Source organism: Pseudophryne corroboree (assembly GCF_028390025.1).
Source record: "Pseudophryne corroboree isolate aPseCor3 chromosome 3 unlocalized genomic scaffold, aPseCor3.hap2 SUPER_3_unloc_9, whole genome shotgun sequence".
NCBI classification, from domain to species: Eukaryota; Metazoa; Chordata; class Amphibia; order Anura; family Myobatrachidae; genus Pseudophryne; species Pseudophryne corroboree.
Window position 1 is genome coordinate 352,467 of NW_026967585.1, and position 144,179 is coordinate 496,645.

The 144,179-nt window shown below is 47.4% G+C and overlaps 2 protein-coding genes and 1 long non-coding RNA gene across 3 annotated transcripts in view; 1 reads left to right on the plus strand and 2 right to left on the minus strand.

Moving 5' to 3' along the window:
• Nucleotides 1-25,839: 25,839 nt before the first annotated feature.
• On the minus strand, nt 25,840-91,267 carry LOC134984879 (zinc finger protein 850-like). The gene is made up of 2 exons (XM_063950357.1): nt 89,885-91,267; nt 25,840-27,736 (listed from the first exon to the last, which is right to left on the minus strand). The coding sequence occupies exons 1-2, from the start codon at nt 91,227-91,229 to the stop codon at nt 26,208-26,210; spliced, it is 2,874 nt and encodes a 957-aa protein (XP_063806427.1). The 5' UTR covers nt 91,230-91,267; the 3' UTR covers nt 25,840-26,207.
• A 5,186-nt stretch (nt 91,268-96,453) lies between these two features.
• Nucleotides 96,454-106,952, minus strand: LOC134984883 (uncharacterized). Its single transcript, XR_010191793.1, has 3 exons — nt 106,906-106,952; nt 96,989-97,172; nt 96,454-96,532 (listed from the first exon to the last, which is right to left on the minus strand). It is a non-coding gene; the product is annotated as an uncharacterized LOC134984883 (long non-coding RNA).
• A 263-nt stretch (nt 106,953-107,215) lies between these two features.
• The window catches only part of LOC134984871 (oocyte zinc finger protein XlCOF6-like), a 37,733-nt gene continuing 769 nt past the window's right edge, over nt 107,216-144,179 (plus strand). The window contains exons 1-5 of the mRNA XM_063950349.1: nt 107,216-107,293; nt 111,020-111,098; nt 111,217-111,314; nt 111,469-111,868; nt 141,987-144,179. The exon at nt 141,987-144,179 is cut by the window's right edge and continues 769 nt beyond it. Of these exons, the coding sequence (XP_063806419.1) occupies nt 111,065-111,098; nt 111,217-111,314; nt 111,469-111,868; nt 141,987-143,908 (2,454 nt within the window). The 5' untranslated portion in view covers nt 107,216-107,293; nt 111,020-111,064 and the 3' untranslated portion in view covers nt 143,909-144,179. The remainder of the gene's footprint in view (nt 107,294-111,019; nt 111,099-111,216; nt 111,315-111,468; nt 111,869-141,986) is intronic.

A 144,179-nucleotide genomic window follows, 5' to 3' on the forward strand; every position in this document is an offset into this window, starting at 1 on the left:
GGAGTGGTAATGGCGGAATCTGTCAACACCTTTAAGAATGGGTTAGATAAATTCCTAATGGATAAGGATATCCAGGGGTATGGTGCATAGTCATGCATTATAGTTACTATTTAGTCAAATCATCATGCAGAGGACACCACAAATAGGTTGAACTCGATGGACAATTGTCTTTTTTCAACCTCAGATACTATGGTACTATGTCACAGATAGAAGAGTGCATGGTTTCTTGAAAAACATCTTTTCTCTGTCGGGCTGTTGTAAGGCCAGCTATGGCTTCAACCTGGATGGCAAAAGCGATGGTAGAATGGGCGTAGTAACTAGAAAGTGGCTTTTCGGCACCTATCAGGGAACAGGAGTCTCATCTAGGCCATATAAAACAATCTGCACTATAATTGGAAGAAGCAGCAATTGATATGGGTACGATTGCTTCTAAAGCATCAGCCTTAATGGTAGCCGCTCGCAGAGCAATTTGGCTATGTACCTGGAAAGCAGATGCAGAATCCAAGAAGGTTCTGGAAGCTTTGCCTTTAGTTGGTAATATTCTATATGGAAAGGAATTGACAGATGTTCTGAAATCAGAAGCCGAATCCAAGAAGGTCAGGTTTCCGGCCAGTTATAACCCTAAGCCTGGGGGTTAAAAATTTCAGCCATTTCGATGGCAAGGTAAAGCAAAGGGAAATGATGAATCTAAGCAACCCCAGTACAATAAATCTGCTAGGGGCAAGAAGCAATGGCCACCAGATGGCCAGCTTCCAAGCCAGAACAGAAGCCATCAGCCTGAGGGTGCGGGCCTCCACCTGGGGGACTCCAGGGTTGGGGGCTGACTCCTTCACTTTGCACACATATGGAAGCCGTTGACAACAGATGCCTAGGTGCAAGAAGCAGTATCTCTGGGTTATGGTTTCCCTTTAAAGAAGCAGCCTCCTCAAAGGTTTTTTTGCACCAGACCGTCTCATATAAAGTCGAAGGCCAGTTGTTATGATTTCCGTACTCCAGACCAGAAGAGATCTTATGACAGAGGTCTGAGTACTGGGAATATATGCTGGTTGTGGGAGCAGGAGAGCCTAGTAACCCCTGGCGCCCTAACTCCGTTGTCTCGCCCGTGTTATCAGAAATCCCTTGCGAGACTATGGTTGCTTGAGCCCATGGCAGCCGCGTTCGAAGGGCGGATTATGTCTGCCCAACCCCGATGCCCCCGCAGGTCTTAATGGGAGACAAAGGGAAATCCGAGACAGGGTGATAACAAGGGGCCCTCTGACTAAGCAACCAGGCCAGGGGTTACAATCTAACTAACTTTAACCAAAGGTATGTGCGGACTAGCCGCCAGGGAAAAGGACAACCAAAGATCCACTGATGACTCTGCAACACCGAATGAGAGAACTCCAGGTCCTCTTTTGCCAGGGTATCAAATTTGTAGAATTTTACAAACGTGTTCTCCCCCGACCACGTAGCTGCTCGGCAGAGTTGTAATGCCGAGACCCCTCGGGCAGCCGCCCAAGATGAGCCCACCTTCCTTGTGGAATGGGCCTTAACAGATTTAGGCTGTGGCAGGCCTGCCACAGAATGTGCAAGTTGAATTGTGCTACAAATCCAACGAGCAATCGACTGCTTAGAAGCAGGAGCACCCAGCTTGTTGGGTGCATACAGTATAAACAGCGAGTCAGATTTTCTGACTCCAGCCGTCCTTGAAATGTATATTTTTAAAGCTCTAACAATGTCCAACAACTTGGAGTCCTCCAAGTCGCTTGTAGCTGCAGGCACTACAATAGGCTGGTTCAGGTGAAACGTTGATACCACCTTAGGGAGAAAATGCGGACGCGTCCGCAGTTCTGCCCTATCCGAATGGAAAATTAGATATGGGCTTTTGTAAGATAAAGCCGCCAGTTCTGACACTCTCCTGGCTGAAGCCAGGGCTAGTAGCATGGACACTTTCCATGTGAGATATTTCAAATCCACCTTTTTTAGTGGTTCAAACCAATGGGATTTGAGAAAATCTAAAACTACGTTTAGATCCCACGGTGCCACCGGAGGCACTACAGGGGGCTGTATACGCAGTACACCCTTAACAAAAGTCTGGACTTCAGGAACTGAGGCCAATTCTTTTTGGAAGAATATTGACAGGGCCGAAATTTGAACCTTAATAGATCCCAACTTGAGACCCATAGACAATCCTGATTGCAGGAAATGCAGGAATCGACCCAGTTGAAATTCCTCCGTCGGAGCACTCCGATCCTCGCACCACGCAACATATTTACGCCAAATGCGGTGATAATGTTTCGCGGTTACTTCCTTCCTTGCTTTAATCAAAGTAGGAATGACTTCTTCCGGAATGCCTTTTCCCTTTAGGATCCGGCGTTCAACCGCCATGCCGTCAAACGCAGCCGCGGTAAGTCTTGAAACAGACAGGGACCTTGCTGAAGCAGGTCCCTTCTCAGAGGTAGAGGCCACGGATCGTCCGTGATCATCTCTTGAAGTTCCGGGTACCAAGTCCTTCTTGGCCAATCCGGAGCCACTGTTATGATTCCCGCACTCCAGACCAGAAGAGATCTTATGACAGAGGTCTGAGTACTGGGAATATATGCTGGTTGTGGGAGCAGGAGAGCCTAGTAACCCCTGGCGCCCTAACTCCGTTGTCTCGCCCGTGTTATCAGAGATCCCTTGCGAGACTATGGTTGCTTGAGCCCATGGCAGCCGCGTTCGAAGGGCGGATTATGTCTGCCCAACCCCGATGCCCCCGCAGGTCTTAATGGGAGACAAAGGGAAATCCGAGACAGGGTGATAACAAGGGGCCCTCTGACTAAGCAACCAGGCCAGGGGTTACAAACTATCTAACTTAAACCAAAGGTATGTGCGGACTAGCCGCCAGGGAAAAGGACAACCAAAGATCCACTGATCCGTTACGCCTATCCAGCACCGCTGGATACCAGAGTGGATCTGTGGGAGCGGAATCCTCCGCAAAAGCTCCAGAACACAAATATAACAAATAATTAATAGTAAGCGGTCAAGCCGCAACACACGGCTACGCCGCGACTCACGAACACCACAGGATGTTAAAGGTGCTCGGTCAGGACTCCAGGAACAGATGACAACTTCCGAGTACTGGACCACTGAGGACAGGAACGACCGGATAGAGCAGGACTGGAAACACTCTCTGCAACAGATACAGCAAACAGGAAGCTCAGGAACTAGCAGGAACCAAGCTCAGAACTCAAGCAGACTGAAAACCCAGAAATATCACCAGCGTCTGTGAACTGCAATCAGCCAGCATATAACAGAGAGGCCTAATTAATAATCCAGAGCAGCTGGCCTATTGCATGATTCCAACTGACAAGATGCAATTAGCAGCCAGGTGAGGCTGAACACATGGAACAAGCTGCAATTACACAGACTAACCAGCGGCAGCAGACAAGAGCATACTAAAACGGAGCAACAGGAAATCCTGGCATGCAAGACAACTTAATAAACATAAAATAGAAATGAACCACTACCTGTGGTTCATAACAGTATCCCCTCCTTAAGGGTGAGCTCCGAGCACCCCATGACACCCACGGGGAACATAAACAGAAGTATAACATGAAATACCTAACAAAAATGCAAAACAGGAATGAGCCACAGCCGTGGCTCATAACATTACCCCCCCCTTGAGGAGGGGTCAAAAGATCCCAAAATTCAGACTATCCAGAAGAAGGGATACAAAAAAAAACCTGACACATTGGTCAGACAGACACGAAAACAGAAACAAGCTGCAACCACAGCTTGTAACAGTGCCCTCCCCCTGACGGTGGCCACTGGACACAAGATAAGGAAAAACAAATCTTTTTTTTTATATCAAGGCAAGAGTCAAAAATTATTTCTTTTTCTTCTTCTTCTTTTTACAAAGCTCTTTAGGTCTGACCAAGGTAATTCCCCAAACATTGTCTGAACTGATGGTACCACCCAACAAGGCTGCGTTCAAATCAGAGACAGGTTTCTTACCCTTGGGAGCTGAACTTTCTGGAAAAGTACTATTATTAGAAGAAGAAGTCAGAAAAGCACATCCTGCAGTCAAAACAACGGGCTGGGACTCTTGTGCCGAGTTTACAGTATTTGGTGGAATCTCAGCAGACAAGACGGGTGACTTAGAGGAACCTGAACCAATTTCTTTGGAACCATATCTTTTAATAATTGCATCACTGAATGCTGGGGGATCCTGAAGAATGGGATCTTCAGCTTTCATTAGGCTGGTCGCCCACTCAAAAGGCTCTCCTTTAAAAGAATAAATAAGATAGAGCACATGGTTCTCTGGAGTGATGCCCAGAAATGGTCTAGACAACATAATAATGTAATAGTGTTTGTAAAGCGCCAGAAATTGGGCTAAGTCCCCATCAAAGATTATGGATGTTGAGATATCAGAGTCAGGATTTGTTTCCTTTCCATCTGACTGACTGAAGTGCTTTGCTAGGACCTGGTCACTATTGCCCTTACTTGAGGCTGAGAATCTCTGAACCCCACCCGGGGCAGTGACTTTCTGAACCCCACCCGGGGCAGTGACTTTCTGAACCCCACACGGGGCAGTGACTTTCTGAACCCCACCCGGGGCAGTGACTTTCTGAACCCCACCCGGGGCAGTGACTTTCTGAACCCCACCCGGGGCAGTGACTTTCTGAACCCCACCCGGGGCAGTGACTTTCTGAACCCCACCCGGGGCAGTGACTTTCTGAACCCCACCCGGGGCAGTGGCCTCCGGGAACCCCGCTGGGGCAGTGGCCTCCGGGAACCCCGCTGGGGCAGTGGCCTCCGGGAACCCCGCTGGGGCAGTGGCCTCCGGGAACCCCGCTGGGGTCAGCACCTCGGATTCTTTTACTGGGACCGGGCCATTGGCCTCCCTGACTGGGATCGGGCCATCGGCCTCCCTCTCTGAGTCGATAATTATCGAAAGTTCTCCCGGGACTATGACTTCCGGGACTTTTGCTGAAGCCATAACGTTCAGATCCTCCACTAATGCTATGCTTCTTAAGTTCTTTCCTGGGGAAGCGACTTCTAGACCCTTCTTTGGGGCTGCGTCTCTCGAGACCCCACTTGGGGATATTACTTCAAAGATCCCTTCTGGGGTTTTGCTTCTCGAGTTCCCTTCAAGAACTATGGTTTTAGATACCCTTTCTGGGATTGCGCTTTTCAAATCCCTACCTTGGGTAACAGCTTCTGAGACCCCTTCCGGTATGGACACCTGAACTATAATATTTGATGTCCCTCTATAAGCTAGGGCATCGGGTACCGCTCCAGCACTCTGGGCATCGGGTACCGCTCCAGCACTCTGGGCATCGGGTACCGCTCCAGCACTCTGGGCATCGGGTACCGCTCCAGCACTCTGGGCATCGGGTACCACTCCAGGAACCTGGGCATCGGGCACCACTCCAGGAACCTGGGCATCGGGCACCACTCCAGGAACCTGGGCATCGGGCACCACTCCAGGAACCTGGGCATCGGGCACCACTCCAGGAACCTGGGCATCGGGCACCACTCCAGGAACCTGGGCATCGGGCACCACTCTAGAAACCTGGGCATCGGGCACTACTCCAGGAACCTGGGCATCGGGCACCACTCTAGAAACCTGGGCATCGGGCACTACTCCAGGAACCTGGGCATTGGGCACCCCTCCAGGGACTTGCAACTCCGCTTCCACAGGAACCTCAAGAGAGGAGAGAAACATTCTCTTTTGATTCCTGAATCTATAATGGGGCTCCCTTGCCCAAGGACCCCAATTATAGGACAGAGAGCTTTTTTGTGTGGGTTGTGTGACAAGTACCTCTGCCACAGTAGAGACAGGAGTAGGTCTTGTATCATGACTCAACTTGGCCAGAGGGCAAGACTCGTCACCACACTTTGGCTTGCGCAACTCACAGGTCTGCAGATAATGGCCTAACCCCCACAATATAGGCATAAGTTTAAGTTTCTGCGACGCAGACGCTCCTCTTCTGAGAGCCTGGGCCGCAGAAAACTTTTAAACCTTTTCTCTTCAATTAAACCAGAGGATTCTCTTGTCACCATACTATGAACAAGAGTCTCTTTAGAGATAGATGTACTCTCAACGACTTCTGGCAAAATGAGCAAGATTTTAGTCAGAAGGTTTTGCAGTTGCTTTAGGGATTGCTGCCAAACTTGTAGTTGCTCTGGTCTCAAAGCACTGAATACAGAGTTCAGGGCTTCGAGAGATGCCTGCAGGGCTTGCATAGTAGACATCGGAGGATTTAAGACAAGACAAGGCAAGACAAGGCAAGACTAAATTTTGCTAAACAAATCAAGACTTTTTTTTTTTTTTTTAAAAACACCGGACTGGATTCTAAACACCGGACTGGATTCTAAACACCGGACTGGAATCTGCACACTGAATTCTAGACAGGACTGGATTCTAAACACCGGACTGGAATCTGCACACTGAATTCTATACAGGACTGGATTCTAAACACCGGATTGGATTCTGCACACTGAATTCTAGACAGGACTGGATTCTAGACTAGACACTGGACTGGGCCAAAAAAGAAAAAAAAAGTTTTATTTCTTTTTTGTGGTATGGCTGGTGATAATGTTATGATTTCCGTACTCCAGACCAGAAGAGATCTTATGACAGAGGTCTGAGTACTGGGAATATATGCTGGTTGTGGGAGCAGGAGAGCCTAGTAACCCCTGGCGCCCTAACTCCGTTGTCTCGCCCGTGTTATCAGAAATCCCTTGCGAGACTATGGTTGCTTGAGCCCATGGCAGCCGCGTTCGAAGGGCGGATTATGTCTGCCCAACCCCGATGCCCCCGCAGGTCTTAATGGGAGACAAAGGGAAATCCGAGACAGGGTGATAACAAGGGGCCCTCTGACTAAGCAACCAGGCCAGGGGTTACAAGCTAACTAACTTTAACCAAAGGTATGTGCGGACTAGCCGCCAGGGAAAAGGACAACCAAAGATCCACTGATCCGTTACTCCTATCCAGCACCGCTGGATACCAGAGTGGATCTGTGGGAGCGGAATCCTCCGCAAAAGCTCCAGAACACAAATTAACTAAATAATAAACAGTAAGCGGACAAGCCGCAACACACGGCTGAGCCGCGACTCACGAACACCACAGGATGTTAAAGGTGCTCGGTCAGACTCCAGGAATAGATGGCAAACTTCCAAGTACAGGATCTCTGAGGACAGGAACAACCGGATTGAGCAGAACTGGAAACTCTCTGTAGCAGACACAGGCAAACAGGAAGCTCAGGAACTAGCAGGAACCAAGCTCAGAACTCAAGCAGACTGAAAACCCAGAAATATCACCAGCGTCTGTGAACTGCAATCAGCCAGCATATAACAGAGAGGCCTAATTAATAATCCAGAGCAGCTGGCCTATTGCATGATTCCAACTGACAAGATGCAATTAGCAGCCAGGTGAGGCTGAACACATGGAACAAGCTGCAATTACACAGACTAACCAGCGGCAGCAGACAAGAGCATACTAAAACAGAGCAACAGGAAATCCTGGCATGCAAGACAACTTAATAAACATAAAATAGAAATGAACCACTACCTGTGGTTCATAACAGTATCCCCTCCTTAAGGGTGAGCTCCGAGCACCCCATGACACCCACGGGGAACATAAACAGAAGTATAACATGAAATACCTAACAAAAATGCAAAACAGGAATGAGCCACAGCCGTGGCTCATAACACCAGTGTCCTGCAAGAAGCAGTTCAGAAATTGCTTCAGTCTGGGGTAATTATCCCAGTACACCCCCCCCTTCCCCGACACAATGGGGATGGGGTTTTTACTCAAACCTGTTTTTGATTCAGAAACCAAATGGATCATTCCGACCAATTCTTATTCTCAAAATGTTAAACAAATACATTTGGGTCCCAAGGTTACGCTCCATAGTTTTGGCCATGGAACCAGGGGATTACATGGTATTTCTGGATATACAGGATGCTTTCCTACATGTGCCCATAACACGGTCTCATCAATGTTACCTCAGGTTTGCCATCCTCCAGCAACATTTTCAGTTCCAGGCTTTGCCCTTTTGGCTAGCAGCAGCCCCCAGAGTATTTACCAAGATTATGGTGGTCATGGCAGCTTATCTCCGCAAGCAGGGGATAAGAATTTTTCCATACCTCAATGATCTTCTAATCCTGGCACAATCCCAGGAATTGCTTTTGAGCCATCTCCAACAGACAATAACTTGTCTACAGAGACAAGGATGGCTCATAAATTGGGCAAAGTCGTCTCTGATTCCATCACAATGGATGGTTCACTTGGGGGCTGTATTGGATTCAAGTCTACAAAGAATAATCTTACCTTGGAAAAAGATATCGAAGGTGCAAGTAATGACTCAGGAGTTGCTGCAGTCAGACTATATCAGTCCATGCAGCAATGCGAGTGATGGGTCTGATGGTGTCAACATTCGACATAGTGGAATATGCACAATTCCACTCAAGACCTCTGCAGCAGCTGATTCTGACCAGATGGAATGGAAGATATCAGACAATAAAAAGTCAGATGATAAAGCTTCCAGTAAACGTAAATAGGTCACTAGCCTGGTGGCTACACACGGACCATCTAGACAAGGGGAGACCCTTTTGGATATCAGATTGGCAAATCTTCATAACGGATGCCAGTCTTCAGGGCTGGGGAGCAGTGTCCGAAAGGCTTTGGTTCCAGGGAAAATGGACCACAGAGGAAAGATGCCTGCCAATAAATCTGTTGGAAATAAGGGACATATATATGGCTCTAGTTCAGGCAAAGGACATTCTGAGAGGAAGACTAGTCCAGATCTGCTCAGACAATGCAACAGCAGTAGCGTACCTCAACCATCAGGGAGGAACTCACAACAAAAAATCGTTGGAGGAAGTAACTCACATACTAAGGTGGGCAGAACTCCATTTTCCGGCATTGTCTGCAGTGTTTGTTCCAGGAGTACTGAACTGGGAAGCGGACTTTCTCAGTTAACACACCATTCAGGAAACCGAATGGGCACTACAGCCGGAAGTATTTCAGACTCTAGTAAATAAATGGGGTCTGCCAGAGATAGATCTCATGGCGTCCTGTCTGAACAACAAAGCTCCGGCATACGGGTCAAGAACAAAGGATCCCGGGGCGATGTCCATGGAAGCTCCAATTCTGCTCCCTCAACGTCCAGATCTACTGAGGCAGGGTCCTTGTTATCACAGCCATCTGGATTGACTGTCTTTGACAGCGTGGCTGTTGAAACCTCTATCCTAAAGTCAAGAGGATTTTCACAACAGGTCATTCAAACCATGCTTAGAGCAAAAAAGCCTTCTTCAGCTTGTATTTATCATCGAATATGGCAAGCCTATGTTCATTGGTGTAGCAAAAGAGGTATGGAGCCAAGATCCATTACAGTATCCAGGATTTGGGATTTCCTTCAAATAGGAATGGATAAGGGTTTAAAGGTGGCTTCCTTGACAGTTCAAGTATCAGCATTAACTGTATGGTTTCAGAGAAAGCTTGCTAACCTACAGGATGTGCGTACTTTTTTTCAGGGAATATTGCACATTCAACCACCTTTTGTTCCTCCTGCGGTACCCTGGGATTTAAATTTGGTTCTCAAGGTCCTTCAGGGGGCTCCGTTTGAATCACTGAAGAAAGCAGATCTTAAATGGTTGACAGCTAAAGTTCTCTTTCTACTGACCATGGCGTCAGCTAGAAGAGTGTCAGATTTAGGAGCGCTGTCATGTAAGTCTTCTTTTCTGATATTTTATCCAGATAAAGCAGTTCTCAGAACTAGATCTGGGTATCTTCCGATGGTGGTCTCAAAGTTTCACCTTAACAAAGAGATTGTAGTCCCGGATTTTCAGGTATCTGGACTTTCTGTGGGAGAAGCGTCGCTGGATGTAGTCCGTGCATTAAGAATCTACGTAGATTGTACCAGTCCCATAAGAAAGACAGATTCTCTCTTCATTCTCTACGGATTTCACAAAAAAAGGATGACCTGCTAGTAAACAGACGCTGGCAAGATGGCTTCGAATGACAATTTCAGAAGCATATTCTCGTGCTGATCGCCCTGTTCCAGCTAATGTCTCTGCTCACTCTACATGTAAGGTAGGTCCTTCATGGGCAGCACAACATGGGGCTTCAGCAGAACAGATTTGTAAGGCAGCCACATGGTCTTCCATTAACACATTCATTAGACATTACGACTTGGATACTTTTGCCTCTCATGATGCTGAATTCGGGTGAAAGGTTCTCCTGTCTAATCAGGAACGTCCCCACCACTAAAAATGGCTTTGGGAATCTTAATGTTATCCTGCGGATAACATATGGACCCAACTGGAGAAATATACGTTATGAAAAGAAATTACCGTTGATAACAGAATTTCTCCTATGTCCACAGGTATCCACAGGGATCCCAACCTGACGCACCTGATTTGAGGATCTCTACAAGCACTAACCTCTTACCTCTTGTATGGAAGGGTGTGCATGTTCTTCTCACCTGAATAGGGTTCTGCATAATGCTCCCACCTAAATGTTGTGAAAAAAATGATTTGACTGAGTCGGTGGGTGGGATTATATGGACGACCCCGATGCATCCTGGGAGGCCAGAAAGCTCATGACTATTTAGTGCCAATCCTCTGCCGCTTTGGCATATCCCAATGTTATCCTGTAGACATAGGAGAAATTCTGTTATCAACGGTTATACCATAACGTATATTTTTGTTAAATTAAGAGGCAGCCACTGTACCAAACGAAACACCAGGAAGACTCCCACCTACATTTTACAACAAGAAAAAAAGAATTGTTTGGGCCAAGAAACACAAGGAACGGACATTAGACAAGTGATTAAAATGTACTTTGGTCTAATGAGTCCAAATGTGAGATTTTTGGTTCCAACCGCCGGGACTTTGTGAGATGCAGAGAAGGTGAGCAGATGGTTTCTGCTAGAGATGAGTGGGTTCGGTTTTACTCGGTTCTCAAAACGCCATCTTATTGGCTCACGGACATCACGTGTTTGGGATAGCCAATAAGAAAAATCCGAATAAAACCGAACTGGCGTTAATTCTGGCGTTACTATCTTAATATCAGTCTGACATTCATCCTAAATAGCAGTGATGTCAGGGTAACTGCTTCAAATCCCGAGTTCAGCCTGTGTTTATAGTATTGGTCATTTTCCGCCTGATATTGATATTAGTGACATTCTCAGAATACGCTTTGAGAAAAGTCTCTCTGCTGTTCAAAAATCTAAGCAGGATCGATAGTCTAATGGTCAAGTGTCCTTCCCACAGTGATGTACCCTGCAGACAGTGATGTACCCTGCAGACAGTGATGTACCCTGCAGACAGTGATGTACCCTGCGGACAGTGATGTACCCTGCAGTCAGTGATGTACCCTGCAGACACTGAAGTACCCTGCAGACAGTGATGGACCCTGCAGACAGTGATGTACCCTGCAGACAGTGATGTACCCAGCAGACAGTGATGTACCCTGCAGACAGTGATGTACCCTGCAGACAGTGATGTACCCTGCAGATAGCGATGTACCCTGCAGACAGCGATGTACCCTGCAGACAGTGATGTACCCCGCAGACAGTGATGTACCCAGCAGACAGTGATGTACCCAGCAGACAGTGATGTACCCTGCAGACAGTAATGTACCCTGCAGACAGTGATGTACCCTGCGGAAAGTGATGTACCCTGCAGACAGTGATGTACCCTGCAGACAGTGATGTACCCCGCAGACAGTGATGTACCCTGCAGACAGCGATGTACCCTGCAGACAGCGATGTACCCTGCGGAAAGTGATGTACCCTGCAGACAGTGATGTACCCTGCAGACAGTGATGTACCCCGCGGACAGTGATGTACCCCGCGGACAGTGATGTACCCCGCAGACAGTGATGTACCCCGCAGACAGTGATGTACCCTGCAGACAGTGATGTACCCTGCGGACAGTGATGTACCCTGCAGTCAGTGATGTACCCTGCAGACAGTGATGGACCCTGCAGACAGTGATGTACCCTGCAGACAGTGATGTACCCCGCAGACAGTGATGTACCCAGCAGACAGTGATGTACCCAGCAGACAGTGATGTACCCTGCAGACAGTAATGTACCCTGCAGACAGTGATGTACCCTGCGGAAAGTGATGTACCCTGCAGACAGTGATGTACCCTGCAGACAGTGATGTACCCCGCAGACAGTGATGTACCCTGCAGACAGCGATGTACCCTGCAGACAGCGATGTACCCTGCGGAAAGTGATGTACCCTGCAGACAGTGATGTACCCTGCAGACAGTGATGTACCCCGCGGACAGTGATGTACCCCGCAGACAGTGATGTACCCCGCAGACAGTGATGTACCCTGCAGACAGTGATGTACCCTGCGGACAGTGATGTACCCTGCAGTCAGTGATGTACCCTGCAGACACTGAAGTACCCTGCAGACAGTGATGGACCCTGCAGACAGTGATGTACCCTGCAGACAGTGATGTACCCAGCAGACAGTGATGTACCCTGCAGACAGTGATGTACCCTGCAGACAGTGATGTACCCTGCAGATAGCGATGTACCCTGCAGACAGCGATGTACCCTGCGGAAAGTGATGTACCCTGCAGACAGTGATGTACCCTGCAGACAGTGATGTACCCCGCGGACAGTGATGTACCCCGCGGACAGTGATGTACCCCGCAGACAGTGATGTACTCCGCAGACAGTGATGTACCCCGCAGACAGTGATGTACCCCGCAGACAGTGATGTACCCTGCAGACAGTGATGTACCCCGCAGTGATGTACCCTGCAGACAGTAATGTACCCTGCAGACAGTGATGTACCCTGCAGACAGTGATGGACCCTGCAGACAGTGATGTACCCTGCAGACAGTGATGGACCCTGCAGACAGTGATGTACCCTGCAGACAGTGATGTACCCTGCAGACAGTGATGTACCCTGCAGACAGTAATGTACCCTGCAGACAGTGATGTACCCTGCAGACAGTGATGTACCCTGCAGACAGTGATGTACCCAGCAGTGATGTACCCTGCAGACAGTGATGTACCCTGCAGACAGTGATGGACCCTGCAGACAGTAATGTACCCTGCAGACAGTGATGTACCCTGCAGACAGTGATGTACCCAGCAGTGATGTACCCTGCAGACAGTGATGTACCCTGCAGACAGTGATGTACCCCACAGACAGTGATGTACCTTGCAGACAGTGATGTACCCTGCAGACAGTAATGTACCCTGCGGACAGTGATGGACCCTGCAGACAGTGATGGACCCTGCAGACAGTGATCTACCCTGCAGACAGTGATGTACCTTGCAGACAGTGATGTACCCTGCAGACAGTAATGTACCCTGCGGACAGTGATGGACCCTGCAGACAATGATGGACCCTGCAGACAGTGATGGACCCTGCAGACAGCGATGTACCCTGCAGACAGCGATGGACCCTGCAGACAGTGAACCTTGCAGACAGCGATGTACCCTGCAGACAGTGATGTACCCTGCAGACAGTGATGTACCCTGCAGACAGTAATGTACCCTGCAGACAGCGATGTACCCTGCAGACAGTGATGTACCCTGCAGACAGTGATGGACCCTGCAGACAGTGATGTACCCTGCAGACAGTGATGGACCCTGCAGACAGTGATGTACCCTGCAGACAGTGATGTACCCTGCAGACAGTGATGTACCCTGCAGACAGTAATGTACCCTGCAGACAGTGATGTACCCTGCAGACAGTGATGTACCCTGCAGACAGTGATGTACCCAGCAGTGATGTACCCTGCAGACAGTGATGTACCCTGCAGACAGTGATGGACCCTGCAGACAGTAATGTACCCTGCAGACAGTGATGTACCCTGCAGACAGTGATGTACCCAGCAGTGATGTACCCTGCAGACAGTGATGTACCCTGCAGACAGTGATGTACCCTGCAGACAGTGATGTACCCCACAGACAGTGATGTACCTTGCAGACAGTGATGTACCCTGCAGACAGTAATGTACCCTGCGGACAGTGATGGACCCTGCAGACAGTGATGGACCCTGCAGACAGTGATCTACCCTGCAGACAGTGATGTACCTTGCAGACAGTGATGTACCCTGCAGACAGTAATGTACCCTGCGGACAGTGATGGACCCTGCAGACAATGATGGACCCTGCAGACAGTGATGGACCCTGCAGACAGCGATGTACCCTGCAGACAGCGATGGACCCTGCAGACAGTGAACCTTGCAGACAGCGATGTACCCTGCGGACAGCGATGTACCCTGCAGACAGCGATGTACCCTGCAGACAGCGATGTACCCAGCAGACAGCGATGTACCCTGCAGACAGCGATGTACCCTGCAGACAGCGATGTACCCAGCAGACAGCGATGTACCCTGCAGACAGCGATGTACCCTGCAGACAGCGATGTACCCAGCAGACAGCGATGTACCCTGCAGACAGCGATGTACCCAGCAGACAGCGATGTACCCTGCAGACAGCGATGTACCCTGCAGACAGCGATGTACCCTGCAGACAGTGATGTCAGGGTCACTGGCTTTGACTTCATAGTATTTGTTATTTTCTAGCTGATATTGGTAACAGTCTAAGACAGTGATGGCTAACCTTGACACTCCAGCTGCTGTTGAACTACACATCCCAGCATGCCCTGCATCAGTTTTAGCATGGCCAAATAACAAAATTGTAGCAGGGCATGCTGGGATGTCTAGTTCAACAACAGCTGGAGTGTCAATGTTAGCCATCACTGGTCTAAAAACATTCTTGGCCATGTGGTGGCTCAGTGAGTAACTTGGAAATGCTTCCACATGGCTAAAGACCCTACACATTCGTCGCTATGCCGCCGAGCTGGCTGCCGAGGAGGTGGTGATTGAGGGAGTGAAGTTTCTTCACTCCCCCCATCACCCAGCTCCATAGCAGTACATGCTAATATGGACAATCTCATCCATATTGTCCTTCATGCATAAGCAACGGGGCAACAACGATGGACGAGCGTGGGTCCAGGCATCGTTCATCGTTGGTGCCTACACACTAAACGATATGAATGAGTTCTAGTTCTATTAATGTGTAGGGCCCTTTAGAGTACCCTAGGATTGTGGATGATGGTTGTATCCTCAGCTGGATGTTGCACTATGTTTATTATTATTATTATTGATTTTATTACATTTCAACATCAACATTAAATACACAGAAAACACCTTGAGAAAAGTCTCTCTGCTGTGTAAAAACATGGACAGGCTCAGGATCACTTGTTCGAATCCAGGAATTCGACTTGGCAACGTTGTCCATTTTCCAAATGATATTGATATTGGTAATAGTCTCAGAATACACCTTGAGAAAAGTCTCTCTGCTGTGTAAATTCTTGTGCAGACTCCATAGCCTAATGGTTAAGTGGCCTTCCCTCAGTGATGTACACCACAGTCAGTGATCTCAGAATCACTGGTTTGACCTGTTTATAGTTTTGGTAATTTTCCACCTGATAGTGGTAACAGTCTCAGAATACACCTTCAGAAAAGTCTCCCTACTGTACAAAAACATTGACAAGCTCCATAGCCTAATGGTTAATTGTCCTGTTTGTAGAGATATACCTTGCGGACAGTGATGTCAAGTTCACTGTGTTGAAATTAAATCAAATATCCTGTATTGTCTCATTAATTGTGCTATAATTCTTGATATTATAATGTTCCCTTAAACAGTGTCTTCTTTTAGTATAGAGTTAATATGCACAGAGTAATATTCTCCCTCAACCCTTGAGCATCATTTGATTAGGTGTTTTACGTGGCTAGTAGCAAGGCCTTTATGTAGATAACGAGTGCTCAATGATATTGTATGAGTCTTTGTGGCAGTACAAGAAGGACATATTATGGAATATCTGATGGACCTACACTTTGGACAACAACACGTTATTATGAACAAGAATGACCTTTATGACAACGAAGCCTATTAGAGAACCTAATTGTTATGTATAGGAGATTCAAGCTTCATGGACAGGTCTGCCGTCTTATGGATAAAACCACTCTCTTTAATTAGCTAATCTGACCATATTTGGCATTTCCCCTTATTGTTCATCAACCAATATATCTCCATGATTGAATCTATATGTACGCCTTGTTTGTAAATAAGCTATGAATAATTGTATAATGTTATGGTATAAATAATGTAAAGTCAGTGTTCTAAAGACACAGGCTCATTGATGAATTCTGTCTTGGTCCACGCTCCTCCGTGCAGAATATTGGGAGCGGTTCCATCTTTGATAATAAATTCTATATGCTGAATATCATCACAACGGAGAACTCTCTATTATTATTATTTATTATAATTAGGCTTTAACATATGGGGGCTCATCTCCGGTTAGCTACGACCACCCATGGTTCAGAAAATGCTGCTTTTCCAGATGTAACAGAAATGGGGGACATCAGCCGGCTGCACACAGAGGTAAATATACCTTTTATTTAAATATTCTGTGTACTCTTAATCTGCTCTGTACCTGCAAAAGTCTTCCGTGGTTGCTGGGAAGCTAGCTATAGTGAACTCGGCTGGTTGCTGGGTTCTTGTGATCTATATTCATGCATAAGTAAATATTAAATAACAAATGATTATACTTTTAAGTACTGCAGTTACTTTCTATTCTCTGTCTAGCATGGCACTGTACGTATTTATATTATAAACAAATAATTGAGAGAAAGAGAAACTAAAAAGTACCTCTATCCAAACTGATGCAAGTGTGTTATCTGAAAATAGAAGTATATTGATAAGAAGTTGTGTAAACTTTGTGAATGCTTGAAGGATGTATTCAAGTAATATAGGAGTATACTATCCACCGAAAGGTGGGGGACGGGACGGATAAAGGAGTCACTTGCCAAATATATAACTTATGGTCTTGGCATTCTAAATTATACAGAAGACGCTGTAAGAAGTCTCATTGAGATTCTTTGTGGCCACAAACAACAGTCCAGGCTATAAATTGTAACCCTCGGCAACAGACATTGGGGGTCATTCCGAGTGGTTAGCTCGTTGCCGACTTTCGCTATGCTGCGATTTGTTGCTAATTGCACATGCGCAAGGCACGCAGGGTGCATGCACTTAGTTATTTAACTAAAAACTTAGCAGATTTGCTGTGGATTCTGGGGCGCTTTTCAGTCGCTCTGCTGATCGGTAAATGATTGACAGGAAAGGGGCGTTTCTGGGTGGTAACTGAGCGTTTTCTGGGAGTGTGCTAAAAAACGCAGGCGTGTCAGAGAAAAACACAGGAGTGTCTGGAGAAACGGGGGAGTGGCTGGCCGAACGCAGGGCGTGTTTGTGACGTCAAACCAGGAACTAAACGGACTGAGCTGATCGCAATCTGTGAGTAGGTCTGGAGCTACTCAGAAACTGCAAAGAATTATTTAGTAGCAATTCTGCTAATCTTTCATTCGCTATTCTGCTAAGATAAGATTCACTCCCAGAGGACGGCGGCCTAGCGTGTGCAATGCTGCTAAAAGCAGCTAGCGAGCGAACAACTCGGAATGACCCCCATTGTTGTGTAAAGAGAATATATTGTTTTGTTATTGTTGAAAATGGGAAGTGACTCATCTAAGATTATTATGGGAACCGCGGTTAGTTGTATGATTGATTTTTATGGACAAGTGTGTGTGAAGTATGTGACAAAGTTGAGTGACATCACCAGGGATGAGGAAATAAAGTTTCCTGAGACGGGTCATTTTGAACCCATGATACTGAAATGTCTTGAGAGACAGATAAAGAAAAGAAATAAAACAAAATGATAGAATAAAGCATTTAAAGATTTTAGACTTGTGGAAAAGAAATGTATAACTGGAAAATAAAGACTGTCAATGATTATAGTAACACTGTAATGGAAATAATAATACATGTGTTAATGTTACCAATACTCCAGAAAATATTGCTAGGTCAATAAGATCCCTACAAGAACGTCCCAGGTTTGATTATAGGAGCTTAAATTACACGGGAAAGCAAAAAATGTAAATAATTGTGGTAATAATGTAATAGAAAATCCGCCACCATATAATTCCAATTGTGCAAATTCAATGTTAGATTCACCTAATGACATCTCCCATACTGAGGAGAATGTGCTGTTCTGCCAGCACATAATCATCCATAACATGGTCCCACATGCTATAGAGCGGGTAACCGCACCGTCACATATTAGAGATAATAATGCCATATACATACATTCATTTATCAGTAGTATACTGTAGTACTATGCTTATATTATGCTTCTAGACATTCCTCAGATTTTACTCATTACTACTGTACTGTGTTATTATCTGAGATACTAGAAGTTTCTGTAACACCGTTACGCAGCAATGGAGCGGTGTCTCTAAGACTAGTATTTTCTCTCTCTCACGCTGTAAGTCACGGATGACCTAGTGAAGCTCCTGAGGTGCTGTATGTAGAGGATACAAAGGTCATATTACTTACAGACATCTTCCCTTCAGACAGTGACTGGGAGTTATTTGACTCTTGGAACAAATACTTAAATAAACTTATTTCAGAAACATATTTGTCACAACTTTATATACAAGTTATATGTTTTATTTTGTTTGCGCAGCGTTTTACAGTACAGTATTAAATTACTTACTCTTTTTTAAGATTATTTTTACTTTTTTTTAAAGATTATTTTTCCTACAAGCATTTGTATGGGTATGTATGTGTATTTATGTAGATGTATATATGTGAATGGAGTTTTCTTTGATTTTTTTAAACGTGATCAAAAGCCGTTTCCTGTTATTATGAATTTCAAGCATGATATTAACATTACGATTTATTTCCACAGTGTGTACGACAAAAGTAACAGGATGGAAATGTACCAAGAGAGATTGTCATAACTGTAATGTTCCTTGGTCTGAAAAATGCAAAACTAATAAGTCTGGGGAACCGTCCACATCACGTAGTACTAGATGCTGTGATAAGGAAAGGGTAAGGGTTACTCCCTATACGCAAGGTTCCTGGAAATGTCAATGTTCTCAGACCAAGTTACACATGACAATACGTCGTCTAGATTGTAATAGCAAATAGAAAGAAACCCACAGGCAAAGTAATGCTACAGAACCACAGCTATAGCCTGTTTATGTTGTAAATCCCACAGGAAAGTCATAAAAGTTGGTTCCGTATGGACAAAGTACTAGTATGAAAATCCAGAATATTGCAAAATCAGAAGAACAGATAAATGATATCAAAGTTTATTGTGATAGTAATATTATCAATTATAATCTGTTATTCTGTGTACTTTGTAAATATACAGGTCAGGTATACCAGGATATCGGATACTTACTAAGTGATAGAGCCAGTGTCTAGATTTTCTGCACACATTGCACTGCATATGTTGTAATTCCACATAGAAGTCACATATATGATACAGGTTGAGTATCCCATATCCAAATATTCCGAAATATGGAATATTCTGAAATACAGAATATTTTCAGTGAGAGTGAGATAGTGAAACCTTTGTTTTCTGATGGCTCAATGTACACGAACTTTGTTTAATATACAAAGTTATTAAACATATTGTATTATAAGACCTTCAGGCTGTGTGTATAAGGTGTATATGAAACATAAATGAATTGTGTGAATGTACACACATTTTGTTTAATGCAAAAAGTTATTAAAAATATTGGCTAAAATTAACTTCGGGCTGTGTGTATAAGGTGTATATGAAACATAAATGCATTCTGTGCTTAGATTTGGGTCCCATCACCATGATATCTCATTATGGTATGCAATTATTCCAAAATACGGAAAAATACGATATCCAAAATACTTCTGGTCCCAAGCGTTTTGGATAAGGGATACTCAACCTGTATAGGAAATATCCTTGTTGTAGGGAAAATGGATGTGTTTGCTATACACCAGCCGCTGTGTAAATAGATTGTAGCATAGTTTCAATTTTCCTATCCCCAGGGTTCTTGAGCTGAAAAGACCATGGGGCTGGTAACACCGCCTTCTTAGAGAGGCAGGGGACAGAAACATCAACAGCTGGGGGTTCTTCCCAATAATTTCTACCCTCTGGTGTGAATGGGAAAGAACATAAAATCTTTCTAGTAACCTGATATCTATTTTCAGGATTTTTCCAGGCTTGTTTAAAAACCTCATCTAATTCTGGAGAATCGGGGAAGGTGATGTTAACTTTTTTCTGCCCAAGAAAAAATGACTAGGTTGAAGCAGCCTCTTCTAAAGGGGCTTTTATTACATCTCTGATAGCAAGAATTAGGGGTTCAATATCCTCTGCAGGAGTGGAATCTTCTATATCAGGTGCCAATTCCTCCCCCAGAATATCCTCCTCATCTGCTAGAAGAGCAGGCAGCCCACACTTAAGTGCCCCTGAACTATGGAGGGAAGGATATGTCATCAGCCTTTGCTGCAAGGTCTACAACAGCCTATTGCAGTTGTAGTGTTGTTTGCTTATTAGCCTCAAGCTGGGATGACATGTCAACCATCATAGTCTTAATGGCACGAGCCAAGAAGGCTCCTGACTCCCCCCTAGTCTCCACACTGACCTGAGAAGACTGACTGCAATGGTCACACAATAGGGACCCAGTGGTAGAAGGGGAGAATCTGGTATTACAAACTTTGCATACAGCATGTATAACTATATTGACAGAGAACAACACTCACACACAAAACTCACAGACAAGTATAACCAGCATGCTTCACTGCGTGTGTGATAGAGACTCAGAGTGAGAGAAGAACAGCACCCCCCCCCCAAACAACTGCAAGCTGAAATATATCTATATACCAGTAATCCGGATTGTGTGTCTTTTTAAAGACACTATATTGTGTGCAATAGCGGCTCTCCCCCTGCTAGTACACCCCTGTACCAGTTTCCAGTGTCTCCCGGGTCTCTGGAGGAGCTGTGTGTCCTTGAAGCTGCTGTTATGCAGAGGAAGGCGCCAAAATGCCTTTGGTACCGCTCTGAACATTCGCCCCCTATAATGGTGGCAAAGCCGCTGACAATGTTTATACTGGCCAAGTCTCCCACAGTGTGCAAACCTCACAGATTAGCTAGTTTCTACAATCTTTGCCAGTTCTGCACAGGGGGCTGAAGCGGGTAACCCCGTGGAGGGTCCTGGTCGCCGCCATGTTGTTCACCACTTTTGTTATCTTCAGGCAGCGTTAGGGGTGTGCGGCGTGCTGACTCTCAGGGCGGTGGCTGTGCTGAGGGGAAGTGGCTCTGTCACCTTACAGAGGCAGGTAACCGTCCCCCGTAACTCCCACGGTGCAGGTATACTGTTGCCCAGACAGTATACCTAAAATAACAAGGCTTAAAACAAAACTGAAGAAAATTTCTCCATAGAAAAGTAAAAAACATAGAGGACATGTACTCAGCACAAAAAATAACCACAGGTGTAAACAGATGGAAAAAGGGGGTGTCGGGCGTTCCGGACTGCCCACTCACCAACCACCTAGCCAAGTACATGTTCTCTATGGAGGTCATTCCGAGTTGTTCGCTCGCAAGGCGATTTTAGCAGAGTTGCTCACGCTAAGCCGCCGCCTACTGGGAGTGAATCTTAGCATTTTAAAATTGCGAACGACGTATTCGCAATATTGCGATTACAAACTTCTTAGCAGTTTCAGAGTAGCTTCAGACTTACTCGGCATCTGCGATCAGTTCAGTGCTTGTCGTTCCTGGTTTGACGTCACAAACACACCCAGCGTTCGCCCAGACACTCCCCTGTTTCTCCGGCCACTCCTGCGTTTTTTCCGGAAACGGTAGCATTTTTCCCACACGCCCATAAAACGGCCAGTTTCCGCCCAGAAACACCCATTTCCTGTCAATCACACTACGATCGCCTGAGCGAAGAAAAAGTTGTGAGTAAAAATCCTAACTACATAGCAAATTTACTTGGCGCAGTCGCACTGCGGACATTGCGCATGCGCACTAAGCGGAAAATCGCTGCGATGCGATGAAATTTACAGAGCGAACAACTCGGAATGAGGGCCTATGTTTTTTAACTTTTCCATGGATGTTTTTTTACTTTGTGCTGATTATTAATAAACTGTAACCCCCTTTTCTATGGACTTGGAATCTGGTATTTGGTTCTTTTTCCTGTCTCTGGTATAAAGAAACCTTGAAGTGAGTGTAACAGCTTAAATACGCACATCCTTATTGAAAAACCATCACTAGCTGATTCAGTTGAAAGATACCTTTATGTGTTTTCATCTACACTGATAGTCTGAGTTTGGGTACGCACATGTATATACCCACAACTACATCATTTGCGATTTTTCACTCCTTAACTAGGATATATCTATTCAAGAGTGGGTTCCACATAAATATACCATTATGTTTATTTACCATTTCCACTGAGTGAGTACGGTACGCCATTCAGAAACTCCGGATTCACTTCATTCAACACATTTTTTGGAGTCACATCAATCTCTATTGTGGACGTATTACACCATGATGTGTTTTTGTTCTGTTTTATGTTTCCTTTGAGCGTTGATGATCTTACCCAAGATTGAAATCTAGCACAAAGAAGGAACATCTTCATCTCACCTACATTGCTTCCGTCTTACAAGAGGGAAGTATTATTCATTCAGAGCGCTTGTGACTTATCTGTATCCACTATTTTTGTGAATTTTGCTGTGGTATTATGACCTCATGAAAATCACTTTGGAGCAAGAGCCAAGAATAAGGTAATGGTGTAATCTGGATCCGGATTCTCCCACTCTTGTGCAATAGGAGGCATCGGAGAATCTGGATCTGGTAAGTACACACACATTTGTATTGTACACACACATTTTTACATGGACATTTTTCTTTTATATTGCAGGATATTACACCGGAGCTGGAAGTGGAGCCTTCCATGAGTGAGGCAACTGAAGTGGATGACCCAACCCCACAGCCACAAACCCTGAAACAGCAGAGGTCATCCGGAAACCCACTTCTGCTCTGCCCAGCTCACAACAGTTTTTTACTCACACCGAGGAGGTTCTTAATAGGCCCCTGGACTTGGAGCAAACTTTTGGCAATTACATCGGGGCGGAAATGTGACTGATGAAGGAGGATCAAAAGAAGATCTTCAAGCATCTGGTTCTTGATGCTACCTCACGTGCAAATAAAGAATCTCTTGATGAGGCGTATGAGATAACACCACCTGCCAGGCGCTGTCTCCCAAGTGTGCCCCCACACACATCACCAACCCATGCATTATGTGCTGGGAAACCCTCAACAGATGAGCTGTTTTCAGCTGGGACCCATACAGCCCACCCCCTCCTCCCATTGCAGTGCTTCATCCAGTGGTATGTACTTAGACATGCTGAGTACACAGTCCTCTGTACTGGACCATCCTTGTTTTTTAAATTTATAATTAATTTTTATCCAAACTTTTTGTTGTTTGAAATATTGTTGTTGCCCTTACCCTAGTCTCTTACTCCAAGTGACCTGTATTGAGGTCATTAGTACCACAGCGTTGGTTTATTGACCTCAGTGTCCCAGACTTCTGATCATTGTGATCTATGCACTTCTTGTGTTCCTTCTAAAAGCACTGTTCAGAAATCTGCACTTTATCTTCTCTCCGCAATGTATAGTGGCAGCGCTGATATTCTGTGGGATACGCCTGATTCCTCTACTGGTTACTGTTGGCACAGTCCTTGCTAAAACAGGCTCTTGTTTCCCTGATAAGAGTCAATGAATGAAGACCAGAATTGGTGGTTTTCTTCTATTTTTTATATATAGAGTTTCGGGTTTTTCAAAATTGTGTTGTTTTCCGTGTTCAATTAATGGTTTTTAATGCAAATGTCATTTTGTGTGACATATTTTTGTAAAAATCAGAGGGTCAGCGAGACGTTATGGAGCCAATGTATCATTTACTATTTGCTGCTAATTCCACAAAAACAACCGGACCTCCCAAATGTAAGTAGAAGGGACTGCAGCAGGTATCTCCCATACCTTCATACATGGACATTTCCAGGCAAGGGTCAGTTAGGTTTATTTAAAAAACAATACAACCCTAATTCCCCCACAAGTAAAAAATAAAATAAAAAACAGAACATTTGAAGACAATTTATTTAAAACCAACAAATGATAAAACTATTTAATTACACAGAGACCCCCCATAATATCATCCCGCTGTAAAAATTAGACATAGCCAAAATTGCACCGGAAATCTATTGCTTTTAAACAACTTTATTTAATATCTTTAATGCACATTTTTAAACTTAAAAAATACTTTACGCTGCACAACAGCCTATGGGGGTCATTCAGACCCAGCCACAATAGTGGCCTGCAGTTTACCCGGTGGTGGCAAAATGTAAATGTGCAGCCGCCACGCACACACATTGCGGTCGCATCCCTGAGGGGTGAACGCGGGCAGGCCGCGACCATTTTCCAGGGGGGCTGCGTGATGTCACATCTGCGTTCATCTCTGATTAACCCCCTATAAGCTTCCAGAGTGCACCTCATATCTCATCTTTTCCAAGTTACTACAAATATGAGATCGGTAGCAGCACTACTTTCAGGATTATTACACAGAACACACATAAAGACTGACACAGCAAATAACAGTAACGCATACAAGGGATTAATTAGAAATAAGGAAGCAGAATAATCATTAAGTCTAATCATCAACTAATTCTGTGAGGAACACATACACCTCTTTACTGTCTCCAGCAGCCCCTGGTACTACACTGCGGCCACCCGCCCTGTCTCCCCCCACTACTGCCACCCACAATGTCTCTCCCCACTACTGCCATCCCCCGTCTCCCCCACCCTGTCTGCCCGTACTGCCACCTGCCCTGGCTCCCCACTCTGACACCTCAGCCCTTCTTAGGAACATTTACCCACATAGACACTGCCTCCAGCAGCTCCCACTACTGCCCCCTGCCCTGTCTCCCTCCTCAGCGCTGCTTGAGGACAATATTACACACTTAAGACACTGCCTCCAGCAGCCCCCGCTACTGCACTACTGCCACCCACCCTGTCTCCCCGACATCTAAGCACTGCTTGGGAATTTATGGTACTGCTAACAGTCCTTCATCAACAGATGGAAGAAACCCGGGCAGTACGGAGGGAGAAGCTGCTTCTGGTACCATGGTCATGCAAGGCTGGGAGTCAGTAAATTATTTAATAGAGAGTCTAATTCAGTAAGGATTGCAGATGCTGCTAATCAGCAGAATTAGCAATCCTTTTCCTAGCGCGCTAGGGGCCGCCCATCGCAGGGCAAGGCTACCCAGCATGCCGACCGCCACCTCATGAAGCAGAAAATGCGATTGCCTCACAATTTCTGTTTCATCGTAGAAGCTTAGCTGCGCCTGCAGGAGGCCCACTGCATTCTTCTCAATCACGGTGGCTGCATGTGATGTCACAGCCACCTTGATCATGCCCATTTGTCTGCCTCTGTCCTTCATTCGCGCCACAACGCCCCTGCATCATCTTTTCCCTGGAAAAGGAGCATTGCCCGCCCAACCCCGTGATTGGCTCTGCCTGACAGGCAATCACTTTTTCTGAAGAAAATGCGGACACATGCGCAGGATGGGTACAGCAGATGCGCCTGCAACTTTTTCTGAATAATTCTGTTTGGATCACACACTGCAATCCAACCTGAATTAGGCCCAGTCACCATCTTACAGGCAGGCGGTGCAGGGAGTAGAGAATGGGTGTTATGTGGTAGAAACGGGCTGGTTAGGTAAAAGCCTGGCTGCTGCTGCATTCTATACAAGCTACAACCGCTGCAATTCTATTGCTGGGAGATCCAGGTAGAGTACATTGCAGTAGTCTGTGTGTGATGATACAAGTACATGTATGACATCAGGTAGATCTTCTGAGGGAAATTAAGTGCTGGAGTCTGGCTATGTTCCTCAGATGAGGATCTGATTGTAGCTGATACCTGATGTCTAAGTGTCACTCCACAATCCAGGACACCAAGATTCTGCACAGGATCAGCATTTTGCAACTCTGAACCCCCAAGCATAAGTCTGGTTGGTTTGCAAAGCTGAGCTGTAGCCCTGCCCTTTGTTGTTGAACTTCTATCATAAGGACATGATTCACCAGGACTGAGTCACAGCCAACTGGCATCACCCACACCTAGAGCTCAACTAGAAACCATTTAGGATTGGTACTTGGTTCTCAGTACCTAGAGCAAGAGACAGATCACCTGCATAGCAGTGGTAGATGAGGGCATGACACCTGATTATTTCACCCTGCGGTAGCATGTATATTGCAAAAAGCATAGGAGATAAGATAAGAATCTTGAAGAACGCATGGTAATGATAAGTATACTCCAGATTAAAATGGATTCTCACCTGTGTGACTTCTCTGATGTGTACCAAGTTGTGATTTCTGTGAAAAACATTTCCCACACTCGGTGCAAGAAAATGGCTTCTCACCTGTGTGACTTCTCTGATGTTTAACAAGAGTTGATTTGAGTGCAAAACATTTCTCACACTCAGAACATGGAAATGGCTTCTCACCTGTGTGACTTCTCTGATGTTTAACAAGATCTGATTTCCGTGTAAAACATTTCCCACACTCAGAGCAAGAAATTGGATTCTCCCCTGTGTGACTTCTGTTATGACTAACAAGATCTGATTTGTGTGCAAAACATTTTCCACACTCAGAACATGGAAATGGCTTCTCACCTGTGTGACTTCTCTGATGTGTAACAAGTTGTGATTTCAGGATAAAACATTTCCCACACTCAGAGCAAAAAAATGGCCTCTCACCTGTGTGACTTCTCTGATGTATAACAAGTTGTGTTTTCTGAGTATAACATTTTGCGCACTCAGAGCAAGAAAATGGCTTCTCACCTGTGTGACTTCTCTGATGTTTAACAAGATTTGATTTGTGTGCAAAACATTTCCCACACTCAGAACATGGAAATGGCTTCTCACCTGTGTGACTTCTCTGATGTTTAACAAGAGCTGATTTGTGTGCAAAACCTTTCCCACACTCAGAACATGGAAATGGATTCTCACCTGTGTGACTTCTCTGATGAATAACAAGATCTGATTTGTATGCAAAACATTTCCCACACTCAGAACATGGAAATGGCTTCTCACCTGTGTGACTTCTCTGATGTTTAACAAGATCTGATTTCCGTGCAAACAATTTGCCACACTCAGAGCAAGAAATTGGATTCTCCCCTGTATGACTTCTGTTATGTATAACAAGATCTGATTTCCGTGTAAAACATTTCCCACACTCAGGACATGGAAATGGCTTCTCGTCTGTGTGATTTATCTGATGTTTAACAAGATCTGATTTCTGTGCAAACCATTTCCCACACTCAGGACATGGAAATGGCTTCTCACCTGTGTGACGTTGCTGATGTGTAACAAGGTGTGATTTCCGTGCAAAACATTTTCCACAGTCAGAACATGGAAATGGCCTCTCACCTGTGTGACTTCTCTGATGTCTAGCAAGTTGTGATTTCTGTGCAAAATATTTCCCACACTCAGGACATTGAAATGGTGATGTACCTGTGTGACTTCTCTTATGTGCATCAAGAGTTGTTTTGTATGTAAAACATTTCCCACACTCAAAACAGGAATATGGTTTCTCACCGGTATGTATTCTCTTATGTTTTACAAGACGTGATTTGTATGTAAAACATCTCCCACACTCAGAACATGGAAATGGATTCTCACCTGTGTGACTTTGCTGATGTGTAACAAGTTCTGATTTCCAGATAAAACATTTCCCGCAATCAGCGCAGGAAAATGGCCTCTCACCTGTGTGCCTTCTCTGATGTGTGACAAGACCTGATTTGTATGTAAAACATTTCCCACACTCAGAACATGGAAATGGCCTCTCCCCTGCATTAGCTGGCTGATGGGTAATAAGTTTTGTGTTCTGTGTAAAACATTTGGCATCTATAGAACACGGAAACACTGTATCTACTGTCAGAGCTGTAACAGATGCACCAATATCAGAGTGATCAGGAGAACATTTCCCAGGATCAGAGGGATCAGCTGATAGAGCTGGATGTATAATTGGGGTAATGGGGTCATCTCCTGGAGAATCCGGTCTACTGTCATTATCTTTTATGTCACAATCCGGGGATAACATTAGATGTCCTTCTGAGATATTCCTGCTTGTGTGTCCATCTGCTGGAAATAAAATACATTATGGAAATGTGACTTTTCTGTAACAATATTAATCTTGCAAACAATAGGAGAAGACTCTCTGGGACACTTAATTGTAAATGGGTGTGTATAATAAAACATAACTTTTAATGAAGGCTTTATACTATTGTGTCTCAGACTATCATTGTGTCCACCCTCCTGAGAACACTCACAATAACAAATGTAATATTATAATAAGACTTAGATATCTCTCTCTCTTGTACTGGTAACTAACCATGAAGTATAAATGGAGATGTAGTCACTCGCCAAGTCCTATGTCAGCACCAATGTAAAACAATGGATGGGGAACATATCGTATGAATTGGAGATTATAGATGAACAATAACATCAGTCATATGAGCTGATGGATCAGAGAAATGTCTCCTAACGTTACTCCTGGAAGCATTGGTAAGGTAGTATTCCTTTATGTGTGTGCTCATACGCTGGTAAGCCTGTACAAGTGTTACTCACCCTTATATAACGTATATTGCTACAGCAGAGTAGGTGTGGAACAAACTATTTTACATGCAATACACTGCAATCATCATCATCATCTGCTAGGTTATAATCCACTGTTAAACCCCCATCATCAGTGTCTTACCTCTATATTCTCAATAGTAATAAGGATGATGTGTGTACGGTAAGTATGATACAGAGAATTACATATCAGAATCTATACAGCTTCCACCATACTTCTGCTTCTCATACGTGTGCTACTGGCAGCAGTGAACATCTGAATGAGTGTGCAGCAAAGACAGCAGAGTCTGATGAGAAAGAGACTGGATCTGCCTTTGCAGGGATGTACCACACCTGTCACCCCTGCTAGCATATAAAATAATAAATAAGAGGGGCCTGAGTCCATCCAGACATGCTTTCCGGAGCTTTCATTACTACGTGGCTTCTTATCTACCCTACCTGATAGCTCTCAGCCACCGCTGGGACCAAAACCCAATCTATTAAGTCCCCCACTTCTCCTGCCCTAAAGCCGCTCATCTTGTGTGTTCTCCCGCGCTGCAGTTACTCCTCTCCTGAATAACCCAGCTTATCTAATCAGGTGACCAAAAAGCCACCTAGTTATCCCACCGCTATGCCAGCAATTTCTGTGACCGGACGGTTCTGTACGAAAGCCCTCGCCCTGCCTCGCGTCCCACCCCAGTCACAGAATGGATGTTTAGGTCACACGGGATCTGGCCAATTAGGGGATTCCCACTTACTGTCAGTAACCGCCTACTACTGACACCACCCACTGCGTAGTGGGCGGGTACTGCACTGCCACCACCAGACTCCTTGTTGCCATGGAGTCTGGAACCATGGTACCGCTCTGTATGCGTCGACACACTGTCTAACCACTAGTTGCTGGACTAGGACTCTGCACGGTAGCTGGCGGGAGGCGGAGCTTGGAGACGCTGAGTGCACCCTGGACAGTCGGAAAACGGAACTATGTTTGGCATAGCTCTGCAGATCACAATATAAAGCGGTCATCTTGAGGCAGATGTTTATTCACCCAGTCTTAAAAATAGACTCTTCCATATTGCTAGGGGCAACAGCAATACAACAAGATGTTTACAGCAGAGTGAAAATGGTATAATACCTCTGGAGGCTCACAGGCCTCCTCTTTTTATCTTACTCCAATATACATACCACAGGGGGTAAGTCCACCATGCTGTTCTCAACCAATCATTGTTTACCCATGTGACGTGCATGCCTGGGCCCTGGTGACGCTCAGTCTACGCTGGGGGAAGTTTTCCCATCTAAACTACTTCCAGGAATCTGCCCGGACACCCAGCTCACCATCTCCAGCCTAAACTTGGGCTCCAGAGATGGGCAGCCTAGCTCTCTGATCAAGGTTTCCTGCCCACCGAAGGTGATCCCTATGGAGCTCCAGAAATCCACTCGGCTTGTTTTAAAGCTGAGCTGTTCCTCTCTCTCCCCATGATACTTCCCTGTGGGAGGCTAGAGAGGAAGGCATTCCATTTTGGGGGGAAAGTACTGGGGGAATCCAACAGCCTGCACAGTAATGGATTCCACCCTCCTGGGACAAACAACCAAGTAAGTGCATTTCACTTTTAATACAATTCAAATACACATTGTTGCTTAAATATAACACTGCAGTGCCTATAGAGATATACACACACAGTGTTCGCAAATACGTGCTATAGCGCATATTTTACCCAGATGAGAGGACGTGGAAACTCACTTTTAAAAAACGTGTGGGTCCCCGAGGACGCGCTCCGCTGCAGCCAATTCCTGGCTCTTAATCGTGCCTGTAAAGAAGAGGTGGAGCCTTACCACTACCAGTCCTCTGGCGGTGTCTCCCCCTTCTGGTCACATGCAGCCGTGGATTCACACGGGGGCCGGGCAGAGAGTAAAGACGGCACTAAACGCTGTGCTGCAGGTGTGAGGTAAGCGCCAGTGACAGCGTAAGTAGCCTAGGAGCGGGTGGCTGAACTTGGGTGGTGGCTTTCCTTGCATGCCTTGTGTGTCTTCTGGGAGTGTCATGGGCTTGTAGCCGACCTCAGTGGTTGTTTCAGGCATCCACTACAGTAAGTTTCCCTGATATTCCCAGCGCCATTCACATCTAGACCAAGCTAAGGATCTACGAGAATATAACATGAATGTAATGTGCAGGCACTGCTGCTACCTGTGGTGCACCCGTTACTTCTGGGATCATCCTGCCAAGCTGCCTAAAACGTCTGCTTCCGTCAAAAGCATTTATACAAGTGATCTGAGCCCGGGCTACATCATATAAGGCTAGAAATGAGAAACCACGCCGGCATCCCAATCGCAGCACTGCCGACACCTAACCCTCCCACTCACAGCCTAACCCTAACCTCCCCCCAGCAGTGCCTAAACCTAACCCCCCTTACCCACAGCCTAACCCTAACCTCCCCCCAGCAGTGCCTAAACCTAACCCCCTTACCCACAGCCTACCCTCCCCCCAGCAGTGCCTAAACCTAACCCCCCCTTACCCACAGCCTAACCCTAACCTCCCCCCAGCAGTGCCTAAACCTAACCCCCTTACCCACAGCCTAACCCTAACCTACCCCCAGCAGTGCCAAAACCTAACCCCCTTACCCACAGCCTAACCCTAACCTACCCCCAGCCCTGCCGACACCTAACCCCCTTACCCACAGCCTAACCCTAACCTACCCCCAGCCCTGCCGACACCTAACCCCCTTACCCACAGCCTAACCCTAACCTACCCCCAGCCCTGCCGACACCTAACCCCCTTACCCACAGCCTAACCCTAACCTCCACACAGCAGTTCCTAAACCTAACCCCCCTTACCCACAGCCTAACCTCCCCCAGGCAGTGCCTAAACCTAACCCCCCTTACCCACAGCCTAACCCTAACCTCCCACCAGCAGTGCCTAAACCTAACCCCTCAGCACTGCTGGGGGGAAGGTTAGGGTTAGGCTGTGGGTAAGGGAGGTTAGGGTTAGGCACTGCTGGGGGGAAGTTAGGGTTAGGCTGTGGGTAAGGGGGGTTAGGTTTTGGCACTGCTGGGGGAAGGTTAGGGTTAGGCTGTGGGTAAGGGGGTTAGGTTTAGGCACTGCTGGGGGGAGGTTAGGGTTAGGCTGTGGGTAAGGGGGTTAGGTTTAGGCACTGCTGGGGGAAGGTTAGGGTTAGGCTGTGGGTAAGGGGGTTAGGTTTAGGCACTGCTGGAGGGAGGTTAGGGTTAGGCTGTGGGTAAGGGGGTTAGGTTTAGGCACTGCTGAGGGGAGGTTAGGGTTAGGCTGTGGGTAAGGGGGTTAGGTTTAGGCACTGCTGGGGGGAGGTTAGTGTTAGGCTGTGAGTGGGAGGGTTAGGTGTCGGCAGTGCTGCGATTGGGATGCCGGTGTGGTTTCTCATTTCTGGCGGTGCCTCCCCCTTCTGGTCACATGCAGCCGCGGATTCACACGGGGGCCGGGCAGAGAGTGAAGACGGCTTTGTGGCTGCTCTACGCTGTGCTGCAGGTGTGAGGTGAGCTTAAACATATCCTCCCCCCAGCAGTGCCTAACCCTAACCTCCCCCACCCCATACCCTAACCCCCCTGGGTGTGCCTAAACCTACCCACCCTCTTGAACGCTAAACTTGTGGCGGCAGTGCCTACTTACCTTCAGGATCCTGACTGTCAGGATATCGTAGTCGATCTCCTTATCTCCTCGGGATGCCGGCATCGGTATTCTGGCGGCTGTCGGGATTCCGGCGTCGGTATTACGGCTGCCGGGATCCTGAATGCATACCTCCAGTATAACAGCCCAGCAGCATTGTCACCCTCTCGCTCCCCCCGCAACACTTTTGTAGTGTCTAAGGCCCTCATTTTGGGTTGATTGCTCGCTAGCTATTCTTTGCAGCGCAGCGATCAGATAGTCGCCGCCTATAGGGGAGTGTATATTCGCTTTGTAAGTGTGCGATCGCTTGTGCGAGGAAGCGTTGCAAAAACATTTTGTGCAGTTTTTAAGCAGCTCTGGACTTACTCAGCCCTTGCAATAATTTCTGTCTTTTTGGAGCCGGAATTGACGTCAGACACCCGCCCTGCAAACGCCTAGACACGCCTGCGTTTTCCCAATAACACCCAGAAAATGGTTAGTTCCCACCCACAAACGCCCTCTTCCTGTCAATCACCTTGCGACCGGCATTGCGAATGGATTCTTCGGTAAATCCATCGCTCAGCAACGATTCGCTTTGTACCCGTTCGATCCACCTGCGCATTGTGGTGCATACACATGCGCAGTAGTAATCTGTTCACCGTGCTGCGAAAAACTGCAGCAAGCGATCAACTCGGAATGACCCCTAAATCCAGTCTGGGGCTTCTATTATAGCAGCACCATAAACCCATTACATATATAAAATGTATTATTTACTAATGTGTTTAGAAGCATTTATTGTCCTGTTTTTTTAATCGTGCTCTACCTGGCGCAAAGTGTAGAACGCGCTCCGCCTGGCGCAATGTGTAGAACGCGCTCCGCCTGGCGCAATGTGTAGAACGCGCTCCGCCTGGCGCAATGTGTAGAACGCGCTCCGCCTGGCGCAATGTGTAGAACGCGCTCCGCCTGGCGCAATGTGCATCCAAGTCTTTTCTTATATTAGGTAGGTGTTCACCCATTCTAATCTTTAATGCCCTACGGGTCCGACCTATATCAAATTTATCACAACTACACTCAATACAATAGATAATGGGGGTAATTCCAAGTTGATCGCAGCAGGATTTTTGATAGCAATTGGGCAAAACCATGTGCACTGCAGGGGAAGCAGATATAACATGTGCAGAGAGAGTTAGATTTGGGTGGGTTATTTTGTTTCTGTGCAGGGTAAATACTGGCTGCTTTATTTTTACACTGCAAATTAGATAGCAGATTGAACACACCCCACCCAATCTCTCTCTACACATGTTATATCTACCCCTCCTGCAGTGCACATGGTTTTGCCCAATTGCTAACTTTCTTGCTGCTGCGATCAACTCAGAATGAGGGCCAATATTTACTGAATGACAAGTAATGAAGTCCTTAATGGATACATCCTTCGACAATTGGATAGAGATGCCGCTGACCTACTTCCGCCAGAAGCAGAACAAATGCCGGACACTGTTTCACCTGGGAAATTAGAACCTGTGCCTTGCGGGTGGGAACAGAGACACTGGAATGGACTTTTTCAAGTATCGGTGTACAGTTGTTTCTTCATTAAAAACACTGTTATCCTTCTACACAGTTCTCATTCTTCTTACGCCCCCTCCAGCCAACACCCACTAGGCCTCCACCTTATGAGGAAGAACTACATTCAACCTACTCGTCTACTTCCTACACAGTCAGCTGTCCTCCCAGCTCGATTGTGGGAACCCCAATCTCCGCCGAGCATGACAACGCAGTCAAGATGACCTCAGGGTTGGGGGGCGGGGGCACCATCATGCTGAGGCCCTAGTGGAAGCTGAACTGGTGCTTTGTTACAGAGAACCTGTGGCGGCTGGTGTTGTCTCTGGTGCCTCTCGCCGTGTTTGAGGTGCCTCCGGCTCTTGATCTGAACCTGGCAGTCCGAAAGGACTGGGTAGAAACGACTAGCCAGCGGGACGAAAAGTGGATTTACCCGCAGTAACCTTTCAAATCCATGTATCCAACTCGACCCCGAATAGCCACTCCCCTGAGAAAGGAAGAGACTCCACACTGCGCTTGGAATCTGCGTCCGCTATCCACTGACGCAGCCTCAAAGTTCCACGTGCCGACACTGCCATGGTAGTAGTCCTAGCGTTAATAGCGCCTATCCCCTTGAGAGAGTCACACAGGTTTCTTCTGAGTTGATTCTGAGAGTAAAATCAGGCAGCACACGCTTATGTGGATCTGAACTAGGGAGGGGGGGCTGTTTATCATCTGCCATTGCAGCTAGGTCTGCTACAGCCTGCTGCAGTTGTGTCTTTTGCTTATTAGCAGTGAGCTGGGATGACATGTCCGCCATCATGATATTTATGGCACTGAGCCAGGATGACTCCTGACCCTCCCCCCAGTCTCCTCACTAACTTAGGAGGATTGGCTGCATTGTTCACATGAGAGGGAACCATCCGCAGAGGGAGAGAATGTGGTGTGACATACACTGCATAATTGGTGTTTTACCATGTTTACAGTAGACAAACAAGCAAACACACAGAGATAAGTTTATTGAATAGCAAGCCTGCCCAGACTGGTATGTGAGAAGGAGACAGAGAGAGAGGAACGGCACACCCAAAGCCTGTCAGACCCTGTGAGACTGCAGGATGTCTGTATCATGGTGTAACATCGGAGTCTTGTCCTTTTCAGGACACTATAGTGTGTATAATAGCGGCTCTCCCCTTATTTACACCCCTGTACCAGTTTCCTGTGTATCCTGAGTGTCTGCAGGAGCTGTGTGTACTTGCTGCTGCAGCTGTAAGCAGAGGAAGGCGCAAAAACGCCACTGGTCCCGCTCTGAGGAAGCTCCGCCCCCTGTAATGGCGCTGGAGCTCTACAGATATTTATACTGGCAATGTCTCCTAACAGGTGTAAAACGTAACATGAATCCCTGTTTCCACCACCGCTGCCAGTGTACACAGGGGGCTATAGCAGATCCCTCCGTAGAGCGTCCGTATGCCGCCCCTGTAATCGCGCCGCACCAAGAGCCGGGGGAACCCCTTGTGGGTCCCCTGGTTTGTACTCACCACTCTTCTCCCCTCCCGGCATTGTTAAGGGTGTGCGGCGTGCTGCGATTGTGTTTGGTAAGACGCAATGCCCTGCGGTACCAACAACCTCTCAGTACGGTGGTCCTGCAGCAGGGAAGCGACTCTGACACCAGAAGAGACCGGTGACCATCCCCCCCTATCTCCCTCAGTGCAGGTATACTGTTATACTGTCGCCCAAACAGCATACTGACAACGTTTAAAATAAACTGAAGAAAAAAAAAAAATCCTCTGGCGCTCCAGAGTGGTATCCTCTCCTGAGGGCACATTGTTATAAACTGGCTGCAGGAGGGGGCATAGAGGGGAGGAGCCAGCACACCCAGTGGAAAATATTTAAAGTGCACCGACTCCTTTGGACTCCATCTATACCCCATTGCAATAAGTCCCCAATATCCATTATGAATGTTAGAGAAAAAATAAATAAAGAGTGGTTTAAATATAGGGCCGGCGTGTGCTAATAGAGACCCCCTCAGGGCATGTAATACCATAGGCAGAGGTACTGCTAGCACACAGTATGGCCGCTGGTGACACACAGTGATATGATGTGAGGGGGGGGGGGGGGGAAGCAGGAGTATAATAGGGGCTGATGGCTCCTGATGTACGAGATACACCAGAGTGTGAGGAGGAGACTGGTCAGATCTCTGGGCTGGTAACACACAGTGACATGATGCGAGGAGGAGAGCAGGAATATAATAGGAGCTGATGGCTCCTGATGTATGAGTTACACCAGAGATTTTGGGGAGGAGACTGGTCCGATCTCTGGGCTTGTAGCACACAGTGACATGATGTGAGGGGGGGGGTTGGGGGGAAAGGGGCGAGTAGGAATATAATAGGGGCTGATGGTTCCTGATGTATGAGATACACCAGAGATTGTGGGGAGGAGATTGGTCAGATACCCGGGCTAGTAACACACAGTGACATGATGTGAGGAGGAGAGCAGGAGTATAATAGGGGCTGATGGTTCCTGATGTATGAGATACACCAGAGATTGTGGGGAGGAGACTGGTCAGATCTCTGGGCTGGTAACACACAGTGACATGATGTGAGGGGGAGAGCAGGAGTATAATAGGGGCTGATGTCTTCTGATGTATAAGATACACCAGAGAGTGTGGGGAGGAGACTGGTCAGATCTCTGGGCTGGTAACACACAGTGACATGATGTGAGGGAGGAGCAGGAGTATAATAGGGGCTGATGGCTCCTGATGTATGAAATACACCAGAGAGTGTGGGGAGGAGACGGATCAGATCTCTGGGCTGGTAACACACAGTGACATGATGTGAGGGGGAAAGCAGTAGTATAATAGGGGATGAAGGCTCATGAAGTATGAGATACACCAGAGTGTAAGGGGAGGAGACTGATCAGATATCTGGGCTGGTGACACAGTGACATGATGTGAGGGGGAGAGCAAGAGTATAATAGGGGCTGATGGCTCCTGATGTATGAGATACACCAGAGAGTGTGGGGAGGAGACTGGTCAGATCTCTGGGCTGGTAATACACAGTGACACGATGTGAGGGGGGGGGGGGGGGGGGGGAGGAGAGCAGGAGTATAATAGGGGCTGATGGCTCCTGATGTATGAGATACACCAGAGAGAGTGGGGAGGAGATTGGTCAGATCTCTGGGCTGGTAACACACAGTGACATGATGTGTGGAGGAGAGCAGGAGTATAATAGGGGATGAAGGCTCATGATGTATGAGATACACCAGAGTGTGGGGGGAGGAGACTGATCAGATATCTGGGCTGGTGACACAGTGACATGATGCGAGGGGAGAGCAGGAATATAATAGGGGCTGATGGCTCCTGATGTATGAGATACACCAGAGAGTGTGGGGAGGAGACTGGTCAGATACCCAGGCTAGTAACACACAGTGACATGATGTGAAGTGGAGAGCAGGAGTATAATAGGGGCTGATGGCTCCTGATGTATGAGATACACCAGAGAGAGTGGGGAGGAGACTGGTCAGATCTCTGGGCTGGTAACACACAGTGACATGATGTGAGGGGGAGAGCAGGAGTATAATAGGGGCTGATGTCTTCTGATGTATAAGATACACCAGAGAGTGTGGGGAGGAGACTGGTCAGATCTCTGGGCTGGTAACACACAGTGACATGATGTGAGGGGGAGAGCAGGAGTATAATAGAGGCTGATGGCTCCTGATGTACGAGATACACCATAGAGTGTGGGGAGGAGACTGGTCACATCTCTGGGCTGGTAACACACAGTGACATGATGTGAGGGAGGAGCAGGAGTATAATAGGGGCTGATGGCTCCTGATGTATGAGATACACCAGAGAGTGTGGGGAGGAGACTGGTCAGATCTCTGGGCTGGTAACACAGTGATATGATGTGAGGGGGAAAGCAGGAGTATAATAGGGGCTGATGGCTCCTGACTCCCCCACTGGGAAAATACATATTCCTCATTAGTTTGTACTGACAGAGGAGGGTGTAGTATAAGAGATAGTTGTAGTGACTGAGCAATGAGAATATGTGACTTCTGTAATAAGTGTTTATTACTCACCTGTGCTGATATCTGTAGGAATTTCCTCCTCCTTACACTGCTGATCACCTCTCAGATACGTCTCTTCTTCTCCCTCTATATCTTCTACCTTTATAACAGTTAGATACATCTCTTCTTCTCCCTCTGTATCTTCTGCCTTTATATCAGTCACATACGTCTCTTCTTCTCCCTCTATATCTTCTAATTTAATATCAGACACACGTTCTACCTAAAAAAAAGCAAAAACACGAGATTTTACTGTTAAATCTTTCTGCGAGGTACACTGGGTTCCACAGGGAATAACATCGGGGCGTAGAGTAGGATCTTGATCCGAGCCACCAACAGGCTAAAAGCTTTGACTGTTCCCAGAATGATTTGTGCCGCCTCCTCTATAACCCCGCCTCTGTGCACAGGAGCTCAGTTTTTGTTAACCAGTCCAATGCAGTAGCAGGTAAAAGAGACGACAATCATTAGTAGCCACATACACCACACTCTCACGACAGGAGAAGGTATCAGCGGCTAATGCCATACCAACCAAAAGAAGCCAAGTGAGTCAGGGTGGGCGCCCTGTGGAACCCAGTGTACCTCGCAGAAAGATTTAACAACTGTAAGTTCTTACCATAAATCTTGTTTTCTGCTGCTGGGTACACTGGGTTCCACAGGGAACAACATTGGGGATGTCCTAAAGCAGTTCCTCATGGGGGGGATGCAGTGTAGCGGGCACAAGAACCCGACGTCCATAGGAAGCATCCTGGGAGGCGGAAGTATCGAAGGCATAGAACCTTATGAACGTGTTCACTGAGGACCAAGTAGCCGCCTTGCACAATTGTTCAAGGGTCGCACCCCGGCGGGCCACCCAAGAAGGTCCAACAGAGAGTAGAATGGGCCTTGATAGTCGCAGGAGCTGGACGACCAGTCTGTACATAAGCACGTGCAATCACCATTCTAATCCATCTGGCCAAGGTTTGCTTGTGAGCAGGACAGCCACATTTGTGAAACCAAATAGTACAGAGAGAGAATCAGACTTCCGAATGGAGGCAGTTCTCTTCACATAGATACGTACCACATCCAAAGACCGCTCTTTGGAAGACAATTCAGGAGAGGCAAAGGCCGGAACCACAATCTCCTGATTAAGGTGGAAAGAAGAAACCACCTTAGGTAGGTACCCGGGACGTGTTCTAAGAACCGCCCGTTCACGGTGAAAAATCAGATATGGGGATCTACAAGACAAGGCACCCAAATCCGACACCCGTCTAGCAGAGGCAATAGCCAGCAAAAACGGACACCCTTGTAATGCCTCCAGAACCACCGACAAGTCCCAAGGAGCCACAGGCGGGATGTAAGGAGGTTGAATCTGCAACACACCCTGAGTGAATGTATGAACATCAGGTAGAGTCGCAATTTTCCTCTGCAACCAAACCGACAAGGCAGAAATATGAACCTTGATGGAGGCCAGACGAAGGACCAGGTCCAGGCCCTGTTGTAGAAAGGCCAAAAGTTTGGCCGTACTAAATTTGTAAGCATCACGATTGTTAGTGGTGCACCAAGCAAAGTAAGAATTCCAGACACTATGATAAACCAGAGCAGAAACCGGTTTCCAGGCCTTCAACATGGTTTGAATGATCGCCTCAGAAAATCCTTTAGCCCTCAGAATGGAAGCTCCAAGAGCCACGCCGTCAAAGCCAACTAGGCCAAATCCTGATATACACAGGGGCCCTGAACGAGGAGATCTGGGTGCTGCGATAGTAGAAGGGGACGCTTTATCAATAGACCCTGAAGGTCTGAGAACCAATGCCTTCTGGGCCACACTGGAGCGATCAGAAGTAGGAATCCTCCTTCTTGCTTGAACTTCCTTATTACTCTGGGCAGGAGTGACAACGGAGGGAACACGTATGGCAGCTGAAAGTTCCATGGAACTGCCAATGTGTCCACAAACGCTGCTTGAGGATCCCTTGTCCCGAAGACCGGAAAATTGTGATTGTGTCAAGACGCCATCAGGTCCACATCTGGGAGGCCCTACTTTTCCACGAGGAGTTGAAATACTTCTGGATGGAGGCTCCACTCTCTGGCGTGTACGTCTTGACGACTGAGGAAGTCCGTTTCCCAGTTTAGGACCCCCTGAATGAACACTGCCAATATAGCTGGCAGATGGCGTTCCGCCCACTGAAGAATCATTGATATATCCCTCATTGCCATGCGGCTTCGAGTGCCACCTTGACGATTTATGTACGCCACCGTGGTGGCGTTGTCCAACTGTACTTGAACAGGTCTGTTCTGTATCAACTGCTGGGCCAAGTTCAGTGCATTGAACACCGCCTGCAGTTCCAGAATGTTTATCGGGAGGAGAGACTCCTCCTTGGTTCACCGACCCTGAAGGAACTGATGCTCCAAAACTACGCCCCAACCTCTCAGACTGACATCCATCGTCAGAAGGACCCAGTTGGAGATCCAGAAGGGACGACCCCTGCTCAATCGTTGGTCCTGTAGCCACCAGCTTAGTGACAGACGCACCTCCGGAGACCAGGAGATCATATGAGACCTGATCCGGTGAGTCAGGCCATCCCACTTGGCAAGTATCAATTTCTGCAGAGTGCAGAAATGGAATGGAGCGTACTCCACCATGTCGAACGCAGACACCATGAGACCTAGCACATGTATCGACACTTGCGGATGAGATAGAAAGCATCAAATCCTGTCCTGAAGCTTCAGGACATTCTCCTGAGACAAGAACAACCGCTGGTTGTGAGTGTCCATCAACGCCACCAGGTGCACCATGCTCTGAGCAGGGAAGATTTCTTCCAGTTGATGAGCCACCCGTGGGCTTTCAGAAACTGGAGCGTCATATCTATGTGGCGTAGGAGAATTTCCGGGGAATTCATCAGGATCAACAAGTTGTCCAGATACGGTAGGATCCTGACCCCTTGACGGCGGAGTACAGCTGTCATTACCGCCATGACCTTGGTGAAGACTCGCGGGGCCGTGGTCAAACCAAAAGATAACGGCCGAAATTGGTAATGGAGGTTGCCAACAGCAAACCTCAGGTACTGCTGATGCGACATTGTGATACGAATATGCAGGTAAGCATCCTGTATGTCCAGGGAGACCATATAATCCTCGGGCTCCAAGGCCAGAACAATAGAGCGAAGAGTTTCCATACGAAACTTGGAGAATCTCACATATTTGTTCAAGGACTTGATGTAGAGAATGGGCCGAGAGGACCCATTCGGTTTCGGGACTAGGAACAGCAGTGAATAGTACCTCTTGCCTCTCTGAACCAGAGCCACCTGTCCAGGAGGGACTGTACCACCGAAAGAAGAGTTTTTGCCTTCACCTGATCCGAAGGGACGTCTGTCAGGCAAAATAGATGAGGGGGGACGTCTTTTGAAGGATACGGCGTAACCTCGAGTGACGACTTCCTGTATCAAGGCATCGGAAGTGGTCTTCAACCATTCTTGGATAAACCCTAGAAGTCGGCCCCCCACTCTGGGATCCCCCAGAGGGAGGCCCTCCCAGTCATGCAGCAGGCTGACGGGCAGCCCAAGCCCATTAAGGTTTGGGCTTAGTGGGTTTGAAAGTGCGAACCTGTTTCAGGTACGCCTGACTTTTTGCTTTCCCTGAAGGATGAAAGGAAGTACTCTTAGCCTTCGGTACCAAAGGAGCAGTACTAGGTAGACACGCTGTTTTAGTAGAAGCCAAGTCAGCCACTATCTTGTTGATGTCTTCTGCAAAAAGAATGCCTCCCTTAAAAGGGAGCACATCCAGGGTTTTCTTAGAATCCAGATCCACAGACCAGGATCGTAATCAAAGAATTCGGAGAGCCAAAATGGACGCAGTAGAAGCCTTGGCCGCCAGAATACCGGCATCAGAAGCCGCCCCCTTAATGTAATGAGAAGCTGTGACAATATACGATAGACATTGTCTAGCATTATCAGAAAAGTTGGAAGGCAGCTCCGCTTCCACCTCCTGAGCCCACGCTTCAATAGCCTCTCCAGCCCATGTCGCTGCAAGAGTGGGCCAATACACAGCTCCTGCTAGGGTGTAAATCGCCTTTAAACAACCCTCCACACGCTTATCCGTCGGTTCTTTCAGAGACGTTACGGTAGCTACAGGCAGAGCTGAGGATACCACCAGCAGCACCACCTGCGAATCCACCAGCGGGGGTGTTTCCCAATTCTTACTTAGCTCCGCAGCGAGGAGATAGCGAGCCAGCATCTTCTTGTGAGGTGTGAATTTCTTTCCTGGATTTACCCAGACTTCCTGACGTATGTCAACTAAATGGTCAGAATGAGGTAAAACTTGTTTAACGACTTTGACGTTTAAATCTGTCCGGTTTCTTAGGGGCAGCGTCAGGCTCCGGGTCATCAGTAATTTGAAGAATTAGCCCGATAGCCTCCAACAAGTCAGGAACATCCACCTGTGCAACAGATTCCCCATCAGAATTATCTGGATCAGTGTCTGTCGGGTCAGTATAGACGCCATTCTCATCAGACGAGGTGTCTGGGACGTGGGTGGATTGTGAGGAAGTAATGGCCCGCTTAGAGGACCCCTTGGTCTTAGGTGGGCGAGGATTTGATTTCTGTTTAGTCAGTGATTGGTTCAATTGCTATAACTGAGTGGACAGGTGATCTGCCCATGGCGGATTTACCGCAGGGACCATAAGCAGTTGTACCAGCACATGAGGTCCCATAGGTAGCGTAAATTTAGGTAGCCCACGGTGGGTCATTTTGAAACCCCGTTGCTACGGTCCCACTGGGTGGTGGGGAACCCCCAGAACCTGAACCCTCTGCTTCTATGTTTTCCTCTAACGTGTCTGCAGCGTCACCACCACGCACTGTGGGATCAGCCCCATTGCCCTCTGTAGCTGACATATCTGAAAGATCAATGCAAGGCAACACAGTACAATATCAGCAGCACAATACCTGACAAGAACCCCCTGTGCAGTGTATCAGCCCAACCAGGGGTTTCAAGAGATATATGGTGAATAAAAATCAGAGAAAAAATAAGATTTTAAACCTACTGGCAAATCTTTTTCTCCTTGTCCGTAAAGGATGCTGGGAACTCCGTAAGGACCATGGGGTATAGACGAGCTCCGCAGGAGATATGGGCACTATAAAGAACTTTCAGTATGGGTGTGCACTGGCTCCTCCCTCTATGCCCCTCCTCCAGACCTCAGTTAGAGAAACTGCCCAGGGGAGATGGACAATACGAGGAAAGGATTTTGTAAATCTAAGGGCAAGATTCATACCAGCCCACACCAATCACACCGTATAACTTAGAATATATGCAACCATTTAACAGTATGAACGAAAAAAACAGCATCAGTCAAAGACCGATTCCAACTGTAACATAACCCTTATGTAAGCAATAACTATATACAAGTCTTGCAGAAATAGTCCGCACTGGGACGGGCGCCCAGCATCCACTACGGACTAGGAGAAAAAGATCTACAGGTAGGTTTAAAATATTATTTTCTAGTACATCCTAGAGGATGCTGGGGACTCCGTAAAAACCATGGGGTTTATACCAAAGCTCCAAACCGGGCGGGAGAGTGCGGATGACTCTGCAGCACCGACTGAGCAAACGCGAGGTCCTCATCAGCCAGGGTATCAAACTTGTAGAATTTTGCAAAAGTGTTTGAACCCGACCAAGTAGCAGCTCGGTACAACAGCAATGCCGAGACTCCTCGGGCAGCCGCCCAAGAAGAGCCAACCTTCCTTGTGGAATGGGCCTTTACTGAATTTGTTAACGGCAATCCAGCCATAGAATGAGCCTGCTGAATCGTGTTACAGATCCAGCGAGCAATAGTCTGTTTAGAAGCAAGCGCGCCAATCTTGTTGGCTGCATACAGGACAAACAGAGCCTCTGTTTTCCTAACCCTAGCCGTCCTGGCTACGTAAATGTGCAGCACTCCCTTTACGAAAGTTTGGACTGCTGGGAGAGAAGCCAATTCCTTTTGAAAAAATAGATCGGGCCGAAATTTGTACCTTAATGGAGCCTAATATTAGGCCCATATCCACTCCCGTCTGTAGGAGGTGGAGAAAACGGCCCAGAAGGAAATCTTCTGTAGGAGCATTCTTGGTTTCACACCAAGATACATACTTCCTCCAGATACGGTGATAATGCTTCGCTGTTACTTCCTTCCTAGCCTTTATCAGAGTAAGGATAACTTCCTCCGGAATACCTCTCTCTGCTAGGATTCGGTGTTCAACCGCCATGCCGTCAAAAGCAACCGCGGTAAGTCTTGGAACATGCAAGGCCCCTGCTGTAACAGGTCTTCCCTGAGAGGAAGAGGCCACGGATCTTCTGTGAGCATTTCCTGAACATCCGAATACCAGGCCCTTCAAGGCCAATCTGGAACCACGAGTATTGCTTGTACTCTGTTTCGTCTTATGATTCTCAACACTTTTGAGATGAGATGTAGAGGAGGGAACACATAGACCGACTGAAACACCCATGGTGTCACTAGGGCGTCTACCGCTACTGCCTGTGGGTCCCTTGACCTGGCAAAATACCTCTGAAGCTTTTTGTTGAGGCGTGACGCCATCATGTCTATCTGAGGAAGTCCCCAGACTTGCTATCTCTGCAAAGACCTATTGATGAAGTCCCCACTCTCCTGGATGGAGATCGTGTCTGCTGAGGAAGTCTGCTTCCCAGTTGTCCACTCCCAGTATGAAGACCGCTGACAGAACACTTACGTGATTTTCTGCCCAGCGCAGAATTCTTGTGGCTTCCGCCATTGCCACTCTGCTCCTTGTCCCGCCTTAGCGGTTTACATGAGCCACTGCTGTGATGTTGTCTGATTGAATCAGAACCGGTAGGTCGCGAAGAAGATTCTCCGCTTGTCATAGGACGTTGTATATGGCCCTCAATTCCATTACGTTGATGTGTAGACAAGCCTCCTGGCTTGACCATATCCCCTGAAAATTTCTACCTTTTGTGACTGCTCCCCATCCTCGGAGGCTCGCGTCCGTGGTCACCAGAACCCAGTCTTGAACGTTGAACCTGCGACCCTCTAGAAGGTGAGCACTCTGCAGCCACCACAGGAGAGACACCCTGGCCCTGGGGACAGGCTTATCTTTTGATGAAGGTGTAGATGGGACCCCGACCATTTGTCGAGAAGGTTCCACTGAAAAGTCCTCGCATGGAACCTGCCGAAGGGAATGGCCTCGTAGGCTGCCACAATTTTTCCCAGAACTCGAGTGCATTGATGCACCGACACTCTTTTTGGCTTTAGCAGGTCGCTGACCATGTTCTGGATGTCCTGGGCTTTTACTATAGGTAGAAAAACCCTCTTCTGTTCCATGTCCAGAATCATGCCTAGGAATGATAGTCGAGTCGTTGGAAGCAACGGTGATTTTGGCAGATTGAGAATCCAACCGTGTTGATGTACACTCTCAGGGAGAGTGACACGCTTTTCAGCAATTGATCTCTCGATCTCGCCTTTATTAGGAGATCGTCCAAGTACGGGATAATTGTGACTCCCTGCCTGCGCAGGAGCACCATCATTTCCGCCATTACCTTGGTGAAAATCCTCAGGGCCGTGGAAAGCACAAACGGCAACGTCTGAAACTGGTAATGACAATACTGTACCACGAAACGCAGGTATTCCTGATGAAGATGAAATATGGGGACATGAAAATAGGCATCCTTCACGTCCAGCGACACCATAAAATCCCCCCTTCCAGACTGGATATCACAGCCCGTATTGATTCCATCTTAAATTTGAACTTTTTCAAGTATAGGTTTAGTGATTTTAGATTAAAAATTGGTCTGACCGAACCATCCGGCTTCGGGACCACAAACATTGTTGAATAGTACCCTTTTCCCTGTTGGCCTAGGGGAACTTTGACAATCACTTGCTGTTGACAGCTTTTGAATTGCATCTAATACCACTTCCCTCTCCGGGGAAGAAGTTGGCAAGGCCGACTTGAGAAATCGGCGAGGGGGCACCTCTATGAACTCCAGTTTGTAACCTTGGGATACAATTTCCAATGCCCAAGGATCCACGCCCAATAGGACCCAGACCTGGCTGAAGAGTCGAAGACGTGCCCCCACCGGTGCGGACACCTTCCGTGGAGCCCCAGCGTCATGCGGTAGATTTAGCAGAAGCCAGGGAGGACTTCTGCTGCTGGGAACTAGCCGAAGCAGGTGTTCTCTTACCTCTACCCTTACCTCTGGCGAGGAAAGAGGAGCCCCAACCTCTTCTGGACTTATGCGACCGAAAAGACTGCATCTGATATTGTGGGGTTCTCTTTTGCTGTGGAGGAACAAAAGGCAAAAATTTTAGATTTACCCGCGGTAGCTGTGGAAACCAGGTCCGCGAGACCGTCCCCAAACAAAACTTCACCCTTGTAAGGTAAAACCTCCATATGCTTTTTTGAGTCGGCATCACCCGACCATTGGCGGGGTCCAGAGAGCTCGCCTTGCCGAAACCGCCATGGCGTTGGCTCTGGAACCAAGCAGCCCCACGTCTCTCATATACAAGACTGCGTCCTTAATGTGGCCTAAAGTCAGGATAACCGTATCCTTGTCCATGTCAGCCAACAAAATATCTGTCCATGCTGCAACAGCGCTACAGATCCATGCTGATGCGATTGCCGGTCCGAGTAAAGCTCCTGTATGTAGGGAACATAGATTGTAAGCTCCACTGGGGAAGGGACGGATGTGAATGGGAAAATATTCTCTGTACAGCGCTGCAGAATATGTGTGCGCTATATAAATAACTGGTAATAAATAAATAAATGTACATAAATAGACTTTAAGGTAGTCTCCTGTCTACAATCCGCAGGATCCTTAAGGGCCGCGGTGTCTGGAGACGGTAGCGCCACCTTTTTGGACAGACGCGTTAATGCCTTGTCCCCCCTGGGCGAGGATTCCCAACGTACCCTGTCCTTTGCAGGAAAAGAATACGCCATAAGGATCCTCTTGGGAATCTGCAGTTTTTTGTCTGGAGTTTCCCAAGCTTTTTCAAATAATTAGTTCAGCTCATGAGATGGAGGAAACGTTACCTCAGGTTTCTTTTCCTTATACATGTGTACCATCGTGTCAGGGACAGAGGGGTCATCTGTGATATGCAAAACTTTTATTGCCATAATCATATAATGAATACTTTTGGCCACCTTAGGGTGTAACCTTGCCTCATAGTCGACACTGAAGTCAGAATCCGTGTCGGTACCCGTGTCTACCATATGTGATAAGGGACGCTTTAGAGACCCTGACGGGCCCTGTGACCCAGTCAAATCCGCGGATTGACTCCTTGCTGTTTCCCTGGACTCAGCTTTGTCCATTCTCTTATGTAATAAGGTCACATTAGCATTTAAAAAATATTCCACATATCATATCAATCATGAATCGGCGTTGCCGACAGACACCACAATCATCTGCTCCACCTCCTCCTTGGATGAGCCCTCAGCTTCAGACATGTCGACACACGCGTACCGACACTCTCACACACACAGGAATCTATCTCTAAGAGGACAGGTCCCCAACAAGGCCCTTTGGAGAGACAGAGAGAGAGAGTATGCCAGCACACACCCAGCGCCAACTGACACTGGAAACAATTCCCAGATATAGGGCTTTTATATTATGTCAATCGTGTAACACACTCACTGCGCCAAAATGTGCCCCCCCTCTTTTTCAGCCCTGTATCACCGTTCTGCAGGGGAGAGTCCGGGGAGTCAGCTTCTCTTCAGCACACTGTGGAGAAAATAAGAATTTACTTACCGATAATTCTATTTCTCGTAGTCCGTAGTGGATGCTGGGACTCCGTAAGGACCATGGGGAATAGCGGCTCCGTAGGAGACAGGGCACAAAAGTAAAAGCTTTAGGATCAGGTGGTGTGCACTGGCTCCTCCCCCTATGACCCTCCTCCAAGCCTCAGTTAGGATACTGTGCCCGGACGAGCGTACATAATAAGGAAGGATTTTGAATCCCGGGTAAGACTCATACCAGCCACACCATACAACTTGTGATCTGAACCCAGTTAACAGTATGATAAAACGTAGGAGCCTCTGAAAAGATGGCTCACAACAATAAACAACCCGATTTTATTGTAACAATAACTATATACAAGTATTGCAGACAATCCGCACTTGGGATGGGCGCCCAGCATCCACTACGGACTACGAGAAATAGAATTATCGGTAAGTAAATTCTTATTTTCTCTGACGTCCTAAGTGGATGCTGGGACTCCGTAAGGACCATGGGGTTTATACCAAAGCTCCCAAACGGGCGGGAGAGTGCGGATGACTCTGCAGCACCGAATGAGAGAACTCCAGGTCCTCCTCAGCCAGGGTATCAAATTTGTAGAATTTAGCAAAACGTGTTTGCCCCTGACCAAGTAGCAGCTCAGCAAAGTTGTAAAGCCGAGACCCCTCGGGCAGCCGCCCAAGATAAACCCACTTTCCTTGTGGAATGGGCTTTAACAGATTTTGGCTGTGGCAGGCCTGCCACAGAATGTGCAAGCTGAATTGTACTACAAATCCAACGAGCAATCGTCTGCTTAGAAGCAGGAGCACCCAGCTTGTTGGGTGCATACAGGATAAACAGCGAGTCAGATTTTCTGACTCCAGCCGTCCTGGAAACATATATTTTCAGGGCCCTGACTACGTCCAGTAACTTGGAGTCCTCCAAGTCCCTAGTAGCCGCAGGTACCACAATAGGCTGGTTCATGTGAAACGCTGAAACCACCTTAGGGAGAAATTGAGGACGAGCCCTCAATTCTGCCCTGTCTGAATGAAAAATTAGGTAAGGGCTTTTATATGATAAAGCCGCCAATTCAGAGACCCGCCTGGCTGACGCCAGGGCTAACAGCATGACCACCTTCCATGTGAGATATCTTAATTCCACAGTGGTGAGTGGTTCAAACCAATGTGATTTTAGGAACCCTAAAACTACATTGAGATCCCAAGGTGCCACTGGAGGCACAAAAGGAGGCTGTATATGCAGCACCCCCTTGACAAACGTCTGAACTTCAGGCACTGAAGCCAGTGCTTTCTGGAAGAAGATCGAGAGGGCCGAAATTTGAACCTTAATGGATCCTAATTTTAGGCCCATAGACAGTCCTGCTTGCAGGAAATGTAGGAAACGACCCAGTTGAAATTCCTCCGTAGGGGCCTTCTTGGCCTCACACCACGCAACATATTTCCGCCAAATGCGGTGATAATGTTTTGCGGTTACATCCTTCCTGGCCTTGATCAGGGTAGGGATGACTTCATCTGGAATGCCTTTATCCTTCAAGATCCGGCGTTCAACCGCCATGCCGTCAAACGCAGCCGCGGTAAGTCTTGGAACAGACAAGGTCCCTGCTGGAGCAGGTCCTTTCTTAGAGGTAGAGGCCACAGGTCCTCCGTGAGCATCTCTTGCAGTTCCGGGTACCAAGTTCTTCTTGGCCAATCCGGAGCCACGAGTATAGTTCTTACTCCTCTCCTTCTTATTATTCTCAGTACTTTGGGTATGAGAGGTAGAGGAGGGAACACATACACCGACCGGTACACCCACGGTGTTACCAGGGCGTCCACCGCTATTGCTTGAGGGTCCCTTGACCTGGCGCAATATCTGTCCAGTTTTTTGTTGAGACGGGACGCCATCATGTCCACCTTTGGTTTTTCCCAACGGTTTACAATCATGTGGAAGACTTCTGGGTGAAGTCCCCACTCTCCCGGGTGGAGGTCGTGCCCGCTGAGGAAGTCTGCTTCCCAGTTGTCCACTCCCGGAATGAACACTGCAGACAGTGCTATCACATGATTTTCCGCCCAGCGGAGAATCCTTGCAGTTTCTGCCATCGCCCTCCTGCTTCTTGTGCCGCCCTGTCTGTTTACGTGGGCGACCGCCGTGATGTTGTCCGACTGGATCAATACTGGTTGACCCTGAAGCAGAGGCCTGGCTTGACTTAGGGCATTGTAAATGGCCCTCAGTTCCAGGATATTTATGTGAAGAGACGCTTCCATGCTTGACCACAAGCCCTAGGAAGTTTCTTCCCTGTATGACTGCTCCCCAGCCTCTTAGGCTGGCATCCGTGGTCACCAGCATCCAATCCTGAATGCCGAATCTGCGGCCCTCTAGAAGATGAGCACTCTGTAACCACCACAGGAGCGACACCCTTGTCCTTGGAGATAGGGTTATCCGCTGATGCATCTGAAGATGCGATCCGGACCATTTTTCCAGCAGATCCCACTGAAAAGTTCTTGCATGGAATCTTCCGAATGGAATTGCTTCGTAAGCAGCCACCATTTTTCCCCAAGACTCTCGTGCATTGATGCACTAACACTTGGCTTGGTTTTAGGAGGTTCCTGACTAGCTCGGATAACTCCCTGGCCTTCTCTTCCGGGAGAAACACCTTTTTCTGAACTGTGTCCAGAATCATTCCCAGGAACAGTAGACGTGTTGTTGGAATCAGCTGTGATTTTGGGATATTTAGAATCCACCCGTGCTGACGTAGCACTACCTGAGATAGTGCTACTCCGACCTCTAACGGTTCCCTGGCCCTTGCCCTTATCAGGAGATCATCCAAGTAAGGGATAATTAAGACGCCTTTTCTTCGAAGAAGAATCATCATTTCGGCCATTACCTTGGTAAAGACCCGGGGTGCCGTGGACAAGCCAAATGGCAACGTCTGAAACTGATAGTGACAGTTTTGTACCACAAACCTGAGGTACCCTTGGTGAGAAGGGAAGATTGGGACATGGAGATAAGCATCTTTGATGTCCAGAGATACCATATAGTCCCCTTCTTCCAGGTTCGCTATCACTGCTCTGAGTGACTCCATCTTGAATTTGAACCTTTTTATGTAAGTGTTCAAGGATTTTAGATTTAAAATCGGTCTCACCGAGCCGTCCGGCTTCGGTACCACAAACAGCGTGGAAAAATACCCCTTGCCTTGTTGTAGGAGGGGTACCTTTATCACCACCTGCTGGGAATACAGCTTGTGAATAGCTTCCAATACCGCCTCCCTGTCGGAGGGAGACGTTGGTAGAGCAGACTTCAGGAACCGGCGAGGGGGAGAAGTCTCGAATTCCAATTTGTACCCCTGTGATACTACCTGTAGGATCCAGGGGTCCACTTGCGAGTGAGCCCACTGCGCGTTGAAATTTTTGAGACGGGCCCCCACCGTGCCTGAGTCCGCTTGTAAAGCCCCAGCGTCATGCTGAAGACTTGGCAGAAACGGGGGAGGGCTTCTGCTCCTGGGAAGAGGCTGCCTGGTGCAGTCTTTTCCCTCTACCTCTGCCCCTGGGCAGAAATGAGTGGCCCTTTGCCCGCTTGTTCTTATGGGAACGAAAGGACTGAGTTTGAAAAGACGGTGTCTTTTTCTGCTGAGAGGTGACCTGGGGTAAAAAGGTGGATTTTCCAGCCGTTGCCGTGGCCACCAGGTCTGATAGACCGACCCCAAATAACTCCTCCCCTTTATACGGCAATACTTCTAAATGTCGTTTGGAATACGCATCACCTGACCACTGTCGCGTCCATAACGCTCTTCTGGCAGAAATGGACATCGCACTCACTCTTGATGCCAGAGTGCAAATATCCCTCTGAGCATCTCGCATATAAAGTAATGCATCCTTTAAATGCTCTATAGTTAACAATATACTGTCCCTATCCAGGGTATCAATATTTTCAGTCAGGGAATCCGACCAAGCCACTCCAGCGCTGCACATCCAGGCTGAGGCGATTGCTGGTCGCAGTATAACACCAGTATGTGTGTATATACCCTTTAAGATATTTTCCAGACTTCTATCAGCTGGTTCTTTTAGGGCGGCCGTATCAGGAGACGGTAACGCCACTTGTTTTGATAAGCGTGTGAGCGCCTTATCTACCCTAGGGGGTGTTTCCCAACGTGCCCTAACCTCTGGCGGGAAAGGGTATAGTGCCAATAATTTGTTAGAAATCAGCAGTTTTTTTATCGGGGGAAACCCACGCTTTATCACACACCTCATTTAATTCATCTGACTCAGGAAAAACTACGGGTAGTTTTTTCACACCTCACATAATACCCCTTTTTTGTGGTACTTGTAGTGTCAGAAATGTTTAATGCCTCCCTCATTGCCGTGATCATGTAACGTGTGGTCCTACTGGACATTACGTTTGTCTCCTCACCGTCGACACTGGATTCAGTATCCGTGTCTGGGTCTGTGTCGACCATCTGAGGTAACGGGCGTTTTAGCGCCCCTGACGGAGTCTGAGACGCTTGAACAGGCACTAACTGATTTGCCGGCTGTCTCATGTCGTCAGTTTTTTTTGCAAAGTGCTGACATTGTCACGTAATTCTTTAAACACAACCATCCAGTCAGGTGTCGACTCCCTAGGGGGTGACATCACTAACACAGGCAATTGCTCTGCTTCCACATCATTTTCCTCCTCATACATGGAGGACACAATCGTACCGACACCCAGCACACACACAGGGAATGCTCTGATAGAGGACAGGACCCCACTAGCCCTTTGGGGAGACAGAGGGAGAGTTTGCCAGCACACACCAAAGCGCTATAAACTGTATAGAGACAACCTTATAATAAGTGTCTATCCCTTATAGCTGCTTATATATATTTTTAGCCAAATAAGTGCCCCCCCTCTCTGTTTTACCCTGTTTCTGTAGTGCAGTGCAGGGGAGAGTCTGGGAGCCTTCCTACCAGCGGAGCGGTGTGGGAAAATGGCGCCGTATGCTGAGGAGATAGGCCCCGCCCCCTTCTCGGCGGGCTCTTCTCCCGCTTTTATCTGGAAAACTGGCAGGGGTTAAATACATCCATATAGCCCAGGGGCTATATGTGATGTATTTTTTGCCATAGGAGGTATTTACATTGCTGCCCAGGGCGCCCCCCCCCAGCGCCCTGCACCCTCAGTGACCGGAGTGTGAAGTGTGCTGAGAGCAATGGCGCACAGCTGCTGTGCTGTGCGCTACCTTAATGAAGACAGGAACGTCTTCTGCCGCCAATTTCTGGACCTCTTCACTCTTCAGCATCTGACAAAAGGGGGTGCAGATGCACTAAGCGATCATTACAGTATAATTTGGTAAATCATAAGAGGTTGTTAGTATATCGTTGGCCAAGGATATTGGCCTACCCACCAATCGTCCAGGTCACCTCTTGTCGGGCAGGTTCCTAACACTATGGGGCCAACATCCGGAACGCAGGAAACCCCCAAGCATGATCCAGCAAAGGACCCCCCCAGGGCATCACACTAAAAAATAGTGATAGTTAAGGGATATAAAGTGTGAGTATATGGAGGTCTCTACTATGAGTTTAAAGGTAGAGAGTATGTGAAAAAAAATGTGCATACATAAATAATAGACAAAACAGGATATAAAAAGTGACCGTGTATTTAAATGGTGATGCCCTGAGACAGTCCAGCCAGAACAGGCACGGGGGACCCTACGTCCAAACGCCGACCCCAAGTTGACTGACACTATGTATAAATAAATAGGACTTACTTAAAATTATGCCTGTGTCACTGTGCAGTCCTTGTTGGTTTCCCTGCTTAAAAACATAGAGGGTGGTGGGGGAGGGGTGCCAATCTAGATTTGAGGCATTCTCAAACCTCAGGTGTGTATTTCTACACATATACATAGTAGGGAAATGGTTCTAAATTGCACACCCTCCAGTAATGAAAGGTGCTATGCTGCTGAGAATAAAGTAGTACACACAGACAAAAGGGGGTGCAGATGCATCTGTAAGGGGGCCGGCGGCGCGGCTCCGGGACCCATCCATGGCTGGGCCTGTGATCGTCCCTCTGGAGCTAATGTCCAGTAGCCTAAGAAGCCCAATCCACTCTGCACGCAGGTGAGTTCGCTTCTTCTCCCCTTAGTCCCTCGGTGCAGTGAGCCTGTTGCCATCAGGACTCACTGAAAATAAAAGAACCTATTTAAACTTTTACTCTAAGCAGCTCTTTAGGAGAGCCACCTAGATTGCACCCTTCTCGTTCGGGCACAAAAATCTAACTGAGGCTTGGAGGGGGGTCATAGGGGGAGGAGCCAGTGCACACCACCTGATCCTAAAGCTTTTACTTTTGTGCCCCGTCTCCTGCGGAGCCGCTATTCCCCATGGTCCTTACGGAGTCCCAGCATCCACTTAGGACGTCAGAGAAAATGGTGCTGGTTAGTGCTGTGCGACCAAGCTCCACCCCCTCTAGTGGCAGGCTTCGGTCCCGCTCAAATTCACAATTAATGGCGGGGGATGAACATAGTCACTGACTCCGCAGTCCCTATATGTGTATTGTGCCAAAAATAGAAGTATATATTGCTACCCAGGGCACCCCCCCCCCCCCCCCCCCCTGCGCCCATCAGTGTCTGCCGTCTTCTGCCTTAGAAGTCTTCTTTCTTCTTATACTCACCTGGCTTCTATCTTCCGGCTCTGTGAGGAGGATGGCGGCGCGGCTCCGGGACGAACGGCATGGGGAGACCTGCGTTCCGATCCCCCTGGAGCTAATGGTGTCCAGTAGCCTAAGAAGCAGAGCCTATCAGTTAAGTAGGTCTGCTTCTCTCCCCTCAGTCCCACGATGCAGGGAGCCTGTTGCCAGCAGGGCTCCCTGAAAATAAAAAACCTAACAAAATTATTATTTTTTCAGAGAAATTCAGTAGAGCTCCCCTGTAGTGCATCCAGTCTCCTCTGGGTACAGGAACTAACCGAGGTCTGGAGGAGGGGCATAGAGGGAGGAGCCAGTGCACACCCATACTAAAAGTTCTTTAGAGTGCCCATATGTCCTGCAGAGCCCGTCTATACCCCCATGGTCCTTACGGAGTCCCCAGCATCCTCTAGGACGCAAGAGAAAATATACGTTATGGTAAGAACTTACCGTTGATAACGTGTTTTCTCTTATGTCCACAGGGATCCACAGGATAACACTGGGATATTGTCGAGCGACAGCGAAAATGGTACCAACACGGTCACGAACTTTCTGGCCTCCCAGGATGCACTGGGGCCTCCACTATATAGTCCCGCCCACTGACTCAGTCAGATCAGTTCTTTCCACAGCGTTTTTAGGCAGTACCATTAGGTAGAGACCTGTACAGGCGATAAGAACACACACGCACACCCTTCCATACAAGAAGGAAGAGGTTTTAGTGATTGTCTAGATCCTCAAATCAGATGCGTCCGGGTGGGATCCCTGTGGATAGCTGTGGACATAAGAGAAAACACGTTATCAACGGTAAGTTCTTACCATAACGTATATTTCTCTGGCTGGGTCCACAGGGTTATCCACAGGATAACATTAGGATTCCCAAAGCAATTTAGTGGTGGGGACGCTCCTGATTACCCAGGAGGACCTTTCGCCCGAAGTCTGCGTCATGAGAGGCAAAAGTATCCAAGGCATAATGTCTGATGAATGTGTTAATGGAAGACCATGTGGCTGCCTTACATATCTGTTCTGCTGATGCACCCTGTTGTGCTGCCCATGAAGGATCTACCTTACGTGTAGAGTGTGCAGAGACATTAGCCGGAATAGGGAGATCTGCATGAGAATAAGCTTCTGATATTACCATTCGGAGCCATCTCGCCAGCGTCTGTTTACTAGCAGGCCATCCTCTTCTATGGAATCCGTAGAGGATAAAGAGGGAATCCGTTTTCCAGAGGACACTAGTACGATCTATGTAGATTTTTAACGCCCGGACCACGTCCAGCGACGCTTCTCCCGCAGATAGTCCTGATACCTGAAAAGCTGGGTCTACAATCTCTTCATTCAGGTGAAACTTTGATACCACCTTTGGAAGATAGCTAGATCTCGTTCTGAGAACTGCTCTGTCTGGAAAAAAACTTGGGAAAGGAGACTTACATGATAATGCTCCTAAATCCGATACTCTTCTGGCTGACGCCATTGCCAGTAAAAAAAGAACTTTAACCGTTAACCACTTACGATCTGCTTTCTCAAGTGGTTCAAACAGAGGACCCTGGAGAAATTTAAGAACCAGATTCAAATCCCAGGGAGCTGCAGGAGGAACAAATGGAGGTTGAATATGTACTACTACTTGAAAAAACGTACGTACATCCTGTAAATCAGCAATCTTCTGCTGAAACCATACAGTTAACGCTGATACTTAAACCTTCAAGGAAGCAACCTTCAACCCCTTATCCAGGCCTGCCTGAAGGAAATCCAAGATCTCGGATTAAAGTTTTTTCCAGTACACCAGTGAATATATGCTTGCCATATTCTATGATATACACGGGCCAAAGAAGGTTTTCTTGCTCTAAGCATGGTTTGGATTACTTCCTTCGAAAATCCTTTAGCCTCTAAGATAGAGGTTTCAACAGCCACGCCGTCCAAGATAGGCGATCCAGATGACTGTGACAACAAGGACCCTGCATTAACAGATCTGGACGTTGAGGGAGCAGTATCGGTGCTTCCACTGACATTCTCAACAGATCTGTGTACCAATGCCTTCTTGGCCAAGCTGGAGCTATTAGAATGATTGATCCTTTTGCTTGTTTTATCTTTCTCACTACCCTGGGTAACAGATATATTGGAGGGAACAGATATGCCAGCTGAAACCTCCATTCCACTGACAGTGCATCTACCAGGACCGCTCCTGGGTCCCTTGTTCTTGATCCGTACCTCGGAACTTTGTTGTTTAGTCGAGACGCCATCAGGTCTATCTCCGGTAGACCCCATCTGTTCACTAGTGTCTGAAACACTTCTGGGTGTAGTGCCCATTCGGTTTCCTAAATGGTGTACCGACTGAAAAAATCTGCTTCCCAATTTAGTACACCCGGGACAAATACTGCTGACAATGCCGGGAGATGGAGTTCTGCCCATTTTAGAATGGGAGTTACTTCTTCCATCAGACTCTTGCTGCGAGTCCCTCCTTGATGATTTATGTATGCTACTGCCGTCGCATTGTCTGAGCGGATCTGGACTGGTCTTCCTAGTAGATTGTCCAAGAGATTTATCGGCAGGCGACTTTCCCTTGCGGTCGATTTTCCCTGGAACCATAGGCTTCCGAGTACCTTGCAGGCTGGCATCTGTTGTCAGGTCTTTCCACTCTTATCCAAAAGGGTCTCCCCTTGTTTAAATGGTCTGTCTGTAGCCACCACGCTAGAGACCTTTTTACATTTACTGGAAACGTTATCATCTGCTTTTTTATTGTCTGATGATTTCCGTTCCATTTGGTCAGAATAAGGTGATGCAATGGTCTGGAGTGGAATTGCGTATATTCCACCATGTCGAAGGTTGATAACATCAGACCCAACAGTCGCATTACTGCATGGACTGACATTGTCTGGGCTTGCAACGCTTCCTGAGCCATGACCTGCACCTTGACTATCTTTTTCTCTGGTAAGAGAACTTTCTGTAGGTCTGAATCCAATATGGCCCCCAAATGAACCATCCGCTGTGACGGATTCAGGGATGACTTCTCCCAATTTATGAGCCACCTGTGTCTCTGTAAACAAACTATCGTCTGTTGAAGATGGCTCAACAGTAAATCTTGCGACTGCGCTAAGATTAATAGGTCGTCTAGGTATGGGAATATTCTTATCCCTTGTTTGCGCAGACAAGCTGCCGTAACCACCATGATCTTGGTAAACACCCTGGGTGCTGTAGCTAGCCCGAAGGGCAGAGCTTGGAACTGGAAATGTTCCTGGAGGATGGCAAACCTGAGGTAACACTGATGTGATAGTGCTGTAGGCACATGTAGGTAAGCATCCCGCACATCCAGAGATACCATGTAATCTCCCGGTTCCATAGCCAACATTATGGAGCGCAACGTCTCCATGTGGAACTTCAGGATCCAAATGTATTTGTTCAACATTTTCAGATTGAGGATTGGTCGGTATGACCCATTTGGTTTCTGGATTAGAAATAGATTGGAGTAAAACCCCTGTCCCTTTTGTGATGGAGGTACTGGGACAATCACACCTGACTGCAGTAATTTTTGGACTGCTTCTTGCAGGGCATTGGCCTTCGACTCTATATGAGACGGGCTGGTGCAAAAAAAAAAAATATTTGAGGAGGCTGCCTCCTGCATGGGAACCCATACCCCTGAGATACCACCATCTGCACCCAAGCATCTGTTGTTGACTGTTGCCATATGTGTGCAAAATGCAGGAGTCGGCCCCCAACCCTGGAATCCTCCAGGCGGAGGCCCGTCTCTTCAGGCTGATTGTTTCTGTTCAGGTTTGGAAGCTGGCTTTTTGCTAGCCCACTGCTTCCTACCCCTGGGTTTAAACTGGGGTTGTTTAGGCTCCTCTTTACCTTTCGCTTTGCTTTGCCAACGAAATGAGTGAAATTTTAAACCCTTGGATTTAGGGTTATAGGTAGCCGGAAATCTGACCTTTTTCGATTCAGCCTCTGATTCTAGGATATCCGATAAAGGTTTCCCAAATAATATATTACCTACAAAAGGCAATGCTTCCAATTCTTTCTTGGAGTCCGCTTCTGCCTTCCAGGTACGTAGCCAAACTGCTCTGCAGGCGACTACTGTCAAGGCTGAAGCTTTAGAAACAACTGTACCTACGTCAATTGCCACTTCTTCCAAATACTGGGCAGATTATCTTAAACGGCAAAAGCTATCCTCTTGTTCCCTAGTAGGGGAAGGGATGCTATTTTCTAGTTCCTCTATCCATTCGCCCATTGCCTTTGCTACCCAGGCCGAAGCCATAGCAGGTCTTACCACTGCTCCTACTAGAGAGAAAAAAATAAGAATTTACTCACCGGTGATTCTATTTCTCGTAGTCCGTAGTGGATGCTGGGGACTCCGTAAGGACCATGAGGAATAGACGGGCTCCGCAAGGGGCTGAATATACAGCACTCCCTTAACAAACCTCTGAACCTCAGGCAGTAAAGCCAGTTCTTTTTGAAAGAAAATGGATAGGGACGAAATCTGGACCTTTATGGGCCCTAATTTTAGGTCCAAAGTCACCCCTGACTGTAGGAAGTGCAGGAATCGACCGAGCTGGAATTCCTCTGTAGGGGCCTTCCTGGCCTCACACCAAGCAACATATTTTCGCCATATACGGTGATAATGCTTTGCCGTCACGTCCTTCCTAGCCTTTATCAGCGTAGGCATAACTTCATCTGGAATGCCCTTTTCTGCTAGGATCCGGCGTTCAACCGCCATGCCGTCAAACGCAGCCGCGGTAAGTCTTGTAACAGACAGGGCCCTTGTTGCAACAGGTCCTGTCTGAGAGGCAGAGGCCATGGGTCCTCTGTGAGCATCTCTAGTAGTTCTGGGTACCAAGTCCTTCTTGGCCAATCCGGAACAATGAGTATTGTTCTCACTCCTCTTAATTACTATTCTCAGCATCTTGGGTATGAGGGAAGAGGAGGAAACACACAGACCGACTGGAACACCCACGGTGTTACTAGTGCGTCCACAGCCATCGCCTGAGGGTCCCTTGACCTGGCGCAACATCTTTTTAGATTTTTATTGAGGTGGGACGCCATCATGTCCACCTGTGGCAGTTCCCATCGATTTGCGATCTGCGTGAAGACTTCCTGATGAAGTCCCCACTCTCCCGGGTGGAGGTCGTGTCTGCTGAGGAAGTCTGCTTCCCAGTTGTCCACTCCCGGAATGAACATTGCTGACAGTGCTTGCACGTGATTCTCCGCCCAACGAAGAATCTTTGTGGCTTCCGCCATTGCCACCCTGCTTCTTGTGCCGCCCTGGCGGTTTACATGGGCGATCGCCGTGATGTTGTCTGACTGAATCAGCACTGGTTGGTCTCGAAGCAGAGGCTCCGCTTGACTCAGGGCGTTGTATATGGCCCTTAGTTCCAGTAGATTTATGTGCTGTATAAGACTCCAGTGTCCCCTAGTGGATGAAAGAGAAAGTAAAGTAAAAGCTTGAGGCTGCTCTCTCAGCAGCCCTGTGACCATGCGGCTTCCTGCCGCACCAAGTAAAAAACTATATAGTGGAGGCCCCAATGCATCCTGGGAGGCCAGAAAGCTCGTGGCCGTGTTGGTGCCATTGTCGCTCGACAATATCCCAATGTTATCCTGTGGATAACCCTGTGGACCAAGCCAGAGAAATACACAATAAGCATATCCTTTGAACAACCTATATTAAACAATAACCCTGACGCACTTTGCCCCCTCAGGGTGTAGAATATATGGATAGCAGTAGGAGTGCGATACACGGAGTAAATATCACACAGCAGTTACATGCAGGGTTATAGAGGAGGCGCTATGCATTCTGGGAACAGTCAAAGCTTTTAGCCTGTTGGTGGTTCGGATCAAGATCCTACTCTACACCCCGATGTTATTCCCTGTGAAACCCAGAGTACCCTGCAGCAGAAAAAAAACCACATCACTATAATGACATTTGCATAGTCAGATTAAACTGAGGTGAGACAGTATAATATCAGTGTATAAGACACACAGCTCCTCTACAGATCATACAGTGACAGTCACTTTGGTATATTGGTGAGACCCTAAATCCCACCTACCTGATCCTCCTGTGGGATCCTGTGATTCTCCTCTGTACAATCCTGGGAATACAGAGGACGGGGACATCTCTCTGGGGTATCTCTGTTACTGGGTCCTTCTGTAGGAGACACATAGTGACTGAGTACAGTGTATATATGTGATTATCAGATGATGTATGTATATAGGGACCCCCATACCTGCTCTCCCCTGTACAATACATGACAGTGTCCTCTTACCCAGTGATGTGAGGGGCCGGTGATTCTCCATCACGTCCTTGTACAGACCCCTGTGTTCCTCTATATACTCCTCCTCCTGCATGGAGACATAGACAGTGACATCCTGACACCTTATAGGAACCTGACACACACACAGTGATACAGTCATCACCCAGACACGTCCACTGGTGTTACTGTATAATGTCCCATTCCCAGCAGTCACCTCTCCAGTCATCACCCAGACATGTACCCCGGTGTTACTGTATAATGTCACATTCCCAGCAGTCACCTCTCCAGTCATTACTCGGACACGTCCCCTGGTGTTACTGTATAATGTCCCATTCCCAGCAGTCACCTCTCCAGTCATCACCCAGACACATCCCCTGGTGTTACTGTATAATGCCCCATTCCCAGCAGTCACCTCTCCAGTCATCACCCAGACACGCCCCCTGGTGTTACTGTATAATGCCCCATTCCCAGCAGTCACCTCTCCAGTCATCACCCAGACACGTTCCCCTGGTGTTAATGTATAATGCCCCATTCCCAGCAGTCACCTCTCCAGTCATCACCCAGACACGTTCCCCTGGTGTTACTGTATAATGCCCCATTCCCCGCAGTCACCTCTCCAGTCATCACCCAGACACGTCCCCTGGTGTTACTGTATAATGCCCCATTCCCCGCAGTCACCTCTCCAGTCATCACCCAGACACATCCCCTGGTGTTACTGTATAATGTCCCATTCCCAGCAGTCACCTCTCCAGTCATCACCCAGACACATCCCCTGGTGTTATTGTATAATGTCCCATTCCCAGCAGTCACCTCTCCAGTCATCACCCAGACACATCCCCTGGTGTTACTGTATAATGTCCCATTCCCAGCAATCACCTCTCCAGTCATCACCCAGACACATCCCCCGGTGTTACTGTATAATGCCCCATTCCTAACATTCACCTCTCCAGTCAGCAGCTGAATGATCTTGTTGGTGAGTTCCAGGATCTTCTGGTCATTGCCTCTCTCATGTATCAGTGAGTGAGGTGGAGGCACCGGGATGGGGCTCTGGGTCCTCCTATGTCCTCCTGACACATGGGGATAGCTGGGCGTCTTCTTCACCACTGTGTATTCCTGTGAAATACGGGAGACACCAAATATCATTGTATACACTCCTAGATCCCCTGACCTCCCCAGTCATGTCCCTGTATTATAACTATAGATATAAGTGATGTCACTATGTCGCTCACAGATCTCCTCACCTCAAGAAGGAGGGTGGCAGAAGACAGGCTAGTGGAAGGTGAGGGGGCAGCAGGGTCAGACGGGGTGGCAGGTGAAGGGGTCGGCAGGAAACAGACTGGGGGTAGCAGGAAAGGGTGGTAGTAGAAGACAGGCAGCAGCAGGTGAGGTGGTAGGATGGGGGAGGCGGTAGGTGAGGAGGGGTTGCAGTAGAGATGCAGTAATGACAGGCAGGGGGCTGCATGTGTGTGTGGGGGGGGGGGGGGGGAGACAATGGTCAGCAGGTGAGGAAGGGAGCAGGTGAGGGGGTCAACAGGAGACAGGTGGGGAGCGGCTGGAGACTGGGAAGGTACAGGTAGGGGGCAGCAGAAAGTGGTGGCAGGGGGCCGCAAGGCAAGGGGGTTGCAGGTTGAGATGGGATACGGCAGCCATTACCTGGAGGATGAGAGCGGCAGTAGAGACGGGTGGGGATGCTGTTAGCGTCTGCCAGTCTTGTAAATGTCCCTCCAAAAATGGTCGCCATCTCCTCTAGAACAGTCTGAAGTGTCTCCTGAGGCGGTGGCCATTTTGGGTGAGACACTTTCAACATTATTCCATGCGGAAAGCCAGATATAGAATACTGTCTCAAAGAGACCGCGGCCGCATGCGCCCCATGTGATTGCACAGATCACCTAGCCCTAGAAATGGCTCTGATGGCAGAAGACTGGGGTGCGGCAGGAGATAGGTGAAGGGGCAACAGGAGAATGACAAGGAGCGGCAGGTTAGAAGGGCAGCAGGTGAGGGACAGACAGGGGGCTGCAGGCGAGGAGGCATTAGGACAATGTCAGGGGCAGCAGGTGAGGGGGCATTAGGAGAATGTAGGGGCAGTAGGTGACAGACAGGGGGTAGTAAATGAGGGGATATTAGGATGTCAGGGGCAGCAGATAACAGACGGACAGCAGGTGAGTGGGCATTAGGCGAATGTCAGGGACATGAGAGGGGGCACTGGGAGAGGATGGGGGCATTAGGAGAAGGGGCACTGGGAGAGGATGGGGGCATTAGGAGAGGGGGCAACTGGGAGAGGATGGGGGCATTAGGAGAGGGGGCACTGGGAGAGAATGGGGGCATTAGGAGAGGGGGCACTGGGAGAGGATGGGGGCATTAGGAGAGGGGGCACTGGAGAGGATGGGGGCATTAGGAGAGGGGGCACTGGGAGAGGATGGGGATTAGGAGAGGGGGCACTGGGAGAGGATGGGGGCATTAGGAGAGGGGGCACTGGGAGAGAATGGGGGCATTAGGAGAGGGGGGGGCACTGGGAGAGGATGGGGCATTAGGAGAGGGGGCACTGGGAGAGGATGGGGGCATTAGGAGAGGGGGCACTGGAGAGGATGGGGGCATTAGGAGAGGGGGCACTGGGAGAGGGGCACTGGGAGAGGATGGGGGATTAGGAGAGGGGGCAACTGGGAGAGGATGGGGCATTAGGAGAGGGGGCACTGGAGAGAATGGGGCATTAGGAGAGGGGGCACTGGGAGAGGATGGGGGCATTAGGAGAGGGTGGCACTGGGAGAGGATGGGGGCATTAGGAGAGGGGGACACTGGGAGAGGATGGGGGCATTAGGAGAGGGGGTATTGGGAGAGGATGGGGCAGGAGGATGGTTGCAGGAGAGAGGGTATTAGAGAGGATGGGGGCAGGAGAGGGGGTATTATGAGAGGATGGGGCAGGAGAGGTTTGGGGCAGGAGAGGGGGTATTAGGAGAGGTTGGGGGCAGGAGAGGGGGTATTAGAGAGGTTGGGCAGGAGAGGGGGGTATTAGGAGAGGTTGGGGGCAGGAGAGGGGTATTAGGAGAGGTTGGGGGCAGGAGAGGGGGTATTAGAGAGGTTGGGGGCAGGAGAGGGGGTATTAGGAGAGGATGGGGGCAGGAGAGGGGGTATTAGATAGGATGGGGGCAGGAGAGGGGGTATTAGGAGAGGATGGGGGCAGGAGAGGGGGGTATTAGGAGAGGATGGGGGCAGGAGAGGGGGTATTAGGAGAGGATGGGGGCAGGAGAGGGGGTATTAGGAGAGGTTGGGGGCAGGAGAGGGGGTATTAGGAGAGGTTGGGGGCAGGAGAGGGGGTATTAGGAGAGGTTGGGGGCAGGAGAGGGGTATTAGGAGAGGTTGGGGGCAGGAGAGGGGGTATTAGGAGAGGATGGGGGCAGGAGAGGGGGTATTAGGAGAGGATGGGGGCAGGAGAGGGGGTATTAGGAGAGGATGGGGGGCAGGAGAGGGGGTATTAGGAGAGGATGGGGGCAGGAGAGGGGGTATTAGAGAGGATGGGGGCAGGAGAGGGGGTATTAGGAGAGGATGGGGGCAGGAGAGGGGGTATTAGGAGAGGATGGGGGCAGGAGAGGGGTATTAGGAGAGGATGGGGCAGGAGAGGGGGTATTAGGAGAGGTTGGGGCAGGAGAGGGGGTATTAGGAGAGGTTGGGGGCAGGAGAGGGGGTATTAGGAGAGGATGGGGGCAGGAGAGGGGGTATTAGGAGGGGATGGGGGCAGGAGAGGGGGTATTAGGAGGGGATGGGGCAGGAGAGGGGGTATTAGGAGAGGATGGGGCAGGAGAGGGTTGGGGGCAGGAGAGGGGGTATTAGGAGAGGATGGGCAGGAGAGTTTGGGGCAGGAGAGGGGGTATTAGGAGAGGATGGGGGCAGGAGAGGGGGTATTAGGAGTATTAGGAGAGGATGGGGGCAGGAGAGGGGGTATTCGGAGAGGTTGGGGGCAGGAGAGGGGGTATTCGGAGAGGTTGGGGGCAGGAGAGGGGGTATTCGGAGAGGTTGGGGGCAGGAGAGGGGGTATTAGGAGAGGTTGGGGGCAGGAGAGGGGGTATTAGGAGAGGTTGGGGGCAGGAGAGGGGGTATTAGGAGAGGATGGGGCAGGAGAGGGGGTATTAGGAGAGGATGGGGGCAGGAGAGGGGGTATTAGGAGAGGATGGGGGCAGGAGAGGGGGTATTAGGAGAGGATGGGGGCAGGAGAGGGGGTATTAGGAGAGGATGGGGGCAGGAGAGGGGGTATTAGGAGAGGATGGGGGCAGGAGAGGGGGTATTAGGAGAAGATGGGGGCAGGAGAGGGGGTATTAGGAGAGGTTGGGGGCAGGAGAGGGGGTATTAGGAGAGGTTGGGGGCAGGAGAGGGGGTATTAGGAGAGGTTGGGGGCAGGAGAGGGGTATTAGGAGGGGATGGGGGCAGGAGAGGGGGTATTAGGAGGGGATGGGGGCAGGAGAGGGGGTATTAGGAGGGGATGGGGGCAGGAGAGGGGGTATTAGGAGAGGATGGGCAGGAGAGGGGGTATTAGGAGAGGATGGGGGCAGGAGAGGGGGTATTAGGAGAGGATGGGGGCAGGAGAGGGGGGTATTAGGAGAGGATGGGGGCAGGAGAGGGGGTATTAGGAGAGGATGGGGGCAGGAGAGGGGGTATTAGGAGAGGATGGGGGCAGGAGAGGGGGTATTAGGAGAGGATGGGGCAGGAGAGGGGGGTATTAGGAGAGGTTGGGGGCAGGAGAGGGGGTATTAGGAGAGGATGGGGGCAGGAGAGGGGGTATTAGGAGAGGATGGGGCAGGAGAGGGGGTATTAGGAGGGGATGGGGGCAGGAGAGGGGGTATTAGGAGGGGATGGGGGCAGGAGAGGGGGTATTAGGAGAGGATGGGGCAGGAGAGGTTGGGGGCAGGAGAGGTTGGGGGCAGGAGAGGGGGTATTAGGAGAGGATGGGGCAGGAGAGGTTTGGGCAGGAGAGGGGGTATTAGGAGAGGATGGGGGCAGGAGAGGGGGTATTAGGAGAGGATGGGGGCAGGAGAGGGGGTATTAGGAGAGGATGGGGGCAGGAGAGGGGGTATTAGGAGAAGATGGGGGCAGGAGAGGGGGTATTAGGAGAGGTTGGGGGCAGGAGAGGGGGTATTAGGAGAGGTTGGGGCAGGAGAGGGGGTATTAGGAGAGGATGGGGGCAGGAGAGGGGGTATTAGGAGAGGATGGGGGCAGGAGAGGGGGTATTCGGAGAGGTTGGGGGCAGGAGAGGGGGTATTCGGAGAGGTTGGGGGCAGGAGAGGGGGTATTAGGAGAGGTTGGGGGCAGGAGAGGGGGTATTAGGAGAGGTTGGGGGCAGGAGAGGGGGTATTAGGAGAGGATGGGGCAGGAGAGGGGGTATTAGGAGAGGATGGGGGCAGGAGAGGGGGTATTAGGAGAGGATGGGGGCAGGAGAGGGGGTATTAGGAGAGGATGGGGGCAGGAGAGGGGGTATTAGGAGAGGATGGGGGCAGGAGAGGGGGTATTAGGAGAGGATGGGGGCAGGAGAGGGGGTATTAGGAGAAGATGGGGGCAGGAGAGGGGGTATTAGGAGAGGTTGGGGGCAGGAGAGGGGGTATTAGGAGAGGTTGGGGGCAGGAGAGGGGGTATTAGGAGAGGTTGGGGGCAGGAGAGGGGGTATTAGGAGGGGATGGGGGCAGGAGAGGGGGTATTAGGAGGGGATGGGGGCAGGAGAGGGGGTATTAGGAGGGGATGGGGGCAGGAGAGGGGGTATTAGGAGAGGATGGGGCAGGAGAGGGGGTATTAGGAGAGGATGGGGGCAGGAGAGGGGGTATTAGGAGAGGATGGGGGCAGGAGAGGGGGTATTAGGAGAGGATGGGGGCAGGAGAGGGGGTATTAGGAGAGGATGGGGGCAGGAGAGGGGGTATTAGGAGAGGATGGGGGCAGGAGAGGGGGTATTAGGAGAGGATGGGGCAGGAGAGGGGGTATTAGGAGAGGTTGGGGGCAGGAGAGGGGGTATTAGGAGAGGATGGGGGCAGGAGAGGGGGTATTAGGAGAGGATGGGGGCAGGAGAGGGGGTATTAGGAGGGGATGGGGGCAGGAGAGGGGGTATTAGGAGGGGATGGGGGCAGGAGAGGGGGTATTAGGAGAGGATGGGGCAGGAGAGGTTGGGGGCAGGAGAGAGGGTATTAGGAGAGGTTGGGGGCAGGAGAGGGGGTATTAGGAGAGGTTGGGGGCAGGAGAGGGGGTATTAGGAGAGGCTGGGGGCAGGAGAGGGGGTATTAGGAGAGGCTGGGGGCAGGAGAGGGGGTATTAGGAGAGGCTGGGGGCAGGAGAGCGGGTATTAGGAGAGGTTGGGGGCAGGAGAGAGGGTATTAGGAGAGGATGGAGTAGGAGAGGGGGTAATAGGAGTGGTTGGGGGCAGGAGAGGGGGTATTAGGAGAGGCTGGGGGCAGGAGAGGGGGTATTAGGAGAGGTTGGGGGCAGGAGAGGGGGTATTAGGAGAGGTTGGGGCAGGAGAGGGGGTATTAGGAGAGGTTGGGGGCAGGAGAGGGGGTATTAGGAGAGGTTGGGGGCAGGAGAGGGGGTATTAGGAGAGGTTGGGGGCAGGAGAGGGGGTATTAGGAGAGGTTGGGGGCAGGAGAGGGGGTATTAGGAGAGGTTGGGGGCAGGAGAGGGGGTATTAGGAGAGGCTGGGGGCAGGAGAGCGGGTATTAGGAGAGGTTGGGGGCAGGAGAGAGGGTATTAGGAGAGGATGGGGGCAGGAGAGGGGGTATTAGGAGAGGATGGGGCAGGAGAGGGGGTATTAGGAGAGGATGGGGGCAGGAGAGGGGGTATTAGGAGAGGTTGGGGGCAGGAGAGGGGGTATTAGGAGAGGTTGGGGGCAGGAGAGGGGGTATTAGGAGAGGTTGGGGGCAGGAGAGGGGGTATTCGGAGAGTTTGGGGGCAGGAGAGGGGGTATTAGGAGAGGTTGGGGGCAGGAGAGGGGGTATTAGGAGAGGATGGGGGCAGGAGAGAGGGTATTAGGAGAGGTTGGGGGCAGGAGAGAGGGTATTAGGAGAGGTTGGGGGCAGGAGAGGGGGTATTAGGAGAGGCTGGGGGCAGGAGAGAGGGTATTAGGAGAGGATGGAGTAGGAGAGGGGGTAATAGGAGTGGTTGGGGGCAGGAGAGGGGGTATTAGGAGAGGTTGGGGGCAGGAGACAGGTGGGATGAGAGGACATTACCTGGAGGATGAGGCAACCGATAGGAGAGATCACACCTTGGACGGAGGAATTTGTACCGGAAGTGGGCGGGGCGGTATTTCAGAGTCATCGTCATCCTAGCGCATGGGATTATGGGTAGTGATTACCACGGTAACTCAGCAACCAGGAGCAGCCCCGCCCACTCACTGCCCATAGGCCGCAGCCTCCAGTCACTGCTACACCCAGCCCCGCCCTCTCTCCCTCTCATAGGCCGCATTGCCGCGTCACTCAATTACCTTCAGCCCCGCCCACTCACTGCCCTGCAGTTTTGCGTCACGCAACAACCCCCACTGCCCCGCCCACTATCCTGCCTATTGGCCGTCGAATCCTATCACTCTCCTGCCCATAGGTCGCAGCTTCCAGTCAGTTACAGCCAGCCCCGCCCTCTCTCGCTCTCATAGGCTACAACGCTCCGTCACTCATTTACCTCGAGCCCCGCCCTTTCTCTACCCATAGACGCATCGTATCGTCACAGCATCGCACTGCCCCGCCCACTATCCCGCCCATTGGCGGCCGTATCCTATCACTCTCCTGCCTATTCACCGAGGCCACGCCCACTCCTCTGCTCATAGGCCGCAGCTTTCAGTCACTGTTACACCCAGCCCCGCCCTCTCTCCCTCTCATAGGCCGCAATGCTCCGTCACTCAATAACCTCAAGCCCCGCCCGCTCACTGCCCATAGGACGCAATGTCTCGTGAGAGCACCCCCCCCCCTGCCCCGCCCACTATCCTGCCCATTGGCCGCCGTATTCTATCACTCTCCTGCTCTTTGGACGCGTCACGCCCACTCTACTGCTCATAGGCCGCAGTTTCCAGTCACTGTCACACCCAGCCCCGCCCTCTCTCCGTCTCATAGGCCGCAATGCCCTGTCACTCAATTACCTCCAGCTCCGCCCACAGGACGCAGCCTCCCGTCACTCAGCCATCATTAGCCCCGCCTACTCTCTAGCCCCGGCTCCCTGTATACATCTTTATCTGCGCTAGCACAGACTAAGCCAACATGGCGGCGCCCATAGGGAGCCGGGAACATGGCGCTTGCCCCGTCCTGATGCTGTGATGTGTGTATAATAATAATAATGGGTGATGTGTGGTCACAGCTGCTGTGTTACTGACCAGGCTGCAGCCACCTAGGCTTCATATCCCAGCACACACAGTGCCAGCCATGGTGGAGAGCCAGTGTGGGACTGGGGGGTGATGGGCCCATGGGGGGGATGTAGTGACAGGGGCCCAAGGGGGGAATGTAGTGACAGGGGCCCAAGGGGGGAATGTAGTGACAAAGGCCCATGCGGGGAATGTAGTGACAAAGGCCCATGCGGGGAATGTAGCGACAGGGGCCCATGAGCGGAATGTAGTGACAGGGGCCCATAGGGGGAATGTAGCGACAGGGGCCCATAGGGGGAATGTAGCGACAGGGGCCCATAAGGGAATGTAGCGACAGGGGCCCATAAGGGAATGTAGCGACAGGGGCCCATAGGGGGAATGTAGCGACAGGGGCCCATGGGGGGAATGTAGTGACAGAGGCCCATGCGGGGAATGTAGTGACAGGGGCCCATGGGGGGGATGTATGACGGCCCATGTCAGCCATGCTGGAGAGCCAGTGTGGGACTGGGGGGTGATGGGCCCATGGGGTAATGTAGTGATAGGGGCCCATGTGGGGAATGTACTGACAGGGGCCCATGGGGGGAATGTAGTGACGGGCCCATGGGGGGAATGTAGTGACAGGGGCCCATGAGGGGGTGTAGTGACAGGGGCCCATGCGGGGAATGTAGCGACAGGGGCCCATGAGGGGGTGTAGTGACAGGGGCCCATGCGGGGAATGTAGCTATAGGGGCTCATAGGGGAAATGTAGCGACAGGGGTCCATGGGGAGAATGTAGTGACAGGGTCCCATGGGGGGAATGTAGTGACAGGGGCCCATGGGGGTATGTAGTGACAGGGGCCCATGCTCAGTGCTGCGGTCGGCCACCACAGTGGCTTGGCTAGCTATGAGAGAGTGTATGATGTATATAGTAAATACTATCAGTACATACAGGATAATGTAGCAGAGTTATAGCAGCAATGCCGCACTACTTTCTTCTTTAAGACAAGACTGAAGAATACTGTGACTGTGTCTTTAAGACAAGACTGAAGAATACTGTGACTGTGTCTTTAAGACAAGACTGAAGAATACTGTGACTGTGTCTTTAAGACAAGACTGAAGAATACTGTGACTGTGTCTTTAAGAGGAGACTGAAGAATACTGTGACTGTGTCTTTAAGACAAGACTGAAGAATACTGTGACTGTGTCTTTAAGAGGAGACTGAAGAATACTGCTGCTGTTTCTTTAAGAGAAGTATATTACGGGGAAGCTGTCACCCCACCACGGGACTCAGGATAGACCGGCAGTACCGCCCAGTTAACTGTACAGCGTACCGGGAGCTGGCGGGTATCAAAACAGCGAGGAATGGCTAGCCAACACAGGGAGCGGAGTCGGGACCAGGACACTTGGATGGACACAGATAAATCTGCTGGAGCTCAGAGCTGGGATGCTGTCTAGTAACAACATAGCACTGGAAGAGAGTGCCTAAAGCTCAGCTTTTTTATAAGAAGTGAAGCCACGGGATTGGCTAACCACTTACCCCAGTGGTACAGAATAAACTGGTCTCCAACATGGCCGCCTCCTGTGCTGCAAACACACAGAAGCACTGCAGCCTACCTGAACCTCAATCCTCTTGGTCTCCCAGAAGTCACAACATCCTCACTGCTGACTGCACCGCCCCCTCCCTGCAGCCACATTAGCACCATGGCAGCCATACCGACAGTGGCCGGACCCCAGACCTCGCGGTGGTGAGGTCCCGCGCCATGTCCCCCTGCGGTCGCACAGCAGCGCCAACAGCTGCACCGGCAGTGGCCAGACCCTGGACTCGGCGGCTGTGAGTAGTCACCTCATGACACATAGCAACCAAACCGGGGTCTAGCTTTTATCCTCTAATACAGGCATTCCCAACCACGGTCCTCAAGGCACACTAACAGTCCTGGTTTTAGTGATATCCAGGCTTGAACACAGGTGACTTAATTAGTAGCTCAGTTATTTTGATTTAACCATCTGTGCTGCAGCCTGGATATCACTAAAACCTGCACTGTTGGTGTGCCTTGAGGACCGTGGGAATGCCTGCTCTAATAGGTGCTAGATAAATGGTAAGTAGAATCTGAATGGTTGCTATGGGCAACATCTCTACTTCTAAAAAGCCGTATCTTAGTAAATATACCCCTTACTCATTACTCTGACAAGGTGAGACTACTTCTCTGACATAGTCCCATGAAGGTGCCAGTTGCAGTGAAACGCGTAATGTGAGTCACACACTACACAGCTGCCTGCATATATGAAATACACTTCCATTTTACCGCTAAGATCTCTAAGCAACCACTTCTTGCACCCCGGTATCTGTGGTGTACTGACACCATACCTGTGCAAACTGCAGAAGTCTGCCTCCCACCCTGGGGTCTCACAGGTGGAGGCCCGCGTGGTCAGGTGAAGGGTATGTCTTCTGATTTGGAAATCGGACGTCTGGCTGCCCAGGCATGTAACGGTTTTGATTGAAACGGTTGATTGACACTGTCTGGAATAAGCTTGTCCTTTTGCTTTGACCTGGGTCTGAAAGGACCGGAAAGCAGAGGATTTTGGTTTAGAAGTTGATGTTGAGAGCAGAAACGCTGATTTAGGGACTGGTAAGATGGCCACTATTTTCCTCCAAATCCATTCCAAACAGAATATCTTCAGCAAAGGGAGGGATTCCAACGTCTTCTTGGATTCTGAATCCCTCTTCCAGGGCTGTAGCCACACTGCTCGGCTGGCTACTACTGAGGTAGCTGAAGCTTGGGAAGCTTGTAGGCCTGTATCTAAGGCTGCTTATTCCAACTAGGCAGCTGCTTGCCTTATATTTGTTATATAGGATAGCTGTTCTCTTGTGGCGTCCACCGAGAGACTATCTTCTAAATGCATCCACCCAGCCTGCAACAGACTTGGCCACCCATGCTGAGGCCATAGCTGGTCTTGTAATTGCCCCCGTAAGGGAAAAAATGTTTTTTTAGACAGGTTTCAACTCTTCTGTCTGTCAGGTCTTTCAAAGAAGACTTTTATGGAATAGGCCAGTGATGGGGAACCTTTGGCACTCCAGCTGTTGTTGAACTACACATCCCAGCATGCCTTGATACAGTTTTGCTATTTGGCCATGCTAACACTGTAGTAGGGCATGCTGGGATGTGTAGTTCAACAACAGCTGGAGTGTCAAAGGTTCCCCATCACTAGTATAGAAATGTGGAAGTGCGCACTAGACGTGCCACATGAGCATCAACTGATGGAGGTAATTCCCATTAAGCACATTCTACCGGTGGAAGAGGGTAAAAAGAAGCCATTTTCTTTGGCAGTGTAAACCTCTTATTTGGTGTACCCCATGCTTCCTGCATGATTTCAGTAAGCTGATCTGATTGCGGGTATTCAGCTAAGACTGGAGTCTTATTCTTTGATGGTGGCTCCTGTTCTTCTATTGTCAATATGGACTTTACCACGTGAATCAATGCGGGCACATCCACTGAGACAATCTTCTTCACCTGAGGGGGACTCAGGAAGGGAGGAGTCAGCCTCATCTTCTGATGACATCTCACATCCTGAAAGCTGTGTAGACTGAGGACGGTGTCAGACGTCTGCGTGCTTTCCCTTCCACAGACTTGTCAGCCTGTAACATTTGCTGAAAGGCCGCAGAGGTCTGAGCCAAATCCTGGACTGAATGTGAGGACACATCTCCCCATGGAGGCTGTGGAGGAAACCCTGTAGCTGGAGGTATAGCAGGTGTAGCCAAGTGATCCGCTATACGCGTCAAAACCTGCGCAAAAAAAGCCACCCAAGGTGGTTGTTGTACTGGTGCTGATTCTAGGCGAGAAGCAAGTTGGTCAGCTTGATTTAGTTTAGGAACATAACAATCCAAAGGTTTGAGAGGGACAGAAAAGAGATATAATACGTATATATAACAACATAGTATTAAAGTCAGACAGCAGAACTAAGCACAAGTCACAAACAATGCGATAAACGATACAACTGCAATGGGCACTTACTCAACTACTCAGCACCACAGGGGTAGGTAGGAGTCAGAGCTGTATAACCTGGCCCTTAGGAAAGGTATGCAGGGAGGCTAAACCCAGCGTTCCTGAAGACATGCTGTAACAAATTTCACCCAGAGTATATTGTCGCCCAGTGATCTGCATGTGACACCCATCACTGGTATAGAAATGTAGAAGTGCGCACTAGACGTGGGCAGGACGCATAAATATATACACGGGGCAGGACGCATAATTATATACACGGGCAGGACACATAATTATATACACGGGGCAGGACGCATAATTATATACACGGGGCAGGACACATAATTATATACACGGGGCAGGACACATAATTATATACACGGGGCAGGACACATAATTATATACACGGGGCAGGACACATAATTATATACACGGGGCAGGACGCATAAATATATACACGGGGCAGGACACAATTATATACACGGGGCAGGACGCATAATTATATACACGGGGCAGGACGCATAATTATATACACGGGGTAGGACACATAATTATATACACGGGGCAGGACACATAATTATATACACGGGGCAGGATGCATAATTATATACACGGGGCAGGACACATAATTATATACACGGGGCAGGACACATAATTATATACACGGGGCAGGACACATCATTATATACACGGGGCAGGACGCATAATTATATACACGGGGCAGGGCGCTTAATTATATACACGGGGCAGGACACATAATTATATACACGGGGCAGGACACATAATTATATACACGGGGCAGGACGCATAAATATATACACGGGGCAGGACACAATTATATACACGGGGCAGGACGCATAATTATATACACGGGGCAGGACGCATAATTATATACACGGGGTAGGACACATAATTATATACACGGGCAGGGCACATATTTATATACACGGGGCAGGACACATAATTATATACACGGGGTAGGACACATAATTATATACACGGGGCAGGACACATAATTATATACACGGGGCAGGACACATAATTATATACACGGGGCAGGACACATAATTATATACACGGGGCAGGACACATCATTATATACACGGGGCAGGACACATCATTATATACACGGGGCAGGACACATAATTATATACACGGGGCAGGAGGCATAATTATATACACGGGGCAGGACGCATAATTGTATACACGGGGCAGGACACATAATTATATACACAGGGCAAGACGCATAAATATATACACGGGGCAGGACGCATAAATATATACACGGGGCAGGACACATAATTATATACACGGGGCAGGACACATAATTATATACACGGGGCAGGACGCATAATTATATACACGGGGCAGGACGCATAATTATATACACGGGGCCAGACACATAATTATATACACGGGGCAGGGCACATAATTATATACACGGGGCAGGACGCATAATTATATACACGGGGCAGGACGCATAATTATATACACGGGGCAGGACGCATAATTATATACACGGGGCAGGACGCATAATTATATACACGGGGCAGGACACATAATTATATACACGGGGCAGGACACATAATTATATACACGGGGCAGGACGCATAATTATATACACGGGGCAGGACACATAATTATATACACGGGGCAGGACACATCATTATATACACGGGGCAGGACACATAATTATATACACGGGGCAAGACACATAATTATATACTCGGGGCAGGACACATAATTATATACACGGGGCAGGACACATAATTATATACACGGGGCAGGACACATAATTATATACACGGGGCAGGACACATAATTATATACACGGGGCAGGACACATAATTATATACACGGGGCAGGACACATAATTATATACACGGGGCAGGACGCATAATTATATACACGGGGCAGGACGCATAATTATATACATGGGGCAGGACACATAATTATATACACGGGGAAGGACACATAATTATATACACGGGGAAGGACACATAATTATATACACGGGGCAGGACACATCATTATATACACGGGGCAGGACGCATCATTATATACACGGGGCAGGACGCATAATTATATACACGGGGCAGGACGCATAATTATATACACGGGGAAGGACGCATAATTGTATACACGGGGCAGGACGCATAATTATATACACGGGACAGGACACATAATTATATACACGGGGCAGGACACATAGTTATATACACGGGGCAGGACACATAGTTATATACACGGGGCAGGACGCATAGTTATATACACGGGGCAGGACGCATAGTTATATACACGGGGCAGGACGCATCATTATATACACGGGGCAGGACGCATAATTATATACACGGGGCAGGACGCATAATTATATACACGGGGCAGGACGCATAATTATATACACGGGGCAGGACGCATAATTATATACACGGGGCAGGACGCATAATTATATACACGGGGCAGGACGCATAATTATATACACGGGGCAGGACGCATAATTATATACACGGGGCAGGACGCATAATTATATACACGGGGCAGGACGCATAATTATATACACGGGGCAGGACGCATAATTATATACACGGGGCAGGACGCATAATTATATACACGGGGCAGGACGCATAATTATATACACGGGGCAGGACGCATAATTATATACACGGGGCAGGACGCATAATTATATACACGGGGCAGGACGCATAATTATATACACGGGGCAGGACGCATAATTATATACACGGGGCAGGACGCATAATTATATACACGGGGCAGGACGCATAATTATATACACGGGGCAGGACGCATCATTATATACACGGGGCAGGACGCATCATTATATACACGGGGCAGGACGCATAATTATATACACGGGGCAGGACGCATAATTATATACACGGGGCAGGACGCATAATTATATACACGGGGCAGGACGCATAATTATATACACGGGGCAGGACGCATAATTATATACACGGGGCAGGACGCATAATTATATACACGGGGCAGGACGCATAATTATATACACGGGGCAGGACGCATAATTATATACACGGGGCAGGACGCATAATTATATACACGGGGCAGGACGCATAATTATATACACGGGGCAGGACGCATCATTATATACACGGGGCAGGACGCATCATTATATACACGGGGCAGGACGCATCATTATATACACGGGGCAGGACGCATAATTATATACACGGGGCAGGACGCATAATTATATACACGGGGCAGGACGCATAATTATATACACGGGGCAGGACGCATAATTATATACACGGGGCAGGACACATAATTATATACACGGGGCAGGACGCATAATTATATACACGGGGCAGGACGCATAATTATATACACGGGGCAGGACGCATAATTATATACACGGGGCAGGACGCATAATTATATACACGGGGCAGGACGCATAATTATATACACGGGGCAGGACGCATAATTATATACACGGGGCAGGACGCATCATTATATACACGGGGCAGGACACATAATTATATACACGGGGCAGGATACATAATTATATACACGGGGCAGGACACATCATTATATACACGGGGCAGGACACATAATTATATACACGGGGCAGGACGCATAATTGTATACACGGGGCAGGACGCATAATTATATACGACGTATAGGCCGGTTGGCACACACAGGGCAGATTTTATATATATATATATATATATATATATAAAATCTAGCATATGTGCAGCACTCAGGTATATCAAACTTCAAACAGCACTACTTGCAGGTATCAATGTTTACATTTTATAAAAATTGTCGTCAGGATAAACAAGAACAAACAATGTAATCACCTTATACATAAGAAGTTTATGGACAATGTACTAAGCATTTGGAAGGGCCAATCCAGCAGCCTGAAAGAAATCTTGGACGCACACAATGCCTCTGACAGCCATGTCAAGCTTACATATCAAATGGATGAAAGTAGCATTGACTTTTTGGACGTAAGGATTTCTATCAACAATGCTCTGATTAGTACCACAGTATTCTCCAAACCCACAGATAGGAATACGTTCCTGCATGCCTCCAGTTGTCATCCAAGAGGGTTAAAATTTGGACTGCCATATTCACAAATGATCAGAATTCATAGGATCCAACAATAATATCAAGATGACCGAAACACAGATCGATGATTTGATTCAATGACTGGTTATGCGAGGGTATATCAAGCAGCTGATCGAAACCAAATATAAAGTGTTACAGATGGACCGTACCAAATTACTACATAAGAACGCTACATCAGAGGCTAAATCAAACTTTCCATGGAAGAGTAAATTTAATGCCACCTCAGTAATAACAAACAGAGTGACTAAGAAAAACTGGCACGTGATTCAAACGGACAATAAGTTAGATCTACAATCTACAGACATCATGCCTTGCTACAAGCGAGCCAGGAATTTGAGGGACATCTTGGTCAAGACAGACATCTCCAATAAAAATCATCCCTATGATACTCGCCTGTTAGCTCCACTAAAAGCAGGATGCTTCAGATGCTCATGTACCACCTGTAGGCATCTCATCATAGGTGACACATTCTGTCATCCGCATTTGGGCTACAAAATTAGGATACAACATCACTTGACTTGCGAATCCACCTACGTGGTATATCGGATAGTTTGCCCCTGTGGCTTGTGTTACATAGGCAATATGATAAGAAAATTCAAGGAGAGGATGACCACTCATCGCTCTACTATTAGAGCAGCCTTAACCAATGGAACCAGCGACCAACCGGTGGCACGCCACTTTGTGGAAGCACGGCACTCGCTTGCTAGCCTCAAATATCGAATGATCGATCATGTAGCCCCCAAAATTAGGAGAGGGGACAGACATCGAGCATTGTTAAGATGTGAGACAAGATGGATCAAAAAATTGGACGTCATCACCACTCGGGGTGTGAATGAGGCTGTGTCACTAGCATGTTTTCAATAGCCTGCACTATTATGTAGCACCTGTAGCTTTAAATGTGAGATTCATTGACCCATTAGCTATCTAGTCATGAATCTGTTTTGCCAGTGTGTTTTCCCTCTAGTCCACTCATCATTAGTACATATAATTATATAACCTTATCCCATGACCTTTGGTCACTATAAGGCATCTACTATAGGCTCACATAGTTATATAGCTGCATTATTGAGCCATCCCCCATATATAGTATTTATTTTCTAGCCATTTAGCTGCCGTGAGACTTTTTGTCCATAGGCATGTATATCATGTGTTATTATGTGATTTCTCTCTGCTGTCCTGTGTTACATTACTGTTATTTGTATCAGGGTCACTATCTCGGGTTTCCATGGTGACGGGTCTCCGGGATGATGAGTATAACGCATTAAGTATTTACGTCATCTCCCAGTGTCTCGGCCGTTGGGCGGGTCCTGCCAGACGGGCGCCGCTGCTGTTCACAATAGGGGGGATATAAGGTGAATACATTGTTTGTTCTTGATTATCCTGATGACAATTTTCATAAAATTGAAACTGAGTGCCGCACATCTGCTAGATTATATATATATATATATATATATATATATATATATATATAAAATCTGCCCTGTGTGTGATGGCTGGCCTATACGCCGTATATAATAATATATACCTGAGTGCTGTACATCTGCTAGATTATATATACACTGCTCAAAAAAATAAAGGGAACACTAAAATAACACATCCTAGATCTGAATGAATGAAATATTCTTATGAAATACTTTGTTCTTTGCATAGTTGAATCTGCTGACAACAAAATCACACAAATTATCAATGGAAATCAAATTTATTAACCCATGGAGGTCTGGATTTGGAGTCACACTCAAAATTGAAGTGGAAAAACACACTACAGGCTGATCCAACTTTGATGTAATGTCCTTAAAACAAGTCAAAATGAGTCTCAGTCGTGTGTGTGGCCTCCACGTGCCTGTATGACCTCCCTACAATTCCTGGGCATGCTCCTGATTAGGGAAGCCAATCCTGGGCCTTTTTTTCAATCCCGGGGATCGGGATTGAAAAATGGCCAATCCCGGGATACCCGGGATTGGCTTTTAGATAGGTGGCCGACCCCTCGCCCCAACCCGCCCCGCCCACCCGCACATATAACTTACCATATACCGAGGGCGGGCGGGGATCATCCTTTCATCGCTGCTGACGGCTTCTGACAGCGCAGCGTGACCTCTCACGCAGCGCTGGGGACCCGGAAGGAGGAAGCCGGGCAGCGTCTGAGCGTCCTGTGGACGCTCAACGCTGATCCCTCAATCCCCGGGATTGGAGCTTCCAATCCCGGGATTGAATCCCGGCCATTTTTGGGCCTAAATCCCGGGATCCCGCCGATCCTGGGATTGGCCACCCTACTCCTGATGAGGTGGCGGATGGTCTCCTGAGGGATCTCCTACCAGACCTGGACTAAAGCATCCACCAACTCCTGGACAGTCTGTGCTACAACGTGGCATTGGTGGATGAAGCGAGACATGATGTCTCAGATGTGCTCAATTGGATTCAGGTCTGGGGAACGAGCGGGCCAGTCCATAGCATCAATGCCTTCGTCTTGCAGGAACTGCTGACACACTCCAGCCACATGTGGTCTAGCATTGTCTTGCATTAGGAGGAACCCAGGGCCAACTGCACCAGCATATGGTCTCACATGGGGTGTGAGGATCTCATCTCGGTACCAAATGGCAGTCAGGCTACCTCTGGCGAGCACATGGAGGGCTGTGCAGCTCCCCAAAGAAATGCCACCCCACACCATTACTGACCCACTGCTAAACCGGTAATGCTGGAGGATGTTGCAGGCAGCAGAACGTTCTCCTTGGCCTTTCCAGACTGTCACGTCTGTCACATGTGCTCAGTAAGAACCTGCTTTCATCTGTGAAGAGCACAGGGCGCCAGTGGCGCATTTGCCAATCTTGGTGTTCTCTGGCAAATGCCAAACGTCCTGCACGGTGTTGGGCGGTAAGCACAACGACCACCTGTGGACGTTGGGCCCTCATACCACCTTCATGGAGTCTGTTTCTGATCATTTGAGTAGACACATGCACATTTGTGGCTTGCTGGAGGTCATTTTGCAGGGCTCTGGCAGTGCTCCTCCTGTTCCTCCTTGCACAAAGGCGGAGGTAGCGGTCCTGCTGCTGGGTTGTTGCCCTCCTACGGCCTCCTCCACAGCTCCTGATGTACTGGCCTGTCTCCTGGTAGCGCCTCCATGCTCTCCATGCTCTACGATGACACACACAGCAAACCTTCTTGCCACAGCTCGCATTGATGTGCCATCCTGGATGAGCTGCACTACCTGAGCCACTTGTGTGGGTTGTAGACTCCGTCTCATGCTACCACTAGAGTGAAAGCACCGCCAGCTTTCAAAAGTGACCAAAACATCAGCCAGAAAGCATAGGAGCTGAGAAGTGGTCTGTGGTCACCACCTGCAGAACAACTCATTTATTGGGGGTGTCTTGCTAATTGCCTATAATTTCTACCTGTTGTCTATTCCATTTGCACAACAGCATGGGAAATTGATTGTCAATTAGTGTTGCTTCCTAAGTGGACAGTTTGAGTTCACAGAAGTGTGACTGACATGGAGTTACATTGTGTTGTTTAAGTGTTCCCTTTATTTTTTTGAGCAGTGTATTATATACACACACACACACACACACACACACACACACACACACACATGTAATTGCAGCTTCCTGACAGGCCACTGCCCCCACTCCACATAAATGCACTGATATAAAATGTCTGCCACTATTTACTTACAGAGACCCCCCCCCCTGTAATGTCACCCACTATTCACATGATATGTCACAATCACACATAGCCACAATCACAAGTACATACAGTCACTATTGGTGGTTCTGGGCTCCGGCCAGTGCAAGGGAAATCGCATAGTCATAATGGCAGCGTGTGTACCCACCTTTATACACCAGACGGGTATTTATACACAGCAACACTGATATTATGTGGACACAAAAGTAACACTACAAGTGACACATTAACAGGAAATTGTTTCTGTCACCATAGCGACAATTATCTGGAAATAAGATAATACACAGACACATAAAAAGACTCAATGGAAATATTTTGTTTTTAAACGACTTTATTTCATATCTTTAAAATATAGAGAAAAATCTGTGTATTAAACATTAAAAATACTTTACTCTGCACAACAGTCTATGGGGGTCATTCAGACCCAGCCGCAACAGCGGGCCGCAGCAGTTTGCAGGTGGTGGCACAATGCACATGCGCAGCGGCCGTGCGGACACATACATTGCGATCACATCCCTGAGGGGTGAACGCGGGCGGGCCGGTACCATTTTCCGGGGAGGCTGCGTGATGTCACATCTGCGTTCATCTCTGATTAACCCCCTATAAGCTTCCAGAGTGCACCTCATATCTCATCTTTTCCAAGTTACTACAAATGATATGAGATCGGTAGCAGCACTACTTTCAGGATTATTACACAGAACACACATAAAGGCTGACACAGCAAATAACAGTAACACACACAAGGGATTCATTAGAAATAAGGAAGTATAATCATCATTAAGTCTAATTATCAACTGGTTCTGTGCGGGACCCATACACCTCTTTACTGCCTCCAGCAGCCCCTGGTACTGCACTGTGACCACCCGCCCTGTCTCCCCCCACTACTGCCTCCCACCATCTCACCCACTACTGCCATCCACCCTGTCTCCCCCCACTACTGCCTCCCACCATCTCACCCACTACTGCCATCCACCCTGTCTCCCTGCACTACTGCCACCCGCCCTGTCTCCCCCCACTACTGCCACCCACCGTCTCCCCCCACTACTGCCACCCGTCTCCCCACCATTATTGCCACACGCCCTGTCTCATCCCCCTACTGCCACCACCCTGTCTACACCCACTACTGCCACTGTCATGTCTCCCCACACAACTGCCACCCACCCAATCTCCCCCCACTACTGCCACCACCCTGTTTCCCCATCACTATTGCCACCCGCCCAGTCTCCCCCCACTACTGCCACTCACCCTGTCTTCCCCCACTACTGCCACCGCACTCTCTCCCCCAATACTGCCATGCCCTGTCTCCCCCCCACTACTGCATCCGCCTTGTCTCCCCCCACTACTGCCACCCATCTCCCCACCACTATTGCCACCCGCCCTGTCTCCCCAGACTGCCACCGCCCTGTCTTCCCCCACTACTGCCAAAACCCTTTCTCCCCACACAACTGCCACCCGCCCCATCTCCCCCCACTACTGCCACCACCCTGTCTCCCACCACTATTGACACCCACCCTGTCTCCCCCCACTACTGCCACCCACCCTGTCTTTCCCCACTACTGCCACCACACTCTCTCCCCAATACTGCCACGCCCTGTTCCCCCCACTACTGCCACCCACCATCGCCCCACCACTACTGCCACCGCCCGGTCTCCCCCTTGGACACCTTAGTGCTGCTTGGGGATAATAATAGGATTTTGGTTCTTACCAGATAAATTATTTTCTTTGAATCCAAAGGGGGCACTGGAGTACTCTTGAGATATGGACGGTGTGTTAGCAGGGACAGGCACATTTAAATATTTAAATTAGTAACCCTCCACCTCCTCCATACACCAAGGTACCTCAGTGTTTTTACTGAGCCAAACAGGAGCAATAGATAGGATGAACATTAGAGAATTACATATAACATTATAACATAACGGACAACGATAAAGTTGACACATAATGAAATGGACAACTGAACAGTTGACGCGACAATAGATAACAATCACCTTAACAATTGAGCAAGTTGGTGAGAATCCGTTACCATAAGATCTACTGAACTTACCACAAGACAGGTGAAAGTGCTCTGGGTGGGCGTCCAGTGCCCCCTGTGGATTCAAAGTAAAGGATTTATCTGGTAAGTACCAATATCCTATTTTTTCATCCACTATGGGTCACTGGAGTACTCTTGGGACATACCAAAGTTTCCCCCTTGGGCGGGAGAGCTGTTTGGCACCTGTAACACTAGACGGCCAAAGCTAGATGCTGATGCCGCAAACGTATTAAACTTGTAAAAGCGCACAAACGTGTGCACTGATGACCATGTAGCCGCACGGCAAAGTTGCGTCATAAAAGCTCCATGACCTGCTCCCATGACGTTCCCACAGAACGCAAGGAATGTGCTGACACATGCAGTCGGTGTTAGACTAGCATGAAAGTGCACCTGACGAATGGTCAAGTTAATCTATCTGGCCAAGGTCTGTTTGGAAGCTGGCCAACCTATCTTGACTGCATCATAGAGAACAAAGAACGTATCCGTTTTACGTACTGTTGATGTTTGGGCTACATAAATGCGGGGTACGCGTACCACATCCAATGTAGCTGGAGTTCCTGCACCCTCTGATAATACCGGAACTACGATTGGTTAATTGATTTGAAAAGAAGATACTACCTTTGGTAGGAAAGCGGGATTCGTCCGAAGTTCCGCTCTATCATCATGAAACACCAGATACGGTGGCTTGCAGGACAAGGGAACCCAATTCTGAAACATGCTTTGCTGAAGCTAAGGCTAGGAGAAAATCTGTATTCCAAGTCAGAAACTTAACATCCACTTGTTGCAAGGGTTCAAAATTTGAAGACTGTAAAAAATCTAAAACCAGATTCAAATCCCATGGCGCTGTAGGTGGTATAAATGGAGGTTGTACTCTGAGGACACCTTGCAGGAAAGTGTGAACAGTTGGCAAAAGGGTCAAACGCCTTTGAAAGTAAATTGACAAGGCAGAGACCTGCACCTTTAGTGTAGATAAACGCAGTTCTCCATCTAACCCTGTCTGTAAAAATAGCAAAAGACGGGATAACTTGAAAGGATAACTTGATGTCGGAAAATTCCGAGCTTCACACCACCCTATATAGGCATGCCAAATCCTGTGTTAATGAGCTTCCGTTACTGGCTTTCTCTTTCTAGCATGTAACATGGTTGGTATAACTGATTCTGGAATGCCCTCTCATCTGAAGAGAGTGGTTTCAACAGCACCCCAGTCAAACGCAGCAGCGCTAAACCGGGGTACAGGAATAGATCCTGTTGTAGCATGGCTGGACGTAGCGGGAGTGTCCACGGATTGTCTGCGAGTAGACCTCTGAGATCCGAGAACCACGCTCTCCAAGGCCAATGAGGCGCCACTAATATGACTATCATGGACTGTCATTTGATCTGCTTTAGCAACTGAGGAAGCAGTGGAAAAGGTGGAAACCGATACACGAGGCTGTACGGACACGTGATTGTGAGAGTATCCACTGCCACTGCCTTTGGATCTCTTGTTCTGGACACATACTGGGGTGTTTGATGATTTTGGCAAGATGTCATTAGATCCACCTGTGGGTAAACCCACCTCTGGATTTAGGGCCCATTCCCCTTGATGAAAATCCTAACGGCTGAGATAATCCGCCTCCCAGTTGTCCACTCCTGGAATAAACACTGCCAACAATATCACTTGAGGATTCAAGCAACTTCCGGCATGGCCATGCGACTTTGAGTTCCTCCTTGTTTGTTGCTGTATGTGACTGCCGTCACATTGTCTGACTGAGCCTGAACAGTCTGAGAATGGAGCATGTGAACTGCCTGTCGCAGCGTGTTGTAAATTGCCCTGAGTTCCAGGACATTTATTGACAGTAAACTTTCTGACCAGAGACCCTGAAACTGACAATTTTGGACCACTGCTCCCCAACCTCTGAGACTTGCGTCTGTCATCAGAATAATCCAATTCCAGACTCCAAATATTTTTCTTGCTGTGAGTGTGTACTTGGATCCACCAGAGTAGTGATATTCTGGCCCTTGGAGACAGCCTGACCATCTGATGAATTTGTAGATGTGAGCCTGTCCACTGTGCGAGAACATCCAGTTGAAAAGGACTTCAGTGAAATCTTCCGAACTGGAGTGATTTGAAAGACGTCACCATCTTTCCTAACTAACTAATCCATAAAACCTTTTAGTCCGTGGACGCACGGCCAAAATACGGGTTATATTAAGTGTCATTTCACTATTTATTTTTTAATTCAGGTGATACATTGCAGCTGTATTTAATACAGCATTTTATTAAATAAATGTGTATACTTTTTACTAGGCTATATTGTGATTCATGTGGCATTTGAAACACTGTTTCATCAATAAATGTAATATTAGACTCTCCTAGCGCTCCCTTATGCTTTTTTTGATCTTATTGATAATCTGTTGGGGCAGCCTGTCCACAACTGGTGAGCAGCTACCAGAGTTTAATTGGGTTTGTGTGTACTGTGGAGCGCCGATTCAACACCAATTTCTATGTTGAAGGAGTATCTGTTGAGACGGAGCTTTGATGAGCAGATCGTCTAAGTACAGAACTATTATCACTCCCAGGGATCTGAGGTGAGCAATCATCACAGACATCTCCTTCGTGAACACCCGAGGAGCTGACGAGAGGCCAAATGGTAGTGCCTGAAATTGATAATGGTTTTGTTGTACTGCAAACCTGAAGTACACCTGATGCAGTGGCCAAATTGGAATGTGTAAGTACGCATCCTTGAGATCCAGAGAAATCATGAATTTATGTGGTTCTAAACCTGCAATCACTGACCGCAGGAATTCCATCTTGAATCTGTAGTAAGCAATGTACTGATTGAGCCCCTTTAGGTCCAATATTGGTCTGACAGGACCATCCAGCTTTGGTACCACAAAAAGACTGGAATAGTAACCTTGACCCTGTTGGTGATCTGGGACCGGAATCAAACCTTCTGAGTCTACGAGAGACTGAATCATGGTCTACAGAACCGCCTTCTTGTCTCCTGACACAGGCAGACATGTCTTGAAAAATCGCATTGGTGAAAGACAATCGAACTCTATTTTGTAACCTTTGAACACTAAATTGCGGTTCCACCCATCTATGGATGTCTGAAACCACGCCAAATGAAACGTCTGAAGGCGTGCTCCCACTGTCACGATCCGTGTTATTACCCCCATTATTTACCTGCTAAGTGCCTTCTGAGACTGGCCCGGCATTCCAGGCCTGGATTCCACCTCCGCTGTCTGCGGGCAGCGCACTGCATATCTGTGTCTCAAGGTTCTCCTATCTGATTGCAGCAGCGCTGGCATGGCAACATTATATGAAACATCCATCTGTTTAAAGTATGGCGTCTCCTGCTCTCTGCAGCCTCCACCGCCATTACTGCTGATTCCCACATGTAAAGTACAGACAGACTTTCCTTCCAGTTTCAAACAAAGGTGCAGCCATGTTTGTTTTTTATCACGTTGTTTTCAGCCTATCCGCTGCAGTCTGGACTCTGCCTATATTATCCAGCCAATCCAGGCTCACCAGCTGGTATAAATATCCTGCTCCAGGGCTGGGTAAGGGTCAGTGCTTTGGTTGTCAATCCTTGCATACATGTCTCTCCTGTTTGGTGAATTTCCAGCTTGACTTTCCAGGTACTCCAGCTCCTGTGATTCAGCTTCTCCAAGAGACCGGCACCAATTACCACCCTGCGGTGCAGCCTGACTCCTGCAGTGTTCCAGCTCTGCTTCCTGGCTTTCTACTGCGATCCTGACATCGGCTTCCAGCTGTGGACCTGCTCTGCTTCCAGCGGTGTCTTGGTATTGTTACTACTTCCATTATCTACAGCATAGCTCAATAGCCTATGTGGTAAAGTGTCACTGGCTTCCAGCTTTCAGCAGTGCTTGGTGTTACCATCTGCCTACAGCAGTGCTTCACGTCATCTCCAGCGGTAATCATATATCACTCTGCATCTCCTTCTACACAACATCGGACCACAGTATTCATCAATGCTCACCATCGAACTGTTGCTCCAGTGGTGAGTTCAGCACATCTTTCCTCACACCGGTTTCGTTCGGTAGTTTCTGGCAAATCTATCTACTTCACTTCAACCTCAGTGTATCAGCGCCTGTCCCAGTCTCCTGTCTACCACCTACTGGGCGGTACTTGTCGTTCCTCATTACAGCGGTTAGCTGTGGCCACAGACTTTTCAACTCTGGATTTTGGCAAGGACTTTACCATCTTGTTCTGCATAGCCACAGTCACAAATACCAGCTGCACTCCCAGGAACTGTACTGCATTTCATTCTGCACTCACTGTTGAAGATATCTCATTGCCAAGATATATACTGTGTTCAATAAATTGACTTTTATATTTTACTCCATTGTTGTGGTCACGCCTTCGGGTTGATGGTGTTCAAACATCCTGCATTTCTAGGAACCTAATCTTACCTCCACGGTTCACCTACACGCCAGCCCCTACATCTGAGGGTTCCCTAAGTCAGCCTCAGCCCTCAGTTGTGACACCCACAACTGAAGATCCGAGATGGGCTGGAAGCCCGTCATGCCACTGGCTTGTCGGTCGTCTTAGTGTCATGACGGTTAGTGGTTTGTTGAAAACCACATCATCTACCATGTCTACTGTGTATGGTTGTTCCTCTAGTATGGCCTCGAAAGGACTGAGGTCTATAGGATTTGAATGCTGATCCAGAGAATTTGCATTTAGGAACCTGTAAAGGCAATGGTAGGAAAACAGACTTTCTCCCAGTGGCCTGAGAAATCCATTTGTCCAATTCAGGACCAAACAACATCTTGCCAGCATAAGGCAATGCTTCTATTCCTCATTTGGACTCTGCCTCCGCCTGCCAAGAATGCAGCCAAAGTGCACGTTGTGCTGCAACTTGTGAAGCTGAAAGGTGAGAACTAACCAGGCCGACGTCCATAGAAGCTATACCTAGATACTCAGCAGATTCACATATGTTCTTCTTGTAGGCCCAACTTAAGCTGTGTTGCCCATGCAACTACAACCTTGTTAATCCAAACTCCAACCAAAGCAGGTCTAAGAAACACCTCTACTGCTGTATACACTGACTTTAGCATAGCTTCTAGCTTACACTCTGATGGGCCTTTAAGCGTCATAGCAGCTGGAACTGGAATGGTTAACTTCTTAGAAAGTTTTGACACCAAGGAATCTACAGCCGGGCAATTTCACCATTTAGACGTCATAGACTCTGGGAACGGGTAACTAGACAGAAACCTCTGAGTCATAGAAAACCGTTTATCCGGATTCTTCCATGCTTCTGTTAACTGCTTATTCAGAGAATCTGAATAAGGAAAACACACCGGTGTTTTCCGTCTTTTAGAAAATAACATTTCATCATTTGAAAGAGGTTCTTCAACCTCCGTAAAATTTAGAACCTGATGTACTGCCCTGATGAGATTATCAATGGCCAGACTATAAGTAACCTCATTATCTGACTTCTGGCCCAAATCACCTTCCTCATGTTCCTCTTGAGCTATCAGGTCTGGCATTGAATCGTCAGAATGCAACATCGCGGAAACTGGTAAGTTATAAAACAAATGCTATCTTTCGGAACTCAGCTAGACTTGGACTTTTGTAACCCTTGCAAAGTCCTAGACATCTCCTGAGCCCCTTCTGGTATTACCCTAGCCTCAGATCTAGCCGTCTCACGCTCCTTTCGCGCAGCGGCCAATTTCCGATTGTAACCCAGACATTACCCAAGGAGGATCAGGGTATGGGTTCGTATTTGCAAGACATACTGTGCATGCAGCAGTTCCGTCAGGTAACACACTCTCACAGACCTTGCAGCTAAGCTGCTTTTTTGATTTTGCATTTACCTTACTCATTATGTACACAGACAAGTAGACAAAAAACAGACAAGTCCCATGACTTAGTAAAAATGTAACTAAAGTGTGTATAACACAGAAGTGCAGTGTACGTGGGACACACTGCAATCAGTGAAACCTGTGCTGTACCGAATTCCTACTAACACCCCAACTCCTCCAGTGGGCGAGTGTCGTAGGACAGCAGCAAACTTCCTGCAAGAAGAACCAGGAAGTAAGGTTAAAATGGCGTCCTGCCATGTGCATGCCTATACTCAAGTATAATAAAGCATGCAAGATGAGACTTATTACCATATTAGCCAAAATATATTGCGCTCAGCCTCCCCCCTCTCCTCCTTCTGAAGACAGAGTCGCGGCAGCCGCCGTACTCGTACTCCTCTCCTGAGCACGACAAGCCAATTGCTGCAGCAGCAGCACAAACAATCCCGGACCAAAGCTTCTTAATAATCTGGGAAGGGATTGAGTGTAAAAAAGAAAAAATCTGTGAAAAATAGAAGAACTGTGGAGAACTCTCCACGTGAGGTACCTTTGGGAGTATGGAGGGGAAGGAGGGTTACTAATTTAAATGTGCATGTTCCTGCTAACTCTCAGTTCATATCTCAAGAGTACTCCAGTGACCCCAAGTGGATGAAAAATAAATTACCCATAGTGCCTACGGCAGCCCCACTACAGCACTAGTGCCACCCACCCTGTCTCTCCCCTCTGACACCTCAGCACCGCTTGGGGATACTAGCCACAGATAGTGCCTCCGGCAGTCCCCACCACAGCAATAGTGCCATCCAACATGTCTCCACTCTGACATCTCAGCACTGCTTGGGGATTCTTGGAACTGCTGGTAACAGTCCATCTGCAGATGGAAGCAAGTTGGGCAGTAAGGAGGCAGAAGCTGCTTCTGGTACCTTGGACCCGGTCATGTAGGGCTGGGAGAGTCAGTAAGATTAATAGTCCCCATCTTACTGGCAGCCGGTGAAGGGAGTAGAGAATGGGTGTGATGTGGCAGGAACGGGCTGGTTAGGTAACAGCCTGGCTGCTGCATTCTGTACAAGCTACAAGCGGTGCAATTCTATTGCTGGGAGATCCAGGTAGAGGACATTGAAGTAGTCTATGTGTGATTATACAAGTGTATGTATGACTGTAGGTAGATCTTCTGAGGGAAATAAGTGGTGGAGTCTGGCTATGTTCCTCAGATGAGGATCTGATTGTGGCAGATACGTGATGTCTAAGTGTCACTCCACCACCCAGGACACCAAGATTCCGCACATGATCAGCATTTTGTAACTCTGAACCCCCAAGCGTAAGTCTGGTTGCTTTGCAAAGCTGAGCTGTAGCCCTGTCCTTTGGTGGTGAGCTTCTATCATAAAGACCTGTTTCACCAGGACTGAGTCACAGCCAACTGGCATCACCAACACCTGGAGCTCAGCTAGACAACCATTTAGGATTGGTACTGGGTACCTGGAGCAAAAGACAGGTCATCTGCATAGCAGTGGTAGATGAGGGCATGACATCTGATTATTTCACCCAGTGGTAGCATGTATATTGCAAAAAGCATAGGAGATAGGATAAGAACCTTGAAGAAAAACGCATGGCAATGATGAGTATACTCCAGAAGATTAAAATGGTTCCTCACCTAAGTGATGTCTGTTGTGTGAAACAAGAGCTGATTTATTTCTCAGAGTATGGAAATGGCTTCTCACCTGTGTGACTTCTCTGATGTATAATAAGACTTGATTTCTGGGTAAAACATTTCCCACACACAGAGCAATAAAATGGCTTCTCACCTGTGTGACTTCTCTGATGTGTAACAAGACTTGATTTCTGGGTAAAACATTTCCCACACTCAGAGCAATAAAATGGCTTCTCACCTGTGTGACTTCTCTGATGTGTAACAAGATGTGATTTCTGTGCAAAACATTTCCCGCACTCAGAGCAAGAAAATGGCTTCTCACCTGTGTGACTTCTGTGATGAATAACAAGATCTGATTTGTGTGCAAAACATTTCCCACACTCAGAACATGGAAATGGCTTCTCACCTGTGTGACTTCTCTGATGTATAACAAGACATGATTTCTGGGTAAAACATTTCCCACACTCAGAGCAATAAAATGGCTTCTCACCTGTGTGACTTCTCTGATGTGTAACAAGATGTGATTTGTGTGCAAAACATTTCCCACACTCAGAACATAGATATGGATTCTCACCTCTGTGACTTCTCTGATGTATAACAAGATCTGATTTGTGTGCAAAACATTCCCCACACTCAGAACATAGAAATGGATTCTTATCTGTGTGACTTCTCTGATGTGTAACAAGATCTGATTTGCGTCCAAAACATTTCCCACACTCAGAGCAAGAAAATCGCTTCTCACCTGTGTGACTTCTCTGATGTGTAACAAGATTTGATTTCTGTGCAAAACATTTTCCACACTCAGAACATGGAAAAGGCTTCTCACCTGTGTGGCTTCTCTGATGTGTAACAAGATGTGATTTCTGTGCAAAACATTGCCCACACTCAGAACATGGAAATGGTCTCTCACCTGTGTGACTACTCTGATGTTTAACAAGATTTGATTTCCGTGTAAAACATTTCTCGCACTCAGAGCAAGAAAATGGCCTCTCACCTGTGTGACTACTCTGATGTTTAACAAGATTTGATTTCCGTGCAAAACATTTCCCACACTCAGAACATGGAAATGGTTTCTCACCTGTGTGATATCTCTGATGTGTAACAAAAGCTGATTTGTATGTAAAACATTTCCCACACTCAGAACATGGAAATGGCCTCTCGCCTGCTTTAACTGGCTGCTGGGTTATAAGCTTTGTGTTCTGTGTAAAATAGTTGGCATCTATAGAACAGGGAAACACTGTATCTACTGTCAGAGCTGTAACAGATGCACCAATATCAGAGTGATCAGGAGAACATTTCCCAGGATCAGAGGGACCAGCTGATAGAGCTGGATGTATAATTGGGGTAATGGGGTTATCTCCTGGAGAATCCTGTCTACTGTCATTATCTTTTATGTCACAATCCAGGGATAACATTAGATGTCCTTCTGAGATATTCCTGCTTGTGTGTCCATCTGCTGGAAATAAAATACATTATGGAAATGTGAAATTTTCTGTAACAATATTAATCTTGTAAACAATAGGAGAAGACGACTCTCTGGGACACTTAATTGTAAATGTGTGTGTATAATAAAACATAACTTTTAATGAAGGCTTTATAATATTGTGTCTCAGACTATCATTGTGTCCACCCTCCTGAGAACACTCACAATAACAAATGTAATATTATAAGACTTAGATATATCTCTCTCTTGTACTGGTAACTAACCATGAAGTATAAATGGAGATGTAGTCACTCGCCAAGTCCTATGTCAGCACCAATGTAAAACAATGGATGGGGAACATATCGTATGAATTGGAGATTCTAGATGAACAATAACATCAGTCATATGAGCTGATGGATCAGAGAAATGTCTCCTAACATTACTCCTGGAAGCATTGGTAAGGTAGCATTCCTTTATGTGTGTGCTCATACGCTGGCAAGCCTGTATATGTGTTACTCACCCTTATATAAGGTATATTGCTACAGCAGAGTAGGTGTGGAACAAGGTACTTTACATGCAATACACCATATGATACACTGCAATCATCATCTGCTAGGTTATAATTCATTTTTACAAACACCCCCCCCCCCCCCATCATCAGTGTCTTACCTCTATACTCTCAATAGTAATAAGGATGATGTGTGTACGTTAAGTATGATACAGAGAATTACATATCAGGATCAATACAGCTGCCACCATACTTCTGCTTCTCATACATGTGCTACTGGCAGCAGTGAACATCTGAGTGAGAGTGCAGGGAAAACAGCAGAGTCTGATGAGAAAGAGATTGGATCTGCCTTTGCAGGGCTGTACCACACCTGTCACCCCTGTTAGTATATAAAATAATAAATAAAAGGGGCGTGATCTATCCAGACGTGCTTTCTGGAGCTCTCCTCACTAAGTGGCTTCTTATCTACCCTACCTGATAGCTCTCAGCCGCCACTGGGACCAAGACCCAATCTATTAAGTCCCCCACTCCTTCTGTCCAAAATCCGTTTGCGCCGCTCACTCTGGGCACCGTTCACTGCCGCAGCCTAGCGACGCCGCTGAAGCCACGGGCTGTATTCTGGGGCTAAGTGCGCTCAGTCTTTCCTGCACGCTCCGGACTCCTGACTTGGAGGCGCTTTTGTCTCAGACGGGTGCACAGCTCCCACTACTGCTGGGGACAGAACGGGCTGCCCACAGTCACTGGAGCCCGGGGGTGGTATTGGGAGGTGAGATGGCTGCCAGTTTGGATCCTGGTGCCCGGCCATCACATGCTTTGCCTTCAATAAGGTGTAAAATTGATATAAGCCGCTAAATAAGTGTCCTGACGGCTGGACCGGGGTCATTACACTAAATTGAGGCATTTGCCTGGAGGTGAAACTACCTTCTATTTATATGGTACCACTATAATCTACTTCCTCTCAGTCTACATGCAGAGCCCAGTATCAAGTATCGTCTGAGTACAGCTCATTACACTCTGATTACAACCTCACAGTATATTATTTTGTGGATTTATTCACTGAATATATTTTGCCATTTGTGTCTCTCTGTGCTGAGTACTTCACGTCTGTGATCACGCTGACCTCTAGTGGAATTTCTCAGTCATTACTGTGTTATTTGAGTTGCATTACATCATGTTTACTTGAAATTTTGGCTCGGATTCCCCCGTCAGCCCGACTAACAATTTAATTTTGAACTAAGTAATATTGATGTAACCTCCTGACAGTGTACTACTGCTCATTTATTTATAGATTGTTTGTATTTTCCTATCTCTGAGAGGTCCGTCTCTTTGTAGCTGGCTTACAATACCTCCAAAAAAGGTTAAAAAGGTACCAAATCGGCCCCACCTGTCCATCTCTTTGGTACCTCGAATTCAGGTGGTCCTTCTGAGACTGCTACATCATCATCTGCTACTTCTTGTCAGATGCACAGCCCAGCTGTAATGGCTGAAGACTTCTTAAGACACTCTAGATGGTCCTGCTACTCTACGCTCCCTTCAGGAAGACATGGTCTCTATTTGTGATAAAGTCATTGATTTAGAAGACAGGTCTCGGAGAAATAATATCAGAATAATGGGCGTTATGGATTATGTTACAAATGCTGAGCTTTATGATTATGCCACGGTTCTCTTTTCAGAAACTTTCACTGAAGGCTTCTGCCGCAGACCTTCTTATTGATAGGATCCATAGACTCCCAAAATCCAAACAGGCCCCTATCCAAGCACTGAGGGACACTCTGCTAAGGGTCCACTTTTTCACATTAAAGAATTCATTCTACGGGTTGCTTTGTATTCCTCGTCCATAACTTAGTGCCTGGATAATCTGCAGCTATTTCTGGATATTTCTACTGTGACGCTGGACAAAAGGCGTCTATTCCACCCAAGGAAATGTACAATACAAATGGGGCTTTCCTACTAAGAATATTGTGATGCGAAACGGCGCCTTCACAGTGATACCTTCACCCGAGGATGGCCCTGCTATTCTGAAAAAGTGGGACATTCCTGTTGACAGTCCTTCATGACACTTTACCTAAACCAATCCCGGAGGAGTTGTCTTCCGTCTTTAAGTAATATGCTAAAGGAGTAAGACTGGTAGAGACACTCAGAGTTTGTTTCCTACTGTAACATGTGCCAACCGGGACTAAGTTACTGGACATGGATCTATTTTTGGGCCAGATTTATTTGCTCTTGTTATGGGTATAAAACATATATTTTTATCTTTATTTCCTGTGCTATTTAATTGCTATATGGTATATGGTCTGATATTCTTTCTACTCTTACGTTTCATAATACCTTTCTAGAATGTTTGGGTGTTCAAGTAAAGCATGACTGATCGTCTAACATCCTGTTGCCCTTATAAAGGTGTTGGTAGAACCTAAATTGGATATCAGGCCATGTTCCTGGCCTTTACCTTCTTTGGATACATTGGTTACATTGAGATATGATATTTCTTTGTACAGTTGTTACTATGGGTTCACTACGGCTGGCCGGCGGTCGGGCTCCCGGCGCCCAGCATACCGGCGCCGGGAGCCCGACCGCCGGCTGACCGACAGTGTGGCGAGCGCAAATGAGCCCCTTGCGGGCTCGCTGCGCTCGCCACGCTACGGGCACGGTGGCGCGCTACGCGCGCCACACTATTTTATTCTCCCTCTATGGGGGTCGTGGACCCCCACGAGGGAAAATAACTGTCGGAATGCCGGCGGTCGGGCTCCCGGCGCCGGTATACTGAGCGCCGGGAGCCCGACCGCCGGCATACAGAATGCCACCCGTTACTATGATGACTAGATTTTGCACTCTCGTATGGCTACTTGGGGTAGTCGGTGGGTTTTCCTTTTAGGCCCGACCGCCACCTTTTTCTGCCTTTCAGTCATGGTACCCTGGTGACGGAATCTCTATGGACGCTATTTCTGTTTGTCTCCCATTTTAGTTCACTATTTTATTTTTTCTGCGATTTGATAGCTTGAAGTATGCACACGCCCTACAGACTCTATTGAACTTTACACAGATGATCCTAGATGTTTCATACCATGATCTGATCTCTCTCTATCACGGTGACGTTTCTAAGTCTTAATGTAAAAGGTCTCAATTCTCCCCGTAAGAGACACCTTACATTAAAATATTTCACTAACCAGAAGGTGGCGGTGGTATCCATTCAGGAATCACATGTTCCATTGCACTCTCCCCCTCAGTTTACCAATAACTACCCAACATGCTATATCTCTTGTGGTGCTGGTAACACACATGACATAATGTGAGGGGGAGAGCAGGAGTATAATAGGGGCTGATGGCTCCTGATGTATGAGATACACCAGAGAGTGTTGGGAGGAGACTGGTCAGATCTCTGGGCTGGTAACACACAGTGACATGATGTGAGGGGGAGAGCAGGAGTATAATAGGGGCTGATGGCTCCTGATGTGTGAGATACACCAGAGAGTGTTGGGAGGAGACTGGTCAGATCTCTGGGCTGGTAACACACAGTGACATGATGTGAGGGGGAGAGCAGGAGTATAATAGGTGCTGATGGCTCCTGATGTATGATATACACCAGAGAGTGTGGGAAGGAGACTTGTCAGATCTTTGGGCTGGTAACACACAGTGACATGTTGTGAGGGGGAGAGCAGGAGTATAATAGGGGCTGATGGCTCCTGATGTATGAGATACACCAGAGAGTGTGGTGAGGAGACTGGTCAGATCTCTGGGCTGGTAACACACAGTGACATGATGCGAGAGGAGAGCAGGAGTATAATAGGGGCTGATGTCTCCTGATGTATGAGATACACCAGAGAGTGTGGTGAGGAGACTGGTCAGATCTCTGGGCTGGTAACACACAGTGACATGATGTGAGGGGGGAGAGCAGGAGTATAATAGGGGCTGATGGCTCCTGACTCCCTCACTGGGAAAATATATATTCCTCATTAGTTTGTACCGACAGAGGAGGGTGTAGGAGAAGGGATTGCTGCAGTGTCTGAGCAAGGAGAATATGTGACTCTTTTCTGTAATTAGTGTTTATTACTCACCTGTGCTGATATCTGTAGGGATCTCCTCCTCCTTACACTGCTGATCACCCCTCACATACATTTCTTCTTCTCCCTCTATATCTTCTGCATTCATATCAGTCACATATGTCTCTTCTTCATCCTCTATATCTTCTGCCTTCATATCAGTCACATACGTCTCTTCTTCTCCCTCTGTATCTTCTGCCTTTATATCAGTCACATACGTCTCTTCTTCTCCCTCTATATCTTCTGCCTTTATATCAGTCACATACGTCTCTTCTTTTCCCTCTGTATCTTCTATCTTAATGTCAGTGAGACATTCATCCTAAATAGCCCATAAAACAATATACATTAATAATAGTATATTAATAGTATAACAGTGTATAAGACACACAGCTCCTCTGCACATTATATAGTGACAGTCACTTTGTTATATTGGTGAGACCCTAAATCCCACCTACCTGATTCTCTTGTGGGGTCCTGTGATTCTCCTCTGTACAATCCTGGGAATACAGAGGACGGGGACATCTCTCTGGGGTATCTCTGTTACTGGGCCCATCTGTAGGAGACACACAGTGACTGAGTACAGTGTATATATGTGATTATCAGGTGATGTGTGTATATAGGGGGCCCCATACCTGCTCTCCCCTGTACAATACATGACAGTCTCCTCTTACCCAGTGATAAGAGGGGTCGGTGATTCTCCATCATCACGTCCTTGTACAGACCCCTGTGTTCCTCTATACACTCACCCTCCTGCATGGAGACATAGACAGTGACATCCTGATACCTTATAGGAACCTGACACACACACAGTGATACAGTCATCACCCAGACACATCCCCTGGTGTTACTGTATAATGCCCCATTCCCAGCAGTCACCTCTCCAGTCATCACCCACACACATCCCCCGGTGTTACTGTATAATGCCCCATTCCCAGCAGTCACCTCTCCAGTCATCACCCAGACACGTCCCCTGGTGTTACTGTATAATGTCCCATTCCCAGCGGTCACCTCTCCAGTCATCACCCAGACACATCCCCCGGTGTTACTGTATAATGCCCCATTCCCAGCAGTCACCTCTCCAGTCATCACCCAGACACATCCCCTGGTGTTACTGTATAATGCCCCATTCCCAGCAGTCACCTCTCCAGTCACCATCCAGACACATCCCCTGGTGTTACTGTATAATGCCCCATTCCCAGCAGTCACCTCTCCAGTCGGCAGCTGAATGATCTTGTTGGTGAGTTCCTGGATCTTCTGGTCACTGTGTCTCTCATGTACCAGTGAGTGAGGTGGAGGCACCGTGATGGGGCTCTGGGACCTGCTCAGTCCTCCTGTCACACGAGGATGGCTGCTGGGTGTCTCACGCTCACCAGATGTCTTCTTCACACCTCTGTGAAATGGGGGAGACATAAATATCACTGTAAATACGCCCAGATCCCCTCACCTCCACAGTCATGTCTCTGTATTATTACTATAGATAATAGGATTTTGGTACTTACCAGATAAATCCTTTTCTTTGAATCCACAGGGGGCACTAGAGTACTCTTGGGATATGGACGGTGCGATAGCAGGGATAGGCACATTTAAAAATGTAAATGTGTAACTCTCCTTCCCTCTCCATACTCCCAAGACGCCTTAGTGTTTTTTTGTTGAGCTAAATAGGAGCGACAGAGAGGATGAACAATGGAGAATTACATATAACATTATAACATAACGGACAACTAACAAATTGACATGACAATAGATAGCAATCACATTAACATTTGAACAAGTCGGTGAAAATGTGTTACCATAAGAACTACTGAACTTACCACCAGCCAGGAGAAACTGCTCTGGGTGGGTGTCCAGTGCCCCCTGTGGGTGCAACAAAAAGGATCTATCTGGTAAGTACCAAATCATATTTTCTTTTTCATCCACTAGGGGTCACTGGAGTACTTTTGGGACGTACCAAAGCTTCCCTCTGGGGCGGGAGAGCTGTTTGGCACCTGTAACAGTAGACGGCCAAAGCTAGAAGCTGATGCTGCAGAATTATCAATATGTCAGTATGAAATAGCAGATTCGGTGGCTTGCATGATAAGGCACCAAATTGTGCAACACACCTTGCTGAAGCTAAGGCTAGGAGAAACACAGTTTTCCAAGTTATAAACTTAACATCCACGTGTTGCAAGGGTTCAAAACTTGACTGAATAAACATGCAAAACCAGATTCAAGACCCATGGAGCTGTAGGTGGAATGAATGGAGGCTGAACTCTAAGGACACCTTGCAGGAAATTGTGAACTGTTGGCAAAAGAGCCAAATGCCTTTGAAAGAAAACTGACAAGGCAGAGACCTGCACCGTTAGTGTCGCGAAACGTAATCCTCCATCTAACCCCGTCTGTAAAAAGAGCAAAAGATGGGATAACGTGAAAGAAGATGTCGGAAATATCCTAGCTTCACACCAACCTATATAAGCTCGCCAAATCCTGTGATAATGAGCTGCTGAAACTGGCTTCCTAGCACGTAACATGGTTGGTATAACCAACTGTGGAATGCCCTCTCGTGTTGAGAGTGGTCTCAACAGCCACCCTGTAAAACGCAGCCACGCTAAATCGGGGTAAAGGAACGACCCCTGCTGTAGTAGGTCTAGACGTAGCAGAATCAGCCAGGGATCATCTGCGAGTAGACCATGAAGATCCGAGAACCACACTCTCCGAGGCCAACGAGGCACCACTAGTATGACGGTCGTGGACTCTCGTTTGATCCACTTTAGCAACTGAGGAAGCAGCGGAAATGGAAATAGATACACGAGGCTGTATGGCCACGCTATGGTGAGAGCATTCACTGCCACTGTCTTTGGATCTCTTGTTCTGGACACATAACTGTCTGATGATTATGGCGAGAAGCCATTAGATCCACCTTTGGGTAACTCTACCGCTGGACTAACATCTGGTACACTTCTGGATGTAAGGCCCATTCTCCTGGAGGAAAATCCTGACTACTGAGATAATCTTCTTTCCAGTTGTGCAGTCCTGGTATGAAGACCACCAACAATATCACGTGGAGATGTTCGGCCCAATTGAGGATTCGAGCAACTTCTCGCATGGCCATGCGACTTCGAGTCCCTCCTTGTTTGTTGATGTATGCGACTTCCGTCACGTTGTCCGACTGAACCTGAACAGTCTGAAACAAGAGCAAGTGAACTGCCTGACGCAGAGTGTTGTAAATTGCCCTGAGTTCCAGGACACTGATTGACAGTAATCTTTCTCGGTCTAAACATAGACCCTGAAACTGACAATGTTGGACCACTGCTCCCCAACCTTTGAGACTTGCGTCCAGCATCAGAATTATCCAATTCCAGACTACAAACCTTTTTCCCGCAGTGAGATTGTGTATGTGGAGCCACAAGAGTATTGATACTCTGGCCCTGGAGACAAGGGCACCATCTGATGAATTTGTAGACGAGAGCCGGATCACTATGCGAGAAGATCCAGTTGAACGGGACGTGAGTGAAATCTTCCGAACTGGAGTGTTTTGAAAGATGCCCCCATCTGTCTTAACAGTCGAATGCACAAATGCACCGAGACTGTCCGTGGTTTGAGCACTAGCAGTACTGGATGATGAATAGCATGTACTTTCTGTTATGGCAGGTAAATGCGTTGTTCCACCGTAATCAGAATCATTCCTAAAATTGAGTTCTTTGACACGGGACATGACTTGATTTTTTTTTTAAAGTTGACAATCCAACCGTACTGAACTAGTACACTGTACAACAGTGAGGCATGTTTATGAAGTATTTGTTGAGACGAAGCCTTGATGAGAAGGTCATCTAAGTATGGAACGATTATCACTCCCAGGGATCTGAGATGAACTATCATCACAGACATCACCTTGTGAATACCCGAGGCGCTTGTTGTACTGCAAACTTAAGTACGCCTGATGCGGTGGCCAAATTGGAATGTGTAAGTATGCATCCTTGAGATCCCGCAAAATCATGAATTGCTGTGGTTCTTTAATGTGTAGTAAGTGACGTACCGATTGAACCCCTTTAGGTTCCATATCTGTGTGACTGAGCCATCCGGCTTTGGTACTACAAAAAAAATTGGAATAAAACCCTTGACCTTGCTGGTGTACTGGAACCTGAACCAAAACTGCTGAATGTATGAGAGACTGATTAGCGGCCTGCAGACCTGCTCAAAAAACCGCATCGGTGGTAGACAATCAATCTCTATTTTGAAACCTTTGAAAACAAAATTGCGGATCCATCTGTCTGTGATGTCTGAAACCACGCAAAGTGAAACTTCTGAAGGTGTGCTCCCACAACTGAAGAGCCGAGATGGGCTGGAAGAACGTCATGCCACTGGCTCGTCAGCGGCCTTTGTGTCCTGACGACGGTTAGTGGTTTGTTGAAAACCACGTCCCTCTGCATGGTTGTTCCTCCAGCCCAGCATCGAAAGGACTGAGGTCTAAAAGATTTGAACGCTGGTCCAGCGCATTTCCTTTTAGGAACTGGTGCAGGCAATGGCAGGAAAACAGATTCTTCCCCTCCCCCGTTGACTGAGAATTCCATTTGTCCAATTCAGGACCAAATAACATCAGTGGAAGGCAACGCCTCTATTCCTCATTTTGACTCTGCCTCGGCCTGTCAAGAATTAAACCACAGCGTCTGTCGGGACGCAAGCCGAGAACAAACTTGTCCGACATCCAATGAAGCCGTACCTAAATACTCAACCAATTCACAAATGTGATCGGTAAGAAATATAAGCTGATCTGAGGAAAAACCTTGTTGTAGGCCTAACCTGAGCTGTTTCGCCCATGCAACTACAGCCTTGTTAACACAAACTCCAACTCAAACAGGTGTAAGCATCACCCCTGTTGCTGTATACATGGACTTTAGCATGGCCTCCAGCTTACTCTCCGAGGGGTCTTTAAGCGTAGCTGCACCCGGGACTGGAATAGTAAATTTTAGTGAAAGTTTAGAAACTGAAGACTCCACCGATGGTGATTTAGTTGTCATAGCCTGTGGGAAAAGATATTTAGACAGAAATCGTGTTGTCCCAGAAAAGTGTTTAACTGGATTTAGCCATGCTTCTATTAACTGCTTATTAAGAGATATGAAAAACACACAGTCGCCCATAGTCTGCTAGCAATAAAACCTCATATGTTTCAGTACAACCTAGCAGCTGGCGTACCGCTCTAATGAGATCATCATAGCTCGGGCTATTAGTGACCTCACTATCTGACCCCTGACCCAATGCTGAGATATCAGACGTGGCGTTGAATCGTCAGAATGTAATTATGAGACAAACGATGACCATTCTTAGAAATTGAACTATACATGGACTTTGTAACCCAGCAAAGTTCTAGAAACATCCTGAGCCCACATTGGCTGCTCACACGGTATTATCCGTGAATCAGACTTAGCCGCCTCCCTGTCTTTTCGAGCAGTGGACAACTCTGACTGCAAATCAGGCATTCTCACAGTTATCACAGACATGCTGCTGTTTCTCATATTGTCATGCAGACAGACAGACAATAATACAGTGAGACAACGTCCGCACAACTCAGTGAAAATAACTGTAGTGTCTATAATACCGCGTGTACCGCACTGTGTTATAGAGGAAATCTATGATGGTCACTGTGCCACCTACTAAACACCCCTGCCCCCTCTAGTGGCCGTTTGTTGTAGGACTGACATATTGCTGTAGGAAGAAGCAAGAAGTAGGTGTGTAACCTTTGTGTGAAAACGGCGTCCCAGCATGTGCATCTGACTATAACCTATGACCCCCAAAAGTACTCATAACCTAGGCCTAATAGCCTGTTATGTCCCTTATAGCCCTGGCCACCATACCTTATATTTAGAGGAACCGCTGAACTAGGGACCGCCATGAACTCCCCCAATGCTTAAAGCAGTGAGCCGCGCCTAGCTTCTTCCACCCCATCCCCCCCCGCATTGTATACCGTGCGCCAGCTATGAGTGACGGCGCCCTGCAGCTGCCTCAGCTACCCACCGTGATCTGTGCGCTGGTGGAAGCCGGAGAGCGGGTAGATGTGTAATGTGACGGGCGTCCAGCGGCGGCAGTGTGATCTGTCTGCTGCTGCGAGCCGCGCTGCCGGGAGCCGCTTCTCTGGAGCGGCGAGGTGTAGCCTGACAGGTGCCCAGCGGCAGCATTATTTGACCACTGCTGGAAGCCGCTTCCCACTTGTCTAGAGGGGCAGATTGTAGAGGCCAGCGGCAGCGCTGTTTGGAGCTGCGCTGCCGGGAGCCGGGCAGGTGTGGAGCGACACAGGTGCTCAGTGGCAGTATGTGTCTGACCGCTGGTGGGAGCCGGGAAGAGGGGGAGTTTGATCCAGTAAAGCTATACCTTAGTAAGCAGCTTGTGGAAAACACGTTCCCCGCACATGGAGGGGCGGCAGCAGGAGCTGACTGCCCCACTATCACAGCAACAAACAGGCCCAATGGGGTGGCGGCATAAGCTGACTGCCCGCTCCTTACCTCAGTGTAATGGGGAGGCTCCGACGTGGCTTCTCTCTAAGCTCCGTCCAGCTCCTGCAGCCATGTCTGAATCAGCTAACGCTGATGAAGGTCTATAGCGGGTCTTCTCTGTCTAAGCACCAACAAGCCTTCACTGCACAACAGCAGCACACACTCACGGACCCACGCTTCTTAATAAGCTGGGAAGGGAGTGTGATTGATACAAGAAAAAATATTTAGAAAAATTAAAAGTAAACCCTGGAATGACTCCAGGATGCGACCTTCCCTGGTGAAGGCACAAAAAACACTGAGGCATCTTGGGAGTATGGAGGGGGAAGAGGGTTACACATTTAAATATTTAAATGTGCCTATCCCTGCTATCGCACCGTCCATATCCCAAGAGAACTACAGTGCCCCCTAGTGGATGAAAAATAAATAAGTGATGTCACTGTGACACTCCCAGATCCCCTAACCTCCCCAGTCATGTCCCTGTATTATTACTATAGATACAAGTGATTTCACTGTGAAGCTCCCAGATCTCCTCACCTCGCCCTCACGTCCCTGTATTATTACTATAGATATGTGATGTTACTGTGATGCTCCCAGATCACCCTCACCTCCCCAGTCATGTCCCTGTATTATTAATATAGATACAAGTGATTTCACTGTGAAGCTCCCAGATCTCCTCACCTCGCCCTCACGTCCCTGTATTATTACTATAGATATGTGATGTTACTGTGATGCTCCCAGATCACTCTCACCTCCCCAGTCATGTCCCTGTATTATTACTACAGATATAAGTGACGTCACTGTGACACCCCCAGGTCCCCTCATCTCCCCAGTTATGTCCCTGTATTATTACTATAGCTATTAGTGATGTCACTGTGAAACTCCCAGATCCCCTCACTTCCCCAGTCATGTCCCTGTATTATTACTATAGATATTTGATGTCACTGTAACACTCCCAGACCCCCTCACCCCCCAGTCATGTCCCTGTATTATTATTATAATTATTATTTAAGAAATAAGTGATGTCACTATGATGCTCCCAGATCCCCTTACCTCTACAGTCATGTCCCTGTTTTATTAGTGGAGATATAAGTGATGTCACTGTGATGCTCTCAGATCCCCTCACCTTCCCAGTCATGTCCCTATATTCTTACTAGAGACATACGTGGTGTCACTGTGACGCTCCCAGATCCCCTTACTTCTCCAGTCACGTCCCTGTATTATTAGTAGAGCTATAAGTGATGTCACTCTGATGCTCCCTGATCCCCTCACCTCCCCAGTCATGTCCCTATGTTAATACTATAGATATAAGTGATGTCACTGTGACATTTCCAGATTCCCATACCTCCCCAGTCATGTCCCATTATTATTACTATAGATATAAGTGACGTCATTGTTATGCTCTCATATCCCCTCACCTCTCCAGTCATGTCCCTGTATTATTTTTATAGATATGTGAAATCACTGTGACATTCCAAGATCCCCTCATTTCCCAGTCATGTCCCTTTATTATTACTATAGATGTAAGTGATGTCACTGATGTCCTCACCTTCCCAGTCATGTCCCAGTATTATTACTATAGATATAAGTGATGTCACTGTGAAGCTCCCAGATCCCCCGCACCTGCCCAGTCATGTCCCTGTGTTATTACTATAGATATTAGTGATGTCACTGTGACACTACCAGATCCCCTCACTTCCCCAGTCATGTCCCTGTAATATTACTATAGATATGTAATGTAACTGTAACACTCCCAGACCCCATCACCCCCCAGTCATGTCCCTGTATTATTATTATTATTAAACATATAAATGATGTCACTGTGATGTTCTCATATCCCCTCACCCCCCCCCCAATCATGTCCCTGTATTATTACTATAGATATAAGTGATGTCACTGTGACTTTCCCAGACCTCCTCACCTCCCCATTCATGACCTTGTATAATTACTATAGCTATAAGTGATGTCACTGTGATGTTCCCAGACCCCTTCACCCCCCAGTCATGTCCCTGAATTATTATTACAATTATAAATATAAGTAATGTCACTATGATGCTCCCAGATCCCCTCACCTCCCCAGTCATGTCCCTGTATTATTAGTATAGATATAAGTAATGTAAATCTGACGCTTCCCCATCCCCCTCACTTCCCCAGTCATGTCCCTTTATTATTGCTATAGATAAGTGATGTAACTGTGACGCTCCCAGACCACCTCACCTCCCCAGTCATGCCCCTGTATTATTACTATAGAAACATAGAATTTGACGGCAGATAAGAACCACTTGGCCCATCTAGTCTGCCCCTTTTTTTTAATCCTTTAGGTAATCTCAACCCTTTTTGAACCTTAATTCTTTGTAAGGATATCCTTATGTCTATCTTATGCATGTTTAAATTGCTCTACAGTCTTAGTCTCTACCACCTCTGATGGGAGACTATTCCACTTATCCACTACCCTTTCTGTGAAGTAATTTTTCCTTAAATTTCCCCTGAACTTTAAGGAAAAATTACTTATAGATATGAGTGATGTCACTGTGACATCATTACCACTCCCAATGTATAATAATAATAATAATAATAATAATAATAATAATAATAATACCAGGACACCACAAGCTGCTGTCCCTGTATAATAATAACCATACACAAAAACCTGCTCCCCCCCGTATTATACTAATTACAACAGGACACCCCATTCTGCTCTCCCTTTACAGTAATAATAAAATGACACCACAGGCTGCTCCCTCTGCAAAATAATAATAATAATAGGACACAACAGGCTGTTCCCAATGTATAATAATAATAATAATAATAATAATAATAATAAAAATAAAAGGAAACCACAGGCTGCTTCTCCTGTATAATAATAATAATAATAATAATAATAATAACAACAACAGGACACCACAGGCCGCTCCCTTCTGTATACCTGTACTAATAATAACAGGACACCACAGCCTGCTGCCCCTGTATAATAATAATAATAAGTGGACACCAATAGCTACTCCTTTATAATATTAATAATAGGACAACAAAGGCTGCTCCTCCTGTATAATAATAATAATAATAATAACAACAACAGGACACCACAGGCTACTCCCCCTATTGAAAAAATAATAATTCTTCCTCTGTATAATATTAACAGGACACCACAGGCTGCTCCTACTGTATAATAATAATAACTGAACACCACAGGCTGCTCCCTCTGTATAACAATAACAGGACACGACAGGCTGCTCCTCCTGTATAATAATAATAATAATAACAGGACACCACAGGCTGCTCCCTCTGTATAACAATAACAGGACACGACAGGCTGCTCCTCCTGTATAATAATAATAATAACATCAGGACACCACAGGCTGCTCCCTCTGTATAACAACAGGACACGACAGGCTGCTCCTCCTGTATAATAATCATAACATCAGGACACCACAGGCTGCTCCACCTGTAGAGCAGGATGCCATAGGCTGCTCCTCCTGTCTATTATGACAACACATGATGCTACCCCTGTATATTATTGCAACACAGGCTGCTCCCCCTGTATATTATGACAACACAGGCCACTCCCCCTGTATACTATGACAGCACAAGATGTTACCCCTGTATATTATGACAACACAGGCTGCTCCCCCTGTATATTATGACAACACAGGCCACTCCCCCTGTATACTATGACAACACAGGCCACTCCCCTGTATACTATGACAACACAGGCCACTCTCCTGTATACTATGACAGCAGAGGATGCTACCTCTGTATACTATGACAACACAGGCCACTCCTCCTGTATACTATGACAACACAGGATGCTACCCCTGTATATTATGACAACACAGGCCGCTCCCCCTGTATACTATGACAGCACAGGATGCTATCCCTGTATATTATGACAACACAGGATGCTCCTCCTGTATATTATGACAACACAGGTTGCTCCTCCTGTATAATATGACAACACAGGTCGCTCCCCCTGTACAGCACAATGCCACAGTGCTGTAATGTCCCGGGTATAGAATTACGGTAAGGGTGGGTTCTGCGCCACCTGTATTACGGTAACAGCGGGGTCTGCGCCACATGTATTACTGTAATGGCGGGGTCTGCGCCACCTGTATTACGGTAACGGCGGGGTCTGCGTCACCTGTATTACGGTAACAGCGGGGTCTGCGCCACATGTATTACTGTAATGGCGGGGTCTGCGCCACCTGTATTACGGTAACGGCGGGGTCTGCGTCACCTGCATTACGGTAACGGCGGGGTCTGCACCACCTGTATAACGGTAATGGCGGGGTCTGCGCAACCTGTATTACGGTAATGGCGGGGTCTGCACCACCTGTATTACGGTAACGGCTGTGTCTGCGCCAACTCTATTACGGTAACGGCGGGGTATGTGCCACCTGTATTACGGTAACGGCGGGATCTGCGCGACATGTATTACGGTAACTGCGGGATCTGCGACACCTGTATTACAGTAACGGCGGGGTCTGCGCCACCTGTATTACAGTAATAGGACACTAGAGTGTCAGCCACCTGTACAGGGATAATGCAGCACCAGAGGCTGCTCCAGCTGCACTATAACAAGGCACCAGAGGCTGCTCCCCCTGTAGTACAGAACCTGACACCAGAGCTGCTCAGCCTATAGAATAATAATAATAATATCATTACCTGCTGCCAGACACAGCAATGGCTGCTCTCTGCTCCTGCTGCCTTGTGGGAATGATAGAAGGAAGGCGGAGCTCAGACCAGGGGAAAATGGCCGCCGTTCCTGACGTCACTACACGGCCAGGGAAGCTATTGCTGCTGCCGGACTGGTCTACAAGAAAATGGCCGCCGGCCTCCTGCACTGAGGACATGTATGTTAATATTCATTAGCAGAGAGCGTGGCTGTGGGCGGGTTGAAGGAGGGGAGGGGCCAGTAACCAATAAGCAGCCTGTTTCAATCATGCCCTACTTCCGGACTGTGCGTTCCAGCTTACTTCCGTATTGTGCGGTCCACATACAGGAAGGGAGTTTTCATCGACTGTTGCAGCCACACAGTGTCCGTGGAGATCAGGTAATGGCGTCTTACTATACAGGGGGAGCAGCCTGTGGTGTCCTGTTATTAATATTATACAGGGAAGCAGCCTGTGGTGTCCTAATATTATTATTATACAGCGGGGAGCAGCCTGTGGTGTCCTGTTATTATTACTATACAGGGGGAGCAGCCTGTGGTGTCCTGTTGTTATTATTATTATACAGGGGGAGCAGCATGTGGTGTCCTGTTATTATTATTATTATTATTATTATTATACAGGGGGAGCGGCCTAAGGTGTCCTATTATTATTATACAGAGGGAGCAGCCTGTGGTGTCCTGTTATTATTATTATTATACAGGGGCAGCGGCCTAAGGTGTCCAGTTGTTGTTGTTGTTATTATTATACAGGGGGAGCAGCATGTGGTGCCCTGTTATTATTATACAGAGGGAGCGGCCTGTGGTGTCCTGTTGTTGTTATTATACAGAGGGAGCAGCCTGTGGTGTCCTGTTGTTATTATTATTATTATTATACAGGGGGAGCGGCCTAAGGTGTCCTGTTGTTGTTGTTGTTGTTATTATTATTATTATTATTATACAGAGGGAGCAGCCTGTGGTGTCCTGTTATTGTTATTATACAGGGGGAGCAGCCTGTGGTGTCCTGTTGTTATTATTTTTATACATGGGGAGTGGCCTGTGGTGCCCTGTTGTTATTAGTGTTATACAGGGGGAGCAGATGTTTGTGTACGGTTATTATTATACAGGAACAGCAGCTTGTGGTGTCCTGGTGTTATTATTATACATTGTGAGTGGTGGTGATGTCCTACAATACTGGATGAATGGCCTGAGGTGTCCTGCTTTTAAAGACATCTGTTATTATTTTTATACTGGGGTGCAGCCTTTAGTGTCATTATTATAAAATGTATTAAATGTAATTGTGGGGATTGAAAATATTGCTCAGTATGAAGCAAATGTATATCACACACCTGGGAGTGTCACAGTGACATCACTTATATCTATAGTTATAATACAGGTACATGACTGGGGAGGTGAGGGGGATCTGGGAGCGTCACAGTGGCATTACTTATATCTGTAGTAATAATACAGAGACAAGACCGGGGAGGTGAGAGGATCTGCGGTTGTCACAGTGAGATCACTTATATCTATAGTAATAATATAGGGACATGACTGACGAGGTGAGGGGATCTCGGAGCGTCACAGTGACATCACATATCTTTAGTAATGTAACTCCTCTTTACCTGGGGGTACAGTGTATATGTGCAATGAGCCTCCACCCAAGCTATTTAGAGCCCAATACTCTAATCGCTTAGGAAATAACCTACCCCTGCCTATAACATTAGTATGTGATGTAAGCAGATAGGACTATGCACATTTACCTATCGTACCTTTCCTTTGTGATTTCAGGCTCTTCCACAGATACGGAGACAGTTCCACCCTTAAGTATACTAGTTTTAATATGTAAGAAGTTATAGGCCACCTTATACAGTTATATCATATAATACTCAAACCATGAACCGTTCTTCTAATATACCCCACCTATACATAATAATATACCCCACCTATACATAATAATATACCCCACCTATACATAATAATATACTCCACCTATACATAATAATATACCCCTCCTATACATAATAATATACCCCACCTATACATAATAATATACCCCACCTATACATAAGGTAATGCATGCAATACAGAGCATACGATTCCATAAGAAAGTTGTGGGGCTGCGTTTGAAAAACCACCCGGGTTCTCTTACTATAATCGTGCACGGTTGGGGCCCTTTCGTGTCTGTGTATAAGAAGTACTCTGGGTTATATGGGTATCCACTTGGAGCAATTGTCCTCACGATTGTTGAGCAATCCCTACTTCACGGCAATGAATAGCATGGTTTCCATGGAAGATCTAATTGTAGCGCTCCTAGACAACCTGAAACAGGAAGGTAGTACGTGGAGCTCTCCACCCTGGAATCCCTGACACCCGTGATCTACTCGTTACATATAGTGGGGTGATGATCTGTGTTACCTGTCCCAGTATAAGCGTAGCCCCACTGTAGATCCGTGGGGGTGGCTCCAGAACATACAGACGTCCCGGTTATTGGCACCTGTCTCTGATAGGTGGGGGGTGCTTAGTCTCTGTAATGTATAATTTCCAAGTTTAGGTGACCCTGCGCCCTCTCCGAGCTGCTTTCATCATTATACACCCCGCACTCTATGACTGCTCCCCGGCTGGTCATTATCTAATGGATATGGAGTCTCTAGAGGTGATATTTATACTCCTCAGATCCACCGATGCTGCTGGTCCCTGTGCTACTGTGCTGGGGACTGGTACTTTAATAGTTAAAGGATGATAGGGAAGTATGCAGATTAGCAGGATTTATATGGGGGCATCCTGCACTTACAGTGATAGTGTGCCCGGTCTGGACCTCCCCCCGACTCCGCCTCCACCAGCAACCGGGCTCTTCCTGTGGGTTGGATGGGATGAGGGGCACAGCTCTGCCTCAGGGGGAGGGGGGGGGTGAACTGTCTGCTACTGCTGGACTCCTGGTAGCTGCTGCCCGAACTGCGATCTCCTTCCATGTACTAGCCTGCCCCGCCAGCGCTCCGCCTCCCAGCACTCTCGGTGACAACCAGGCAACGGGACGTCCCTGCTCGGCGTCCACCAGGGGAAATTAACACAGCGCTTCTCACCCACAGCGGAAGACATCCAATTCCTTTCCCCCACAGGGGCTCTCTCACTCGCAGGGAACCGCCTTCCTGTAAGCTCCCTCGTCTCAGCTGCCAGCCTTTTTCTCTCCCCTTAGTCAGCCCACCAACAAAACCGCCACTACACGCGCTCAGCCACCTCTCTCAGCACACGGGACCTCTGGAAGCTTCTCCATGATCTCCCCCGCGCACTGCGCGCTTACCAGAGTCCCCTCACCTTCAGCAGGCACAGAATAATAACATGCATAAACACTATACATTATTGGATCACTAGAAAGATCCAAGTTATTATCACATATATGGTATACATCAGTTGGCAGCATCTCTATTACCTTATAGATCTACACATTCATTAATTGATTTGCCCCCTCATAGTGTCCCAAGGCCTTCAAATCACTAGAGTACTACAGTAATAATACAGGGACATGACTGGGGAGGTGAGGGGATCTGGGAGCGTCACAATAACGTCACTTCTATCTATAGTAATAATGCAGGGACATAACTGGGGAGGTGAGGGCTCTGGGAGCGTCACAGTGACATCACTTATATCTATAGTAATAATACAGGGACATGACTCGGGAGGTGAGGATCTGGGAGCGTCACAATAACGTCACTTCTATCTATAGTAATAATACAGGGACATGACTGGGGTCTGAGGAGACTTGGGAGTACAGTAACACCAGGATATGTGTCTGGGTGATGACTGGAGAGGTGACTGCTGGGAATGGGACATAATACAGTAACACCAGGGGATGTGTCTGGGTGATGACTGTATCACTGTGTGTGTCAGGTTCCTATAAGACAGAGCTGGCCAAACTAGTCCTCGAGATCTACCAACAGTTCACATTTTCCAGACCACCTAGCTGGTGCACAGGTGTAGTCATTACTAATTAAGATGTGCTGAATTCATTCCTAACTGACAATTCTACAGATCTCCAGGAGGCCTGGAAAACATGAACTGTTGGTAGATCTCGAGGACCGGTTGGCCAGCCCTGCTATAAGGTGTCAGGATGTCACTGTCTATGTCTCCATGCAGGAGGAGGAGTATATAGAGGAACACAGGGGTCTGTATGAGGACGTGATGATGGAGAATCACCGGCCCCTCACATCACTGGGTAAGAGAAGACTGTCATGTATTGTACAGGGAAGAGCAGGTATGGGGGCCCCTATATACACACATCATCTGATAATCACATATATACATTGTACTCAGTCACTGTGTGTCTCCTACAGATGGGCCCAGTAACAGAGATACCCCAGAGAGATGTCCCCGTCCTCTGTATTCCCAGGATTGTACAGAGGAGAATCACAGGATCCCACAGGAGGATCAGGTAGGTGGGCTATAGGTTCTCCCCAATAAACCTAAGTGACTGTCACTATATGATCTGTAGAGGATTTGTGTGTCTTATACACTGATATTATACTGTTTCACCTCAGTTTAATCAAACAGTATGCAAATGTCATTGTATTTTTTGGGTTATTTAGGTAGAACGTCTTTCTCGTATAAAGGCAGAAGATATAGAGGAAGAAGAAGAAACGTATGTGACTGATATTAAGGTAGAAGATACAGAGGGAGAAGAAGAGACGTATGTGACTTATATGAAGACAGAAGATATAGAGGGAGAAGAAGAGACGTATGTGACTGATATAAAGGCAGAAGATATAGAGGGAGAAGAAGAGACGTATGTGACTGATATAAAGGCAGAAGATATAGAGGGAGAAGAAGAGACGTATGTGACTGATATAAAGGCAGAAGATATAGAGGGAGAAGAAGAGACGTATGTGACTGATATAAAGGCAGAAAGTATAGAGGGAGAAGAAGAGACGTATGTGAGGGGTGATCAGCAGTGTAAGGAAGAGGAGATCCCTACAGATATCAGCACAGGTGAGTAATAAACACTTATTACAGAAAAGAGTCACATATTCTCCTTGCTCAGTCACTACAGCAATCTCTTATACTACACCCTCCTCTGTCAGTACAAACTAATGAGGAATATGTATTTTCCCAGTGGGGGAGTCTGGAGCCATCAGCCCCTATTATACTCCTGCTCGCCCCCTCACATCATGTCACTGTGTGTTACCATCCCAGAGATCTGACCAGTCTCCTCCCCACACTCTCTGGTGTATCTCATACATCAGGAGCCATCAGCACCTATCATACTTCTGTTCTCCTCTTCACATCATGTCACTGTGTGTTACCAGCCCAGAGATCTGACCAGTTTCCTCCCCACACTCTCTGGTGTATCTCATACATCAGGAGCCATCAGCCTCTATTATTCTCCTTCTCTTCCCCTCACATCATGTCACTGTGTGGTACCAGCCCAGAGATCTGACCAGTCTCCTCCCGACAATCTCTGGTGTATCTCATACATCAGGACCCATCAGTCCCTATTATTCTCCTGCTCTCCCCCTCACATCATGTCACTGTGTGGTACCTATGTTTTCACCTGCAGGGTTCACAGTAGTATCCACAGGATATACATTGGGATATGAGGTATCGTCAGCGGATTGGCAGTAATGATCAAAAGGTTTCGGCCTCCCAGAATGCAACAGGCCAGTCTCCTATATCCCGCCTCCTGGCTCAGGGAATTCAGTTTTTTTGTTGGTGCGGCAGGAGCTGGACCACGATCTTTGGACTGCTGATTTTGGAATCCCTAAGCTCGTTATTAAATTTATTTTTGTAGTCTTAACTTTTTTGAGCGAGTTTTCTAAAAAGCGTCTTACACGCCACCTTAGAATGAGTCGCTCCAACAACTTCCCGCCCGGTCACGACAACGCTTACGCACGTGTTCAGTGCTGTTTCAGCGGGCACCTGTGTAGGATGTACTAGCAAGTCCAGCTGACGTTACCAGGCTGCGGCCGGAGAATGGGAAGAAGGTCAGGCGTCAGTTCTGCTTAGTGGGGGAGATGCGAGACACAGCCGCACTGTTCTCGGGGTGGGGACTACTGAACAGTCGCTGATGCGGCTGCCACCTCGGGTGCACCAGCACTAGGCCCCAGGGATCATAGGCTCCAGGGATTAGTGTGAGGCCGTTCCCTGGGGTTGATGTCAGCAGTGGGGAGTAAGACGCTCCCCTGGTCACCCCTCCCCCCGCTTCATGACCAGTTTCCTCTGAGTTTCCCCTCATGAACTGATTTCCCGCTTCCGTCTGAGACGCTGTGTATCTAAAAGGACCCGGTCGCAGTATAGGCGGCTGTGTGACTGGAGCATATGTGTTCACTGTTGCGTTCACTGAGCATTGGTGTACACTATTTGCGTCTGGATCCCCTCAGCGTACCATTGGGTACGAGGAGTTAGATAAGTGCCTGATGCATATGAGTCTGTAAACTATTACTGCTGTTTCATTCACTTTGCGACTGAATACGTTAAATATCCTATACAAGGAAATGCAGTAATATGTTTCTCCTACATACTTGAAATGTATCTGTAGTTGATTATGTGATCATATTGCTTATAATACTAATTAATAACCTGTGACTGATTGCTAGTGTGATTGCGGACTTTACTATTTCTGTCAGTTTTTTGGTATATTTCAATCCTCAATGCTGGTGCAAAGCAGGGAAGTATCAGATCGTATGTCACTTTATAGCTTGTTAAAGTGATTTCAGTCACAAATTGTGTAGTTAACACCGTACAGGTGTGTGATTTGTTTACCATTGTGATCGGACGGTGCTTACGAAAGCCCTCACCGCCTTGCGTCCCGGCCCCAGTCACAGAATGGAGTTTAGGTCACACGGGACCTGGCCAAATAGGGGATTCCCGCTTACCGTCAGTAACCGCCTGTTACTGATTCCACCCACTACGCAGTGGGCGGATTCTATGCAGCCACCACCAGACTCCTATTTAGTGGGGTCTGGAACCACTGCTCTGCTCTGTATGCGTCAACACGCTGTCTTACCACCCCTGTGTGGTATTGACGAATCTCCAATAGTTGCTTGACCAAGCACGGCACGGTAGCAGGTGGAAGGCGGAGCTTGGAGATGCTGGGTGTACCCTGGAGAGCCGAAAAACGGAGCTAAGTTTCGCTTAGCCCTGCAAGTCACAAGATGAAGCAGTCGTCTTGAGGCAGAAGATGTTTTATTTACCCAGTCTTAAAAAAGACTGTTCCCTATTGCTACCGGCAACTGCAATACAGCAAGTTGTTTACAGCAGAGTGAAAATGGTCTAATCCACCTCTGAAGCTCATAGGCCTCATCTTTTTATCTCAAACCAACATACAGTTCAACAGGGGGTAGTCCCACCCTGAGTCTTTTTAACCAATTGTTTTAGCTTTCACCAAAGCCTCCTGAATAATCCAAGGCAGGCACAGGTTCAAGTTGAACCCCCGTGGGCTTCTTTTGCACAGACATTATACAATATAGCTGAGTGGATAATGCCAGCTCCTATACTAGGGATAGGTTACCCTGTTAACCCTTACAAGAAAAACAGGCTGAAAGGCCTGTGGAAAATAAATCACACAGACATGAAACAACATCCTCACAGTCTACACATGTTTCAGAAGGAGACACTTGGGAGGATGAGGATTCCTCACATTCTGGGTCTGCATACAGAGACGAGGATGAAGGTCCCAGCTCAGTGGTTATACCTGAGCTAATTAGTTCTATGAAAGCCATTCTATCCTTATAGGAGGCAGCAGAGCCTTTGTTAAAATCCAATGCTCCTGTGTTTAAACATCCCAAAACAGTCAGAACTGAATTTCTGGCGTCAGAACAGCTGACGGAGATTATGCAAGAGGCTTGGGTAACACCCAGTAAGAAGTTTAGAATTCCAAAGAAATGGAATTCCCATTATCCTCTTCCAGCTGGGGACTGTTTAAAAAGGGAGGTGGCTCCCAAAATAGATACGCACGTCATTCGATTAGTGTGAAAATATACATTACTTCTGCCTTCAACATCATGAAATGATGTTACGGATAGAAAAATAGATGTTTTTTTAAAAACCATTTTCTCCTTGTCTGGGGCAATTGTGAGACCAGCCATGGCTTCAGCCTGGATGGCAAAAGCAATGGCCGCTGGGCATTGGCATCTAGAGAGCAAAAATCCCATTTTGCACATATTAAACAGGCGGCTATGTTTATGGAAGAAGCAGCCTTGGACATGGGTACTATTGCCTCTCAAGCATAAGCCTCAGCAGTAGCCGCTCACATGTCGGTTTGGCTACGTACATGGAAGTCTGACTCAGAGTCCAAGGAGTTTCTAGAGTCTTTGCCCTTTACTGGAGATATTCTTTTTGGTAAAGAATTACAGTATATTGGAGTCAGAAGCAGACTCTAAGAAAGCGAAGTTTCCTTCTACTTACCAGTCTAAACCTAATTTTTCAGCTTTTCGGTTCTTTCGGACCCAAGGAAAAGCGAAAGGAAAAGTTTACGGCAAACAGTCCCAATCAGACAAGTCTGGAAAGACTAAAAAGCACTGGGCTTACCAGAAGGCCTGCCTCCAAACCAGAAGATAAGCCATCAGGCTGATGGTGCGGGCCTCCACCTGGAGGACCCCAGGGTGGGAGGCCGACTTCTTCATTTTGCACAGATCTAGCAGCAGTCCACCACAGATGCCTGGGTGGAAGAAGCGGTATCTCACAGTTATGCGTTTGCCTTCAAGAAGCACCCTCCACAAAGGTTTTTTTGTACCAGCCTATCTGCAGTAGAAACAAAGGCCAGGGCCTTACAAGAGGCAGTTCAGAGGTTGCTTCAATCAGGAGTGATAATTCCAGTTCCTCCTGCGCAACAAGGACAAGGTTTCTATTCCAACCTGTTTCTAGTTCAGAAACCAAATGGGTCGTTCCAGCCTATACTCAATCTCAAAGTTCTGAACAAGTACATTTGGGTGCCTCAATTTCATATGGAGACTTTACGTTCCATTATTTTGGCCAAGGAGCTGGAGGCTTTTATGGTATCCTTGGATATCCAGGATGCTTACCTGCATGTTCCTATAGCACTGTCCCATCAGTGCTATCTCAGGTTTACCATCCTCGAGTAACACTTTCAGTTTCAGGCCCTACCATGTGGAATGGCCACAGCTCCAAAAGTGTTCACCAAAAATATGGTGGTAATGGCGGCTTATCTCCGTTGACAGGGGATAAGGATTTTTCCATACCTCCACGACTTATTAATTCTTGCACAATCTCAGAAATTGCTTCAGTGTCATCTGCAACAGACAATAGCTTGTTTACAGAGGCACGGCTCAAAAATTGGGGAAAGTCGTCCCTGGGTCCGTCACAACAGATGATGCACTTAGGGGGCTGTATTGGATTTCAGTCTTCAGAGAGTGTTTTTACCTCTGAACAAAATATCTACAATACAGTTGAGGATTCAGGATCCTGCTACAAAGTCAAAGGGTATTAATTTATGCAGCTATGTGTGTGAAGGGATCAATGGTGTCGACATTCAACATGGTGGAGTATGCTCAATTCCATTCAAGTCCTCCTAAATGTCTGATCCTTTCCAAATGAAATGGGTTACATCAGACAATAAAAACTCAAACTATGATCCTTCCTCTGGAAGTACGGAAGTCATTAGCCTGGTGTCCCATCTGACCAAAGGGAGACCCTATTGGATCTCAGATTGGGAGGTGCTGATTACGGATGCAAGTTTTCAGGGCTGGGGAGCAGTGTCGTAAAAAGGTAGCTTCCAGGGGCTGTGGATCAAGGAAGAAAGTTGCCTGCCGATAAATATATTGGAACTTTGGGCCGTATATAAGGCACTCACTCAGGCAAAGGACTTCCTTCAGGGGAAACCGGTTCTAATTTGTTCGGATAATGCTTCAGCAGTAGCGTACCTCAATCATCCAGGAGGAACGCGCAGTCAAAAGGCAATGAAGGCGTTAAGCCACACATTAAGAAGGGCAGAACTTCATCATCCAGCGTTGTACGCAGTATTTGTTCCAGGCGTCATAAACTGGGAAGCGGATTTTCTTAGTCGACACGCCATTCATGCAAGTGAATAGGCTTTACACCCCGAGGTCTTCCAGAGTCTGGTAGACAAGTGGGGGCTGCCTCAAGGCCTCTCGGCAGAATTTCAAAGTACCCGCATATGGGTCAAGAACAAAGGATCCCAAAGTGATCTTCATGGATGCTCTGTAAGATGGGACTTTCAGCTAGCTATGTGTTTCCACCAATCGCCTTGATACCCGGGGGGATTCGGAAGGCCAAACAAGGAAAGGGCACCAGGATTTTAATAGCTCCGGCATGGCCCAGAAGACACTGGAACACAGATATACAGAGGCTATCAGTGGACACTCCGTGGCTACTGCATCAATGTCCAGATCTACTGTTGCAGGGTCCTTGTTGTCACAGGCATTGGGATTTTCTGTCTTTGACAGTGTGGTTCTTGAGACGTCCATCCTTAAAGCTAGAGGATTTTCTCAATAGGTAATTTAAACAATGCTTAGAACAAGGAAACCATCTTCTGCTTCTATTTATTACTGTGTGTGGCAAGAATATATCCAACTCTCTTTGTGCTCTATGGATTCCACAAGAGGGGATTGTCTGCAGACAAGCAAACACTGGCGAGGTGGCTTCAAAATACTATCTCGGAAGGTTACTCTCGTGCTGATCTCCCTATATTCCAGCTAATGTCTCATTCTACTTGTATAGTAGGTCCATCTTCGGCAGCATGCCATGGTGCCTCAGCTGAACTGATATGTAAGGCAGCCACATGGTCTTCCATTGACATATTCATTAGGCATTATGCCTTTGATACCTTTGCCTCTCATTTGGGGCGAAGGATTTTCCTGTCCAATCAGGAGCGTCCCCTCCACTAAATTTGCTTTGGGAAATTCCAATGTATATCCTGTGGATACTACTGTGGACCCTGCTGGAGAAATACGTAACTATGGTAGAGTTACCATCGATAACTATTTCTCCTAAGTCCACATTATTCACATGGATTCCAACCTGACGCACCTGATTTAATGATTCTTACACCTACTAACCTCTTCCTTCTTGTACGGAAGGGTGTGCATGTGTGTTCTTCTTCTCGCCTCGTTAGGGCTCTCTATGATGCTCTTGCCTTGAGCTTTGGAAAATAACTGAATTGCCTGAACCAGGAGGTGGGGATATAGAAGACTGGCTCATTGCATTCTCGGAGGTCGAAAGCTTTTGATCGTTGGTGCCAATCCTCTGATGCTACCTCATATCCCAATGTATATCCTGTGGTTACTGTGGACTTAAGTGTAATAGAGTTATTGATGGTAAGTCTACTATAACTACATATATTACATGCTATATTATGTACGCTATGAATGTGTATTATTTGTGGCATGGTGCGGCTGCTTGCTGGGGCACAGGCTCGGGGCTCCTCATGCCACGTGACACAATGCTTAGGAAATATCTGGTGCAGCCCCTGTCATGTATCCACATGCTCCTGTAACAGCCGGCCTCAGGGAATTGGCTAATGAACGGCTCCTGTGACTGAGTTGGCAGCATCTGAGTCTTGCTACCGTCACCTTAGGTATATAATACATTTATTGAGCTTGTGTATGGGAGCCAGCATTCAGAATCCTGCACATTCCCTGCTGATTACCTGTCCCCTGGCACTTGGATGACGGCCTTCTCTGGCTTCTGATCCATGGCCTTAAGGGCACACCAATGGTTCCTAATGGAAGTATCTTCAGGAGCGTTCACGTCTAAGTAGGAGGACAGGGCCTCTTGCAAACTTCTGGTGCCTTCAGCATCCATTACTATATAATCCTGCAATCTCCAAGGTGGTAAAGGAGGAGTAGCGGGAAAAGGCGACCAGGACCCTATCAGAGGGGTGTGATCAGACCATGAAATTGTTGTCGGTAGAATAATTCAAGTGACCAGGTTCTGGGATACAATGTGATAAATATGGAGACTGATACAGGACATATTATAAAGGATAAGCATTTATTTCTCTAAGTTACAACAATGAGAACCTGCAAATAACAAGTTACACTCAGTTACAGTAATAGCAAGAACAAATTAGAATATTCAGCTCTTATCTCAGATGTTTCATGATCTGTCCCAGATGATGATCATCAATTACGTAGTTTAAACAATATAGTTCAGTCGCATTCAGGATCCCTCTTTAATAACTCTGTCTGAATTTATTAAACTGAGGTGGGTTTATAGAAATCTGTATCCGCTGCAGACAGAACTAGCTTCACTCGGAACTAACCTGCTATGTGTAAGTCTCTAGGCTTTCTCTCTGCAAGGATACACTAACATTGTCTTACCAGATATTACACTCAGGGTCTGTGATGCTGGGTGCAGTAGTCATTCAGTATAACGTAATTTATCTTATCCTGGACAACTGTCCCCTTTCACCTACTTATGAATACAATACCCCAAACATCTTACTAGACAGTTTCCATCTGAGATACTGATAATAGGAAGATATATCTATTATAATCAGCCAGCCTAAAAGCTGTGTATATTCTTCCCACTCACTATGTCCTTCACACTAGGTCAAAGGTGAGAGATATATATTTCTAACTGGTGTCTAAAGCACTAATCCTAATAAAATGTACATATATAGAGCAATGAGGTCATACATATACAAAATGGAGTTATACATGAACAAAATGGCATCTAAAAAATAGTTACAAATATCACCCCATACAGAAATATATCAATGTAAGGGATCAATTGTAACGACCTAGAAGAAGGTCTATTCTCTAATATGACCTGTGTACAGCAGAGTAATAAGTATAATCATGCACACCTAATAAAGGGAGCTATGAGGAAGCTGAGGAACGGGCGGCATTACTGGTCTGTTCATCAGTAGTGGAGGATCTATCAAGATGAGGGTCTGGAGAAAGAGTAGAATCTCCCATAAGTGCAATTTCTTGTAGCTTTTGAAAAAAAATATTTAAGAAATTGGGGCTGTCTGGCATGAGGGGCATAGAGAGAAGTAAGGGGGACATATTTATAATGAATCTTCCCAACTAGAATCCATTGGGGTATATGCAATTGCGGTGGAATTCCCGAAATTGTCGAATTTCGGGTAATTTTCGTCCAAAAAAAAAAATTCACCTATGCAATTCAGTGCTTTCCGACCAAAAAACGGACTTTCAAAATTCGACTTTTTGAAATTCGAATTTTTGCAAATTCGACTTTTCTGCAATGATACAAGTGCTGCAATTCGACCAAAGCATATTCAGTTCAAGTTTGGAAATTCGACAGCAGTGCTTTTAGACAGCAAATTCGTCATTTTCAATCCGCCACACTTTGGAGGGTGAAAACAATAAAAAAAAATTTAAACATGTTTTTTTTTGGTGTTTTTTTTTTTAGGAATAGCATATCTATTTATATTAGAAGGGATTAGGTACTTTTTTTTTTTTTTTGGAGGCACAAATATTATTTATATATTTTTTTAAATATAATTTTTTTATAATTTTTTTTTATTGCTGGAACGGTAAAATCCTTAAAAAAAATGGCGTGGGGTCCCCCCTCCAAAGCATAACCAGCCTCGGGCTCTTCAAGCTGGTCCTGGTTCTAAAAATGCGGGGGGAAAATTGACAGGGGATCCCCCGTATTTTTAAAACCAGCACCGGGCTCTGCGCCTGGTGCTGGTGCCAAAAATACGGGTGACAAAACGAGCAGGGGTCCCCCGTATTTTTCACACCAGCATCGGGCTCCACTAGCTGGACAGATAATGCCACAGCCGGGGGTCACTTTTATGCCGTGCCCTGCGGCCGTGGCATTAAATATCCAACTAGTCACCCCTGGCCGGGGTACCCAGGGGGAGTGGGGACCCCTTCAATCAAGAGGTCCCCCCCAGCCACCCAAGGGCCAGGGGTGAAGCCCGAGGCTGTACCCCCCCATCCAATGGGCTGCGGATGGGGGGGCTGATGGCCTTTTGTGATAATGAAAAGAATATTGTTTTTTCCAGCAGTACTACAAGTCCCAGCAAGCCTCCCCCGCAAGCTGGTACTTGGAGAACCACAAGTACCAGCATGCAGGAGAAAAACGGGCCCGCTGGTACCTGTAGTACTACTGGGAAAAAAATACCCAAATAAAAACAGGACACACACACCATGACAGTAAAACTTTATTTCATACGTCGACACACACATACTTACCTATGTTCACACGCCGACATCGGTCCTCTTCTCCATGTAGAATCCACAGATACCTGAAAAGAAAAGTTCAATATACTCACCTCTGTCACAACTGAGGGCCTGAGCTGACGGGAGGCAGCCTCAGTTGTAGGGGCTGAGATGTACCGGAACCTGGGAGGTTGTATCAGACCCCTGGACATGTAAGTAACATGAATAATAACTGCCCGAAGGCGTGACCATGACAACTTAGATAAAAGTCAATGATGTTTATTATGACAACTCCGCATCACAGCAGCAATAAAAGAAAACGTAAAAGTCAGCAAAGAATAAATACAGTTCCTGAGTACTACAGCATGGCAGGAGCCACAGGGCACTGGTAGTGTGAGATAGTTCTTATGATCTTCTAGATGGAAAGTCCTTACCAGGCCCGGCTGTAGCAATGGAGATAACCCAGGATTGTACCAGCTGGTGTTCCAGGAAGAGCTGGGTTGCTGAAGGTAAAACAGCTGCTGTGGATACTGGCTGGAACCAGACTGTTGTTAGCACGGAGTGGATACTGGCTGGAACCAGTTAAATAATAAATGAACTTTGGGAGCGATGAAATGTGAACTGAAATGTAGAACTTGAGAGCGGAGAAATAATAATTCCGGTGGAGAGTGGTAAAGTGTAGAAAGGACACCGGCCCTTTAAGGGAAGCTGTACTCTGCTGGAAGCTGAGGCTGGAAGCAGGTAGTGTTGTAGCTGGAAACAGATGAATCCACAATGGATTGGAGAGTCAGGCTACACCGCAGGTGGAATGCTGGTGCGGGTCTCTATGGTGGAAGTCTTGAGACAGGAGCTGGAACCTGGAAGACAATCATAGAAGAGAGACAAACAGGAACTAGGTTTGACAACCAAAGCACTGACGTCTTCCTTGCTCAGGTACAGCTTACTTATACCTGCAGCAAGGAAGGGGTTGGCTAGGCAATTATGCAAATCAACAACACAGACAGCAGATTGGTGGAAATGATCAGATGACAGAATCCAAGATGGCTGCGCCCATGCAGACACTTGGAGGGAAGTTTGGTTTGTAATCCATGTGGTCTGGGAAACAGTAATGGCGGCGCCGGCCACCGGAGACAGGAGACGCCAGGCTGATAGATGCACATTTAACCACGCGGGCACAGCGGAGGCCGCGGCTGATGAAAAGACCACTCTGCATGTGGAAACTCAGGAACAGCGGAATCCGGTCCAGGAACGCTGAGCCCGCCTTAGGAGGCATCTGAAGGGTAAGTAATGGCGTCCAGATACCCGGATCGTGACAGCACCCCCCCCTTTAGGAGTGGCCCCAGGACACTTCTTAGGCTTTAAAGGAAACTTTGCGTGGAAATTTCGGACCAAGGCAGGAGCATGGACGTCAGAGGCATTGGTCCAAGAGCGTTCTTCAGGACCATAGCCCTTCCAGTCAATGAGATACTGAAGTTGACCGTAACGGTGACGTGAGTCCAGGATCTTGGCCACTTCATACTCAACGCCTCGTTGAGTTTGGACTTTCGGAGTTGGTGGAAGTGAGGAATGAAACCGATTCAAGATTAGCGGTTTCAACAGGGAAATATGGAATGTCCTGGGTATTTTTAAGAAGGGAGGTAACTGGAGTCTGTAAGCAACAGGATTGATGACTTGATCAATTTTAAAAGGACCGATGTAGCGAGGTGCAAACTTCATACTGGGAACTCTTAACCTCAAATTCTTCGTGGATAACCATACCCGATCACCCACCTTGAGAGCAGGAACTGCTCGACGCTTCTTATCCGCAAACTTCTTGTACCTGAATGATGCCTTGAGTAGAGCTGATCGTACGCTCTTCCAGATATTGGCAAACTGATGCAAGGTGATATCCACTGCGGGAACAGAAGTTGCTGGAAGCGGTTGGAACTCAGGGACTTTAGGGTGGAATCCAAAGTTGGTGAAGAATGGTGTTGAGGAAGATGAAGAATGATACTGGTTGTTATGACAGAACTCGGCCCAGGGAAGTAATTGAACCCAGTCATCTTGAGAGGAGGACACATAGATGCGGAGGAAGGCCTCCAAGTCCTGATTCACCCTCTCAGTTTGACCATTGGTCTGAGGATGGTAAGCCGTGGAAAACTTTAACTTGACTTGGAGGACTTGACATAAACTTCGCCAGAATTTGGCTGTGAATTGAACTCCTCGATCTGAGATAATTTCTTCTGGAAGACCGTGGAGTCGGAAGATCTCTTGTATGAATACTTGAGCCAACTTGGAAGCTGACGGAAGACCGGTGAGAGGAATGAAGTGTGCCATCTTGGTGAACCGGTCAACTACCACCCAGATGGTATTGAACTTGTTGCACATGGGCAAATCTGTAATAAAATCCATCGACAAATGGGTCCATGGTCGACGGGGAACAGATAGTGGAACCAGTTGCCCCGCAGGCGACTGGCGGGATACTTTATGTTGAGCACACTTTGGGCAAGATGCAATAAACTCCAAAACGTCCTTTTTCAGAGTTGGCCACCAATAGGACCTAGAGATAAACTCCAGGGTTTTTTGGATACCTGTATGTCCGGCAAAACGGGAAGCATGGGCCCAATGCATGAGCTTCTTCCTTAGTGTCGGCTTCACAAAACTTTTCCCTGATGGGGGCGTAGAGTCCATCCCTACCGTGGAGAATGCCAACGGATTTATAATAGGATGCTTGTCTGAAGACTCTGACTCATTTTCTTGCTCCCATGAGCGGGAAAGGGCATCGGCCTTGCGATTCTGAGAGCCCGGACAGAACTGGAGTTTAAAGTCGAACCTGGAAAAGAAAAGTGCCCATCTGGCCTGACGAGGGTTGAGACATTGTGCGCCTTTTAGATATAGAAGGTTCTTGTGGTCTGTAAGGATGGTGATTGAATGAGAAGCTCCCTCCAACAGATATCTCCACTCCTCTAGAGCGAGCTTGATGGCTAGCAACTCCTGGTCGCCAATGGCATAGTTGCGCTCCGCTGGGGAGAACTTCCGTGAGAAGAAACTGCAAGGATGTAAATGACCATCTTTAGCCCTCTGAGATAACACCGCTCCTACTCCAACGGAGGAGGCATCCACCTCTAAGATGAAAGGAGAGTCGATGTCAGGCTGTTTCAGGACAGGTGCAGAGATGAACCTCTGTTTTAAAAGATGAAAAGCTTGCATGGCTTCTTCAGACCACTTGGACGGGTTAGCACCCTTCTTGGTGAAAGCAGTAATAGGCGCCACAATGGTGGAAAAGTCTCGTATAAACTTTCGGTAATAATTGGCGAACCCTAAGAACCTCTGGACCCCTTTGAGGGTTAAGGGTACCGGCCAATTCTGGATTGCTTGTAGTTTCTCAGGATCCATCTCTAGTCCGGAACCGGACACAATGTACCCTAGAAACGGAATGGACTTGACTTCAAAGACGCATTTCTCTAATTTGCAGTAGAGATGATTGACACGGAGACGGGACAGAACCTCCTTTACCCAGAAACGATGTTCCTCTAAATCGTTGGCAAAAATGAGGATATCATCTAGATAGACCACGACATGACGGTATAGAATGTCTCTGAAGATCTCATTGACGAAATGCTGGAAGACAGCTGGAGCATTGCTCAATCCGAAGGGCATGACGAGGTACTCATAATGTCCGTCACGGGTGTTAAATGCGGTCTTCCACTCGTCACCCTCACGGATCCGGATGAGATTGTATGCACCTCTCAGGTCCAGCTTTGTAAAGATGGTAGCTCCGCTAACTCTGTCAAAGAGCTCAGTAATCAGGGGTAAAGGATAGCGGTTCTTGATGGTAATGTCGTTCAAACCTCTGTAGTCGATGCACGGCCGCAGACCACCATCTTTCTTCTTTACAAAAAAGAAGCCTGCGCCGGCTGCAGAAGAAGAAGGTCGAATGAACCCCTTTGCTAGGTTCTCTTTAATGTATTCCTCCATAGAATGTGTCTCGGGGAGAGACAACGGATAAGTTCGGCCTCGAGGTGGAACCTTCCCTGGAACGAGATCAATCGGGCAGTCCCATTCTCTATGAGGAGGAAGGATATCAGCAGAAGCTTTACTGAACACATCCGTGAAATCTTGATATGGAGGAGGTGGAACATCAGACGACCTGGGGGAGGAAGAACAGACAGGCAACACTTTAAACAAACATGTCTTAGTACAGGAGGAACCCCATGCCAGGATTTGCGTAGTCGTCCAATCAATTGTAGGATTGTGAAGACGGAGCCATGGAAGGCCCAGGACCACAGGATGTGTGGCTCTTGGAATCACTAAAAATGAAATAAGTTCGGAATGAAGAACTCCCACTCTCAGACGAACTGGTAGAGTCCTTAGAGAAATAACTGTATCAAAAATTTTACTGCCATCCACAGCAGTTAAGGAAAAGGACGAAGGAAGTCTCTCGGTGGGTAGGGACCACCGTTTAACATAGGCTTCAGTAATAAAGTTCCCAGCTGCTCCGGAATCCAGGAGGGCAATGACGTTCTGATAACGTTGAGCAACTTGAAGCGAGACTGGGAGGTTACAATCTTGAGGAGATGGAGAGGAGATCATTACTCCTAGCCGGCCCTCTCCTTGGCGAGCTAGGATTTGGAGTTTCCCGGACGTTTGGGACAGGCATTAATGGTGTGAGACGGAGCTGCACAATACAGACAGAGAAACTCGGAGAGACGTCTTCGGCGCTCAGCAGGAGTTAAACGGGAACGGACAATTTGCATGGGTTCATCTGTAGTTGGTGACAGTTGGCGAGGAGGAGGAGTAGAAGATTTTGGAGCAGATGATCTTCCACGCTCAGTTGCTCTCTCTCTGAAACGTAAGTCAACTTTCGTACAAAGTGAGATTAGCTCATCTAACTTGGAGGGTAAGTCTCTGGTAGCTAACTCATCTTTAATACGCTCGGATAAACCATGCCAGAATGCAGCATACAGGGCCTTGTCGTTCCATGCCAGTTCGGATGCCAGGATCTGGAACTGTATAAGATATTGTCCTACAGTACGTGATTCCTGGTGTAAACGGAGAATCTCAGACGAAGCTGAAGTTACCCGGCCTGGCTCGTCGAAGATGCGCCTGAATGTTGACACAAATGCAGTGTAAGAAGATAGCAGGGTGTCGGACCTCTCCCATAACGGTGATGCCCAATCAAGGGCTGAGCCACTGAGAAGAGAAATAATGTAGGCAATTTTTGTACGGTCACTGGGAAAATTGCCAGGTTGTAGCTCAAACTGAATCTCACACTGGTTGAGAAAACCCCTGCAGAATCTTGGAGATCCGTCAAATTTTGCTGGCGTTGGAAGATGAAGACGTGGAGCAGAAATGGGTAAGGTGGGTGGGGTTATAGCTGGAGTCACTGTGGTTGACGCACCAGGCGCGCCTGATCCACGGAGAGTTGTCTGAATCCCATCCAGCCGAGTAGAGAGATCCTGGAGACAGCGGATGATGTGGCCCTGTGCAGCCTCCTGATGTTCTAGTCGGGCTGCCAGTTCTTGCATCGGCCTGGCCGCTTGATCCTGGTCTCCGGCTGGATTCATTAGGTCAGTGCTTACTGTCACAACTGAGGGCCTGAGCTGACGGGAGGCAGCCTCAGTTGTAGGGGCTGAGATGTACCGGAACCTGGGAGGTTGTATCAGACCCCTGGACATGTAAGTAACATGAATAATAACTGCCCGAAGGCGTGACCATGACAACTTAGATAAAAGTCAATGATGTTTATTATGACAACTCCGCATCACAGCAGCAATAAAAGAAAACGTAAAAGTCAGCAAAGAATAAATACAGTTCCTGAGTACTACAGCATGGCAGGAGCCACAGGGCACTGGTAGTGTGAGATAGTTCTTATGATCTTCTAGATGGAAAGTCCTTACCAGGCCCGGCTGTAGCAATGGAGATAACCCAGGATTGTACCAGCTGGTGTTCCAGGAAGAGCTGGGTTGCTGAAGGTAAAACAGCTGCTGTGGATACTGGCTGGAACCAGACTGTTGTTAGCACGGAGTGGATACTGGCTGGAACCAGTTAAATAATAAATGAACTTTGGGAGCGATGAAATGTGAACTGAAATGTAGAACTTGAGAGCGGAGAAATAATAATTCCGGTGGAGAGTGGTAAAGTGTAGAAAGGACACCGGCCCTTTAAGGGAAGCTGTACTCTGCTGGAAGCTGAGGCTGGAAGCAGGTAGTGTTGTAGCTGGAAACAGATGAATCCACAATGGATTGGAGAGTCAGGCTACACCGCAGGTGGAATGCTGGTGCGGGTCTCTATGGTGGAAGTCTTGAGACAGGAGCTGGAACCTGGAAGACAATCATAGAAGAGAGACAAACAGGAACTAGGTTTGACAACCAAAGCACTGACGTCTTCCTTGCTCAGGTACAGCTTACTTATACCTGCAGCAAGGAAGGGGTTGGCTAGGCAATTATGCAAATCAACAACACAGACAGCAGATTGGTGGAAATGATCAGATGACAGAATCCAAGATGGCTGCGCCCATGCAGACACTTGGAGGGAAGTTTGGTTTGTAATCCATGTGGTCTGGGAAACAGTAATGGCGGCGCCGGCCACCGGAGACAGGAGACGCCAGGCTGATAGATGCACATTTAACCACGCGGGCACAGCGGAGGCCGCGGCTGATGAAAAGACCACTCTGCATGTGGAAACTCAGGAACAGCGGAATCCGGTCCTGGAACGCTGAGCCCGCCTTAGGAGGCATCTGAAGGGTAAGTAATGGCGTCCAGATACCCGGATCGTGACAACCTCAACCAGGGTCCAGAGATAAATCCACGGACTTGGCAAAATAACAAATCGCAAATACCCGACCAGCGGACTGAAAGGGGTCCCATGCTGACACATGGGACACCTTTCCACGAATGAGACCTGTCAGTGACAGCTGTCACACAAAGGTCTCTAAAGCCAATCAGGAAGCGCAACTTCGTTGCGCTCACCTGATTGGCTGTGCGCTGTCTGTGCTGTGACAGCGCACCGCACAGCCCCGTCCATTATATTCAATGGTGGGAACTTAGCGGCTAGCGGTGAGGTCACCCGCCGGTCAGCGGCTGACCGCGGGTAACCCCACCGCTGACGGCAAAGTTCCCACGATTGAAACTAATGGAGCGGCTTTGCGATGCGCTGTCACAGCACAGACAGCGCACAGCCAATCAGGTGAGCGCCACGGAAGTAGCGCTTCCTGATTGGCTGAAGGGACTTCAGTGACAGGAGTCACGTGATGTCCCGGCATTCGGGAGAAAGGGGTCTGATGTGAAAGCATGGGACCCCTTTCAGTCAGGTATGGAGCGGGTGTTCGGTTTGTTTTTTTAACAAGTACGTGGATTTATATCTGGACGTGGATGTACCTCTGGACGCTGGAAGGTGAGTATAATTTTTTCACAGGTACCCTCGGATCGTCGGAGACCGTGGCAGTCGGCGTGTCAACATAGGTAAGTATGTGTGTGTCGGTAGTGTGTAATAAAGTTTTACTATCAAGGTGTCTGTGTACTGTTTTTATTTGGGTATTTTTTTTCCAGTAGTACTACAGGTACCAGCGGGCCCGTTTTTCTCCTGCATGCTGGTACTTGTGGTTCTCCAAGTACCAGCTTGCGGGGGAGGCTTGCTGGGACTTGTAGTACTACTGGAAAAAACAATATCTTTTTATTATCACAAAAGGCTATCAGCCCCCCCATCCGCAGCCCATTGGATGGGGGGGGGACAGCCTCGGGCTTCACCCCTGGCCCTTGGGTGGCTGGGGGGGGAACCCCTTGATTGTAGGGGTCCCCACTCCCCCAGGGTACCCCGGCCAGGGGAGACTAGTTGGGTAGTTAATGCCACGGCCGCAGGGCACGGCATAAAAGTGACCCCCGGCTGTGGCATTATCTGTCCAGCTAGTGGAGCCCGATGCTGGTGTTAAAAATACGGGGGACCCCTACTCTTTTTGTCCCCCGTATTTTTGGAACCAGGACCAGGCGCAGAGCCCGGTGCTGGTTTTAAAAATACGGCGGATCCATGCCCAATTTTTCTCCGCATTTTTAGAACCAGGACCAGCTCGAAGAGCCCGAGGCTGGTTATGCTTTGGAGGGGGGACCCCACGCCATTTTTTTTTCCGGGTTTTTCCCGTTTTTTAAAATCGCGGCAAAATCCGCCAAATCAGCCGATTTTCGCCCGCGGGTCAGTCGAATCCGTTTTTCATTGAATATGGTGAATTCCGGCAGCCACCTGCCGGAATTCACCTGTCGAATTGAGTCGAATTAAAAAACGGCGAAAAATTGCCACGATTCGCCGTGAATTGCATATACCCCAATATCTACCATTGCAATCCACCCACTTGCTTTCCAGGTGAAAGGGGCAGGATCTATGGGAAAGGATGGCTACACCACAGGAGATAGAGCATGCTGGATAGTTATTGGTAAACTGAGGGGGAGAGTGCAATGGAACATGTGATTCCTGAATGGCTACCACCGCCGCCTTCTGGTCAGCTAAATATTTTAGTGCAAGACGTCTCTTACAAAGAAAATTAATACCTTTCTGCAGCAGGATGCATTGGTTTCCACAGGAAAACATTGGAGTGTAGAGTGGATCTTGATCCAGAGGCACCAACAGGCTAAAGTTTAAGGCTGTCCCAGGATGCATTGGTGCCTCCTCTATAAACCCCGCCTCCAGGCACTAGAGCTCAGTTTCGAGTTGGTGTCTTCAGCAGGTCACCTAACGGGGGCTGCACTGGCAGCCCAGGAAAGCTTTCTAAGAAGACCTTAAGGGCCGCATCGCTGATATGTCAGTGTGACATTCAGTGCTGCAGCTCCATCACCTCCCAAGTGGCGTCACATACTCCCGCAACTCAGTTCCCGGGTTCTTGCGGCAGAGACGCTCCGGCTCTAGGCACACGGTTGCAGACGCTCTCCTGGTTCACGTGGCTGATACAGGAAGGAGGTAAGAGTGTTCCCTAGGCGGGAGACCGGTCGCGGCGTTGGCGTGGACACTGTCTCCGGACAGGAATCCCACTAGACCACTGGGGTGCCTGAGTACAGGTTGGGTGTACTAACACCCCATTTAATAAGACTCACAGTACTTAGGGTGGAAGTCCAGCATAGGGGAGTCAGTGCTTGACCTGTAGCCCCTCCACCGGCTCAGGGCGCCATTTCTGAGCAGATTTTCCCGCCCTGGTGCTGCCTCACATTCCTCCTCACTCCCTGACTGAGACGCTGGGTGCCATCTTCTGAGCATAGCTGCGGCTGGTCTCCGGGACTGCAGGGCAAGGTCTGCCTTGTAGAGCTGACTGTATACAGCACTGTGACTGTACGGACACTTCAGTATTCTACATGTCTTTATACAGACGGCGTTACTTAAGAAAAAGTGTACCTGTTACCGAATATATTGTACGAGTATTCTAATATATACCGCCGGCCTAGGACCATGCTGTGATATATAATATTCTAGTTCAGTGCAGCTTTATTGTGGTAGTAATTTCTGCATTGCCTGTGACTATGTGTGCCTGCATCTGCTGTGTGGTTTCACTTTCAGTGTTTCCCAGATACAACTGTCCCTATATTCCGTACTCTAAGTGGCTAGATACGTCTGGGTCATGTATATAGTTACTGCGACACAGTATTTACCTATTACGTTTAATCTACTGTGTACTCGGTCACATACTAACGGCTTTATTCGCAGGTGTTGTACTTTGGCTTTATCGTACTAAACCGCTCTATTGTTGCATTTTGTGTACAATGTGTAACAGGAAGTGCAGTAAGTCTGTGGAAGCTCCTGCATCATGCAGAGTATGCACCAAAGATTTACCAGAGGGGGAAGCTGTGTATGAAGGTCTGTCTACTGCGTGTCATACATCTCCCTGTCAGTCTGCAGCTCCTGTAACCAATCAGGAGCCACCCTGGGCTGCGTTCACTAACCTACTGAGTACCCCGGTGGAACGCCTTACGCCCCCTATGGGACCACCTGTACCACTACAGCCACCTATGGTTAATCCGCCTTGTCTAACCATCTGCAACAAATAAATCAGTCCTTTGTTAGACAGATATCCACCCCAGGTCACTCCTGTGCTTCCGGGTTATCTAAGCGGGCTACTTCCTCACAGTCCATATACCTCTCTGATGTTTCATCTGAAGAGGAGGGGGAACATATGGCCTTGTCAGACACTGAATGTGGTGTTACTGATGAGGATTCTCCCTTACAGGTTGATGTTCCGGCCTTAGTAGTTTCTATGAGGATTCCACTACTACAGCAAAAGAAACCGATATGTGTAAGCTGCAGAAAGTTGATAAAACTCTGTTACCCCATTTTGACCATTCAGTGGACATCAGACGGGAACCCTGGTCTACTCCAAAGAAGAAATTCCCTGTGTCTTTATACGGGCCTTGGCTCGATATCCTCTCCCTGCAGAGTTATGTAGCAAGTGGGAAAATCCTCCACCATTGGATTCTCATGTCACCCGTCTTGTGGTATCATCCACTCTGACTGTCACCACTGTCACCTCACTGAAGGAACTGACAGATTAGCGTGTGGAGGGATACCTGAAGTCTATTTACTCCCTCACAGGAGCTGTGCATAGGCCCACTATAGCTGCCTCCTGGGGTGCAAAAGGTATTGAAGTATGGGTTCAGGCATTAAAAGATGAGCTGCCTTAGGATATATCTGACAGTGCCAGACAATACCTGTCTCACATTACCACTGCTGCCTGTTACATTCAGGAGTACTGGCAGCCAAGGCGTCGACGTCTGTCCTGGCTCACCGTATTCTGTTTTTGAGGTCATCAAAGGTGGACCTAGACTCCAAAAAGACCTTAGAGGTACTCCCATTTAAGGGGGGACATTTTGTTTGGTAAAAACTCCCATTCAAGCTCCTGAATGATGTGACTAGGATAATTGGGCATCCACCACTATATTTGCCTGGATAAAATTGTATCTGAATTAGCAGCTGCTAAGACTGCTTTTCTTCCCAAAACTAATCTTTTCGGCCTCAAGGGAAAGCAAAAGGTCAGGCATAGCCGAGACAATCTCGTGCTCCCAAAACCACCTAGCCCAAGGCCACACAATCCTGGGATGCCCATCAGCCTGCTTCAAAACATGACAAACCTGCTGCATGATGTGGCGGGCCTCCCCCTGGAGGATTACAGGGTGGGAGGCCGACTTCTACAGTTCACCCAGGTCTGGTGAAAGACCACTTCAGGCGCATGGGATCCGTTAAAGGTGCAAGCTTTGTAAACGAGTGTCAGTTCTCTCCGTAGTACAGGAGTGGTTGTGCCGATACCTCAGTCCCAGAGAGGCAGAGTTTATTATTCGATCCTGTTTCTAGTTCCGAAACCCAATGGGTCATTCCGGCCTATGCTCAACCTCAAATCTCTGAACAAGTTTGTGAGAGTACCCAGGTTTCGTATGGAAACACTGCGCTCAATTGTACTGGCTATGGAACCTGGAGACTATATGGTATCCCTGGATATACAGGATGCATACCTGCATATACCGATTGCCAGGTCACACCAGCAGTTTCTGCGGTTTGCTATTGGCAACCTACACTTTCAATTCCAGGCTCAACCATTTGGATTGGCTACGGCTCCTCAGATTTTCACCATGGTCATGGCCGTGATAAGGTCACATCTTCGTTGCCAGGGGATCATAATCCTACCGTATCTGGACGATCTGCTGATTCTGGTAAATTCCCACTGGCAAACTTTCTGCAAGCCCATAGTTGGCTTATGTATTGGAAAAAGTCCTCGCTGTTCCCAGCTCATAGTGCACCAAGGGGCACTTCTGGATACACACAGTCAATGGGTGTTTCTGTCTCCAGATCAGATCAGATCTCAGATGATTGCTTTAACTCCGGAGGTTCGGTTGTCGCTGACCTGGTGGCTAGAGGATCAGCGATTAAGCAAGGGCCATCCCTTCTGGATCCCCGACTGGGTTATGCTGACAGCAGATGCCAGTCTGAGAGGATGGCGTGCGGTGTTGGAGCAACACTCGTTTCAGGGTCGCTGGACCAAGGAGGAATCACTCCTCCCAATAAACATTCTGGAGTTGAAGGCAGTGTTCAATGCACTCTCTCGCCCTGCCTCTGGTACAGAACAGGCCTGTTCAGGTACGGTCAGACAACGCCACCATGGTGGCATTCATAAATCATGAAGGCAGCACTCAAAGCCGCATGGCAATGATGGAAGTGTCAAAAATCCTTTGTTGAGCGGAACGCCATCTGCCAGCCATATCGACAGTGTTCATTCCAGGTGTCCAAAACTGGGAAGCAGACTTCCTCAGTCGCCAGGACATACATGCCAGAGAGTGGAATCTTCATCCGGAAGTCTTTCAACTCCTAGTGGATAGATGGAGCCTACTGGACGTAGACCTCATGGCATCTCGACACAATCACACGGTACGGATCAAGGACCAGGGATCCTCAAGCAGCATTCGTGGACGCACTGGCAATTCCATGGAACTTTCGGCTGCCCTACGTGTTCCCTACAGTGTCACTTTTGCCCAGGATACTACGACTATGGAAGTTCAAACAAGAAGGAGGACTACTACTTCTAGTCGCTCCAGCGTGGCCTCGAAGATATTGGTTCTCAGACCTGCTGGGTCTGTCAACAGAGAAACATAGAAACATATAATTTGACGGCAGATAAGAACCACTTGGCCCATCTAGTCTGCCCTTCTGTTTTTGGGGGGGGGGGTTTTACCATATTTTTATCTCAATCCTTATTTGATCCTTATTTCTTTGTAAGGAGATCCTTATGCCTATCCCATGCATGTTTAAATTGCTCTACTGTCTTAGCCTCTAACAGCTCTGATGGGAGGCTATTCCACTTGTCCACTACCCTCTCTGTGAAGTAATATTTCCGCAAATTTCCCCTGAACCTCCCCCTCTCCAATCTCAGTGCATATCCTCGCGTTCTATTGCTTCTCTTCATTTGGAGAATGTTTCCCTCCTGGACTTTGTTAAAACCCTTGATGTATTTGAAAGTTTCTATCATTACCCCTCTTTCCCTTCTTTCCCTTCTCTGCTCCAAATTCTTAGCCTTTCTGGGTATGTTTTGTGATGTAGGCCATGCACCATTTTAGTTGCTCTTCTTTGTACAAGCTCTAATGTATTAATATCCTTTTGAAGATATGGCCTCCAGAATTGAACACAGTATTCTAGATGAGGCCGTACCAATGACCTATACAGTGGCATTATTACTTCTTTCTGTTACTGTTTCCTCTCCCAATGCAACCAAGCATCTGACTAGCCTTTCTCATTGCTTTGTTACATTGCTTACCTGCCTTTATGTCACCTGAAATAGTGACTCCTAGATCCCTTTCCTCCTCAGCAGTTTCCAGTATAGTGCCCTTAATACTATATTTAGCCTTTGGATTTTTGAGACCCAAGTGCATGATTTTGAATTTTTTGGAATTAAACTGTAATTTCCACGATCTTGACCATTCCTGTAGTCTACCTAGATCCTCAATCATTTGTTTTACCCCACCTGGTGTGTCTGCCCTGTTGCATACCTTTGTGTCATCTGCAAAAAGGCATACTTTCTTTTTAATGCCATTTGCAATGTCGCCAATAAAGATATTAAAAAGCACTGGTCCAAGTACAGATCCCTGGGGTACTCCACTGGTAACATTTCCCTCCTGTGAATGCACTCCATTTACCACAACTCTCTGTTTTCTATCCTTCAACCAAGATCTTATCCATTAAATAATTCTAGTATCCAATCCCAAGCTTCCAAGTTTATTTAGCAGTCTGCAATATGGAACAGTGTTAACATCCTTATTAAAGTTTAGATAAGCTATATCCACGGCTTCACCTTTATCCATCACTTTAGTCACACAGTCAAAAAAGTCAATAAGATTTGTTTGACATGATCTCCCCCCAGTGAATCCATGCTGGTTGGGATCCTGTAAATTGCTGGATTTGAGATAATCTACAACTCTTTCTTTTTAGAGTGTTTCCATCAATTTCCCTACTACTGATGTAAGACTCACTGGTCTGTAGATGTTTGCCTCCTCCTTGCTCTTGCTTAGACTTTTGTGCAGTGGGACTATGTTCGCTCTTTCCAGTCCTCAGGAATTACTCCTGTAGCTAATGACTGGTTGAATAATTCTGTCAATGGTGCTACCAGCACCTCTTTAAGTTCTTTTAGTATCCTTGGATGCATCCCATCTGGCCCCATAGATTTGTCCACTTTCAGCTTTGAGAGTTCTGTTAGGACCTTCTCCTCTGTAAGTGTACTTGTTTAATTTTCCTAAATATCACTGCAACTTAACTGTGGCCCCTTCCCTTCTCTTTTAGTAGTAAATACTGAGCAAAAATAAGTATTAAGATGATCTGCTATTACATTGTCTCCCTCAACAAGACTCCCAGTTTCTGTCTTTAGTTTTATAATTCCGCCTTTTGTTTTTCTCCTTTCACTTATATACCTAAAAAAAGTTTTGCCTCCTTTACCCACTGACTGGGCCATTTTCTCCTCAGCTTGTGCCTTTGCACATCTGATTACCTTCTTAGTCTCCTTCTGTCTAACAAGATATATATCTTTGTCTTCATTATTCTGTGTCTGCTTATATTTCCTAAAAGCCGTCTTTTTTTTTCATTCACAATATTTGCTACTTCTTTCACAAACCACACTGGCTTCCTTTTCCTTGTGTTTTTCCTAACACTTTTGATACAAAGGTCTGTTGCCTTTAATATTGCACATTTTAATGTTTCCCACCTCTCCTGCACTGTTTCCAAGTTCCTTCACTCTGCCAAAGAATCGCTTACACATTTTCCCATCCCTACAAAATCAGCCTTCCTAAAATCCAACACCTTTGTTTTTGTTTGGGACGAGTCAGTCTATGTCTTAATGCTGAACCATACTGCTTGATGATCACTGGATCCCAGGTTTTCACCAACTTGTACATCCGATATTCTGTCTCCATTTGTAAGTATTAAGTCTAATATTGCGTCTTTCCGAGTGGGCTCCCTCACCAATTGGTGGAGGGATGCTCCCTGAAGGGAATTTAAAATTTCTCTAATTCTAGTGGAACTAGCAACAGACACCTCCCAGTTTACATCAGGAAGATTAAAGTCTCCCATGATTATTATCTCTGCTATTAATGCCATTTTAGTTATGTCCTGCAATAGGTTCTTGTCCAGTTCTACTTCCTGTCCTGGTGTCCTATATATCACACCAATACGAATAATCGACTTCTCCCCTATTTCTATGGACACCCAAAGGGCCTCAGTTTTTTCTTCATTACTTTGTATTAAGGTAGTATTAATGCTTTTTTTTACATACATTGCCCCCCCCTCCTCCGATTTTTCCCGTTCTGTCCTTCCTAAATAAAGTATATTCCGGGATAGCTATGTCCCAGTCATGATTTTCATTGCACCATGACTCTGTAATTGCCACAATATCTAGATCATCCCATGTCATTATTGCAGTGAGACCCCTTCTACTTCCGCAGCGCCCGGACCTTCTCATACAGGGCCCTTGTCTTTACCCAGACCTGGCCAGACTGGCTTTGACAGTGTGGCTCTTGAAGCTTCACTCCTGACGGCCAAAGGATTTTCCGAGGCAGTTATTCAGACTATGCTGAAAGCCCGCAAACCGGCATCTGCCCGGATTTATTACAGAGTCTGGAATTCTTACTTCATCTAGTGTGCTGACAAGAATTATGATACATATCAATTCAGAACATCCAGAATCCTGGCTTTTCTGCAACAAGGCTTTGAACTAGGTCTTCGTCTGGCCACCCTCAAGGTTCACATCTCTGCCTAGTCAGTATGGTTTCAGAGGAAAATTGCATCTATACCTGACGTTCATACTTTCGCTCAGGGCATACTTAGGAGTCAGCCTCCCCATGTCCCTCCTGTGGCTCCATGGGATTTGACTGTTGCACTAAAGGTCCTGCAAGAGTCTCCATTTTAACCTCTTGAGTCAGTGGACCTAAAATGGCTCATGGCCAAGGTCCTGTTCTTGCTGGCAACTGCCTCTGCAAAAAGGGTATCTGTCTTAGGCGCTTTGTTTTGTGGTCCACCCTATTTGACTTTTCACAGTGACCGGCCAGCTCTCTGAAATAGACCTGGCTATTTGCCTAAGGTGCTGTCATCTTTTCACCTTAACCAAGAGATTGTGATTCCGGCCTTTATCTCTTCAGATTTGTATTCCAAAGACCGTTGTTTGGATGTGGTAAGGGCTCCCTGTATTTATGTGGAAAGGACTGCCTCTATCAGGAGGTCAGATACCCTTTTTGTACTGTTTGGTTTTCACAAATGTGGCTGGCCTGCGAATAAGCAAACTTTGGCCAGATGGATTAGAATGGTGATTGCACAAGCTTATGCGCAAGCTGGACTTCCAGCTCCTGCTGCTATTAAAGCCCATTCTAATCTGTCTGTTGAACCCTCTTGGGTGGCTCGCCGTGGCGCATCCGCAGAACAATTGTGGAAGGCGGCTACGTGGTCCTCATGTTTATTAGGTTCTATGCCTTTTATACTTCTGCTTCCCAGGATGCTTCCTTTGGATGCCACGTTCTCATGCCCGTTAAGGTGCGTCCCCTCCCTTGAGGAACGTCGCCAATGTTTTCCTGTGGAAACCAATGTATCCTGCTGCAGAAAAGGAGAGTTATGGTAGACTTACCATTGTTACAGCTCTTTCTGTGAGGTACATTGGTTCCACAGGGCGCCCACCCTGACGCACCTAGATTCTGTAGGTTTGTACGGCGTTAGCCGCTGGTCCCTTCTCCTGTCATGAGAATGTGGTTCTATGTGACTAACATCTGCCTTCTCTTTTACCTGCTCCTGCATTGGACTGGTTAAACAAAACTGAGCTCCAGTGTCTGGAGGTGGAGTTATAGAGGAGGCCCCAATGCATCCTGGGACAGCCTAAAGCTTTAGCCTGTTTGTGCCTCTGGATCAAGATCCCACCCCAATATTTTCCTGTGGATACTGCAATGTTTTCCTGTGAAACCAATGAACCTCGCGGAAAGAGAGTTAACAATGGTAAGTCTACCAAATGAAACATCTAGGATCATCTGTGTAAAGTCCAATAGAGTCTGTAGGGCGTGTGCATACTTCAAACTATCAAATAACAGAAAAAAATTAATAAAATAGGGAAGAAAAATGAAAGACAATCAGAAATAGCATCCATAAAGGAACTAGAGATTCGGTTACTAGGGAACTGTGACAGAAAGGTAGAAAAAGGTGGCGGTCTGGCCTAAAAGGGAAACCCACCGACTACCCCAAGTAGCCACACAAGAGTGCAAAATCTAGTCATCATAGTAACAATTGTACAAAGAAATCTCAAATCTCAATGTAACCAATGTATCCAAAGGAGGTAAAGGCCAAGAACATGGCCTGATATCCAATGTAGGTTCCACCAACACCTTTATAAGGGCAACAGGGTGTTACACGAATCAGTCATGCTTTACCTGAACACCCAAACATTCTAGAAAGGTATTATGAAACGTAACAGTGGATAGAATATCAGACCATATAGCAATTATATAGCACAGGAAATAAAGATAAAAAGATACATTTTATACCCATAACAAGAGCAAATAAATCTGGGCCAAAAATAGATCCATGCCCAGTAACTTAGTCCCAGTTGGCACATATTACAGTAGGAAACAAACTCTGAGTGTCTGTAACAGTCTTACTCCTTTATCATATTACTTCGAGACGGAAGACAACTCCTCCGGGATTGGTTTAGGTAAAGTGTCATGAAGGACTGTCAACAGGAATGTCCCAAATTTTCAGAATAGCAGGGCCATCCTCGGGTGAAGGTATCACTGCGAAGGCGCCGTTTCACATTACAATAAGGTTAGTAGGAAAGCCCCATTTGTATTGCACATTTCCTTGGGTGGAATAGACGCCTTTTGTCCAGCGTCACAGGAGAAATATTTGGAAATATCTGCAGATTATTTAGGCACTCAGCTGTGCCTGAGGAAGACAAAGTGGCTCGTAGAATGTGTTCTTTAATATGAAAAAAGTGGACCCTGAGCAGAGTGTCCCTCTGTGCTTGGATAGGGGCCTGTGGACTTTGGGAGTCTATGGATCCTATCAGTAAGAAGGTCCGCGGCAGAAGCCTTCAGTGAAAGTTTCTGAAAAGAGGACCGTGGCATAATCATAAAGCTCTGCATTTGTAGCAGAATCCAGAACGCCCATTATTCTGATATTATTTCTCCGAGACCTGTCTTCTAAATCAATGACTTTATCACAAATAGAGACCATGTCTTCCTGAAGGGTGTCATGTGCTGAAATCAGATCTTTGTGAGATGCAACAATCTCTTTCATCTTAGTCTGTACGAGTGCCAATCTCACTGATATCTGACCCCAAAGCTTCAAATATTAGAGTTAAGTTCGGAGGTTTTCAGTCCTTAAATGTAAATAACATAGAATGTATAGAGCGTAGAGTAACAGGACCAGCTAGAGTGTCTTAAGACGTTTTCAGCCATTACAGCTGGGCTGTGCGACTGACAAGTAGAAGCAGATGATGTTGTAGCGGTCTCAGAAGGACCACCTGAATTTGAGGTACCAAAGAGATGGACAGGTGGGGCCAATTTGGTACTTTTTTGGAGGCATGAGGGGTCACTCCGAGTTGATCTCTCTAGCAACTTTTTTGCAGCGCTGCGATCAGGTTAAAACTCATCAAAACCGCACATGTATGCACCGCAATGCGCAGGCGAGTCGTACCGGTACAAAGAGGATTGGTGATGGGCAATGGATTTAGCGAAGAATCATTTCGCACAGCCGATCGCAAGGTGATTGACAGAAAGAGGGCGTTTATGGGTGTCAACTGACCGTTTTCTGGGAGTGTTTGGAAAAACGCAGGCGTGTCCAAGCGTTTGCAGGGCGGGTGTCTGACGTCAATTCCGGGACCAAAAAGTCTAAAGAGATCACAGCGGCTGAGTAAGTCCAGAGCTACTCAGAAACTGCAACAAACTATTTTGTGCCATCTGCTGCAAAAACATTCGCACACTTGCAAAGCGAAAATACACTCCCCCTTAGGTGGCGACTATCTGATTGCAGCACAGCAAAAAGTTGCTAACGAGCGATCATCTCGGAATGACCCCCATAAGCTGGTTACAAAGAGACTGACCTCTCAGAGATAGGAAAATACAATCTATAAATAAAAGTAGCAGTAGTACGCTGTCAGGAGGTTACATCAAGATGACTCAGTTCAAAATGACATTCTTAGTCGGGGTGACGGGGGTATCAAGTAAACATGATGTAATGCAACTCAAATAACACAGTAATGAGCGAGAAATTCCACTAGAGGTCAGCGTGATCACAGACGTGAAGTACTCAGCCCAGAGAGACACAAATGGCAAAATATATTCAGTGAATAAATCCACAAAATAATATACTGTGAGGTTGTAATCAGAGTGTAATGAGCTGTACTCAGACGATACTTGATACTGGGCTCTGCATGTAGACTGAGAGGAAGTAGATTATAATGGAACCATATAAATAGAAGGTAGTTTCACCTCCAGGCAAATGCTTCAATTTAGTGTATTGACCACGGTCCAGCCGTCAGGACACTTATTTAGCAGCTTATATTAATTTTAAACCTTATTGAAGCAAAGCATGCGATGGCCGGGCACCAGGATCCAAAATGGCAGCCACCTCACTTCCTAATATCACCGCTAGGCTCCGGTGACTGTGGGCAGCCCGTTCTGTCCCCAGCAGAAGCAGGAGAGCAAGTGCTCCCACCTGAGGCAAAATCGCCTCCAAGTCAGGTATCCGGAGTATGCAGGAAAGACTGGGCGCACTTATTCCCAGACTACAGCCCGTGGCTTCAGCGGCGGCACTAGGCTGCGGCAGTGAACAGTGCCCGGAGTGAGCGGCTTTAGGCCAGTAGGAGTGGACGACTTAATAGATTGGGTCTTGATCCCAGCGGCGGCTGAGAGCTATCAGGTAGGGTAGATAAGAAGCCATATACTGGGAGATGTACTAAGCAGTGATAAAAGTGAAGTGAGCCAGTAGAGAAGTTGCCCATGGCAACCAATCAGCATTGATGTAACATTTATAATTTGCATACTATAAAAGTATACTGAGCAGCTGATTGGTTACTATGGGCAACTTCTCAACTTTTAACACTGCTTAGTACATGTGCCCCTTAGTGAGGAGAGCTCCAGAAAGCATGTCTGGATGGACCACACTCCTCTTATTTATTATTTTATATACTCCCAGGGGTGACAGGTGTGGTACATCCCTGCAAAGGCAGATCCAATCTCTTTCTCATCAGACTCTGCTGTCTTCCCTTCACTCTCACTCAGATGTTCACTGCTGCCAGTAGCACATGTATGAGAAGCAGAAGTATGCCGGCAGCTGTATAGATTCTGATATGTAATTCTCTATACCATACTTACCGTACACACATCTTCCTTATTACTATTGAGAGAATATAGAGGTAAAACTCATGATGGGGGTGTTAGAGTGGATTATAACCTAGCAGATGATTATAATTGAAGGTTATTATATGGGTGTATTGCATGTAAAATACCTTGTTCCACACCTACTCTGCTGTAGCAATATACCTTATATAAGATGAGTAACACTTGTACAGGCTTACCAGCGTATGAGCACACACATAAAGGAATGCTACCTTACCAATGCTTCCAGGAGTAACGTTAGGAGACATTTCTCTGATCCATCAGCTCATATGACTGATGTTATTATTCATCTAGAATCTCCAATTCATACGATATGTTCCCCATCCATTGTTTTACATTGGTGCTGACATAGGACTTGGCGAGTGACTACATCTCCATTTATACTTCATGGTTAGTTACCAGTACAAGAGAGATATATCTAAGTCTTATTATAATATTACATTTGTTATTGTGAGTGTTCTCAGGAGGGTGGACACAATGATAGTCTGAGACACAATATTATAAAGCCTTCATTAAAAGTTATGTTTTATTATACACACACATTTACAATTAAGTGTCCCAGAGAGTCGTCTTCTCCTATTGTTTACAAGATTAATATTGTTACAGAAAATGTCACATTTCCATAATGTATTTTATTTCCAGCAGATGGACACACAAGCAGGAATATCTCAGAAGGACATCTAATGTTATCCCCGGTTTGTGACATAAGAGATAATTACAGTAGACAGGATTCTCCAGGAGATAACCCCATTACCCCAATTATACATCCAGCTCTATCAGCTGATCCCTCTGATCCTGGGAAATGTTCTCCTGATCACTCTGATATTGGTGCATCTGTTACAGCTCTGAGAGTAGATACAGTGTTTCCCTGTTCTATAGATGCCAAATGTTTTACAAAGAACACAAAGCCTATTAACCCACACACAGGTAAGGCAGGTGAGAGGCCACTGATATGTTCAGAGTGTGGGAAATGTTTTACATACAAATCACATCTTGTTATACATCAGAGAAGTCACACAGGTGAGAAGCCATTTCCATGTTCTGAGTGTACGAAATGTTTTACAACGAAATCAGATCTTATTACACATCAGCGAAGTCACACAGGTGAGAAGTCATATCCATGTTCTGAGTGTGGGAAATGTTTTACATACAAATCACGACTTGTTATACATCAGAGAAGTCACACAGGTGAGAAGCCATTTCCATGTTCTGAGTGTGGGAAATGTTTTACACAAAACTCACATCTTGTTATGCATCAGAGAAGTCACACAGGTGAGAAGCCATTTTCTTGCTCTGAGTGTGGGAAATCTTATTTAACTAAATCACATCTTGTTATACATAACAGAAGTCACACAGGTGAGAAACCATTTTCTTGCTCTGAGTGTGGGAAATGTTTTGCACACAAATCACAACTTGCTACCCATCAGCAAAGTCACACAGGTGAGAAAGCATTTCCATGTTCTGAGTGTGGGAAATGTTTTGCACACAAATCAGTTCTTGTTAGACATAACAGAAGTCACACAGATGCTAAGCCATTTTCTTGCTCTGAGTGTGCGAAATGTTTTACACAGAAAACACATCTTGTTATACATCAGAGAAGTCACACAGGTGAGAAGCCATTTCCATGTTCTGAGTGCGGGAAATGTTTTGCACTTAAATCATATCTTGTTAGACATCAAAGAAAGCACACAGGTGAGAAGCCATTTTCTTGCTCTGAGTGCGGGAAAAGTTTTACCTGGAAATCCAAACTTGTTATACATCAGAGAAGTCACACAGGTGAGAAGCCATTTTCTTGCTCTGAATGCGGGAAATGTTTTACACAAAAATCACAACTTGTTACCCATCAGCAAAGTCACACAGGTGAGAAGGCATTTCAATGTTCTGAGTGTGGGAAATGTTTTACATGGAAATCACAACTTGTTACACATCAGCAAAGTCACACAGGTGAGAAGGCATTCCCATGTTCTGAGTGTGGGAAATGTTTTTCACACAAATCAGCTCTTGTTATACATCACAGAAGTCACACAGGTGAGAAGCCATTTCCATGTTCTGAGTGTGGGAAATGTTGTGTAAGTAAATCACATCTTGTTATACATCACAGAAGTCACACAGGTGAGAAGCCATTTCCATGTTCTGAGTGTGGGAAATGTTGTGTAAGTAAATCACAACTTGTTACACATCTGCGCAGTCACACAGGTGAGAAGCCTTTTCCATGTTCTGAGTGTGGGAAATGTTTTGCATGTAAATCAGATCTTGATACACATCACAGAAGTCACACAGCTAAGAAGCCATTTTCTTGCTCTGAGTGCAGGAAATGTTTTACACACAAATCACGACTTGTTACCCATCAGCAAAGTCACACAGGTGAGAAGGCATTTCCATGTTCTGAGTGTGGGAAAGGTTTTGCACACAAATCAAATTTTGTTAGACATCAGCAAAGTCACACAGGTGAGAAGCCATTTTCTTGCGCTGAGTGCGGGAAATGTTTTACACAAAAATCACATCTCGTTAGACATCAGCGAAGTCACACAGGTGAGAGGCCATTTCTATACTCTGAGAAATAAATCATCTCTTATTGCATACAATAGATATCACTCAGGTGCGGAACCATTTTAATCTTCTGTAGTATACTCATCATTGCCATGCGTTCTTTAAGGTTCTTATCCTATCTCCTATGTTTTTTGCAATATACATGTTACCACTGGGTGAAATAATCAGATGTCATGTCCTCATCTACCACTGCTATACAGATGACCTGTCTTTTTCTCCAGGTACTGAGAACCCAGTACCAATCCTAAATGGTTGTCTAGTTGAGCTCCAGGTGTGGGTGATGCC

Excerpts from the sequence above, each read along its gene's own strand:
- LOC134984879 (XM_063950357.1), bottom strand. The coding sequence starts at position 91,229 with ATGTTATCCCTGGATTGTGACATAAAAGATAATGACAGTAGACAGGAT. Across the intron at positions 27,737-89,884 it reads ACATCAGAGAAGTCACACAG|GGGAGAGGCCATTTCCATGT; the intron begins GTGAGAAGCCAT and ends CAGCTAATGCAG.